General features: G+C 36.0%; 4 protein-coding genes and 3 pseudogenes across 4 annotated transcripts; 2 read left to right on the top strand and 5 right to left on the bottom strand.

Moving 5' to 3' along the window:
• The first annotated feature begins 11,173 nt into the window (after positions 1 to 11,173).
• Positions 11,174 to 12,523, top strand: LOC116141280 (putative UPF0481 protein At3g02645). Its single transcript, XM_031426800.1, has one exon. The coding sequence runs from the start codon at positions 11,174 to 11,176 to the stop codon at positions 12,521 to 12,523; it is 1,350 nt and encodes a 449-aa protein (XP_031282660.1).
• A 19,432-nt stretch (positions 12,524 to 31,955) lies between these two features.
• Positions 31,956 to 35,482, bottom strand: LOC116141287 (vacuolar-sorting receptor 7-like). Its single transcript, XM_031426804.1, has 12 exons — positions 35,128 to 35,482; positions 33,933 to 34,628; positions 33,762 to 33,850; positions 33,582 to 33,651; positions 33,388 to 33,471; positions 33,193 to 33,269; positions 33,023 to 33,104; positions 32,861 to 32,943; positions 32,698 to 32,761; positions 32,479 to 32,607; positions 32,265 to 32,368; positions 31,956 to 32,167 (listed from the first exon to the last, which is right to left on the bottom strand). The coding sequence occupies exons 1-12, from the start codon at positions 35,417 to 35,419 to the stop codon at positions 32,054 to 32,056; spliced, it is 1,884 nt and encodes a 627-aa protein (XP_031282664.1). The 5' UTR covers positions 35,420 to 35,482; the 3' UTR covers positions 31,956 to 32,053.
• Positions 35,483 to 44,552: 9,070 nt separating this feature from the next.
• On the bottom strand, positions 44,553 to 48,796 carry LOC116141279 (annotated as a pseudogene).
• A 14,099-nt stretch (positions 48,797 to 62,895) lies between these two features.
• On the bottom strand, positions 62,896 to 80,016 carry LOC116141278 (annotated as a pseudogene).
• Positions 80,017 to 80,145: 129 nt separating this feature from the next.
• LOC116141277 lies at positions 80,146 to 106,641 on the bottom strand (annotated as a pseudogene).
• Positions 106,642 to 123,566: 16,925 nt separating this feature from the next.
• On the top strand, positions 123,567 to 126,712 carry LOC116141276 (leucine-rich repeat receptor-like protein kinase PEPR2). Its single transcript, XM_031426798.1, has 6 exons — positions 123,567 to 123,611; positions 124,744 to 125,272; positions 125,423 to 125,614; positions 125,831 to 125,916; positions 125,992 to 126,107; positions 126,466 to 126,712. The coding sequence occupies exons 1-6, from the start codon at positions 123,567 to 123,569 to the stop codon at positions 126,710 to 126,712; spliced, it is 1,215 nt and encodes a 404-aa protein (XP_031282658.1).
• A 1,941-nt stretch (positions 126,713 to 128,653) lies between these two features.
• LOC116141315 (E3 ubiquitin-protein ligase mind-bomb-like) lies at positions 128,654 to 130,190 on the bottom strand. The gene has a single exon (XM_031426836.1). It carries the CDS (start codon positions 129,440 to 129,442, stop codon positions 128,666 to 128,668), a length of 777 nt encoding a protein of 258 aa, XP_031282696.1. The 5' UTR covers positions 129,443 to 130,190; the 3' UTR covers positions 128,654 to 128,665.
• Between the last annotated feature and the right edge of the window lie 13,989 nt (positions 130,191 to 144,179).

Below are 144,179 nucleotides of genomic sequence, written 5' to 3'. Positions count from 1 at the left end.
GGCACCGACAGTACACAGAGCTTAGTAGTTCATTCGTCTCTGCCAAATATTACAATCAAATTGGGCGAGAAGAACTACAATTATTGGCGATCCCAGGTACTTCCTGCCCTAGTTTCTCATGACCTGGATGGCTTTGTTATAGGTACAAACACTTATCCTCCCATCTTTGTAATGGAAAAAGTTGAAGGAATTGAACAATTATGTAAAAAATCAAACCCTAAGTACTTTAGCTGGAAGAAAACTGATTAGTTTATTGTTAGTTAGTTGAATTCATAGATTTCAGGGTCCATGTTTAGATTTTTTTCGAAGTGTAGCAATTCGTATGAAATTTAGAATACCCTAGAACTCTATTTTCAATCTTTCTCTAAGGCTAGAACACTGCACTTGCGTAACATGTTACAAACGATGAAAAAGGATTCTCAAAGTGTGAATGAATATGTGTTGCGAATGAAAGAATTGGGGGATGGACTTAATGCAAGTGGTGCTCATATTAGCGATGAAGAGTTATTGCTTTATATTTTAGATGGCTTAGGTGCTGAATATGATGCAGTTGTTGCCAATCTTGTGTCAAATAGTAGTAATGTCACATTTCAAGAAGCTCAGTTCTTACTTCATAAGCATGAGTTGCAACTGGAAAAACAACACAATGCTTTACTAAATTTTCATGAAATGTCTTCTGCATTATTAGCATCAAAGACACAGCAAGTTGTGAATACTTCTGGAGTAATGGTTAATCAGCCTTCAAACACATTAAGTCCAGCTATGAATATCTATCAAGCTCCTGGTTTTGTATCTCAACAATCACAGCAAGCTCATAATGTTAACTTTGGTAATGCTGGTTATCTACAACTTCCACATGAACACTCAATGCTTGGACAAATTGGCAACTTCAGGCCAAGTTTTAACAGAGGATCGTATAATTATCATCTCCAAGGTCTAGGATAAGGCAAAGGATATGGTAAACCAAGGCTGATGTGCCAAGTTTGTGGGAAACCAGGCCATTCAGCCTTGCATTGTTACCATAGATTTGATCAAGACTATCAAGGTTTTACAGTAGCACCCTCCAATAACTCAGTATAGCCTCTATCATATCCAGTTATTCCAACTGGTTCTGGCTCATCCTCATTTCTAGCAAACTCTATTAATCCTGCCCAAGCACGAGCATTGTTTGCTGGAACAAATATACTAGCTCGAGCATTTAATACTTTCGGGTTTCATGATTTTTCTACTCTTAGAGGATCTCCTTTGCTCCAGATTATGCCTGGTCCTCTTTATGGACCATAAAGCACTATTTGCAATTAATTCATTGGACCTCCTGGTTTCAATCAGTTTGCTTCTGGTTTAGTTTATGGCTCACAAGGACATCCTCATTATCAACAACATAGCTCTAGTGTTCCTTTCCAAAATGTACACTTAATTCAAACTAATAATGCACAACAGAATTCTGCCAACTTAGCTGCTGCTTCAGATACTATCCTATCCTCGGGTGTTTCCAACATAGATATTGCAACTTCTTAAACTATCAAAGATCAGTCTTGGTACATGGACTCATGAGCTTCTAATCATATGGTGGCAGATTCCTCCAACATGCTAGCACAATCACAATATCCTAAAGGCTCTCAAGTGTAAGTAGGTAATGGTGAGACACTACCAATTGCACACATAGGTATGAAGCTCTTACCTTCCTTTGATTCCAGTAAAGGAACATCTTATGTGTCCCTAAAATTGCAAAAAAAAATCTCTTAAGTATTAATTTCACAAATCACAAGAGATGACAATGTGATAGTGGAGTTATATGCTGACCATTGTTTGGTAAAGGATAAAAGCAATAAAGTTGTCCTACTTCAAGGCACAGTAAAGAATGGATTGTACTAATTGGATTTTCTAATCAACAATGCTCACTTGGTTTCTAAAGAGAATCTCAATACTGCTGCAACTTCAAATTCTGCTTCTTCATCATAAACAGTTGCTGGTGCTTTCTCGGATGGTTTTAGGTTTTTACTTCTCAAGTTTCCAATAAGACTTTAGCTTGTAATAAGTCTAATGCTATTTTTTTTCTTTGGCATACTAGACTAGGGCATCCAAATGCCAAGTCTCTACAAGTTGTACTAAATAAGATGAATGTAAAGCCTTCTTTGGATATCAGTAAAGGGTTTTTCTGTGAAGCTTGTGTATTTGAAAAATTGACTCAATGTAGTTTTCCATCCTCCACATCTCGAACACATGCTCCACTAGAATTAGTCCATTCTAACTTTGTGGGGACTTGCCCCTGCGGTTTCCAGTGAAGGGTATAGATATTACATAGTTTTCATAGGTGATTATAGTCGATATGTGCGGGTCTATCCTCTTAAACTGAAATCTGAAACTTATGAAGTGTTTATTCAGTTTCATGTCTTCATAGAAAATCAGTTGAATGCCAAAATTAAATGTATGCAAACTGACTTGGGTGGTGAGTTTAGACCTTTTGCTAAATATCTTCAACAACATAGGATTATGTTTAGACATCCCTACCCTCGTCCATCATCATTAGAATGGGAAAATAGAGAGAAAACATATATCCATAACTGAACTTAATCTCTCCTTGTTAGCTCATGCCTCCATGCCATTTAAGTTTTGGTGGTTGGCTTTTTCAACTGGTGTTTATCTCTTAAACAAGCTGCCCTCTTTGGTTCTAGAGTTTATGTCTCCTTATCAGTTTTTTTTTCAAGCAAGAACCTTCATATCAAGAGTTGAGAATCTTTGGCTGTAGTTGTTTCCCTTTCCTATGGCCTTACCATAAACATAAGCTTCCCTTTCATATAGAAAAATGTGTTTTTATGGGATATAGTTTGGTCCATAAGGGATACAAATGCATGAAAAGTGTTGGTCGTATATATATAGTCAAGAAAGTCAAATTTAATGAACAAGAGTTCCCTTTTCGCACTGGTTTCTTTAACTTAGATAATTTTACTTCACCATTGAGCTCTGATACTTATTCATCTTCAAGAATCTCATCTTGGACTATACCTTCTTGCTGGGATAATGATACTTCTCAAACCATGAGTTCTTTTAATACAGCCAATGCCTCTATTGGTTATTATCCTCATATCACTGATTTTCCTAATGGAGCAACATCCCTTACTCACGCATGTTCATCCAAATCACCAGTAGTTGTAGTTTCTCCTTCCGCATAGTCAAAGAAGAATGAGCTACCTATAGTAGTGGTTTCCTCTACTGCTCTAGTTGAGACTAGTCTTTCTCTTATAGCAGCAGTTTCTGATCTTCCATTTGCACGACAACAATCAGAAGCTACTGCCTCTACATTAATGCATGCAACAGAAGTACAAGACTTAGTAGTTTGATCTAAATCTTCCTCTGCCACATATCCTAGCTCATCAGGACACTCAGCCTCCTTGGGTATTCATCTGGAAGTTGTTTTACCTCTGGCAGCTCCACAAACTTCTACACCTACTAAAAATGTACATCCCATGATTACAAGGTTGAAATCCTCACAATTTAAATGTTCAGCTCAAGCTTTCTTATCTACCAAAGTAATTCTTAAGAAACCTAAGACTGTCAAAGAGGCCTTGGCAGTTCCTGAATGGAAAGCAACTATGGACAGTGAATATAATGCTTTGTTGAACAACAAAACTTGGGAGGTGGTATACATATAGTGGGATGTAAATGGGTGTTTAAAACAAAACTTAATTTAGATGGATCATTACAAAAATATAAAGCCCGATTGGTGGCTAAGGGGTTTCAATAGACCCCTAGTCTAGATTACTTTGATACATTCTCTCCAGGGGTAAAGGCAGCAACTATATGCATAATGTTCTCTCTTGCAGTTCGTAGCAATTGGGAAATTCATCAACTTGATGTGAACAATGCGTTTCTCAATAGGGAGCTCACGGAGCAAGTATTCATGATGCCACCAAAAAGTTCTTCTTCTCTCAATTAGCCTCAACAGGTTTGCAAAATCAAGAAGGCATGATATGGTCTCAAACAAGCCCCTAGGGCCTGGTTTGAAAAACTGAAAAATGCACTTTTGACTTGCGGTTTTTACAATAGAACTTCGGATACTAGTTTGTTCTATTATAAAAATGCATCTACAGTAATCTATTTGTTGGTGTATGTAGATGATATTTTGGTTACAAGGAATGACAATGACCTCATTACAAAGGTAGTTCAAGACCTTAACAGCCAGTTTGCTTTGAAGATCATAGGTCTCGTGCATTACTTCCTCGGCTTTGAAGTTAAGAGGAATGGTTCTGGTCTTCTTCTAACTCAAACCAAATTTGCTCAAGAACTTCTTGAAAAAGCTAGAATGGAGGATTGTAATCCTTGCCTGGCCCCCATGGCAGTTGGTACAAAACTTAACAAGGATGATAGGGAGTTATTTGAGCAGCCTACTTTGTATGGAAGTATTATAGGAGGGTTGTAGTATCTAACCTTATCCAGACCTGACCTAGCCTTCACAATCAACAAGCTAAGTCAGTTTTTGCAAAGTCCAATATTAGCTCATTGGACAGCATGCAAATGTGTACTACAGTATGTAAAAGGAACACTTTATCATGGATTGATTTTTAAACGAAACTCACACTTTCGTCTTGAAGCATATGCTGACACAAATTGGGCAAGTGATATCAACTATAGAAGATCTACGAATGGATATGTTATATTTCTTGGTGACAATCTGGTTCAATGGAGTTCCAAGAAGCAGAAAGTTGTCTCTAGACCCTTCACTAAAGCTAAATATAGGACGTTAAGTTAGGCAGCCACTGAAGTAGTTTGGGTTCAGCGCTTGTTTAAAGAGTTAGGGATTGAACTTAAGCATACTCCTGTAGTTTGGTATGACAATATGAGTGCAGGGACACTATCCTCTAACCTTGTATTCCATGCTTGAACTAAACATATAAAGACAAATGTCCACTATGTGAGAGAGCTTGTTGCGGGAAAGAGTCTAACTGTTCAGTATGTAGCTTCAAAATATCAGAAAATAACATTTTAACCAAATCACTTTCTAGTCATAGATTCAGCTTACTACGAGAAAAGTTGAATGTTGTGTCTGAATTACCTGAATGAATATAGTTGCTGAAACCATCTGACTTGCATTATAATATAGCTGCTGGAATGTTGTTGTGCATTATAGTATAGCTACTGGATGTAGCTATGGTTAAAATGCAGTAGGTAAGATACAAGCCACTTGACTTGCGTTGTAATATAGTTGCTGGAATGCTATTGTGCATTGAAGTATGCTGCTGGAATGTAGCTATTGTTAAACTGCAGTAGATAAGATACAATACAACAGCTAATGTGACAAAATTGCAGCAGTTAAGGGAAGATATTGAGATATTGAGATACAAAAGAAGAAGGTAGTATTATTCAGAAGCCCCCAATATGAAGGTAACTTATTTTGGTGTGATGAATAATCCCTTTTGGTTAAAAATAACCAATAGATTTACAATTTTGTCATCTTTCAAATTTTGACTTTACATTTATCCTTCAAGAACCTTACATAATCAACCTCTTGTCTTCAATTTCCTATATCAGAAATACCTCTCTTAGATTAAAAATGTTACAGAAAGGACCCTCTCTGATTAGTCACGTGGCCTACGTCTTCTCTCTTTTTCAAGCTCACGTCGCTTACCAGTCACTACCCTAACAATTTGTAATGGGCCCTTCTTCATTCTTATCACGTGATGTCAACGTTAAATCAAATTGATTTTCACAATCCATTCAATCTTCATCCGAGCCATACTCTTAGTGTGATGATTGTTTCACAATTAACAGGATTTGAGAATTATTCACATTGAAGCAAAGCAATGATTGTCACGTCACAGCCAAGAATTGTCCCAAATCCACTCTTGATTCGTCCATTGTACTGTCATGGATCTTTAATCTAGTGTCTAATGAAATTTTTAGTAGGGTTGTTTATGAGACAAACGCAAGTATTGTATGGACAGATCTCAAAGAACAATTTGATAAGGTCAATGGAACGAAGATATATGCATACACAAAAAATAGCTCCTATTAATCAATGTACGCAAAGTGTTTATGCCTATCACCAGTATATGAACATTTGACTTATATTTTTATTTAACTTCCTCCAGTCCACTGCTTATGTTTAGGTTTGCCACCTGCCGAAAGAAAAAAAATTGATTAAATGGGTTCTAGTATTGAACAGGAAAGCCGGCAAACTGATTTTTCCAAAATAAGAGAATGAATCGTCAAGTAATGTTCGCTATCATAATTTACCATGACTCTTTTGCTTTTATCTCCATCACATGCACATAAAATTACCAATAATTTTATCGTTGAAAAGAAAAAGAAGAGTTGTGTTTTTACATTAAAAGAATTGAAAATATGCTTTTTCACCACCTTTCCACTTTTATTCCTTTTTATATAATTACCTTGTTTATCGAAATTAATTATTATAAAATGTCCTTAAGCTACCATTAGCATCTTGAATAACAAATCAAAATATTAAATTAAATGCTATCTTCCACTTCACGTTACTAAGATGATCACGTTTCGTACATTGATTACTGTAACAATTATTTGGCTCATAATAATAATTCAGTATAATGACGATTATGTTTGGCCGAACGACTTACACATATCCAATGTTTGCTGTAACGACAAAGTGGTACTCAAAAGGTTTTGAAACAACAAATAGGTACCTTCCGTCATGTGTTGTTAGTGATTTCCGTTTGGTAATAGTGAAAAGACTAGAATGTCCTTGAAAGTTTGATATTTTAGTTTTTTATAAATTTAAAAATTTATAAAAAAACCCCCTTAAGTTTGCTAATTTAACTAAAACACTCCAATATATAAAATTTTTATAAAATGACAAAAATACCCCCACCACCCGCAGTGCCAAATTCCGGCCACCATCGCCGAAATCTAGTCGAAAAATTGCGTTACGACACAGACCCGTCGGATCTGTGTCGTAACGCGTCGATTTGGCTGTCGAGGCCGCAAAACTCTCGGCTGCCAGATCTAGACGTAGATCTGGTCTTTTTCGACTAGATCAATGGCGGATATGGCCGAAAAAGGTTAGATCCGGCCGTCGAGGTCGCAAAACTCTCGACGGCCAGATCGACGTGTTACGACACAGATCCAACGAGTCTGTGTCGTAACGCAATTTGCCGGGCCGTCGGAATCTGGCGATAGTGGCCAAAATCTGGCACTGTGGGTAGTGGGGGTGTTTTTGTTATTTTATAAAATTTTATATGTTGGGTGTTTAGTTAAATTAGCAAACTTAAGGGGTTTTTTCATACATTTTTAAATTTATAAAAAACTAAAATTTCAAACTTTCAAAGGCATTCTAGTCTTTTCACCATTACCAAACGAAAATCACTAACAGTACATGACGGAAGGTACCTATTTATCATTTTAAAATCTTTTAGGTATCCCTTTGTCGTTACCACAAACCTTGGGTATGGTTAAGTCGTTGGGCCATTATGTTTCCGGGAGAGCCACACACATCCCATTCCCAATCGAATCCAGTATATGAGTATTACGTTACGTATGCCATTTTTGTTAATAATATGCAAACAAACATGGAATGATTTCAATCTGTCTAATCACCAGAATTGCAGAAATGAAATGTTGAAAGTTTTGATTTTATCCCTAAAGTTCCGGTTCGCGTGATCCTTCCACCTTGTTAAACAAGACAACCCACTATTACAGTAGACTAGATTTGATGTATGAAAAAAATGAACTTCAATTATATTGATTTGATGCCCACTCGTGCTGTCATGAGCTTCGCTTCAAGCGATTTATTGTGNCGTGCTATGAATCTGCGACCAGCCTACTGCAACTAAGGGGGCGACAACCGAATTTAGACGCTAAAAATGGATTAGCGTCTAAATGTGACTTTCTGCGTCTAATTTTTTTAGACGCAGAATGTCAGTTTTCTTGTGGTGAACGGTCTACACCACCACCAGAAATAGCCGATAATTCACCGATCTAGCCTTTTCCGGCCAGATCCACAGTGGATATGGCTGGAAAAGGCCAGATCTGATAGAAAAAGGCCAGATCTGGTCGGAAAGCGACGGCCAAAGAAGTGGTCGTCGTTGACAGTCAACGACGGCCACATCTTTGGTCATCGCTGACAACCAAAGATGGAGTTTGGCGGCTGTCGAATGCCAGATCTAGCCTAGATCTCACAGATCCGACCGGTCTGTGTTGTAAAGAAATTTTTCGGTCAGATTTCGGCGGTGGTGGCCGAAATCTGGCACTGCGGGTAGTGGGGGTGTTTTTGTCATTTTACAAAATTTTTATATATTGGGGTATTTAGTTAAATTAGCAAACCTAGGGGGTTTTCACAAATTTTATAAAAAACTAAAATATCAAACTTTAAAGGGCATTCTAGTCTTTTCACTATTAGCAAACGGAAATCACTAACAGCATATGACGGAAGGTACTTGTTTGTCATTTTCAAACCTTTTGGGTACCAATCGGTCGCCGTTTCCCCTTGACAAAAACTTAAAAGTGTATTGGGTCCATTTGCTATGACTTAAATTCTCTTTATTTCTTATCACGTAGGTCGATGGAGAAAGTGTCGGCCATTTCAATGATTTCTCTGACTATATTTTCCATATTAACCATATCTATTGTTATAAGTGTGTGCAAGAGTGATTAAGAGAGAACACAAGTGTGAGTTCATAATTACATAACCTGTTTGTGCGGCACTCGGGGAAGCAACAAGAGGAGAAGATCTTGCTCTCTACTCAGCCACAAAAAGTATTTCTTCCCGGCCAAAATACTCAGGTCATTTACTTTATTTATAAATGTTCGTTCTTTCTTAATTACTTTATTTGCATATATATTTTTTCCTCTGTCAATTGGAATATTTATGTGAAGTGAGGTGGAGGATATTGTTGTTTTTTAAAGAGTGAAACAGAATGGGTATTAAGGGACAAATCATGTCTTTAACCTTATTCAAACATTCCTCTTCCTTTACAAATACTTAATCAAAAAGGCTCTTTTTAGCTAAAATGCTTTTTGGAAGGAGTCTTCTTGTAAGAATTATAGGATCGAACGAAGAAAATTCCAGAAAGTAGTAAACTTTCCAGAGAAACAAACATAAAGTTTGGGAGGAAACAGAATTTTCCAGAACTGAAATTTTTATTAACATTCAGCTTGATTACAAACTGATCATGACTTGTTTTTATACTCAAAATGATTTTATTCTCATGTCATTTACTTTATTTATAAAAAAATCTCAGAGGAGATGGTCATAATATTGTGCATGTTCATCTTTAATTAACGTGTTATTTAGAATTTTATAAATGAGTAAAATAATCTTGTATTTCATACCGCAACTCAGGTTTTAACTCTTCTATATTATGTTCGGCATCCGGGAGGAGGAGGATAAGCTCTCTTTCTCAGCATATTTCTTCTGGGACATAATATTCAAGTTCTTAATTACTTACTTTGCTTTACTGTTTTTATGTTTTTTGTGTTAATATTTACATCCCCTAGATCTTGCCCTTCGAGAGGCTCCATTTCCTCTTACTTTGCTTAAATTAATGATCGAGTTACAAAGTAGTTTTTGAACGTCGAATGCGTTTAAGTGAAGTGAGAGATTTTGGAGACCCAAGTTTTTTGAAAAGAACTAACCATCCTTGACGTTAAGACGATGTTAACAAAAGTAAACTGAAGTCAACAACAATAAGGGTAGTTTGGTCATTTTGTAGAAATATCTACCACCTAAGTCAGTGGACTGGACGCTATAGTCTTTCTACGTTAAAGAGTAAAACTGTAAAAGAGCTCTTGTCATAGGTTTAAAGGGTATTATATTATATTATTTCTAAGTCGAGTGGGGCCGCATGACCCCTTCCTTTGTACTTGGGTTCGCCCTGCTTTACAATATATATATATATATAATTTTACTGGCATTTTATGTTATTTTTTACATATCTCATTTATCTTAATTGTGAAATCTTTTTATTTTTAAGATAATTAATAATTTTATCTAATTTTTTATTTATTTATAAACTATAATTGACCCAAAATCCTATTCAACCTTATTTTGAAAATCCTAATTATAAGATTTTATATTATTTTTAAGGATCTTAGTTAAATGCATACTCTTTTGAATATTATTACATAAAAATATTTAAATTAAATCAAGAATCTGATTCAATTAAATACATTCAATTGTTAAAGTCCATCATTTATAGAGTGTTGGTCTACAGGACATTCTGCTATAATTTCTAATAAAAATATTGAAATGGCTTTTGCTAAAGGCAGCTCATAGAGTTAAAGAATTCATTTCCATCCTTTAAAGAGTAAGTCTTTTGGTGAAAACACAACGAGCTGGTCTTGCACGTCAACACTGCAACTATTTGTTTAGGCCGAAATATTGATCAAGTTCTTAATTATTTTCAAACTTTACTTTATTAATTTAATTATCAGTTATTTAATTTGGTATAACTTGATTATATAATTTACTTTATGCATTGTATTCTTGATTCTATTTATTTAATTTGGTATAACTTGTTTATATAATTTTTCTTCGATTAAGACTTAAACAATTCGAGATTAGGATGGATGATTTAAAAGGTTAACTATATAGGAAACGTAATTAATTACTCCTAAATTTCTCGTTTGGATAAAAATATCTGTTTCAACCATAATATATATGGTAAACATATAATCATAAACCAAGTGAATGAAACACTAGGAATTTTTAAAGCGGCAAAAGTTAAATAAGAAAAATCTTGTTGGTACATTAAATTTATTATTATTATTTTTTTTTTTTAATTTGTAAGTTGATTTGGTATTTTATTGATGATTGGCCCAAGCAGAGAGGTATTTGGGGAAGCTGGAGAAGAGGAGACTCTTGTTCTCAACTCAAACTATACAAGTTCTTCCTCCACAAAGATCCTTGTTAGGTTTAAGGGGTATGAGTGATGCATTTTTTAATAGATATGAGGGTACTTTGATTAAAATGGCAATAATCATATTCTAAGTTGTATTTTCAATAAAGTTAGAAAAGTATGTGATTTTTGCCCGTTTACCATATTTAATTTCTGATAAAAATTAATTATACTCTTCCACATAATAACATAAATGCTGTCATATATACCCTTAATTTGCCACCTCATCTACCCCTCACAAGGCCGCCACAAAATTATTACTGATCTCACAATTTCCTCAGTCCTAATTTCCCTTTTGTTTTTAGATGTTATTGGCAAGTGATAACAACTTGTTTTCGGCGGCAGAAGCTAGTGGTTTCGAGATGGAAAATGTTGTTAATGAAGCTTGGCCAAACAACTTAGCAATCAATGATGATGAAAAGCGTTTTATGCACAAGGTTCCTAGGTTTCATAGAAAGGTAAATGACGAAGCCTATACTCCTCAATTAATTTCAATAGGCCCCTATCACTGTCTCAAAGAAGAGTTGCAAGACATGAGAATGCTAAAAAGAAGATATAGGGATGCATTTTTCGGACGAATTATCCCGGATAAACAGGGGGAACTCAAGAATTTTATCCTGGAGAACGAACCTCGAATCCGCCATCATTATGTAGAGCTGCCTAACGATTTTAAAAGCAACGATGATTTTAACTCGATTATTCTACATGATGCTGTTTTCATCATCGAGCTCTTCTTGAGATTTTATTCAGGATATAAAGATGATATTTTGCTAACTGAGGTGTGGCTTGCAGCTCTAAGACGAGACTTACAGTTACTCGAAAATCAGCTCCCGTATTTTGTGCTTGATGAGTTATATAAATTGGCCCGCACCTACGCCAGTAGGCCCACTACGGAAAATGAAGTCTCTCCCTTTGAAATGCCCTTCAGTGATCTTTCTGGCCTTTTCTTTCAACTCCATCACTCGCCCAACAGATCACTTCATATGCAAAGTGTTGGAGTCAAAATTAAACATTTCACTGATTTGTGTAGATATGCTCTAGTGGAAATTCCGCAGAATGGTAGGTGTAAAGTCCGATTGAGGTCCCTCGGTGCTTTACCAAACGTAGTCAAATTGAAAAATTCTGGAGTGAAATTTCAGCGTAGGTGGGGTAAATATTTGGTTGACATTCGCTTGGAAAGCACCGAACGACTAAAGCCATTTCCTAATAAAGTTAAGCTGCAAATTCCACGCATTAAAATAGCTGACAACATAGAATGTTTGATTCGAAACGTAATGGCCTTAGAGGTGTGTCAGTATCCATCCGAAACTTATATATGCAGTTATATTCACCTAATGGATTCACTTATCAATAACGAGCAGGACGTGGATTTGCTTGTTGAAAAGGGAATTATTTACGATCCTTCAGGTGACTATTCTACAACGTCGACCATGTTTGATAAACTATGCAAGCAAATTCCTCAACGTCATTCCCATGACTACGACATTTATAAGACTCTGACTGATCACTACCAGAGTCGTTGGAACCATGCCATGGAGACCCTGGGTAGTGTGTATTTTAGCAATCCTTGGAGAGGCACGGCAACTGTTGCTGCAATTATACTCCTGCTGCTCACTTTGGCACAAACTGTAGCATCTATCCTGCAAGTAGTCTAGCGTAAATGTAGCTAAGCAATTTTACTTTATGTATGGTGGTAATTGCTTGGTTGTAGTATTTTTAAAGGTATTAATTGTTTAATATTTTTATATGTGGATGAACTTATTCTGTACCTAATGATCAAGAGACAAGTTTATGAAACTAAAATGAAGTTATATTCAAGCTTAACATGAAAAAAATAAAATAAAAAAATAAGCAGCTAGTAATGTTATCTTATTAATTTGCTTTTTATATGATTTATGTGTTTGGATGTCCAACCTTTGCAGCAATATTATTCAGAAGGTAATAAGCCCCCAATTTGAACGTAACTTATTTTGGTACGATGACTAATCCCTTCTGGTTAAAAATAAGCCCAATAGATTTATAATTTTGTCATCTTTCAAACTAAAGAGTAAACGTCGGGCTTAGTTTTAAATAAAGAGTAATGTTATACTTACAATGAGTTATACAAACAGATAAAAAACAAAAGATAAAATAGTTATTGTACATGAATTTTGTGTAATTTTTATCTGATTGTATGATTCAATTGTAAGCAAAACATTATTATCAAATAAAATCACTATTTTTAAATCGAAACCGTCTAATATTGACTTTGAATTTGTCTTTCAAGAACCTTGCAGAATCAACCTCTTATTTGAAATTTCCCATGTCAGATAAACCTCTCTTAGATCAGAAATATTACAGAAAGGACCCTTTCTAATTAGTCACGTGGCCTACGTCATGTCTCTTTTTCAAGCGCACGTCGCTCACTACATCACCTCTCAGTTTTATAATCTTTAAAAGTAAGCTTCCCTATATATATATATAAGAGAATAAGAGACTTTATTCCCAATTGCTCAATTGCTCACATCACTCAAATCTAGAGGTGGAACAAATGGGCCGGGTTAGGCAAGTCAACCCTAACCCGGCCCGCATCAAGCCAAGTTTAACCCAGCCTGCGTATACCTCGCTGGACGGGTTGAGCCTTCATAGGCCAACCCGGGGATCCAGCGTGTTATATATATATATATATTTTTTTTAAAAAAAGACCTATCCAACGCGCCGGGTTGACCCACGGGTTGGATGAAAAAAATTAAAAAAATTAATTAATTTTTTTTTTTTTGCAAATACTCATTTTACTCTTGAAATATCGCCGTTTTATGGCAGTTTGATGGGTCTTTTTGGTCATTTTCTTTCCCCCCTCCCCCCCCCCCCCCCCCCTCCCCTCTTTTTTTGTTTCTATAAATAAGGCCTAACTCTCATATTTTCTCACATCCCAAATTCTCTCATTCTCTCATTTTCTCTATTGAAATCTCTCAATTATTCTCTTTGTTCTCAATTTGCTCTTATTTTAATTTTTATTAGTTTTTGCAATTTTTAATTCATATTTCCAAATTCCAATTCTCCTTCTTTAATTTTTTATTTCTTCTATATTCATTTTTTTTTAACTACAATAGATAGATATTTCATCCCATCAATTTTGATGATGAAGGAAATTATCCTAGTCGCCCTGAATTTACTAACGTAAATGCAGTATATTCAAACAATCTCGTTTTCCCATTCTTATAATCTGATACACCTCATAATTCCCCCTCCCCCCTTTCCTCCCCATGCTGTTATAGCTCCCGGTGTTTCTAGTAGTCATCCTCGTAATTGTCATCCTCGTCCAACTCCATCTCAAGTAGAAGCGGGTTCATCAACTGCAGTCGAAATCAATGACAGGCACACATCAGACGTTTGGGTACATTTTGATAAGTTTTATGAGACAGAAAATGGAGTTCAAGTGAAAAATGCAAGATGCAAGTATTGTGGAAATATTTATAAAGCTGATACATGTAATAATACTAGTACTTTAAAAAGACATGCTAATAAACATATTACTCAACCTGGAAATACAGAAAACAATCAAACTCAAATAACTAATATGGGTACTACTTGGCGTTGTAATTCTAATGTATATAAGGAACAATTAGCTTTATATATTGCTACAACTAATCAACCTATTAATATGGCTGAAGATAAATATTTTGAAAGATTTATTAAAAATTCATTTTTTTCCAGGATTTAAAAGTTATTCTAAATCTACAACTAGAAATGATTTAATAAAATTATTTAGGAAAATGAAATTAAAATTAAAAAATAAAATACATAGTTGTCATATTAGTGTGGCTCTAACCGCCGATATTTGGAGTGGTAAAGCTAAACAAGATCATATTTGTGTAACTAGTCATTATTTTGATAACGAATGTAAATTAAATAAATCTTTATTGGGATTTATATTAATGAATGTGGATCACAATGGTCAACAAAGTTATAATAAATTTTTTTAAGTTTTAGAAGATTATGATATTATTCATAAAGCAATAAGTTTAACTTTAGATAATGCAAGTGCTAGTAGTAGAGCCATAGATTATTTGTTTTTGAATAATTTTCCTTTTTATGACAATTTGAAGTTTTTTCACCAATGATGTGCATGTCACATTATTAATTTAATTGTGAAAAGTGGTATGAAAAAAATTAGCAATAATATTGATAGAATTAGGATTCTTTAGCTTGGATTAGTAGTAGTAATAAAAGAAATGTTGAATTTTAAGATGCTTGTATAAAATCAAATATGTCTCCTAGAACTTTTGCATTAGACATGCCTATTAGATAGAATAGTACTTAATTAATGCTTGATTCATGTTTACCTTATGCAGATTTAATTAGTTATTTTGTAGCAAGTAATAAATGTCCTCATTATTTGGTAGATAGTGATTGGCATATTGCTCAAAAACTTCATTCTTTTCTCAAAATTTTTTATCAATCCACTTTACAAGTTTCTGCTGTGTATTATCCTACTAGTCCATTGGTAATACATACAATTATAAAAATTTCAGATTTATTTAAAAAGAACAGAAACATTGAAATTTTAGCAAGACCAATAGAGGCAATGGAATTAAAATTTAAAAAATATTGGAAACCCATTCCTTTTCTTTATTGTTTAGCTGCCATATTTGATCATAGAATTAAATTAGCACGTTTAGAAAATGGTTTAGACACGTTAAGTGAAAATTTACGAGACGAAGCATATGCTAATCAACTAAGAGAGATAAGAAAGTGTCTTGCGAAGGTATATTTCAAATATAAAAACAGGTTTGGGAACCAGCAAAGAGGCGAAATACCGGAGAAAGTAGCATTAGAAGAAACAAATGAAGACTTCGACACCTAGAGTGCACTTAATAGGTCGAAGAGGACCCGAACCCGAAGCAGAGCCCCCTCTTCAGAAGCATCAACAACGAATGTACTATCCTCCATACAGCTACAGAGTAATAAGCTTCACCAATATATGGGAACCCCCAATATGCTACCAGTAGATCCACAACAAAGAGCCAACTTTGACATCTTAGAATATTGGAAAACCATAAAAAATATTTTTCCGATATCATTAAGACTTGCCTTGGATGTGTTTTCTGTTCCTGTCTCAACCATCTCATCCAAACAAACATTTAGTGCAAGTGAAAGAATTTTAAATGAAAGGAGGACTAAACATTCACAAAAAATGATTAAAGTCCTCACATATCTTCGAACGGTCGCGCCATCAGGATCAATACAAGGTTGTTGACGATACTTTAATAGAATCAAATCAGTTTTGTAATATAGATAATACGGATGAGGGAGGTCCTAGCCAACCTCCAAATTAGTTGTTTTGTAAATTGTAACTTTGCAACTTGTAAATTAATTGTCAATTATTGCACTCTTTTTTACTTACCAAGTTTTTGTCTCAATTGGGTTTTTCTTGGTAAGGTTTTTAACGAGGCAATAATTGTTAGAATTTCTTATTTCTTATTTTATTTTTTGATAAATGAATAAATCTAATTTTTTCTTATATTACAATTTAATTGTATTAAAATTGAATTAATATTTAAAATGTTAACAAAAAAAATTAATTTAATTGAATTATTAATATTTGAAAAGTTAGCTAAAAATAATTACACAAAAGAAAAAAAATAAAAAAAATTCTAGACTAGCCTGGCCCGACCCACACCATAACCCGCCAGGTTAAGGTTCGTGGGCTGAGCTAGGCCAACCCTTCTGGCCAAGAGGCAGGCCGAGTTGCTTAACCTGCCATGGGCCAGGCGGGTTATTTTTTCACCTTTACTCAAATCATGCATACGCTTCAACTTCATTCTTGGACAAAATTACTTAATAGACCAACGTCTTCCAAGAAAGACCTCTTTCGTCCTTTACATTCAAACACTTCAGAATGGACCGCTTGTTCTCAACCTTTAATTTTATAAAGATCCTTGCTACTTTAGAAACTGAGTAAACGACTTTTTCCCACCCAAATAATGGTCTAATGATACTTCCTCACTCATGAACTTTTAAAATACCACTTTGCCATCTAAAGTACCCAAATTTTATGATATTTCATTGTAAAGACAAAAATACCCTTATCTCTTTTTCTTCTCTTCAACCTCTTCCATTGCCAGCAAAAAAGAGGAATTACACCATTACTAGCACCAGAGTAAGCCACCCCGTCAATAGTTTTGCTTCTCATCGTCTCTCCCCTTTCTCAATCGCAACAAGAGAACCCGAATATTTAACATATAAAGTGTAAATATCCGAGTTGCAAGGATTCTCAATGATTTCCAAGCAAATGCAATTCAATAGATTATCTCTTCTTCACGGTAAATTTTTCCTTCTAATGTTTAAATGTCATATCTGCAGTAATCACCACCACCCATAGCAATGAATCCCTACCAAATTACACTGAAAATTCTATCCACCCAGCTTATTTATACAATATGGTTACCGAGAAATTCATTTACGAGATCAATGAAGAAATCATTATGATTAAGAGGAAAAAGAAAAACACAATGCAATATTTTTTTCTAGAAAGAAACTTCTATTAAGTTTATTAAAATAGATAATTCAAAAAACAACATTTGACCCCAATTACAAAACTGTGTTTGGTGCTTCATTGCAGAGAAGCAGCTAGCATAATCATTTAATCCATCACTCTTCCTTATGCTTCTCTCCACCACCGTTTTGGGTGGTTGACAACGATGACAGTTTGGTGTGTGTTGGAGTTGTTGACTACTTCAACATTAATGGGTTACGTAGACACATTTCGGGGTATTGAGATAGAAAATGCACTAGTATAGGGTTAGTTTTGTAAAAGCACTAAACTAGAGTTAGTTTTGTAAAACGACAGTTTTTTTGTTTGTTCAAACATGTATAAATAACTGAGATAATTGATTCCTTAGTTAATAAAAAATTCCAGAATTCTCTACACACTTTTCTTCATTGTTTTCTTCTCCTCCTTAGCTCAGTTTAGTTTCTTTTTGCAATTGAAAATCGTTTTTGGTATCAGAGCCTACTGACAAGCGTCAATGGCTAGCTCAAATCCTGAATCTTCAAACTTTGTCTCAAAGCCTGATTCAGAGCAACACAGTATCGACAATACACAAGGCTTAGCAGCTCACTTATCCCTACCAAACCTTACTGTCAAATTCGGCGAGAAGAACTACAATTATTGGTGTTTGCAAGTACTTCCTGCCTTAGTTTCTCACGACCTGGATGGTTTCATTATAGGTGCAAACACTTGTCCTCCCATCTTTGTAATGGAAAAGGTTGAAGGAACTGAACAATTATGTAAGAAATCAGACCCTAAGTACTTTAGTTGGAAGAAAACTGATCAATTCATTGTTAGTTGGTTGAATTCGTCAATCTCGGAGTCTATGTTTATACTTCTGTCGAAGTGTAGTAATTCATATGAAATTTGGAATACACTTGAACTCCATTTTCTATCTTTCTCTAAGGCTAGAACACTACACTTGTGTAACATGTTACAACCAATGAAAAAGGATTCTTAGAGTGTGAATGAATATGTGTTGCATATGAAAGAATTGGGAGATGAACTTAATGCAAGTGGTGTTTATATCAGCGATAAAGAGTTGTTACTATATATCTTTGATGGCATAGGTGCTGAATATGGCATGGCTCATCCTCATTCCCAACAACCTCTACTAATCCTGCTCAAGCACAAGCTTTGTCAGCCTGAGCGTTTAACACCAATATGACTGGCTTTCATGATTTCTCTACTCCTAGAGGGTCTCCTGCATACCAGGTTATGTTTGGTCCTCCTTATGGATCACAGAATGTTGTCTACAATCAGCTTACTGGATCTCATGGTTTCAATCAGTTTGCTTCTGGTTCAGCTTATGGCTCACAAGGACATCCTCATTATCAACAACATGGTTCTGGTGCTCCTTTCCAGAATGCATACTCAATGCTGACTAGTAATGCACAACAGAATTTTGCCAACTTACCTGTTGCTTCAGAAGCTGTCTTGTCCTTGGGTGCTTCCAATTCTGATACTGCAACTCCTCAAACTATCAAAAATCAGTCTTGGTACATGGACCTAGGAGCTTCCAATCATATGGTGGCAAAATCTTCCAACATGCTGACACGATCACAATATCTTGGAGGCTCTCAAGTGCAAGTAGGTAATGGTGAGGCACTACCAATTACACACACAGGTATGATGCTCCTACCCTTTTTTTATTCTAGTAGACATGTTCAGCATAGGAACATCTTATGTGTCCCTAAAATTGCAAAAAATCTCTTAAGTATTTCACAAATCACTATAGATAACAATGTGATAGCGGAGTTCTATGCTGACCATTATTTGGTAAAGGATAAAATCACCAAAGCTATCCTACTTCAAGGCATAGTCAAGAATGGATTGTATCAATTGGATTTTCCAATCAACAATGCTCACTTGGTTCCAAAAATGGATCTCAGCTTTGCTAAAACTTCAAATTCTGATTCTTATCCACAACCAGCTACTAGTGCTTTCTCGGATGTGTTAGGTGTTTTACTTCTCAAGTTTCCAATAAGACTTCCACTTATAATAAGTCTGATGCTATTCCTTTTCTTTGGCATGCTAGACTAGGGCATCGAAATGCCAAATCTCTACAAGTTGTATTGAATAAAATGAATGTAAAGCATTCTTTAGATGTCAATAAAAGATTTTTTTTTTTTTTTTTTTTTTTGTGAATTTGTGTTTTTGGAAAATTAACTTAATGTAGTTTTCCATCCTCCACCTCTCAAACACATGCTCCACTGGAATTAGTGCATTCTGACTTGTGGGGACCTACCTTGGTTTCCAATGAAGGATATAGGTATTATATAGTCTTCATGGATGATTATAGTCGATATGTGTGGATCTACCCTCTCAAACTCAAATCTGAAGCTCTTGAAGTGTTTATTCAGTTTCATATCTTCATAAGTTGCATGCCAAAATTAAATGTATGCAAACTGACTGGGGTGGTGAGTTCAGGCCTTTTGCTAAATATCTTCAACAAACATAGGATTATGTTTAGACATCCCTACCTTCATCTATATCAGCAGAATGGGAAAATAGAGAGAAAGAACAGATCCATAACTGAACTTGGTCTCTCCTTGTTAGCTCATGCCTTCATGCCACTTAAGTTTTGGTGGTTGGCTTTCTCAACTAGTGTTTATCTCTTAAACAGGCTACCCTCTTCAGTTATAGAATTTATGTCTTTATATCAAGTGTTGTTCAACCAAGAACCTTCATATCAAGAGCTGAGGATTTTTTGCTGTAGTTGTTTCCCTTTCCTATGGTCATACTACAAATATAGTTTGGTCTATAAGGGATACAAATGCATGACAAGTGCTAGCTGCATGTATATAGCCAAGCAAGTCAAATTCAATGAACAAGAATTCCTATTTCGCACTAGTTTCTCCAACTCAGGTAGCTCCCTTCTGCCATTGAGTTTTGACTCCTCTTCAAATACCTCATCTTGGACTATACGTTTCTGTAGAAATAATGATAGTTCTTCCACCATAAATCTCTTGAATACAGCCCATGTTTCTATTGGTTGTGGTTCTCATATGAATGATTTTTCTACAGGAGTGACATCTCCTACTCATTCAAAGATGAATAAGTTATCTACAATAATAGTTTCTTCTCCTGTTTCAGTAGAGACCAATCTTCCTACTACAGCAGTAGTTTCTTATCTCATCAGCACTGAAGAGGTCAGTAGCCACTGTCTCTACCTTTATGCATCCAGCACAGCCAAAAGTGCATGAGTCTCCTACAGCAATAATCTCCTCTACTGTTCCAGCTAAGACCAACCTCATTCCTACAACAGTAGCTTCTGAAATGTCATTTGCACTATAGCAATCAAAAGCTACAGCAAGAGCTTCCTCTAACCCATATCCGAGCTCATCAGGACACTTAGCTTTCTCAGGTATTAATCTGGAAGTTTTTCTACATTTGGCAGCTCCATGCACATCTACACCCACTGCAAATGTACATCCCATGATCACTAGGTCGAAATCCTTACAATGTCAATCCTCAGCTCAAGCATTCCTATCTACCAGAGTCATTCTTAAGGAACCCAAGACTATCAAAGAGGCCTTAGCTATCCTGGAATGGAAAGCAGCCATGGATAGTGAATATAATGCCTTATTGAACAATAAAACTTGGGAGATGGTACCGTATGAAGATGGTATGCATATAGTGAGATGTAAATGTGTGTTTAAAACAAAACTTAATTCAGATGGATCATTACAAAAATATAAAGCCTGATTGGTGGCTAAGGGGTCTCAACAGACCCCTGGTCTAGATTACTTTGATCCCTTCCCACTAGTGGTAAAAGCAGCTACTATACGCATAATGTTCTCTCTTTCAGTTCATAGCAATTGGGAAATTCATCAACTCGATATGAACAATGCGTTTCTTAATAGGGAGCTCACGGAACAAGTATTCATGATGCCACCAGAAGGTTTTTCCTCTCTCAATTAGCCTCAATAGGTTTGTAAACTCAAGAAAGCTTTATATGGCCTCAAACAGGCCCCTGGGGCCTAGTTTGATAAATTGAAACATGCTCTCTTGACTTGGGGTTTTTACAATAGCACTTCGGATACTAGTTTGTTCTATTATCAAAATGCATCTATAGTAATGTTTTTTGTTGGTATATGTAGATGATATCTTGGTTACAGGGAATGACAATGAACTCATTACAAAGGTAGTTCAAGATCTTAATAGCCAGTTTGCTCTAAGGATCATGGGTCTTATGCATTATTTCCTTGGTTTTGAAGTAAAGAGGAATGGTTCAGGTCTACTTTTAACCCAAACCAAGTATGCCCAAGAACTTCTTTAAAAAGCTAGAATGGAGGATTGGAACCCTTGTCTTACCCCTATGGTATTTGGTACGAAACTCAACAAGGTTGATGGAGAGTTATTTGAGTAGCCTACTTTGTATAGAAGCATTATAGGAGGGTTACAGTATCTCACCTTATCCAAACCTAACCTAGCCTTCACTCTTAACAAGCTACATCAGTTTTTGCAAAGTCCAAAATTAGCTCATTGGACGGCATGCAAAAAGGTGCTGCGTTATGTGAAAGGTAAACTTCATGGACTATTTTTTAAACAAAACTCACACTTGCGCCTTGAAGCATATGCTGATGCAGATGAGGCAAGTGATATAAATGATAGAAGGTCTACAAGTGGATATGCTATATTTCTTGGTGACAATTTGGTTCAATGGAGGTCCAAGAAATAGAAAGTTGTCTCTCTATCTTCCATTGAAGCTGAATTTAGGGCGTTAAGTCAGGCAGCTACTGAGGTAGTTTGGGTTCAGCACTTGTTTAAAGAATTGGGGATTGAAATTAAACATACTCCGATAGTTTGGTGTGATAATATGAGTGCAGGAGCACTATCCTCAAGCCCTGTTCTATGTACATCTTCACTTTTCAAAAATTGTCCATTGTTTGCAAAAATTCAATACTTTAACAGTTAATGGTTGTGGTAGTCAATATGATCCATATTCTAAAACATTAGAACAGTGGCAAAGAATGATTGATTCTAAAATTTTTAGTTTAGATCACATTTGTTACGGCTAATTAAAGGGAAAACTTTGGCCAAATTTTTGTAATATCATTTTTCATTAAAATTCAATAATTCATATATATATATTAATTACGGCTAGTGGGTCATTTACATAACATATAATATTATCATGAGTTTGTTCTATGTACATAGCACGAGGATATTCTAGATTTCTTCTTTAAAAAAGAATTCAACTATTTGTGCAAGTATTTTTGTCAATTTATGAGGTTTGTGTATGCACATTCATTTCTGATGTTTGCACATCCTTTTATTTTAAGCACAATTGTTTCATCAGTTTACACATGTCATGACATTTCTTTTTAATGTGTGCACATTTCATTAGTCTGAGTTAATTGCATTTTATGTCGGCACATTAGAGTCAGATGTGGAAACAGTCATCCAATCAGACCTTTAGCACAAATGTCAAGTTTTCATTAGCTGTTAAGATTTTTTTTAGGCTTAAGATATCCATGTGTGGTATACAGGTGTCAAATATCTCATATGTGGTCCTAAAAATTTGTTTTGCTTTTCAGAAGTTGTCCTAACAAGTTCGTGAAAACTTTCCTAAAATAGCTAAACATGTGTAGGGATTTAATGGTTGGTTGTCTAAGGCAAGGGTTCTTTATAATCTCCCCCATCCTTGCATTTAAGTTTGAACCTGAATATTCCTTGTGTTGTTCTTTGAAAATTCCAAAAGCTTTTATTCAATTTGAGGTTAGGTTCCTTAGTTTTTGTTAACCTCAAAATACTTATTTAGTTTGTTGTTTGAGTGTGTTGGAACATGGGTCCATTGATGAATGCTTGAAGGGTTTTCAAGCTGTGGAGCTGAAAGGTGTCTTCGACATTAGAGCTTGAGTGGAGCTCAGCTATCCAATGGGTGTCTTGGATTTACGTAAGTTGCAGCAAGATGATGGATCATCCAAAGGGTGAAGTTAGATTATTTTGAAAACAGGGAATATTTTGTATTTGTTTGCTTAACTTCAACTTTGTAATGAATATTGAATATTTGCTGTAGTTGATTTGCTTTGTCTGGACTTGGTCTCATAGATGTAGGTTGTTGGCCGAACCATGTAAATGTGCTTGTGTGTTTTACTTTATGTGATGAATATGTTGATCAAATAACCATACCCACAAGCACCTTTGAACACAAAAAACACTTGTTCTGCATAATTTTAATGAACTTGCTAAGTCATAACTTTCAGTTTGCAATCAAATTCCATATTTTAATAGTTAGCGGTGGTGTGATTTAATTAGTTAATATGATCCCGATTTTAAAACATTAGATATCATTTTTCATTAAAGTTCACATAAGAAAGAACATATACTTTATCAAAACCAAAAAAGATGTGGATTTTGCTTGCTGAAAAGTTAATTTCAACGTTGGGGCAACAATGCTCTAATAGGACATAACTATTTATACATTTTTGCGTACAATTTCCAGCGGTTGCTATTACTCTAGCAAATTTGTGAGGCATTATAAAGAATTTCCTGTATCGTAATGAAGTTGTAAAAGGATGAAAATTTGGTTGACAAACTTAAGCAAGACAAACGACCAAAAATAATCTCTAATGTAGTTGAGCTAAAAATCACACCCCTTTACATATATGATAATATGCACGAAAAGTTTGATTTAAAATGCTATGGCCTTAGAGCAATGTTATCATTCATCCCAGATTCACATATTCAGTTATATTGAGGTAAATGAGTTTTCTGAGATCAAAACTAAAAAAGATGTAGATTCGATTGTTGAAGAGGAAATTATTACATATGTATAGGCAACAATGCTGTAATTGTGGACATGTTTAACCAACTTTGCCGAAACAGACTGCTTCCTAGCTATTACTTTGGCATTTGTGAGTATCTCAGAGAGCACTACCACAATCGGTGGAACCATAAAGAGGAGATCTTTAAATTTGGGCATACAACAAAGCTATGGACACCGAAAATTTTGCACTGAAAATGTGTACCAGCCTATGTGTACGCATGACTTGATTTTTTTATGAATATTTTTCTAGTGAACGGCCGTCCATCCACTCACATGGACCCCATCCATATTATATGGATGGGGTCCATATATGACGGACGGGCGTCCCCATTTAAAGGATGCCCGTCCATAAATAAAATATAATAAAAAAATTTTATAAACATTTGGGATGGCTGTTCATCTGTTATGGACGGCAGTTCCTTCATTTTGGACGGGTGCCTACAAATAAGGGACGCCCATCCTTAACCAAAATATGAAAAAAAAAATAAAAAATAAAAACTTTGGGGACAGTCGTCCCTTACGTTTGGACGGCCATCCGTAAGTAATGGACGCCCGTCCATTATGTATGGACGGCTGTCCATAATGATTGGACGGCCATCCATTATGTAAAGGAATGAACGGCCGTCCATTAGTTTTTATTAATTGTTCTTCCCTTTGAGCTGGAACAACGATTCCGCAAACTTAAATCCTTTCCTGCAACTAATGCGAAAGCTTAATCCTCCGAGAAGAAGTCTCTTCAGCGTTCTAAGAGCGGGTTGAACAACTCACCGGGAGAGTGTGAGTAGGAGCAAAGCCGAGATGGGAAGCTGGGTTTGGAGAAAAAATCTGAGCTTGGTTACGATTCTTTAACGGAAAATGAGATTTTCTCGGACTCCAAACAAAATCCTGATGGGAAATATCTTAAGGAAAAATCCAAACGAGGGTCATCAAAATCATTTTCTTCTCCATTGAGTTGTGCAAATTCATCATTGGGTTTGCCTTCCCCTTCTCGAAAGAGCCATGGATTTGAGTTGCAGAAGGTAACTGTTTTTAGTCGTCCTTACGTTCACTCTTTCAAGCAAAGGGTATTCACAGCCTCTTGTTCCCGCCATCATTACTTTTGGTGATTCTGCAGTTGATGTTGGTAACAACAACTATATTCCAACTCTTTTCAAGGCCAATTACCCACCTTATGGAAAAGACTTCGTCAATCATCAACCCACTAGTATCAGTATCATGGTATCAGTATCCATGGCTTTTTCCTGCTAGATGGCTTTTTGTCGAGCTTTATGCCTATGATGGCTATGATTACTCTACTTCTTTCCTTTCTGAATGTTATCTTCTTTTCCCTCAACATTCTTCTCTGAACCTTTGTGTCTTCTCTCTTTACCATGACTCTGTGGTGTTTGCTTCTTCTTGAGCTAGTATTGCCTTGACCAGGCATCTCCTCACCACCATATTGCCTTGACCAGGCATCTCCTCACCACCAATATTCTCTGATTCTAGAGGAAGATCAATATTCTTCTCCTTCCCTTTTCTCCTGCTAGATGGCTTATCAGACTGTTTAGTTAGTGATGAAGCAGGTACAGCTTCATTACCTAAAAGAACATCCCGCAGTGCACTTTCTCTACGTGGTAGCAGTATCCACTTTCTCTATGTGGTAGCAGTATCCATGTTTAGAATTTTTTTTTTTTTTTTAAGTTTGGACGGGCATCCATTCTCATCCAAACGTAAGGGACGGCCGTCCAAAATTTATGGACAGCCGTCCCAAAGTTTTTTTTTTTTTTTTTATATTTTGGTTAAGGACGGGCGTTCCTTATTTGCGGGCACCCGTCCAAAATGAAGGGACGACCGTCCATAACAGATGAACGGCCGTCCCAACTGTTTATAAAAAAATTTTATTGTATTTTATTTATGGAGACACCCGTCCATATAATATGGACAGGATCCATGTGAGTGAACAGCCGTCCATATTTGATGGACGGCCGTTCACTAGAAAAATATTCATAAAAAAATCGAGTCATGCATACACAGAGGCCGGTACACATTTTCGGTGTAAAATTTTCGGTGTCCATAGCTTTGTTGTTTGTGCATATCAAAGTTGGAGCAATAATCTTTCTCTGTACAAAATGTATAAACCCATTGACAATGTTGTTTTCTCTCAAGCCATATTTTTAAAACAGTCACAGGCTTTAATGAAAGCTATAGAATGGACTGGTTACAAAAAAAATTGAAAACTACTTGTTATAAATATACGCTCTATTTCTTAACGCACCCATAATTTAATTTAAAATTAAAAATAATATAACATTAAATTAATACAACAGTAGCTTCATTAGTCATTACTGATGAAATAAAGAGAATACAAGTTCGTATTTTTACAGCTAAAGAGGAAAAATCTGGAAAAAAAAAAAAATGTTTTCAGAATATTATGAGCTACACTTGGGGCAAATTCCCTTGATTCTTGGGTTGGGAGCATAACATATACAAGAGCTCATTAAAAACAGTTGTATTGTTATGACAACTAAAAAACATAATGAACGTAATTAATTGCCACTACCAAATGTGTAAGCATAGTATTATCAAGATACTATATCTATCTTTCACATGCATTATTCATCGATTACTGATATACAAATATAAGTTTGATTCCCCTACAAATTCAATTTATAATAAATAAATAAATGTAACAGCTATCCGGTTCTGATCCTTCTGGTTCAGGTTCTTGGTTGACTGTTGAAGGAGGACCTGGTTAGCAATTTCTGTGTGCTTTGATTTACGTGCTCTTTCACACAATTAAATAATCTTTTTATATAGAGAATAAAACGTGCTCCTATTGACTGAACATTATGTTGCTGTAAACGTGGAGTTGACTTCACTCGGCTTCATTTATATTTTGAGAAATAAGGGTGCGTTTGGTTTAGTATTTTGGATAGGATTTTAAGGATAGTATTGGGTTATTGGATAGGGGAGTATTACGAGGTAAGTTTTAAAAATTTATGAAAAAACCTTTAGGTTTACTAATTTAATTAAAGACCCTAATATGTAAAATGACAAAAACACCCCCACTACCTACAGTGCCAGATTCCGGCCACCACCGTTGGAATCTGGCCAGAAAATTTCGTTATGGCACAGACCGATCGGATCTGTGACGTAACATGTCGTTATAGTGATCGGTATGTGCCGTAACATGTCGTTATAGTCTTTTCCGGCCAGATCCACCACGGATCTGACCGGAAAATGCCAGATCTACGGTCTGTTATGGCCGTCGACGGCCGAAAAAAGGCCAAACGACGGCCATCTTTGGCCGTCAGCGACAGCCAAAGATGTGGCCGTCGTTGCGGCCAGATCGCCAGATCGGTGAACTTCTAGCCATTTCTAGTCGGAAGTTAGGCCGTTGTACAGATTCCAGCAATCACCGACGGTGGTTGCCGGAATCTGACAAGTTGGGTTAATGGGGGTGTTTTTATTAATTTTTAAACTTTTTTCAGGGGGTATTTAGTGAAATTAATAACCTTATGGGGTCTAAAAGTAATTAAAAAAATAGGGTAATATTTCTGGAATAATGTGCCAAACATTATTTGGAGAATAGGATCCAAAATATAGATAAAAATATTAAGCCAAACATGCCCAAGAAGATTGGAGTCATTCTTTATTTCCTAAAAACCATTTCTTTTTCTTTTCTTTTCTTTTCTTTTTTTTTTTTTTTTTTTTTTTTTTTTTTTTTTTTTTGAAAGGCATCTAACAAATTTGAGCCAAAATGCGGTGGCCTTCAAGCAGTGCTATTATCCATCGCAAACTTTCTTATCGAAGATGAAAAAGGTGTGGATATGCTTATTAGAAAAGAGATTATTTCCAATGTTTAATAAACTTTGCGAAGAAATTAATCCACAAAGTTTTTCCTGTTACCCCGAAATTTTTAATGATCTGAGAGACCACTAACACAATCCTTGGAATTATACCATTGCCAACTTGAAAACTAAGTATTTCGAAAATCCTTGGAGAGGTACTGGAACTGTTGTTGCAACTCTATTCCTGCTGCAGGCTTGAATACAAATTTTAATTTCAATCCTGGATGTTGTCCAGGTTTAATAAAGCTTGGTAATTTGAATATTTGTACTGAGTTATTTACTTTATAGATACTAATGGGTTTTTTTATTTAATTATTTTTACTTTGTAATTTTTAATTGATAATATGAGTTTGTTATATGTATTTTCTCATTTCAATTAAAAAAGAAAAAGTGATACTAGATATAAATGAACGTGTCAATACCACATTAATTATAAAAAATACAATATCACACGAAGAAAATCATATATATAATGTAGTGTTATGGATCTCAACTTTGTATATATAGTATTATTGAAAAAATATATATATATATATTACGGCAGCCTATAAGTTTGGGAAAAAGCCACATACAGTACAAACAGTCACCAAATCAAGACGTCAAATTTTTTTAACGTGAATTTAAACTTTGAATCGTGAGCTTCTTAAGCCAAAAACAAACCTATTTTCTCGCTTTTCTGGCTTTCTCTCTTTCTCTATTCTACCTCTCTTCTTCTTTTTACTCACTACCGAAAGGTAATTGGCTGCTTCATTTTCAAGAGAGAGCTTTACTTTTTCTTTTGTTATAATTGATTTGGGCTATGGGCTTAAAAGCCAATTTTCTGTTCAAGCCCACACAAAGGTGGACAGCCCAGCAATAAGAGACATTGTCTTTTTCTAGGGTTCCCGGCTCTTGCTCTCTCACTGCAAAGTACAGACATATATAATTCTTAATTGACAGGAGTTATTGTCAAGGACAGAGCTAGAAAATTTTATCAAACTCTGGCTAATTCTTTTATTAAAATGTACGTAGGTATATAAGTTCTTATTAAGATGAAAAAAAATGTAGTATCGACAAAAGAATTTTATTAATGAATTGTTTATAAGAAGGGATATGTATTAAGAAAAATAAATTATATAATGAACGATACATTTGATAATATGTGTTTCATATAAATATAAAAGCAAATAAAAACAATGTTATATTGTTAATTAATCAAATTTATATAAGAAGGCAACATTGATAGAAAATTTCTGAAATTGAAATCACAATCAATGGATCAATTTCAGAATCTCAAAATCAACGTGCAGGTATAAAATACTGAATTAAGAGTCAAGGATTACAGACAAACCTGTTTATGCCATAATTGTCATTTCCTTAAATCTTGATAAGAGCGACAGATCTTCTTTTCTAATAACGCGTTTTGCATGATGACTTATAAATAGGTTAAGTTGTTCTATATTATAATTGAAAATGAAACCTAACAAATTTTAATAATGTTTTATTGGATTCTCCCATTAAAGGTCCAATAAACCTTAAAGTCTGTTACAAGTCAAGTTCATATTAATCGTTAACCTAGATTATTATAATAAAGCGTATTAAACAATTATAAAACAATCACATAGAACCCATCAGGATATCTCATTTGCACTACTCATTTATCCGATTTTGATTAAAACAAAATTATAATTAATGTTAGTCCACAATCAGGACTATTTTCTAACAAACATAATCCAAAAGTAATCTAAATAAGTATGAATACAATTAAGTTTAAAGGAGTAAAATCTAGAGAATTGACAAACAAAGATATTGACAGAAATGAAAGGAGATAAACGACTTATTCAGTACTTACTAAATAATTTTTTTTCCCCCTTAAAAGAAGAAATTAAACCTTCACAATTTTATTTTTCTAGATGGCCACCCGGCTGGCTTCTAGTTTCACTTTGATTTGATAGAGGCAAGGAACATACTTTACTTGAAAAAAACATGAAATGTAAATTGTTACTTTCAATCTTTAATCGAATCCAATTCTTTTTTGAAAGATCTTTAATTTCTATACTCGGCATGAGAAATTACAAAGGTAATGTATTTATTTACCGTTTTATATATAAAGTGCATGAACATTATCAAAGTTTTCCTTGACAAAAGAATACCTTAACTGGGATTAATTATATTGGAAAAGAAATGCAGTCTAACTAAAAAAATATTGATTGCTTTTGAAAGAGAATATATTGTTAATTAATATTATTGTAAAATAGGAGCGGACCCAATTATAAAAGGAAGGGGGCATGTGCACCCCACCCCCAACTTTAAATTTTTAATTTTATATATATATATATATTATTTTACTGGTATTTTATCTTATTTTTAAAATAACTCATATTTTCTTACTTATGAATTTTTTTTTTTTTTTTTTTTTAACGATAATCAATAAATTTATCCAGTTTTTTATTTATAAACTTTACTTGACTCAAAATTCTATTCAACCTTATCTTGCAAACCAAATTATAAGATTTATTGATTTAAGGCTTTTTGCACCAATTAAATACTTGTTCTTTTGAAATTTATTCATAAAAAACTATTTAAAATAAAACAAGAATTTGATTCAATTAAAGACATTCGAGTGTTCGAATCCATCATTTCTAAAGTGTTGTATACAAGACATTCCTATATATGTTCACGTTTTAATTTAAAATTTTGAGTTTGCCACTGTAGTAACTAAAGCTTTCGCTTTAATTAATCTTAAGAAGATTCTTAGAATAATTTTGACCTAAACGGCTTTTGCTAAATTTTTCGAAAACCGTGAATGCTGTGTTTATCATCGAGCTCTTCCCAAGATTTTACAGAATGGATAGAGTTGATTTTTTGTTAAATAAGATTTTCCTGAGGGCTATGACGCGGGATTTACTTTTACTTGAAAATCAACTACCATCTTTTGTCCTGTAAGGATTGTTTAATTTAGCGTTTTCTTCCTCAACCACCCCAGATGGAGCCACCAATAAGGCAGTTGAGGCTGCAGTGAGTGACACAGATGAAGCCACCGTTGCTAATGTCCAAGATGCTGGGATCATTATTCCTATCTTCCACAAACTTTCTTGTTAGTTTTTTGTCCTCCCTTTCTCGCGCAACGTAAGAGCGGTGAAGGTTAAACATTTCACCGATTTGTATCGACATGCTTTGGCGGGAAAGCCCAAAAAAACAAATCAGAAGCTGTCACTTCGAAGAACTCTCACGCCATAGAGTCAAAAAGACGCATAGATTTGCCTAATGCAGTCAAGTTGGACGAGTTAGGGATAAAGTTTAGGCGTCTCCAAAGTCCAAACTAAACGTGCAGTTGAAATTATCTTCGATGGAGCTGAACTGCGAATCCCATGTATCTAAATAACTGAAGAAACGGAATGTTTGAATCGAAATGTTATGGCATTAGAACAGTGTCATTATCCATCGGAAATTTCTGCAAAGTGACCACTGTTACGCCGGCGTTTTAATGCCTCTAAGAGCTCGTTGCAATAGCATTTTGAACCGTATCAGAGCACAGCTGTATCAGAAACTTTCTGCAACTAATTTTAGCTGGGAGCTCTTATTGTATATACGTTTACAAAGCTTCCTCACTCTTTAACTTTCTTTATTCTTATTGGTATACAATATTTGTAAGAACAACTTTTAATTTCTTAAAAATATTTAACTGTATAACAAGGCGAAGCATCATCTGATTTTTACACATAATGCATCATTCACCTAGCCTTCTTATTTGTGTTGATTATCGTATTCTGTGAACCTACATTTACAGCTCAACCTTTGTATCTACAAAGTGGAAAAAGAAAATCGGTCCTGTAAATAATACATAGAACTCACAAGGTCACCCATAAGAGGTGTGATAGAGGATGAAGAAAATCTGTGTGGTTCGTTTTTTTTTTTTTTTTTTTTTTAAAGGCTTCACTGTATGTCGCATAAATTGCTTTAGAATTTGCTTCTGCAGATGGCAAGATGAGACATTTAGTCACTTGCAACAACCGTTTAGCATAAAAATGGGTTAGAGTATTGATCTTAGAGGCTTGAATTGGTTACCTTACACTGATGTTTGTCGCAAAGGTTGTGCTTCGCTTGATGCTTCATTATTGTGTTGGCTGTCAAGTGGCATATACTGTGACATTATAGCCATGATCTCTGAGTCCATGTAAGACTGCAAGTGGAAAAAGAAGCATGTAGTAAGTCTTTAGGAAGCAGAGAAACAATCAAAGATTGATGGACAAAATAAGAGAAAACATGTTTAACCATACCCGGAGTCTGTATTTGTAGAATATATAACCAGCTAAACCAGCGCCGACCACAACTGCTAGGACCACGAAAGTGAGGAACCATCCAAATTTCGATCCACTTCTTTCTGTACATTGGACGGACAAAGATTAGACTATGAATTAAATAATTTAGGATCAATGAAAAAGGATCATAGCCAATACATCAAGGAAGAAGTTTTAAATTTCTTTGCCTTACCAATACAAGTATCTTGTTCCTTTATGTAAAGAAGGTCCCCTTTACACTTGCACTCATATCCTCCCCAGGTATTCTTACAGGAGCAGCCATCACACTGACAGGCGGAACGCTCCTTGCATTCATTGATGTCTGGTGCAAAACAGGAAGGACACAACAGAACAATATCAGATATAGATTTCGAAAGATGAAAAAGTTATACTACTGGGAGAAGTAATACACCTTCACATGTAAGACCATTGCCACGGAAGCCTTTTGGACACAGACATCCCATTAACTGAGACTCCTGCTCAGTATAAAATGAATTTCAGTATGCTACTAAAGAAGAATAACATAGCATAAGAGAAAGATTAAAATCATATGAGGAAGGAAAACATCACTGAACTGAGCAGGCTGAGAAGGTTAATCCATTTTTGGAATCCGACCAGCAACCTCCATTGTTTAATTCACACCTTCCAGGTCCATAGGCTGTAAATTAAGGAGTAAAAGTAAATAGCTGACACAGCAACAGGAAAACAGAATTGTCATCTTATTAGAACAATTGTACCTAAACAGGATAAATATCCATCTCCTCTGTACTGGACACCCTTCACAGTAGGGCACTCGCACACTCTTCCCCTAAATGTGTCCTGAACAAGTTCCAGATTCCCCTTGAAGTTCCACATTTACAGGAATCATTACTGACAAACAGAATTTTGTAAAATTTATATGGTGTACCTTGCAAGCAGTGATGTTAGCTTTGCTGTCCTGCCAACAGCCGCCATTCCTTTCAAGGCACTCATTAGTCTCAAGATCTGCCAAAACAAAATGAAGCAAATTCAAAAAGGGGAAAGAAAAGCAACTAATACATTTCTGAAACGTCAAGTAATCCCAGTCAATACAGAATAAGAAGTCTAAAATAGGTATAACAACCTGAACTTAGACAAATTGCAGGATCAGTTGTCTCCTTGAATCCAGCACATATGGCCTTGAGCACGGCAGTTCTCTCCAATTTTCCTGCAGAAAATGAAAATTAAGGGCTTCAGCATCCAGATATAGTCTATTGTTTAAATTACAGTAAAAGGATAGCAAGGATTACATATAATGATGATTGATAAATTACAAACCTCGATATTGAACATTATTGATGACTAGTGTTGGCAAGATGGTAACATCGCCACGAGATCCTCGACCAATCTAAATTTTGAAAATGAAACAGAAAAAACAATAAGTTAATTTGATGCTGCCAGGAGTTCTATAAATTGAGCCACATATAACATTTTTGTTTTTCTGAGAAGTTGAATTACCTGGCGTTGTTGCTCAGTTTTCAACACTTCATTTTCCACATCAGCTTCAGGATCCCCCATACATTTCTTGATCTTCTCAATGGGCAGACCTGAGTTAATAAGATTAAAATCATTATTAACAACACAATAAGATTCCAATTTAGCACTACTAATCAAGCATCGGTGTCCTACCAAGTGATTTCATGACATCCTCAGCGCATTCTTTGCTGTACTTTTTCTCCTTCATGGAGCATCTGATATGAAAATCAGTCACATAATCCCACCAAACCCAGGACCGGTTGCTTTCATTGGCCACTCTGTGCACGCAAAGCTGCCTCAAGTTCTCGAAAACCACATCCTTCCCTTGATACCCTTCTCCAAAATCCTGTTCCGGATCAGGAGCGCAATATCTTCCGCGGTTTATGCACTGAGACTTGCATTGACTGCTGAGAATAAAAGCCTGAGGGCAATACCATGTTATGTAGTGTGGTGTAAACAAAGTGTAGCCTCCCTTCTCCAGGATTTGAGCATGGCCCTTGAAACTTTTCACAAAGTTCATCTGCTCATCGCAGCGAGTTCCACACTCGTCATTGCTGTTTGTCCATAATTCATACTCAACTCTCTGGTCAGGATGGGGCACTGACTCTCTCCAGTCCAATTTTATCACAACATCTTCTTCTCCTTTTTTCAAGGCCTGCTTCAAGCTCTCGCCAAAGGAGCGCTCTATCAGCGCCGAGGGGATTCCAATTTTCTCTACATACCCATCTGCATCAGTGCTCTCCTCAGGAGAATCCATGGTGATCAGAGGTTCATCTATGTTATCTGCAACTAAAACCGCCGCTGCTCCAGCCTGTTGACCATTCCATACCTTCAAGGCAAAGTAGCACTCTAAGAGTGCAAGAAAGGGGAAAAAGAAAACCAATCAACATAAGATTAAACAACTAAAACTTTCATGCCTCATTTGCTCTAGCTCAAATCACTCAAGACACTTGAAATTGAAACATCGTTAATCTCTCATTAGCTAATTTGTTTTTTCTCTCATTAAATAATTTGATTTTAGTTCTTCTCAATTGAAGACTAAAAGGGTTTCTACAATGAGAAAAAGTGACAATTATGTGGCCTACAAAATGCTATAAAGCAATTGCAAAAGTAGAAACAGGGCAAAACAGAGCACCTATTTCAAAACAAGACTTAAAAAAGAGAAGTCTTACTAAATTCATATAAAATCCAACCTAAAAAGCAAATAAAACGTAAAGATAAACATAACCACAAAATGGAAATCTGAATTCAAAAACTAATCAATCAAATCCCCAACAATCAATCAAGCCAAGTCAACAAACTTTAAACTTTAAAGTCAACCCACGAAAACTTTCCCAGACAAACTCACCTCCTCTATCAAGAAGCAGAATAGTCGGTCTGGGAAACTTAGATTTGAAAGGCTTATCACCCTCAAAAGCTGCACAACCAAAAGTTCCTTTATCAGGATACACAACAGAACCCACCAGAAAACCTCCATAGTCAGGAATCCCAAAGTTCCCAATTGAACCGTCGCGCTTTCCACGCAGGCTCAAAGGCGACAACACACTCAAACTGCTCTTCTCAACCACAAACCTTGCACCTACAGAGCTCAAACCAACAGTCAAAATCAAAACCAACACTTTGAGCTTCTTCAACAACATGGCTGAAAAAAGAAAAAGAAGAACTGGGTTTGTTTTTGTTTCTGTTTTTGTTTCTGTTTCTGTTTCTGTTTTCGTTTTTGTTTCGGGTTTCTGTCAGTTTAGTCGAGGCCTTGAGGGGAAGACTTAGAAAGGACGTTAAAGAGGGAGAGTTGTGGAAGGTTTAAGCTAAAGGAAGTTTAAGTTAGAATAGAAAAGTGAAGAGTCAAAATCAAAAAGTGTGACGTGAAGAAGACGAGAGGAAAAGTAAGGTGGCTGACAAAGTCAGCAGAGCTAACGTTTCACTTGGTACATGGCAACAACTAGCTAAAACTCCTCAACTACTACTTACTGCAGGAAAACTTGGAACCAAAGAGAGATTATGACACTTGTGCCTTGGAAATTTTTGGCATATGTGAATTCTCTTTAAGAAGAGAAAATGAAGAAATTTTTTAGCAATGAAGAAATTTAAACTAATGGTTTAGAATTTATCAAAGATTGTCGACGTTATAATAGATAAAAGAAAAATTCTTTGTAAATGTAATATTGTTCTTGAACTATTAAAGGTTTTGTTTAAATTTATATTTTCGAGTTTTATATATTTTTGTCTTGAAAAATATGGAATATGTGTTTGACATGCGTAAAATTTTTTTTTTTTTTTTTTTTTTTCATACAGATGATGGAAGTTTTGAATAATGTTATACGTATAATTATGTATTCGAATTTATGTATATAAATCAGTGGCTCAAATTGAATGAAAGAGTGTCAATATAATAAATGAGAGTGATGGATATGAAAAAATATGTGAATGTAGTATTATTCATTACTATTAGTTAATAATTTTCATTTTATCTCTTCATTTATAAATTTTTTTTTTCATGTTTTTATTACGTTGAACGTGTAATATTTTTTAAGCGTTATTAATATTTTTAAATGGTTTTTGATAGTATATTTTTCAATAATAATAAGTGTGCCCATATTGAACACTCTCATAGTGGATAAATAAAATAAACCCTTCTAAAATTACACAATCATTTTATTTGTAAAGTATTTATAGTTTTCATTTTTTAAATCTTATTTTCATAAAATAAAATCAAATATTTTCACAAATATAAAAAGGACAATATTCTAGTGGGGACATTGGGATTAGTATTTGATGAAAACATTGGATGAAGTCCTTAAAGTATATAGTTTCATTACTATCAAATATCATTATCTAATTCAATTTGAAAATTATAGATAGAAAATTTAAAATTCCAAACAAGTTTAATTTTATAAGTCTTCCACTAAATGCCACGAGTTCATTGTCTAATATTACAAGTCTACATATCGTTCTCACCTCATTATATCAAGAAATTGTTATCGTTATTATTAGTATGACTCAGTCTATTTTATTTTCTTTGATATATTATTAATCGTATATATAATTTATTAAGTATCGTAATTTATAATTTATTTAAACTTTATCTTTAAAACAATAACACTTCCTTGTCACATGGTTTAATATATTATATGAATAATTGGAGATCTTTGTAATTTGATTTCCATAATTTATAATATCCTTATCACATGATTGGTTATTTTTTTCATAAATTATTTTAATTATAGATTAATGATGGATTAGAAATTCAATAAAGGAATCACAATAAATGGCTTGTACTAAAAAATTGCATAAAATCTTTCTTGGGGATAAATAATTTAAAAAATCAGATTGGGATTAAAATCATTAAATTAAGGATTAATTTACTTCCCCCGTAACTCAAGAAGTTCACTTGGGCCCCTCAATTATCAGAAACTGTTGAAGACCCCCTGCCGTCTATTTTGGCTGTTAAATTAGATCTTGACTGTGTTTGACCTGTTAAATATCTGAATTGCCCTTAATCAATCACTTTTGAATTTGTAAATATTAAAAACTTGATAAAAACGTTAAAATATTAAATCTATTAAAAACATTTAATATCAATAAAAAACAAACGTATAGAAAATTATTAAAATATTAACTAAACCAGAAAATAATTAAAAAAGCTAATATATTAATTATAAAAATTTAAAAAAAATCTTTTAATTATAAAAATTTAAAAAAAATCTTAAATTCAAGAACAAATCTACNATGTTTCATTAAAATTCAATAATTCATATATATTAATTACGGCTAGTGGGTAATTTACATAACATATAATATTATCATGAGTTTGTTCTATGTACATAGCACGGGGGTATTCTAGATTTCCTCTTTAAAAAAAAAAAAAAAAAATAAAAAAAATTCAATTATTTATGCAAGTATTTTTGTCAACTTATGAAGTTTGTGTGCGTACATTCATTTCTGATGTTTGCACATCCTTTTATTTTAAGCACAATTGTTTCTTCAGTTTACACATGTCATGACATTTCTTTTTAATGTGTGCACATCCCATTAGTCTAAGCTAATTGCATTTTATGTGGGCATATTAAAGTCAGATGTGGGAACAGTCGTCCAATCAGACCTTTAGCATAGATGTCAAGTTTTCATTAGCTATTAAGATTTTTTTTTTCAACAGTGCTAGTCTTACAAAGAAACCTACAAATGAGACATACAAAGACAACCTCCACCCTTCATCTTCACCATTTCTCTCTCTCTCTTTCTCTTTTTCCGTTTTTTCTTTGTTTTTTTTTTTTTACTTTGTAAGCTTCTTTGTAGACTTCTTTGTAAGGATAGACTTATTTTTTTTTTTTAGGCTTGAGATATCTCTGTGTGGTCCTTACACAAGTGTCAAATATCTCAGATGTGGTCCTGAAAATTTGTTTTGTTTTTTAGAAGTGGTCCAAATAAGTTGGTGAAAACTTTCCTAAAATAACTAAACATGTGTAGGGATTTATCGGTTGGTTGTCTAAGGGATTCTTGTGCAAGGGTTCTTTACAATCTCCCTCATCCCTGCATTTAAGTTTGAACCTGAATATTCCTTGTATTGTTCTTTGAAAATTCCAAAAGCTTTTATTCAATTTGAGGTCAGTTCCTTAGTTTTTGTTAACCTCAAAATACTTGTCTAGCTTTGTTTTTTCGAGTGTGTTGGAACATGGGTCCATTGATGAATGCTTGAAGGGTTCTCAAGTTGTGGAGCTGAAAGGTGTCTTCGACATTAAAGCTTGAGCGGAGATCAGCTATCCAATGGGTGTCTTGGATATACGTAAGTTGCGGCAAGATGATGGATCATCCAAAGGGTGAAGTTAGAGTATTGTGAAAAGAGGGAATATTTTGCATTTGTTTACTTAACTTCAACTTTGTAATGAACATTAAATATTTGCTTTAGTTGATTTGCTTTGTCTAGACTTGGTCTCATAAATGTAGGTTGTTGACCGAACCATGTAAATGTGCTTGTGTACTTTACTTTATGTGATGAATATGTTGATCAAATAACCATACCCACAAGCACCTTTGAACACAAACAACACTTATTCCGCATAATTTTAATGAACTTGGTAAGTCATAAACTTTCAGTTTGCAATCAAATTCCATATTTTAAAGTTAGCGTGGTGTGATTTAATTGTTAATAGATCCAGATTTTAAATAGATATCATTTTCATTAAAATTCATATAAGAAAGAACATATACTTTATCAAAACCAAAAAGATGTGGATTTGCTTGCTGAAAAGTTAATTTCAACTTTGGGGCAACAATGCTCTAATAGGACATACTATTTACACATTTTTGCGTACAATTCCAGCGGTTGCTATACTCTAGCAAATTTGTGAGGCATTATAAAGAATTTCCTGTATCGTAATGAAGTTAAAAGGATGAAAATTTGCTTGACAAACTTAGCCAGACAAACGACCAAAAATAACTAGATGTAGTTGACTAAAAAATCACACCCCTTTACATATAGATAATATGCACGAAAAAGTTTGTATTAAAATGCTATGGCCTTAGAGCAATGTTATCATTCATCCCAGATTCACATATCAGTTATATTGAGGTAAATGAGTTTTGCTGAGATCAAAACTAAAAAAGATGTAGATTCGATTGTTGAAGGAAATATTACATATTTTATGGCAACAATACTGTAATTGTGGACATGTTTAACCAACTTTGCCGAAACAGACTGCTTCCTAGTTATTACTTCGGCATTTGTGAGTATCTCAGAAGCGCTACCACAATCGGTGAACATAAAGAGGATATCTTTAAATTTGTGCATATCAAAGTTGGAGCAATAATCTTTCTCTGTACAAAAATGTATAAAGCCATTGACAATGTTGTTTTCTCTCAAGCCATATTTTAAAACTGTCACAGGCTTAATGAAAGCTAAAGAATGGACTGTTACAAAAAAAAATTGAAAACTATTTGTTATAATATATGCTCTATTTCTTAATGAACCCATAATATTAAATTATACACAGTAGCTTCATTAGTCATTACTGATGAAATAAAGAGAATACAGTTCGTATTTTTACAGCTAAGAGGAAAATCCGGAAAAAAAATTGTTTCAGAATATTAGGAGCTAGATTTGGGGCAAATTCCCTTGATTCTTGGATCAAGGAGATTACAAACATCGATTGAGGCATTACATAACAAGAGCTCATTAAAACACTTGTATTGTTATGACAACTAAAAAAACATATGAACGTAATTAATGCCACTACCAAATATGTAAGCATAGTATTATCAAGATACTATATATCTACCTTTCACATGCATTATCATCGATTACTGATATACAAATATAAATAAATGTAAACAGTTATCCGTTTCTGATCCTTCTGGTTCAGGTTCTTGGTTGACTGTTGGAAGAGGACCCAGTTAGCAATTTCTGGTGCTTTGATTTACGCGTTCTTTCAACAATTAAATACTTTTTTATATAGAGAATAAACGTGCTCCTATTGACTAACATTATGTTGCTGTAAACGCGGAGTTGACTTCACTCGGCTTATTTATATTTTGAGAATAAGAAGATTGGATTCATTCTTTATTTCCCAAAAATCATTTCCTTTTTTTTTTTTTTTTATTTGAAAGGGATCTGAAATTGATCCAAAATGTGACTTAACATTATGTTGCTGTAACGTGGAGTTGACTTCACTCGGCTTTTATTTATTTTGAGAAATAAGAAGATGGAGTCATTCTTTATTTCCAAAAATCATTTCCTTTTTTTTTTTTTTTTTTGAAAGGCATCAAATTTATCCAATGTGTGGCCTTCAGCGTGCTATTATCCATCGCAAACTTTCTTATCGAAGATGAAAAAGGTGTGGATATGCTTATTAGAAAAGATTATTTCCAATGTTTATAAACTTTGCGAAGAAATTAATCCACAACTTTTTAATGATCTGAGAACCACTAACACAATCCTTGGAATATACCATTGCCAACTTGAAAACTAAGTATTTCAAAACTCCTTGGAGAGTACTGGAACTGTTGTTGCAACTCTATTCCTGCTGCGGCTTCCTCAAATTTTAATTTCATCCTGGATGTTGTCCAGGTTTATAACCTTGGTAATTTGATATTTGTACTGAGTTATTTACTTTTAGATACTAATGGGTTTTTTAATTTAATTATTTTACTTTGTAATTTAATTGATAATATGTTGTTATATGTATTTCTCATTTCAATTAAAAAGAAAAAGTGATACTAATAATAATGACGTGTCAACTACATTAATTATAAATAAATATCACACAGAAAAAACTATATATATGTAGTGTATGTGTATCAACTTTATATGTATTATTATTGAAAAAATAATATATATTACGGCCTATAAGTTTGGAAAAAGCCACATACAGTACAAACACACCAAATCAAGACGTCAAATTTTTTTAACGTGAATTTAACCTTGAATGGTGAGCTTCTTAAGCCAAAAACAAACCTATTTTCTCGCTTTTCTGGCTTTCTCTCTTCTCTATTCTACCTCTCTTCTTCTTTTACTCACTCCGAAAGGTAATTGGCTGCTTCATTTCAAGAGAGAGCTTTACTTTTTCTTTGTTATAATATTTGGGCTGTTAAAGCCAATTTTCTGTTCAAGCCCACACAGGTGGACAGCCCACAATAAAACTTGTCTTTTCTAGGTTCCCGGCTCTTGCTCTCTACTGCAAAGTCAAACATATATAATTCTAATTGACAGGAGTTATTGCCAAGGACAGAGCTAGAAAATTTATCAACTCTGGCTAATTCTTTTATTAAAATGTAGTAGGTATATAAGTCTTTATTAAGATGAAAAAAATTGGTATCGCAAAAGAATTTTATTAATGATTGTTTAAAGAAGGATATGTATTAAAAAAATAAATTAATAATGAACCATTTGATATATTTGTTTATATAATATAAAACAAATAACAATGTTTATTGTTATTAATCAAATTTATAAGAAGGCAACATTGATAGAAAATTTCTGAAATTGAAATCACACAATCAATCAATTTCAGAATCTCAAAATCAACGCAGGTATAAAATCTGAATTAAGATCAAGAATTACAAACACTGTTTGTCATATTGTTTTTTTTCCTTAAATCTTGATAGAGACAAATCTTCTTTTCTAATAACGGCTTGCATGAGACTTAAATAGTTAATTGTTTATATTAGTTTGAAGTAAACTTAACAATTTTAAAATGTTTATTTTTCTCCATTAAAATCCAATAAACCTTAAACCTGTTACAACCAAGTTCATATTAATCGTTACCCAGATTATATAAGAAGCTATTAACAATTATAAAAATCACATAGACCATCAGGATATCTCATTTGACTACTCATTTTTCGATTTTGTTTAAACAAAATTAATTATGTTATTCCAAAATTTCTAACAAACAAATCCAAAAGTATCTAAATAAGATGAATACATTAATTTTAAGAGAGTAAAATCTAGAGAATTGACAAAGATATGAAGAAGAAAGAGATAAACGACTTATTCAGTACTTATAAATAATTTTTTTTCCCCTACAAAGAAATTACCTTCACAATTTATTTTTTCGTAGATGGCCACCCTGCTGGCTTTTTTTCACTTGATTTGATGAGAGGCAAGGAACACTTTACTTGAAAAAAACATGAAAGTAATTGTTACTTTCAATCTTTATCGAATCCAATTCTTTTTGAAGATTTAACTTCTATCGGCAGAGAAATACAAGTAATGTATATGTTTACCTTTTATATATAAAGTTTGAACATTATCAAAGTTTTCCTTGACAAAAGAAACCTTAACTGGGATTAATTATATTGGAAAAGAATCATCTACTAAAAAATATTATTGCTTTTGAAAGAGAATATATTTAATTAATATTATTGTAAATAGGAGCGGACCCAATTATAAAAGGAAGGGGGCATGTCCCCCCACCCCAACTTTAATTTTTAATTTTATATATTATTATTTTTATTTTACTGGTATTTTATCTTATTTTTAAAATACTCATATTTCTTTACTTATGATTTTTTTTTTTTTTTTTTTTTACGATAATCAATAAATTTATCCATTTTTTTTATTTATAACCTTAATTGACCCAAATTCTATTCAACCTTATCTTGCAAACCAATTAAGATTATAATTTAAGGCTTTTTCACAATTAATATACTTGTTCTTTGAAATTTATTCATAAAAAATATTTAAAAAAATAAACAAGAATTTGATTCAATTAAAGACATTCGAGTGTTCGAATCCATCATTTCTAAAGTGTGTTATACAAGACATTCCTATATATGTCACGTTTTAATTTAAAATTTTGAGTTGCCACTGTAGTAACTAAAGCTTTCGCTTTAATTAATCTTAAGAAGATTCTTGAAAATTTTGACCTAAACGCTTTTGCTAAATTTTCGAAAACCTGAATGCTGTGTTTATCATCGAGCCTTTCCAGATTTTACAGAATGGATGAGAGTTTTTTGTTTAATAGATTTTCCTGAGGGCTATGACGCGGGATTTACTTTTACTTGAAAATCAACTACCATCTTTTGTCCTGTAAGGATTGTTTAATTTAGCGTTTTTCTTCTCACCACCCAAGATGGAGCCACCAATGGCAGTTGAGGCTGCAGTGATGACACAGATGAAGCCACTGTGCATGTCCAAGATTGGATCATTATTCCTATCTTCCCAAACTTTCTTGTTAGTTTTTTGTCCCCCCTTTCTCGCGCAACATAGAGCGGTGAAGGTTAAACATTTCACGGATTGTATCGACATCTTGCGGGAAAGCCAAAAAAACAATCAGAAGCTGTCACTTCGAGAACTCTCACGCCATAGAGTCAAAAAGACGCATAGATTTGCTAATGCAGTCAGTTGGACGAGTAGGATAAAGTTTAGCGTCTCAAGTCCAAACTGACGTGCATTAAATTATCTTCGATGGATCGAACTGCGAATCCCATGTATCAAATAACTGAAGAAACGGAATGTTTGAATCGAAATGTTATGGCATTAGAACAGTGCTTTATCCATCGGAAATTTCCAACAGTGACCACTGTTACGCCGCGTTTTAATGCCTCTAAGAGCTCATTGCAACATTTTAACCGTATCAGGCACAGCTGTATCAGAAACTTTCTGCACTAATTTTAGCTGGAGCTCTATTATATACGTTTACAAAGCTTCCTCACTTTAACTTTCTTTATTCTATTGGTATACAATATTGTAAGAACAACTTTTAATTTCTTAAAATATTTAACTGTATACACGGCAAAGCATCATCTGATTTTTACACTAATGCATCATTCACCTACCTCTTATTTGTGTTGATTATCGTATTCTGTGAACCTACATTTACAGCTCAACCTTGTATCTACAAAGTGGAAAAGAAAATCGGTCCTGTAAATAATACATAGAACTCACAAGGTCACCCATAAGAGGTGTGTAGAGGATGAAGAAAATCTGTGTGGTTCGTTTACATCTATTTCTTATACGAAAGGCTTCACGTATGTCGCATAAATTGCTTTAGAATTTGCCTCTGCAGATGGCAAGATGACATTTAGTCCCTTGCAACAACCGTTTAGCATAAAAATGGTTAGAGTATTGTCTTAGAGGCGAATGTGTTACCTTACACTGATGTTTGTCGCAAAGGTTGTCCTTCGCTTGATGCTTCATTTGTGTTTGGCTGTCAAGTGGCATATACTGACATTATAGCCATGATCTCTGAGTCCAGTAAGACTGCAAGTGGAAAAGGCATGTATGAGTCTTTAGAGCAGAGAAACAATCAAAGATTGATGACAAATAAGAAAACATGTTTAACCATACCCGGAGTCTGTATTTGTAGAATATAAACCAGCTAAACCAGCGCCGACCACAATGCTAGGACCACAAAGTGAGGAACCATCCAAATTTCGATCCACTTCTTTCTGTACATTGGAGACAAAGATTAGACTATGAATTAAATATTTAGGATCAATGAAAAAGGATCATAGCCAATACATCAAGGAAGAAGTTTTAAATTTCTTTGCCTTACCAACAAGTATCTTGTTCCTTTATGTAAAGAAGGTCCCCTTTACACTTGCCTCATATCCTCCCCAGGTATTCTTACAGGAGCAGCCATCACACTGACAGCGGAACGCTCCTTGCTTCATTGATGTCTGGTGCAAACAAGAGGACACAACAACAATATCAGATATATATTTCGAAAGATGAAAAAGTTATACTACTGGAGAAGTAATACACCTTCACAGTAAGACCATTGCCAGGAAGCCTTTTGGACACGAACATCCCATTACTGAACTCCTGCTGTATAAAATGAATTTCAGTAGCCTCTAAAGAAGATAACATAGCATAGAGAAAAAGATTAAAATCATAGAGAAGGAAAAAATCACTGAACGAGCAGGCTGAAGGTTAATCATTTTTGGAATCCGCCCGCACCCTCCATTGTTTATTTCAACCCTTCCAGGTCCATAGGCTGTAAATTAAAGTAAAAGTATCTGTGACACAGCAACAGGAAAACAGAATTGTCATCTTATTAGAACAATTGTACATACCAGATAAATATCCATCTCCTCTGTACTGGACACCCTTCACAGTAGGGCACTCGCACACTCTCCCCTAAATGTGTCCTGAACAAGTTCCGATTCCCCTTAATTCCACTTTACAGAATCATTACTGACAAGAATTTTGTAAATTTATATGGTGTACCTTGCAAGCAGTGATGTTGCTTTGCTGTCCTGCCAACAGCCGCCATTCCTTTCAAGGCACCATTAGTCTCAAGATCTGCCAAAACAAAATGAAGCAATTCAAAAAGGGAAAGAAAAGCAACTAATACATTTCTGAAACGTCAAGTAATCCCAGTCATACAGAATAAGTCTAAAATAGGTATAACAACCGAACTTGACAAATTGAAGGATCAGTTGTCTCCTTGAATCCAGCACTAGGGCCTTGAGCACGCAGTTCTCTCCAATTTTCCTGCAGAAAATAAAATTAAGGGCTTCAGCATCCAGATTAGTCTATTGTTTAAATTACATAAAAGCAGGATACATATAATGATGATGATGATAAATTACAACCTCGATATTGAACATTATGATGACAGTGTTGGCAAGGGGTAACATCCCACGAGATCCTCGACCAATCTAAATTGAAAATGAAACAAAAAAAACAATAAGTTATTTGATGCTGGCCAGGAGTTCTATAATTGAGCCACATAAACATTTTTTTTTTTTTCTGAGAAGTTGAATACCGTGCGTTGCTCAGTTTTCAACACTTCATTTTCCACATCAGCTTCAGGATCCCCCAACATTTCTTGATCTTCTCAGGGGCAGCTGAGTTAATAAGATAAAATCATTATAAACACAAAAGATCCAATTTAGCACTACTAATCAAACCGGTCCTACCAAGTATTTCATGACATCCTCAGCGCATTCTTTGCTGTACTTTTTCTCCTTCATGGAGCTCTGATATGAAAACAGTCACATAATCCCACCAAACCCAGGACCGGTTGCTTTCATGGCCACTCTGTGCACGCAAAGCTGCCTCAGTTTCCGAAAACCACATCCTTCCCTTGTACCCTTCTCCAAAATCCTGTCCGGATCAGGAGCGCAAATCTTCCGCGTTTATGCACTGAGACTTGCATTGACTGCTGAGAATAAAAGCCTGAGGCAATACCAGGTTATGTAGTGTGTGTAACAAAGTGTACCCTCCCTTCTCCAGGATTTGAGATGGCCCTTGAAACTTTTCACAAAGTTCATCTGCTCATCGCAGAGTTCCACACTCGTCTTGCTGTTTGTCCATAATTCATACTCAACTCTCTGGTCAGGATGGGGCACTGACTCTCTCCAGTCCAATTTTATCACAACATCTTCTCTCCTTTTTTCAAGGCCTGCTTCAAGCTCTCGCCAAAGGAGCGCTCTATCAGCGCCGAGGGGATTCCAATTTTCTCTACAACCCATCGCATCGTGCTCTCCTCAGAGAATCCATGGTGATCAGAGGTTCATCTATGTTATCTGCAACTAAAACCGCCGCTGCTCCAGCCTGTTTGACCATTCCATACCTTCAAGGCAAAGTAGCACTCTAGAGTGCAAGAAAGGGGAAAGAAAAACCAATCAACATAAGATTAAACACTAAAACTTTCATGCCTCTTTGCTCTAGCTCAAATCACTCAAGACACTTGAAATGAAACATCGTTATCTCTCATTAGTAATTTGTTTTTTCTCTCATTAAATAATTTGATTTTAGTTTTCTCAATTGAAGACTAAAGGGTTTCTACAAGAGAAAAAGTGACAATTTGTGGCCTACAAATGCTATAAAGCAATTGCAAAGTAGAAACAGGCAAAACAGAGCACCTATTCAAAACAAGACTTAAAAAAGAAAGTCTTACTAAATTCATATAAAATCCAACCTAAAAGCAAATAAAACGTAAATAAACATAACCACAAAGGAAATCTGAATTCAAAAACTAATCAATCAAATCCCCAACAATCAATCAAGCCAAGTCAACAAACTTTAAACTTTAAAGTCAACCCAGAAAACTTTCCAGAAAAAACTCACCTCCTCTATCAAGAAGCAGAATAGTCGGTCTGGGAAACTTAGATTTGAAAGGCTTATCACCCTCAAAAGCTGCACAACCAAAGTTCCTTTATCAGGATACACAACAGCCCCACCAGAAAACCTCCGTCAGGAATCCCAAAGTTCCCAATTGAACCGTCGCGCTTTCCACGCAGGCTCAAAGGCGACACACACCTCAAACTGCTCTCTCAACCACAAACCTGCCCACAAGCTCAAACCAACAGTCAAAATCAAAACCACACTTTGAGCTTCTTCACACACATGGCTGAAAAAAGAAAAAAGAAACTGGGTTTGTTTTTGTTTTGTTTTCTGTTTTGTTTCGTTTTGTTTGTTTCGGGTTCCTGTCAGTTTAGTCGAGCCTTGAGGGGAAGACTTAGAAAGGACGTTAAAGAGGAGAGTTGTGGAAGGTTTAAGCTAAAGGAAGTTTAAGTTAGAATAGAAAGTGAAAGTCAAAATCAAAAGTTGACGTAGAGAAGACAGAAGAAAAGTAGGGTGGCGAGACAAAGTCAGCAGAGCTAACGTTCTCTCGGTACATGGCAACAACTACTATACTCCTCAACTACTACTTACTCAGGAAACCAAAACTTGGAACCAAAGAGAGATATGTACACTTGTGCTTGGAAATTTTTGGCATATTTGTCTTTAGAGAAAAATGAAGAATTTTTAGAATGAAAAATTAAACTAATGGTTTAAAATTTAAAAGATTGCGACGTATAATAGATAAAAGAAAAATTCTTTGTAAATGTAATATTTTCTCGAATATTAAGATTTTGTTTAAATTTATATTTTGAGTTTTACTATTTTTGTCTTGAAAAAGGAATATGTTTGACATGGAATGTTTTTTTTTTTTTTTTTTTTTCAACAGATATAAGTTTTAATAATGTTATACGTATAATATGTATGAATTTATGTATAAATAGTGGCTCAAATTGAATGAAAAGTTCAATATAATAATGAGAGTGATATATGAAAAATATGTGAATTAGTTTATTCATTACTATGTTAATAATTTTCATTTTATCTTTATTTATAAATTTTTTTTTCATGTTTTTATTACGTTGACGTGTAAATTTTTTTAAGCGTTATTAATATTTTTAAAGGGTTTTTGATAGTAATTTTCAATAATAATAAGTTGCCCATATTGAACACTCTCATAGTGATAAATAAATAAACCCTCTAAAATTACACATCATTTTATTTGTAAAGTTTTTATAGTTTTCATTTTTTAAATCTTATTTTCATAAAAAATCAAATATTTTACAAATATAAAAAGGACAATATTCTAGTGGACATTGGGATTAGTATTTGATGAAAACATTGGATGAAGTCCTTAAGTATATAGTTAATTACTATCAAATATCATTATCTAATTCAATTTGAAAATTAAATAGAAAATTTAAAATTCCAACAAGTTTAATTTTATAAGTCTTCCACTAAATGCCACAGATCATTGTCAAATTACAAGTCTACATATCTCTCACCTCATTATATCAAGAAATTGTTATCGTTATTATTATGACTCAGTCTACTTTATTTTCTTTGATATATTATTATCGTATATAATTTATAGTATCGTATTTATAATTTTAAACTTTACTTAAAACAATAACACTTCCTTGTCACATGGTTTAATATATTATGAATAATGGAGATCTTGTATTTGATTTCCATAATTATAATATCCTTATCACATGATGGTTATTTTTTTCATAAATTATTTTAATTATGATTAAGTTGATTAGAAATCAAAAGGAATCACAATAAATGGCTTGTACTAAAAATGCATAAAATCTTTCTTGGGGATAAATAATTAAAAAATAAGTTGGGATTAAAATCATTAAATTAAGGATTTTACTCCCCTAACTCAAGAGTTACTTGGCCCTTCAATTATCAGAAACTGTGAAGACCCCCTGCCTCTATTTTGGCTGTTAAATTAGATCTTGACTGTGTTTGACCTGTTAAATATCGAATCCCTTAATCATCACTTTTGAATTTGTAAATATTAAAAACTTGATAAAAACGTTTAAAATATAAATCTATTAAAAACATTTAATATCAATAAAAAACAAATATAGAAAATTATTAAATATTAACTAAACCGAAATAATTAAAAAAGCTAATATAATTAATATAAATTAAAAAAAACTTAAATCAAGAACAAATCTACACAAAATTCTTCTAGACTTCCACCCTCTAACTATTTAACTTAAACATATTCTCATAAAATAAATCAACAAAATATCAAAAATCTTGATACAACAAGTAATTTCACAGTTTCCCAATTTTTTAACATTGTTCTCCTCATGTTTTAACTCCAATTACAACACCAAGTCCACAAGATCAAAAATCATTGTTCATATGAAAAAAGAACAACACAAAAAAAACTTAAAAAAAAAAAAAATCCATGTTGATGTAGATTCAATATTAACAAAATGGAGGTGAGAGTGGGATTGGTTGAGCAATAATGCTAGGTGCCAACCATCTCCCACAACCCTCAACATGACAACTAGTTATTGGTTAGCTCACAAATGGGCAGGTGAGACCCATACAAGTAGTCGGGATCTATTTTGTGAGCTGACCAATGATGAGCTGCCATGTTGGGGGTTATGGGAGAAAGTTGTAAGATTGAGTTATGGACCTAGCATTATTCTTGGTTGAGGTTGGGTGAATGGATGTGTGGGGTTTGAGTGAGCTGAGATTGTGGATGGTGGTGGGAAGCTTGTTACGGATGAAACTTATGTGATTTCTCGGACCAAATTGCAGCCAATAGGCGAGGCAAAACACCATTGGCAAAGGCTTCGATCCAAAGTGGCTAAACGTTGCCAATAGCCAAGCACGATTCGACATCTAGCTTGGTCAGACGCCACCAGGGCACGCGGCCTAGGCAATGATCTGGTTGTCTAGATGCCAAGTCGTGTTAGCTCACGAACGAGGATCGATGCTTCTTCAATTTTCTCCGGTACTTTTTTTTTTTTCTTTTTTTTTTTGGTTTTAAATCGGAAGATTGTGAACAATTAGGGTCTGTAGGTTAGATGATTTTTCAAGATATGTGTCTATGCCCAAATCCAACTATTGTGATTTGTCTTAATCTTTTTACTTTTACAAATTGTTATAATTTACATGAATTTTTATTTTAAGATTTAGTTGTTATTAAAAAGTAAAAATATTTTTACCTTTTACATAAAAATTTTGAAGTTCAGCTTTTCACTAAACTTTTGTGTTTAGTTTAATTGAAAACTCTATTTTGCCATTGTTCCCGTTAAATTTAACTAAAAAAATTAACGAACGATGTCTCTCAGTAGTTTCTGATAACTGAGGGCACTAGGTGATATCCTGAGTTACAGGGGGTGTAAATGGTGTTAACCCTTAAATTAATCAATTTCTCTTACATTTTAATAAGATAGGTAATTAATAAAGTTTTAGTTAGATTAATAAATTATGTATTTAATGCTTTAAGTATATACTGTAGTTACATTACTATCAAATATCATTATCTAATTCAAATTGAAAATGAAAGATAGAAAATTAAATTTAAAAGTTCAAACAAGTTTAATATTCTAAGTCTTCCACTAAATGCCACAAGTTCATTATCTAATATTACAAGTCTATACATCACTCTCACCTCATTATACCTGAGAAATTGTTATCGTTATTGTTAGTATGACCTGGTCTATTTTATTTTCTTTGATATATTATTATTCGTATATAGAATATATTTGCTATTGGAAATTATAATTTATTTAAAATTTATCTTTAATATACTAAATGAATAATTTGAGATTTTTGTAATTTGATATCTATAATTTATAATTTCTTTATCACATGATTTAATTATTTTCTTCATAAATTATTTTAATTATAGATTAATGATGGATTAGAAATTCAGAAAACGAATCACAATAAAATGGCTTGTGCTAAAAGATTGCATAAAATCTTTCCTGGGGATAAATAATTTAAAAAATCAGATACCATTTACATCCCTTTAGCTCACAATATCTCTTTAGCCCTTAAATTATCATAAACTATCAGAGAGACCCCCTACCGTCTATTTTGACTGTTAAGTTAGATCTTGACTGTGATTGACCTGTTAAATATCTGAATTGCCCTTATATACACAATCCCACAAGATCATAATCATATATTTATATGAAAAAAGAACAAACAAAATAAAAAACTTACAAAAACGAAAAAAACCTAGTTGATATAGATTTAGTGGTTAAGAAACTGGGCGTGAGAGTAGGATTGGTTAAGGGTTTAAGTAAGTTGCAGTTGTGGATGGTGGTGGGGGAGTTTGTTGCGGATGAGACTAATGTGATTCTCAGAACCAAATCATAGCCAATAGGTCAGGTGACACGCCACTGACAAAACTTCGATCTAGATTTGCCAAACGTCATTGACAGCCAAACACGGTTTGACATTTGGCTTGGTCATACACCACTAGGCCACATGGCCTAGGCAACAAACTGGCTTGTCTAGAAGTCAAGTCGTGATTGCCTCACCAGCGATGGGCGATGCTTCTTCAATTTTCTTCAGTACATTTTTTTTTCTATTTTTGGTTTTAAATGAGACGATTGTGAATGATTAGGGTTTATAGGTTAGATTATTTTTTTTAGATATGTGTCTATGCCCAGATCCAACTGTTGTGATTTATCTTAATTTTATTATTTTTTACTAATTTTTATAATTAACTTGAATTTTTATTTTTAGATTTAGCTTTTATTATAAAGTTAAAATATTTTTACCTCTGACATATAAATTTTGTAGTTCAGCTTTTTACTAAACTTTTGTGTTCAGTTTGATTGAAAACTCTTTTTTGCCTTTGTTTTAAATTTAACTAGAAAAATTAATAGAGGGGGTCTCTAGTAGTTTCTGATAATTGAGGGGTCTGGGTAATTTCGTGAGTAACAGCACAGGGGATGTAAATGGTATTAACCCTTAAATTAATATATTTTAATAAGATATCTAATTAATAAAGTTTTAGTTAGATTAATAAATTATTCATTTAATACTTCTCTGGTCAACCACTTCAATTATTTGCTTGGCCTTTTGATCCATTCTTTTTACATATTGATTACAATTACTATTTATTTATCCATTTTCTATACTTAATTTGATCGAAACAACAAAAATATTTATTTTTATGGATTTTATTATTTAACATCATAAAGATAATAAAATCATCATCACTAATAACTATTTAAGATAATGAGATTTATTGTGCCCAAATTTTTTTATTTTTTATTTTATACATTCCACATAAAATAAGTCACAATAACTTGTCCCTTGTGATCAGACGACAAACCCTTTAATTATTGATGTTAATTATACTTAGGGTATTGTATTTGAATCGCAGAAGATGTACTTACCACATTTGTGTAATTAAGTATGTTGGACTTGTATAGTACAAAAGAGATGAGATGTCGTTACCAAAAGTTACGAATAATAAAATGAGTGACTAGAAGGCAAGTTGAGTGTTTATTAAATTAGTCAATTAATAATTAATTAAATTTTAATAAAAGTCAACAATATTACAACAAATTACATCTACTTGGTAATTAATTGATTATCACCTTTTCCTTCTTTTATTATATTTTATTTTGTATATAAAATTGTTTAAAATATATTAATAAAAGTGGGATTTTTTTAAATAAATAATTAGTAGAATCTTAAATAAATATTTTATAGGTTGGATTGCTGATTTTCTTAATAAAATATACATTACATCATAGTTGACTTAGCCAAAGTTGACTTTAATTTCTAGTGGTTAACTGGTTGTGTATACAAAGCTTTAATTGTGACATATCCTTTAAAATATCTCATCTATAATCCAAAGTATTCATTTTTCTTGTTTTGGATTTCTCTATTTTACCCCAAAATAATTTTACTCCCCTAAGTAACCTCTAATTTTGTATTAATTATGAACTTTCTTCCTTTTTTTTTTTTCTTCCTCTTTTACTTGTAATAGTGGTTTATGAACATATAAGTCTTCATACTAAGAGATTTATATGATCCTCTTTTTGAGAAAATTACACACGCAACAACGGCAAAAAGAGCATGGGATATGTTTCACTAATAGCTACAAAGGAACAGTAAAAAAGTTCGATTACAGACTTTTCAGAGGAAATTTGAACTTCTTCAGATGAAATATCAAAAATTCTTTCTAATTCTTTTTTGCGGTTTATAATTCGACTTTTTAGATTTTGTCATGGGTCTTAAAGAGATTATGTATTTCTTTTTGGTAATGAGTTAACTACTTTTATTATATGATTTTTTTTTCAATTTTTTTTTTTTATTTTGAGTTATTCAATCTGAAATCGTCTTATTCGAGATAAATTGAAAAAAATTAAAAAGCTTGTTTGCTTTAAGCAAATATACAATAGAATAATGTTGTTGAGTAAAGCTCCGTATGAAAATTCATTTATTTTTCTAATGGAATAAGATCTTTTAACTTCAATTTTGATTTAAATTTTTTTGCGCAAATTTTCAGTTGTAAATTCAATACAAGTAATGGTGTAAGGGTTGCTGAGGTGATAAACTTTAAATTCTTTTTCATATTCATTGGATTGTAAAAAATTTAAGGATGATAATTTGTGTTTTCAATTTAAATCAAAATTCTAAATTAAAAGATGCCCTGATTTTTCTAAACTATAATTTTAACCAAGTAAAATGAATTTCCAGAGTTGATGCTTTGTTTCTCGTTTGGGCCCAAAGATGAACTCCGTGATGGGCCGAAAATGGACTTAATAAATGGATTTGAAACACATTGCTAGGTTTGTTTTCGGCCTGTTGTGTCCTTTGGTCGGAATCGAATGAAGGTACAAAAATAGGGACTATATATATCTTCTGACACAGCAAATAAACCTTTTTAACTCCGCCTCGGTCTCCTTCTAGTCTACTGTTCCTTGTTAAGATTTCCATTGTAAACACTTGTAATTATGAAAATATTATATAATCTTTTAATTATGTAAGGTATACGATCTCAAAATATTGTAAAGATTATGTAATCTCCTAATTATGTCAAACAGAATATTGTGTAATCCGTAATTGATATAATTAGGACATTACATTAATCACCGTTAAGTTAATTGCTTCATGAATTTGTCTTTTAACAGTTAGTCAAAAGTAGCTATTATTGGTACAGTCCAAACTTTTGTGAGTTTATTTTGGCGCAATAGCCTTGTTTGTAAACAAAACCTGTCAGAATTCAGAAGACATAAATAGGTGTCAATGTTATCAACTCATCTTCCCATTTTGCCAGTTTTTCTCTTGTTTTTCGCTGCACTTTCCTATCTAGATATCATTAAGCTATGTTTTAGTGATGCAAATATCAGTATCTTATGCCTAGACTTCAAGAAGGAGGGGTTTCTCTCCTTCAAAACAACTCCCATTGACCCTTCTAGAGGTTTTCTTCTTGGACAGGTGAAGAATGCTACAAATGAGTGACATTGAATGCAGCAACTGAACCGGTCGCATCAGCAACTGAACCGGTCACATCACCAAACTCAACCCCATGAATCTGTTCAGTTAATCAATGGTGGAGTGGGTGATCCAACAGTTTATAAGAGGTCTTGTGGGTGGAAAATCCAATCCTACTTTGTTCTAATTGAAACATTGAAAGTACTTGGAGTTGACATGAATGACTTTGAGGGTTTGTTTGGTTGGGAGAAATCTCCTATTACCGAGGTAATGTCATCTTATATTATTTGATTATTACGTTTGGTTGTTAAGTAATATAAGATTTTAGTAATCTTTCAAAATCAATAGTAATTACTGTTGGTAATATAACATGTAATTTGATTACCTTTATTTTCTTAGGTATTTTAAGATTATTGGTAATCTTATTTTACAATTTTACCCTTAACTATTAAAATTTTTGGACAATAATACCTTCAATTTGAAAACAATTTACAAATATATTCATGGATTATTTTATCCTCGCATAAAAAAATTTTAGGACATAATACCCTTGGACTTTAAAAAAATAATAATACTACGGACATCGAAAAAACTGCACCGAAATCGTGTACCGGCCTACGTGTAACACGCCTCTCATTTTTTTACAATTTTTTTCTAGTGAACGGCCGTCCATCAAATTTGGACGGCCATTCACTCACATGGACGGGCATCCATATTATATGGACGGACGTCCATATAAAAAGGACGGGCGTCCCCATTTAAAGAACGCCCGTCCATAAATAAATTATGAAAATAAAAATAAAAAACTTTGGGAACGGCCGTCCATAAGTTATGGACGGCCGTCCCTTACGTTTGGACGGGCGTCCATTCCTAATGGATGCCCGTCCATACTTTAAAAAAAAAAAAAAATGTTTGGACGGGCGTCCATTATTTTAGTTTCTACAAATTAAAGAAAAACTTTGGNATTCTTTCTAATTCTTTTTTGCGGTTTATAATTCGACTTTTTAGATTTTGTCATGGGTCTTAAAGAGATTATGTATTTCTTTTTGGTAATGAGTTAACTACTTTTATTATATGATTTTTTTTTTCAATTTTTTTATTTTTTTTTTATTTTGAGTTATTCAATCTCGAATCGTTTTATTCGAGATAAATTGAAAAAATTAAAAAGCTTGTTTGCTTTAAGCAAATATACAATAGAATAATGTTGTTGAGTAAAGCTCGGTATGAAAATTCATTTATTTTTCTAATGGAATAAGATCTTTTAACTTCAATTTTGATTTAAATTTTTTTGCACAAATTTTCAGTTGTAAATTCAATACAAGTAATGGTGTAAGGGTTGCTGAGGTGATAAACAAAATAACTATTTTTAAATTCTTTTTCATATTCATTGGATTGTAAAAAATTTAAGGATGATAATTTGTGTTTTCAATTTGAATCAAAATTCTAAATTAAAAGATGCCCTCATTTTTCTAAACTATAATTTTAACCAAGTAAAATGAATTTTCAGAGTTGATGCTTTGTTTCTCGTTTGGGCCCAAAGATGAACTCCGTGATGGGCCGAAAATGGACTTAATAAATGGATTTGAAACGCATTGCTAGGTTTGTTTTCGGCCTGTTGTGTCCTTTGGTCGGAATCGAATGAAGGTACAAAAATAGGGACTCTATATATCTTCTTCTGACACAGCAAATAAACCTTTTAATCTCCGCCCCGGTCTCCTTCTAGTCTACTGTTCCTTGTTAAGATTTCCTTTGTAAATATTTTATAATTATGTAAATACTATGTAATCTTTTAGTTATGTCAGGTATACGATCTCAGAATATTGTAGAGATTATGTCAAACAGAATATTGTGTGATCCGCAATTAACATAATTAAAAAATTACATTAATCACCGTTAAGTTAATTGTTGAAATACATAATTTTAATCAAACTTTTCACTTCACAACATCATGAATTTGTCTTTTAACAGTTAGTCGAAAGTAGCTATTATTGGTACAGTCCAAACTTTTGTGAGTTTATTTTGGCGCAATAGCCTTGTTTGTAAACAAAACATGTCAGAATTCAGAAGACATAAATAGGTGTCAATGTTATCAACTCATCTTCCCATTTTGCCAGTTTTTCTCTTGTTTTCGCTGCATTTTCCTGTCTAGATATCATTAAGCTACGTTTTAGTGATGCAAATATCAGTATCTTATGCCTAGACTTCGAGAAGGAGAGGCTTCTCTCCTCCAAAACAACTCTCATGGACCCTTTTGGAGGTTTTCTTCTTGGACACGTGAAGAATGCTGCAAATGGAGTGACATTGAATGCAGCAACTGAACCGGTCACACCACCAAACTCAACGTCATGAATCTGTTCAGTTAATCAATGGTGGAGTAGGTGATCCAACAGTTTATAAGAGGTCTTGTGGGTGAAAAAACCAATCCTATTTTGTTCTAATTGGAGCATTGAAAGTACTTGGAGTTGAGCATGAATGACTTTGAGGGTTTGTTTGGTTGGGAGAAATCTCCTATGACCGAGGTAATGTCATCTTATATTTCTTAATTACTACGTTTGGTTGTTAAGTAATATAAGATTCCGGTAATCCTCCAAAACAAATAGTAATTACTATTGGTAATATAGCAGATAATTTGATTACCTTTATTTTCTAAGATATTTTAAGATTATTGGTAATCTTATTTTTGTTACAATTTTACCCTTAACTATTAAAATTTTTGGACAATAATGCCCTCAATTTGAAAACAATTTACAAATATATTCATGGATGATTTTATCCTTTCATAAAAAAAATTTAGGACATAATGCCCTTGGACTTTAAAAAAATTACCCAAGAGTGGTGGCCAGATCATCGGCCTTCGGCCACCATCACTAGTAGGTGTCTGAAAGGTGCATGACCGGCCAGAAATGGCTAGTCGTGTGTCGATTTGGTCAAAAAACGGCTAGATCTATTTTGGCTTTTTCGACCAAATCTATAACTTCTAGCTGTTAACGACAACCAGATCTTTGGTTGTCGTTAACAACTAGATAGCTAAATCTTTGGTCGTCGTTAACAACTAGATGACTAGAACTAATGACCAAAGTTCTGGCCATTAACGAAGGCCAATTCTGGCTATAATTCTAGTCATTTTTGGCTAGATCCATGATGGATTTGGCAAAAAATGGCGAAATCTAGCCGGTCTTGTGCTGTTACGGCTACTGGCGGTGGCTGGCTAGTAGTGGCTGGCTGGCTGGCGGTGGTGGCTTGGGGTAGGTGAGGGTGTTTTTGCTAAGTCTTAAATTTTTTTGGTTGCTCGGTTGTTTTAACTAAATCTGAAATGTAGGGGGTTAAAAGAAATGATTAAGAAAATAATAATAAAAATAATATTATATGAATATTTAAAAGTACGGCAATTTAGTAAATTATATAACATACCTACCAATTTATTCCTCCCAACTAAACATATTAATTCCAAACAACCTAACACATTTCCCTAAACATTTCTAGTAATCTTCAAGGTAATCTAACTTTCCATTAATATAACATTCCTAGTAATACAACATTTTATAAACTAAACACACCCTGACGATGTTAGGAGATTGTGTAAAAGAAAACATACATTCAAGATGAATAACATAGGAATAAAATCACTCACACCACACAAAGAAACGATATTTACGTGATTTGGCATAACCAGCCTACATAAAAGATGAGAGAAATCTATTATAGTTTCATGAGATATATAATTAACAGAACTTCCAGGCCTATCCTAGTACCTAGAGAAATCCATTATAATTTCATGAGGTACATAATTAACAAAGCTTCTAGGCTCACCCCAATACCTAGAGCAGGCTCACCCCCAGTTCATGGTGTTTTGTAACTATTAAAAACTTGATAAACCAGAAAATAATTATAAAAGATAATATATTAATTATAAAAATTATACAAAATCTTAAATTTAAGAACAAATCTACAACAAAATTCTTCCAGACTTCCACTAGCTCCAACTATTTGAACTTTAATACATATTCTCGTAAAAATAATAAAAAATCTTGATACCGCAAAGTAATCATATTTTAACCACCATTGAGTAGCCTGATGGTAAAAGAATAAAAGGGTTCAACATGGATTCTTAAGTTTAAGTCTTCTTAGACACTAATAGAGGTGGCTATTAAGGGAATTTATCTAGTTGATCGTTCACTTCGGGGCTTCAGGGGACTGGTTGAGATGCACACAAGCTGATCGGACACCCCCAATCAACAAAAAGAGAAAAAAAAGTAATCCCACCTTCTTCCCAATTTTTTAACATTGTTCTCCTCGAATAATCAACAAAATTAATCAAAATCTTGATACAACAAAGTAACTTCAACTTTTTTTCCAATTTTTTTAACATTGTACTCCTCGGTATTTTAACTTCCCAATTACATACACAATCCCACAAGATCATAATCATATATTTATATGAAAAAAGAACAAACAAAATAAAAAAACTTACAAAAACGAAAAAAACCTAGTTGATATAGATTTAGTGGTTAAGAAACTGGGCATGAGAGTAGGATTGGTTAAGGGTTTAAGTGAGTTCCAATTGTGGATGGTGGTGGGGGAGTTTGTTGTGGATGAGACTAATGTGATTCTCAGAACCAAATCACAGCCAATAGGTCAAGTGACACGCCACTGACAAAGCTTCGATCCAGATTTGCCAAACACGGTTCGACATTTGGCTTGGTCAGACACCACTAGGCCACGTGGCCTAGGCAACAATCTGGCTTGTCTAGAAGTCAAGCAGTGATTGCCTCACCAGCGATGGGCGATGCTTCTTCAATTTTCTTTAGTACATTTTTTTTTCTATTTTCTGTTTTAAATGAGATGATTGTGAATGATTAGGGTTTATAGGTTAGATGATTTTTTTAGATATGTGTCTATGCCCAGATCCAACTGTTGTGATTTATCTTAATTTTATTATTTTTTTACTAATTTTAAGAGAGCTTTACTTTTCTTTGTTATAATTGATTTGGGCTTAAAATCCAATTTTCTGTTAAGCCACACATAGGTGGACAGCCCAACAATAAGAGACATTGTCTATTTTAGAGTTCCCGGCTCTGCTCTTACTGCAAAGTGCAAACATAATAATTCTCATGACAGGAGTTATTGCCAAGGACGAGCTAGAAAATTCATCTAATCTGGCTAATTCTTTTTAAAATGTACGTAGGATATAAGTACTTATTAAGATGAAAAAAAATTTGGTATCGTCAAAAGAATTTTATTAATGAATTGTTATAAGAAGAGATATGTATTAAGAAAAATAAATATATATGAAACGTTTTGTAATATGTGTTTTATATAAATATAAAAGCAAATAAAAACAAGTATATTGTTATTAATCAAATTTATATAAGAAGGCAACATGATAGAAAATTTCCGAATTGAAACACAAACCAATCAATCAATTTCAGAATCTCAAAATCACACATGGAGGTATAAAAACTAATTAAGAGTCAAGAATTATAGACAAACTTGTTTGTGTCATGATTGTTTTTTCCTAAATCTTGATAAGTAACAAATCTTCTTTTCTAATAACGGGCTCTGCATGATGACTTACAAATAGTTTAATTGTTTTATATTACGTTTGGAAGTGAAACTTAACCAATTTTAACAATGGTTTATTATGTTCTCTCATTAAAAATCCAATAAACCTTGAAACCTGTTACAGACCAAGTCCACATAATCGTAACCCAGATTATTATAATAAAGCGTATTAGACAATTATAAAATAATCACATAGAGCCTATCGGATATCTCATTTGGACTACTCATTTTTCCGATTTGTTTAAAACAAAATTATAATTAATGTTAATCCGAAAATTTCTAACAACATAATCCAAAAGTAATCTAAATAAGTAGAATACAATTAAGTTTAAAGGAGTAAAATCTAGAGAATTGACAAACAAAGTATTGACAGAAATGAAAGGAGATAAACGACTTTTCAGTACTTACTAAATATTTTTTTTCCCCCTTAAAAGAAGAAATTAAACCTTCACAATTTTATTTTTCTAGATGGCCACCCGGCTGGCTTCTAGTTTCACTTTGATTTGATGAGGAAGGAACATACTTTACTTGAAAAAAACATGAAATGTAAATTGTTACTTTCAATCTTTAATCGAATCCAATTCTTTTTTGAAAGATCTTTAATTTCTATACTCGGCATGAGAAATTACAAAGGTAATGTATTTATTTACGTTTTATATATAAAGTGCATGACATTATCAAAGTTTTCCTTGACAAAAGAAACCTTAACTGGGATTAATATATTGGAAAAGAAATGCAATCTGAACTAAAAGAATATTCATTGCTTTTGAAAGAGAATATAATTTAATTAATATTATTGTAGAATAGGAGCGGACCCAATTATAAAAGGAAGGGGGCATGTGCCCCCACCCCCAACTTTTTAATTTTAAATTTTATATATATATATATCTTATATTATTTTACTGGTATTTACTTTATTTTTAAAATATCTATATTTTCTTACTTAGATTTTTTTTTTTTTTTTTTTTAGATAATCAATAAATTTTCCAGTTTTTATTTTTTATAAACCTTAATTGACCCAAATTCTATTCAACCTTATCTTGCAACACAAATATAGATTATAAGATTTAAGGCTTTTTTCATCAATTAAATACTACTTGTTCTTTTGAAATTTATTCCATAAAAATTATTTAAAGTTTCTTTTTACAACAAGAAAATAAATCAAGAATTTGATTCAATTAAAGTACATTCGAGTGTTCGATCCATCATTTCAAAGTGTTGGTATACAAGACATTCATATATGTTCACGTTTAATTTAAAATTTTGAGTTGGCCACTGTAGTAACTAAAGCTTTCGCCTAATTAAATCTAAGAAGATTCTTAGAATAATTTTGACCTAAACGGCTTTTGCAAATTTTTCGAAAACCATGAATGCTGTGTTTATCATCGAGCCCTTCCCGAGATTTTACAGAATGGATAGAGGTGATTTTTTGTTAAATAAGATTTCCTGAGGGCTATGACGCGGGATTTTTACTTGAAAATCAACTACCATCTTTTGTCCTGTAGGATTGTTTATAGCGTTTTCTTGCTCAGCCACCCCAGATGGAGCCACCAATATGGCAGTTGAGGCTGCAGTGAGTGACACAGATGAAGCCACTGTCGCCGATGTCCAAGATGTTGGGATCATTATTCCTATCTTCCGCAAACTTTCTTGTGAGTTTTTTGTCCCCCCTTTCTCGCGCAACATAAGAGCGGTGAAGGTTAAACATTTCACGGATTTGTATCGACATGCTTTAGCGGAAAGCCGAAAAAAAACAAATCAAAAGCTGTCACTTCGGAGAACTCTCACGCCATAGAGTCAAAAAGACGCATAGATTTGCCTAATGCAGTCAAGTTGGACGAGTTAGGGATAAAGTTTAAGCGTCTTCTAAGTCCAAACTGACGTGCAGTTGAAATTATCTTCGATGGAGCTGAACTGCGAATCCCATGTATCAAATAACTGAAGAAAACGGAATGTTTGAATCGAAATGTTATGGCATTAGAAAGTGTCATTATCCATCGGAAATTTCTGCAAAGTGACCACTGTTACGCCGGCGTTTTAATGCCTCTAAGAGCTCGTGCAATAGCATTTTGAACGTATCAGAGCACAGCTGTCTAGAAACTTTCTGCGACTAATTTTAGCTTGGAGCTCTCATTGTATATACGTTACAAAGCTTCCTCACTATTTAACTTTCTTTATTCTTATGGTATAACAATTTGTAAGAACAACTTTTAATTTCTTAAAAATATTTAACTGTATAACAAGGCGAAGCATCATCTGATTTTTACACATAATGCATCATTCACCTAGCCTTCTTATTGTGTTGATTATCGTATTCTGTGAACCTACATTTACAGCTCAACCTTTGTATCTACAAAGTGGAAAAGAAAATCGGTCCGTAAATAATACATAGAACTCACAAGGTCACCCATAAGAGGTGTGATAGAGGATGAGAAAATCTGGTGGTTGTGTTACATCTATTCTTATACGAAAGGCTTCACTGTATGTCGCATAAATTGCTTTAGAATTTGCTTCTGCAGATGGCAAGATGAGACATTTAGTCACTTGCAACAACCGTTTAGCATAAAAATAGGTTAGAGTATTGATCAGAGGCTTGAATCGGTTACCTTACACTGATGTTTGTCGCAAAGGTTGTGCTTCGCCTGATGCTTCATTATTGTTGGCTGTCAAGTGGCATATACGTGACTTATAGCATGATCTCTGAGTCCATGTAAGACTGCAAGTGGAAAAGGAGCATGTAGTGAGCTTTTAGGAGCAGAGAAACAATCAAAGATGATGGACAAAATAGAGAAAACATGTTTAACCATACCCGGAGTCTGTATTTGTAGAATATATACACCAGCTAAACCAGCGCCGACCACAACTGCTAGGACCACGAAGTGAGGAACCACCAAATTTCGATCCACTTTTTCTGTACATTGGACGGACAAGATTAGACTATGAATTAAATAATTTAGGATCAATGAAAAAGGTACATAGCCAATACATCAAGGAAGAAGTTTTAAATTCTTTGCCTACCAATACAAGTATCTGTTCCTTTATGTAAAGAAGGTCCCCTTTACACTTGCACTCATATCCTCCCAGGTATTCTTACAGGAGCAGCCATCACACGACAGGCGGAAAGCCTCTTGCATTCATATGTCTGGTGCAAAACAGAAGGACAAACGAACAATATCAGATATAGATTTCGAAAGATGAAAAGTTATACTACTGGGAGAAGTAATACACCTTCACATGTAGACCATTGCCAAGGAAGCCTTTTGGACACTGACATCCCATTAACTGAGACTCCTGCTTGGTATAAAATGAATTTCAGTATGCTACTAAAGAAGAATAACATAGCATAGAAAAAGATTAAATATAAGAGGAAGGAAAAAATCACTGAACTGAGCAGGCTGAGAAGGTTAATCCATTTTTGGAATCCGACCAGCAACCTCCATTGTTTAATTCACCACCTTCCAGGTCCTAGGCTGTAAATTAAGGAGTAAAAGTAAATAGCTGACACAGCAACAGGAAAACAGAATTGTCACTATTAGAAACATTGTACCTAAACAGGATAAATATCCATTCTCTGTACTGGACACCCTTCACAGTAGGGCACTCGCACACTCTTCCCTAAATGTGTCCTGAACAAGTTCCAGATTCCCCTTGAAGTTCCACATTTACAGGAATCATTACTGACAAACAGAATTTTGTAAAATTTATATGGTGTACCTTGCAAGCAGTGATGTTAGCTTTGCTGTCCTGCCAACAGCCGCCATTCCTTCAAGGCACTCATTAGTCTCAAGATCTGCCAAAACAAATGAAGCAAATTCAAAAAGGGGAAAGAAAGCAACTAATACATTTCTGAAACGTCAAGTATCCCAGTCAATACAGATAAGAAGTCTAAAATAGGTATAACAACCTGAACTAGACAAATTGCAGGATCAGTTGTCTCCTTGAATCAGCACATATGGCCTTGAGCACAGCAGTTCTCTCAATTTTCCTGCAGAAAATGAAAATAAGGGCTTCAGCATCCAGATATAGTCTATTGTTTAAATTACAGTAAAAGGATAGCAAGGATTACATATAATGATGATTGATAAATTACAAACCTCGATATTGAACATTATTGATGACTAGGTGTTGGACAGAGTGGTAACATCGCCACGAGATCCTGACCAATCTAAATTTCGAAAATGAAACAGAAAAACAAAAGTAATTTGATGTGCCAGGAGTTCTATAAATTGAGCCAATATAACATTTTGTTTTTCTGAGAAGTTGAAGTACCTGGCGTGGTTGCTCAGTTTTCAACACTTCATTTTCAATCATCAGCTTCAGGATCCCCCATACATTTCTTGATCTTCTCAATGGGAGACCTGAGTTAAAGATTAAAATCATTATTAACAACACAATAAGATTCCAATTAGCACTACTAATCAAGAACGGTGTCCTACCAAGTGATTTCATGACATCACTCAGCGCATCTTTGCTGTACTTTTCTCCTTCATGGAGCATCTGATAGAAAATCATACATAATCCCAACAAACCAGGACCGTTTGCTTTCATTGGCCACTCTGTGCACGCAAAGCTGCCTCAAGTCTCGGAAAAAACCAAATCCTTCCCTGATACCCTTCTCCAAAATACTGTTCCGGATCGAGGAGCGCAAATTCGCGGTGTTATGCACTGAGACTTGCATTGACTGCTGAGAATAAAAGCCTGAGGGCATCACAGGTTATGTAGTGTGGTGTAAACAAAGTGTACACCTCCCTCTCCCGGATTTGAGCATGGCCCTTGAAACTTTTCACAAAGTTCATCTGCTCAGCGAGCGAGTTCCCCACTCGTCATTGCTGTTTGTCCATAATTCAACTCAACTCTCTGGTCAGGATGGGGCACTGACTCTCTCCAGTCCAAATTTTACAACATCTTCTTCTCCTTTTTTCAAGGCCTGCTTCAAGTCCGCCAAAGGAGCGCTCTATCAAGCGACGAGGGGATTCCAATTTCTCTACATACCCATCCGCATCGTGCTCTCTCAGGAGAACCATGGTGATCAGAAGGTTCATCTATGTTATCTGCAAATACAAACGCCGCTGCTCCAGCTGTTGACCATTCCATACCTTCAAGGCAAAGTAGCACTCTAAGAGAAGACAGGGGAAAAAGAAAAACCAATCAACATAAGATTAAACAACTAAAAATTTCATGCCTCATTTGCTCTAGCTCAAATCACTCAAGACACTTTGAAATGAAACATCGTAATCTCTCCATTAGATTAATTTGTTTTCTCTCATAAATAATTTGATTTAGTTTTCTCAATTGAAGACTAAAGGGTTGCTACAACGAGAAAAAGTGCAAATTGTGGCTCAAAATGCATAAAGGCAATTGCAAAAGTAGAAAACAGGGCAAAACAGAGCCCTATTTCAAAACAAGACTAAAAAAGAGAAGTCTTACTAATTCTATAAATCCAACCTCAAAGCAAATAAAACGTAAAGATAAACATAACCACCAAATGGAAACTGAATTCAAAAATAATCATCAAATCCCCAACAATCAATCAAGCCAAGTCCACAAACTTTAAACTTTAAAGTAACCCATGAAAACTTTCCCAGAAAAACTACACCTCCTCTACTCAAGAAGCAGAATAGTCACGGTCTGGGAAACTTAGGTTTGAAAAGGCTTATCACCCTCAAAAGCTGCACAACCAAAAGTTCCTTTATCAGGATACACAACCGAACCCACCAGAAAAATCCATAGTCAGGAATCCAAGTTCCAATTGAACCGTCGCGCTTTCCACGCAGGCCTCAAAGGCGACAACACACTCCAACTGTCTTCTCAACCACCAAAACCTTGCACCACAGAGCTCAAACCAACAGTCAAAATCAAAACCAACATTTGGCTTTTCAACACATGGCTGAAAAAGAAAAAAGAACAACTGGGTTTGTTTTTGTTTCTGTTTTGTTTTCTGTTTTGTTTCTGTTTTCGTTTTTGTTTCGGGTTCCTGTCAGTTTAGTCGAAAGCCTTGAGGGGAAAGACTTAGAAAGGACGTTAAAGAGGGAGAGTTGTGGAAGGTTAAGCTAAAGGAAGTTTAAGTTGAATAGAAAAGTGAAGAGTCAAAATCAAAAGTCTGACGTAAAGAAGACGAGAGAAAAGTAGGGTGGCGAGACAAAGTCAGCAGAGCTAACGTTTCTCTCGGTACATGGCAACAATAGCTAATACTCTCTCAACTACTATTACATCAGGAAACTTGGAACCAAAGAGAGATTATGACACTTGTGCTTGGAAATTTTGGCATATGTGAATTCTCTTTAAGAAGAGAAAATGAAGAATTTTTTAGCAATGAAGAAATTTTAAACTAATGGTTAAAATTTAGTGAGATTCGACGTAATAATAATATAAAAGAAAAATTCTTTGTAAATGTAATATTGTTCTTGAAACTATTAAGAGTTTTGTTTAAATTTATATTTTCGAGTTTTATATTTTTGTCTTGAAAAATATGGAATCTGTGTTGACATGCGTAAATTTTTTTTTTTTTTTTTTTTTTTTCATACAAGATGGGAAGTTTGAAATAATGTTTACGTAATATTATGTATCGAATTTATGTATATAAATCCGTGGCCAATTGAATGAAAGGGTTGTCAATATAATAAATGAGAGCGTGAGGTATGAAAAATATGTGAAATGTAGTATTATCATTACTATTAGTTAATAATTTTCATTTTCTCTTCATTTATAAATTTTTTTTTTCATGTTTATTACGTTGAACGTGTCATATTTTTAAGCGTTATTATATTTTTAAATGGTTTTTGATAGTATATTTTCAAATAATATAAGGTGCCATAGTGAACACTCTCATAGTGGATAATAAATAAAACCCTCTCAAATTACACATCATTTTATTGTAAGTATAGTTTCATTTTTAAATCTATTTCATAAAATAAATCAAATATTTTGAACAAATATAAAAAGGACAATATTCTAGTTTGGACTTGGGATTAGTATTTGATGAAAACCCTTGGATGAAGTCCTTAAAGTATATAGTTACATTACTATCAAATTCATATCTAATTCAATTGAAAATTATAAATGACAAATTTAAAAGTCAAACAAAGTTTAATTTTATAAGTCTTCACTAAATGCACACAGCATGGTCTAAGATGTACAAGTCTAATATCGCTCTCACCTCATATATCAAGAAATGTGTATCGTTTATAAGTATTGACTCAGTCTATTTTATTTCTGTATATTTATAATCGTTATATTATTAAGTATCGTAATTTCTAATTTTTTATAACTTTATCTTTAAAACAATAACACTTCTGGTACATGGTTTAAATTATATGAATAATGGAGATTTTGTAATTTGATTTCCATAATTTATAAATCCTATATCACAGTTGGGTTATTTGTTCATAATTAGTTAATTATAGATAATGATGGATTAGAAATTCAGTAAAGGAATCACAATAAATGGCTTGTACTAAAAAATTGCATAAAAGCTTCTTGGGGATAAATAATTTAAAAATAAGGATTGGATAAAATCATTAAATTAAGGATTAATTTACATCCCTATAAACTCAAGAAGTTTACTTGGCCCTTCAATTATCAGAAGCTGAAGACCCCCCCGCCATCTATTTTGGCTGTTAATTGATCTGACTGTGTTTAGCTGTGTTAAATATCTGAAGTGCCTTACAATCACTTGGACTTGTAAATATTATAAAAACTTGATAAAAACGTTAAAATATTAAACATTTAAAAACATTTAATATCATAAAAAACAAATGTATAGAAAATTATAAATATTAACTAAACCAGAAAGTAATTAAAAAAGCTAATATAGTAATCATAAAAATTTAAAAAAATCTTATTCAAGAACAATCTACTACAAAATTCTTACTGCTTCCACTACCTCTAAACTATTTGAACTTTATACATATTCTATAAAATTAATCAACAAAATTAATCAAAAATCTTGTCAACAAAGTAATTTCACAGTTTTCCCAATTTTTTAACATTGTTCCTCAAGTTTTAACTTTCCAATACATACACAATGCCACAGTCAAAATTAATGTTCATATGAAAAAAGAACAAACAAAATAAAAACTTAAAAAAAAAAAAAAAATCCATGTTGATGTAGATTCAATGATTAACAAAAATGGGAGGTGAGAGTGGGATTGGTTGAGCAATAATGTAGGCTTACAACCATGCTCCCCAACCCAAATGACAACTAGTTATTGGTTAGTAACAAATGGGCCAGGTGAGACCCATACAAGTAGCGGGATCTATTGTGAGCTGACCAATGATGAGCTGCCTGTTGGGGGTTATGGGAGAAAGTTGTAAGATGGAGTTATGGACCTGCATTATTTTTGGTTGAGGTTGGGTGATGAATGGTGTGTGGGGTTTGAGTGAGCTGAGATTGTGGATGGTGGTGGGAAGCTTGTTACGGATGAAAATTATGTGATTTCTCGGACCAAATTGCAGCAATAGGCGAGGCAAAACCCATTGGCAAAGGCTTCAATCCAAAGTGCTAAACGTTGCCAATAGACAGCACGATTCGACACTAGCTTGGTCAGACGCACCAGGGCACGCGGCCTAGGCATGATCTGGTTGTCTAGATGCCAAGTCGTGTTAGCTCACGAACGAGGATCGATGCTTCTTCAATTTCTCCGGTACTTTTTTTTTTTTGTTTTTGGGTTAAATCGAAAGATTGGGAACAATTAGGGTCTGTAGGTGATGATTTTAAGATATGTGTCTATGCCAAATCAACTATGTGATTTGCTTAATCTTTTACTTTACAATTGTTATAAGTTACATGATTTTTATTTAAGATTTAGTTGTTTAAAAAGTAAAATATTTTTACCTTTTACATAAAAATTTGAAGTTAAGCTTTCACTAAACTTTGTGTTTAGTTTAATTGAAAACTCTATTTTGCAGATTGTTCCCTAATTTAACTAAAAAAATTAACGACGACTTGTTCTCATAGTTTTGATAACTGAGGGCAATAGGTGATATCCTGAGTTCGGGGGTGTAAATGGTGTAAACCTTAAATAATCAATTTCTCTTAATTTTAATAAGATAGGTAGATTAATAAAGGTTTTAGTTAGATTAACTAAATATGTAATTTATGCTTAAGTACTATACTGTGTTATCATTACTATCAAATATCATTATCTAATTCAAGTTGAAAATGAAAGATAGAAAATTTAAAAGTTCAAACAAGTTTATATTCTAGTCTTCCACTAAATGCCCCAAGTTCATGTCTAATATTACAAGTCTATACATCACTCTCATCATTATACTGGAAATTGTTATCGCTATTTTTAGTAGTGACCGTCTATTTATTTTCTTTTGATATATATTATTCGTAGAATAGAATATATTTGCCTAATTGGAAATTATAATAAATTATTTAAAATTTAATCTTGATATACAAAAGAATATTTGAGATTTTGTAAATTTGATATCGATATTTATAATGTCTTTATCACATGATTAATTATTTTACTTCATAAATTATTTGTAATTATAGATTAATGATGGAGTCAGAAATTCGAGAAAACAATCACATAAATGGGCTTGTGCTAAAAGATGCATAAAATCTTTCCTGGGATAAATAATTTAAAAAATCGAGACCAATTACAATCCCTTTAGCCTCACAACATCTTTTTAGCCTTAATTTCAAAACTATTCAGAGAGACCCCTACCGCTATTTTGACTGTTAAGTTTTAGATCTTGACTGGTGATGACCTGTTACAATATCTGAATTTGCTATATACACATCCCACAAGACATAATCATATATTTATATGAAAAAGACAACAAAAATAAAAAAACTTAAAAAACGAAAAAACCTAGTGATATAGATTTAGTGGTTAAGAAACTGGGCGTGAGAGTGGATTGGTTAGGGTTTAAGTGAGTTCAATTGTGGATGGTGGTGGGGGAGTTTGTTGGGATGAGACTAATGTGATTCCAGAACCAAATCAAGCCATAGGTCAAGTGACACGCCACTGACAAAACTCGATCAGATTTCGCATGCAGCCAAACACGGTTCGACATTTGGCTTGGTCAGACACCACTAGGCCACTGGCTAGGCAACAAACTGGCTTGTCTAGAAGAAGCTGTGATTGCCTCACCAGCGATGGGCGATGCTTCTTCAATTTCTTTCGTACATTTTTTTTTATTTTTGTTTTAAATGAGAGATTGTGAATGATATGGTGATAGGTTATGATGATGATTTTTTAGATATGTGTTCATGCCCAGATCCAACTGTTGTGATTTATCTTAATTTTTTATTTTTACTAATTTTTATAATTAACTTGAATTTTTATTTAAGATTTAGCTTTTATTAAAAGTTAAAATATTTTTACTCTGACATATAAATTTTGTAGTTCAGCTTTTTACTAAACTTTGTGTTCAGTTTGATTGAAAATATCTTTTTGCCTTTGTTGTTAAATTTAACTAGAAAAATTAAGGGGCTCATATTCTGATAATGAGGGGTTGGTTTTCGTGAGTAGCACAGGGGATGTAAATGGTATTACCCTTAAATAATATATTTTAATAAGATATCTAATTAATAAAGTTTTAGTTAGATAATAAATATCATTTAATACTTCTCTGGTCAAACTCATTATTTGCTTGGCCTTTTGATCATTCTTTTTACATATTGATTACAATTACATTTATTTATCCATTTTCTATATGAATTTGATCGAAACAACAAAAATTTATTTTTATGGATTTATTATTTAACATAATAAAGATATAAATCATCATCACTAATAACATTTAAGATATGAGATTTATTGTGCCCCAATTTTTGGATTTTGTATTTTATACTTCACTTATAAAATAAGTCCAATAAATTGTACCTTGTGATGACGACAACCCTTTAATATTGATTTATTAACTTAGGGATTGTATTGGAATCGAGAGAATGTACTCCACATTTGTGAATTAAGTATGTTGGATTGTACTAGTACAAAAGGATGGAGATGTCGTTACCAAAAGTTACGAATAATAAAATGAGTGGACTAGAAGGAAGTTGAGTGTTTATTAATTATCAATTATAATTAATTAATTTTAATAAAGTCAAAAATATTACAACAAATTACATCTACTTGTAATTAATTTATCACCTTTTCTCTTTTTATATTTTATTTTGTATATAAAATGTTAAAATATATTAATAAAGTGGGATTTTTTAAATAAATAATTAGTGAATCTTAAATAAATATTTTATAGGTTGGATTGCTGATTTTCTTAATAAAATATACATTACATCATAGTTGACTGCCAAAGTTGACTTATTCTTGGTTAACTGTTGTAGTATACAAAGCTTAATGTGGACTATCCTTTAAAATATTCATCATAAGCCAAAGTATCATTTTTTTGTTTTGGATTTCTCTATTTTACCCCAAATAATTTTACTACCCTAAGTAACCACTAATTTTGTATTAATTATAAAACTTTCTTCCTTTTTTTTTTATTCCTCTTTACTTGTAATAGTGGTTTATGAACATACAAGTCTCATACTAAGAGATTTATATGATCCTCTTTTTGAGAAAATTACACGCACAACAATGGCAAAAAAAGCGTGGGATATGTTTCACGAATAGCTACAAAGGAACAGTGAAAAAAAGTTCGATTACAGACTTTTAGAGGAAATTTGAACTTCTTCAGATGAAATATCAAAAATCTTTCTAATTCTTTTTTTGCGGTTATAATTCGACTTTTTAGATTTGTCATGGTCGTTAAAGAGATTATGTATTCTTTTGGTAATGAGTTATAACTTTTATATATTTGATTTTTTTTTTTAATTTTTTATTTTTTTTTTATTTTGAGTTATTCAATCTCGAATCGTTATTCGAGAAATTGAAAAATTAAAAACTGTTTGCTTTAAGCAAATATCAATAGATAATGTTGTTGAGGTAAAGCTCGGTTATGAAATTCATTTATTTTCTAATGGAATAAGATCTGTTTAACTTCATTTTGATTAAATTTTTGCACAAATTTTCGTTGTAAATTCAATACAATAAGGTGTAAGGGTTGGAGGTGATAAACAAAATATACTATTTTTAAATTCTTTTTCTATTCATTGGATGTAAAAAATTAAGGATAGAATCAATTTGTGTTTTCAATTTGAATCAAAATTCTAAATTAAAAGATGCCCTCATTTTTCTAAACTATAATTTTAACCAAGTAAAATGAATTTTCAGAGTTGATGCTTTGTTTCTCGTTTGGGCCCAAAGATGAACTCCGTGTGGGCCGAAAATGGACTTAATAATGGATTTGAAACGCATTGCTAGGTTTGTTTTCGGCTGTTGTGTCCTTTGTCGGAATCGAATGAAGGTACAAAAATAGGGACTCTATATATCTTCTTCTGACACAGCAAATAAACTTTTAATCTCGCCCCGGTCTCCTTCTAGTCTACTGTTCCTTGTTAAGATTTCCTTGTAAATATTTTATATTATGTAAATACTATTGTAATCTTTAGTTAATCAGGTATACGATCTCAGATATGTAGAGATTATGTCAAACAAATATTGTGTGATCCGCAATTAACATAATTAAAAATTCAATTAATCACGTTAAGTTAATTGTTGAAATACATATTTTAATAACTTTTCACTTCACAACATCATGAATTGTCTTTTACAGTTAGTCGAAAGTGCTATTATTGGTACGTCCAAACTTTTGATGAGTTATTTTGGCGCAATAGCTTGTTTGTAAACAAACATGTCAGAATTCAGAAGAAATAAATAGGTGTCAATGTTATCAATATCTTCCCATTTTGCCAGTTTTTCTCTTGTTTTCGCTGCATTTTCTGTCTAATATCATTAAGCTAGTTTTAGTGATGCAAATATCAGTATCTTATGCCTAGACTCGAGAAGGAGAGGTCTCTCCTCCAAAACAACTCTCATGGACCCTTGGAGGTTTTCTTCTTGGACACGTGAAGAATGCTGCAAAGGGTGACACTGAATGCAGCAACTGAACCGGTCACACACACAAACTCAACGTCATGAATCTGTTCAGTTAATCAATGGTGGAGTAGGTGATCCAACAGTTTATAAAGAGGTCTTGTGGTGAAAAAACCAATCCTATTTTGTTCTATTGGAGCATTGAAAGTATTGGGAGCACAAGCACCTTTGAACACAAACAACACTTATTCCGCATAATTTTAATGAACTTGGTAAGTCATAAACTTTCAGTTTGCAATCAAATTCCATATTTTAACAGTTAGCGGTGGTGTGATTTAATTAGTTAATATGATCCAGATTTTAAAACATTAGATATCATTTTTCATTAAAATTCATATAAGAAAGAACATATACTTTATCAAAACCAAAAAAGATGTGGATTTTGCTTGCTGAAAAGTTAATTTCAACTTTGGGGCAACAATGCTCTAATAGGACATATCTATTTACACATTTTTGCGTACAATTTCCAGCGGTTGCTATTACTCTAGCAAATTTGTGAGGCATTATAAAGAATTTCCTGTATCGTAATGAAGTTGTAAAAGGATGAAAATTTGGTTGACAAACTTAAGCAAGACAAACGACCAAAAATAATCTCTAATGTAGTTGAGCTAAAAATCACACCCGTTTACATATATGATAATATGCACGAAAAGTTTGATTTAAAATGCTATGGCCTTAGAGCAATGTTTTCATTCATCCCAGATTCACATATTCAGCTATATTGAGGTAAATGAGTTTTCTGAGATCAAAACTAAAAAAGATGTAGATTCGATTGTTGAAGAGGAAATTATTACATATTTATAGGCAACAATACTGTAATTGTGGACATGTTTAACCAACTTTGCCGAAACAGACTGCTTCCTAGTTATTACTTCGGCATTTGTGAGTATCTCAGAAAGCGCTACCACAATCGGTGGAAACATAAAGAGGATATCTTTAAATTTGTGCATATCAAAGTTGGAGCAATAATCTTTCTCTGTACAAAATGTATAAAGCCATTGACAATGTTGTTTTCTCTCAAGCCATATTTTTAAAACTGTCACAGGCTTTAATGAAAGCTAAAGAATGGACTGGTTACAAAAAAAAATTGAAAACTATTTGTTATAAATATATGCTCTATTTCTTAATGAACCCATAATATTAAATTAATACAACAGTAGCTTCATTAGTCATTACTGATGAAATAAAGAGAATACAAGTTCGTATTTTTACAGCTAAAGAGGAAAAATCCGGAAAAAAAATTGTTTCAGAATATTATGAGCTAGATTTGGGGCAAATTCCCTTGATTCTTGGATCAAGGAGATTACATAACATCGATTGGGAGCATTACATATACAAGAGCTCATTAAAAACACTTGTATTGTTATGACAACTAAAAAACATAATGAACGTAATTAATTGCCACTACCAAATATGTAAGCATAGTATTATCAAGATACTATATATCTACCTTTCACATGCATTATTCATCGATTACTGATATACAAATATAAATAAATGTAACAGTTATCCGGTTCTGATCCTTCTGGTTCAGGTTCTTGGTTGACTGTTGAAGGAGGACCCAGTTAGCAATTTCTGTGTGCTTTGATTTACGCGTTCTTTCACACAATTAAATAATCTTTTTATATAGAGAATAAAACGTGCTCCTATTGACTTAACATTATGTTGCTGTAAACGCGGAGTTGACTTCACTCGGCTTTATTTATATTTTGAGAAATAAGAAGATTGGAGTCATTCTTTATTTCCCAAAAATCATTTCCCTTTTTTTTTTTTTTTTATTTGAAAGGGATCTAAAAATTTGATCCAAAATGTGATGGCCTTTAAGCGTGCTATTATCCATCGCAAACTTTCTTATCGAAGATGAAAAAGGTGTGGATATGCTTATTAGAAAAGAGATTATTTCCAATGTTTAATAAACTTTGCGAAGAAATTAATCCACAAAGTTTTTCCTGTTACCCCGAAATTTTTAATGATCTGAGAGACCACTAACACAATCCTTGGAATCATACCATTGCCAACTTGAAAACTAAGTATTTCAAAACTCCTTGGAGAGGTACTGGAACTGTTGTTGCAACTCTATTCCTGCTGCTGGCTTCCATTCAAATTTTAATTTCTATCCTGGATGTTGTCCAGGTTTAATAAAGCTTAGTAATTTGAATATTTGTACTGAGTTATTTACTTTATAGATACTAATGGGTTTTTTAATTTAATTAATTTTACTTTGTAATTTTCAATTGATAATATGACTTTGTTATATGTATTTTCTCATTTCAATTAAAAAAGAAAAAGTGATACTAAATATAAATGAACGTGTCAATACTACATTAATTATAGAAAATATAATATCACACCAGAAAAATCATATATATAATGTAGTGTTATGGGATATCAACTTTATATGTATAGTATTATTGAAAAAATATATATATATATTACTGTGGCCTATAAGTTTCGGAAAAAGCCACATACAGTACAAACAATCACCAAATCAAGACGTCAAATTTTTTTAACGTAATTTAACCTTTGAATGGTGAGCTCCTTAAGCCAAAAACAAACCTATTTTCTCGCTTTTCTGGCTTTCTCTCTCTCTATTCTACCTCTCTTCTTCTTTTCACTCACTTCCGAAAGGTAATTGGCTGCTTCATTTTCAAGAGAGAGCTTTACTTTTTCTTTTGTTATAATTGATTTGGGCTTAAAATCCAATTTTCTGTTCAAGCCCACACATAGGTGGACAGCCCAACAATAAGAGACATTGTCTATTTCTAGAGTTCCCGGCTCTTGCTCTCTTACTGCAAAGTGCAAACATATATAATTCTCAATTGACAGGAGTTATTGCCAAGGACAGAGCTAGAAAATTTCATCTAACTCTGGCTAATTCTTTTATTAAAATGTACGTAGGTATATAAGTACTTATTAAGATGAAAAAAAATTTGGTATCGTCAAAAGAATTTTATTAATGAATTGTTTATAAGAAGAGATATGTATTAAGAAAAATAAATTATATAATGAACAGTTTTGATAATATGTGTTTTATATAAATATAAAAGCAAATAAAAACAATGTTATATTGTTAATTAATCAAATTTATATAAGAAGGCAACATTGATAGAAAATTTCCGAAATTGAAATCACAACCAATCAATCAATTTCAGAATCTCAAAATCAACATGGAGGTATAAAATACTAATTAAGAGTCAAGAATTATAGACAAACTTGTTTGTGTCATGATTGTTTTTTCCTTAAATCTTGATAAGAGTAACAAATCTTCTTTTCTAATAACGGGCTCTGCATGATGACTTACAAATAGTTTAAATTGTTTTATATTACGTTTGGAAGTGAAACTTAACCAATTTTAACAATGGTTTATTATGTTCTCTCATTAAAAATCCAATAAACCTTGAAACCTGTTACAGACCAAGTCCACATTAATCGTTAACCCAGATTATTATAATAAAGCGTATTAGACAATTATAAAATAATCACATAGAGCCTATCAGGATATCTCATTTGGACTACTCATTTTTCCGATTTTGTTTAAAACAAAATTATAATTAATGTTAATCCGAAAATTTCTAACAAACATAATCCAAAAGTAATCTAAATAAGTATGAATACAATTAAGTTTAAAGGAGTAAAATCTAGAGAATTGACAAACAAAGATATTGACAGAAATGAAAGGAGATAAACGACTTATTCAGTACTTACTAAATAATTTTTTTTCCCCCTTAAAAGAAGAAATTAAACCTTCACAATTTTATTTTTCTAGATGGCCACCCGGCTGGCTTCTAGTTTCACTTTGATTTGATAGAGGCAAGGAACATACTTTACTTGAAAAAAACATGAAATGTAAATTGTTACTTTCAATCTTTAATCGAATCCAATTCTTTTTTGAAAGATCTTTAATTTCTATACTCGGCATGAGAAATTACAAAGGTAATGTATTTATTTACCGTTTTATATATAAAGTGCATGAACATTATCAAAGTTTTCCTTGACAAAAGAATACCTTAACTGGGATTAATTATATTGGAAAAGAAATGCAGTCTAACTAAAAAAATATTGATTGCTTTTGAAAGAGAATATATTGTTAATTAATATTATTGTAAAATAGGAGCGGACCCAATTATAAAAGGAAGGGGGCATGTGCCCCCACCGCCACCTTTTAATTTTTACAATTTATATATATATATAGTCGTTATATATGTTTACTGGTATTCTTATCTTATTTTTAAAATAGTCTACTTTTCTTACTTATTGATGTTTTTTTTTGTTTTTTTTTTTACCATAACTCAATAATTTTTCCAGTTTTTTTATTTATAAACCTTAATTGCCCAAACATTCTATTCACCCTTATCTTGCAAACCAACACAAACTAAAGATTATAAGATTTAAGGCTTTTTTCTCAATTAAATCTACCTTGTTCTTTTGAAATTTATTCCATAAAAAATTATTAAAGTTTTCCTTTTACAACAGAAAAATAAATCGAATTTGATTCATTAAGTACATTCGAGGTTCGAATCCATCATTTCTAAAGTGTTGGTATACCAAGCATTCCTATATTTGTCACTTTTTAATTTAAAATTTGAGTTGGCCACTGTAGTAACTAAAGCTTTCGCTTTAATAAATCTTAAAAGATTCTTAGAATAATTTTGACCTAAACGGCTTTTGCTAAATTTTCGAAAACCAGAATGCTGTGTTTATCATCGAGCCCTTCCCGAATTTACAGAATGGATAGAGTTGATTTTTTGTTAAATAAGATTTCCTGAGGGCTATGACGCGGGATTTACTTTTACTTGAAAATCACATACCATCTTTTGTCCTGTAGATTGTTTAATTTAGCTTTTTTCCTTGCTCAGCCACCCAGATGGAGCACCCAATATGGCGTTTGAGGCTGCAGTGAGTGACACGATGAAGCCACTGTCGCCGATGTGCCAAGATGTTGGGATCATTATTCCTATCTTCCGCAAACTTTCTTGTGAGTTTTTTGTCCCCCCTTTCTCCGCAACAAAGAGCGGTGAAGGTTAAACATTTCACGGATTTGTATCGCATGCTTTAGCGGAAAGCGAAAAAAACAAATCAAAGGGTCACTTCGGAGAACTCTCACGCCATAAGTCAAAAAGACGCATAGATTTGCCTAATGCAGTCAAGTTGGACGGTTAGGGATAAAGTTTAAGCGTCTTCTAAGTCCAACTAGACGTGCAGTTGAAATTATCTCTCGATGGAGCTGAACTGCGAATCCCAGTATCAAATAACTGAAGAAACGGAATGTTTGAATCGAAATGTTATGGCATTAAAAGAACGTTTTATCCATCGGAAATTTCTGCAAAGTGACCACTGTTCGCCGGCGTTTTAATGCCTCTAAGAGCTCGTTGCAATAGCATTTGAACGTATCAGAGCACAGCTGTATCAGAACCTTTCTGCGACTAATTTTAGCTTGGAGCTCTCATTGTATATACGTTTACAAAGCTTCCTCACTATTTAACTTTCTTTATTCTTATTGGTATACATATTTGTAAGAACAACTTTTAATTTCTTAAAAATATTTAACTGTATAACAAGGCGAACATCATCTGATTTTACACATAATCATTCATTCCCCTAGCCTTCTTATTGTGTTGATTATCGTATTCTGTGAACCTACATTACAGCTCACCTTTGTACTACAAGTGGAAAAAGAAAATCGGTCCTGGAAATAATACATAGAACTCACAAGGTCACCCATAAGAGGTGTGATAGAGGATGAAGAAAATCTGTGTGGTTCGTGTTACATCTATTTCTTATACGAAAGGCTTCACTGTATTTCCCATAAATTGCTTTAGAATTTGCTTCTGCAGATGGCAAGATGAGACATTTAGTCACTTGCAACAACGTTTAGCATAAAAATAGGTTAGAGTATTGATCTTAGAGGCTTGAATCTTTACCTTACACTGATGTTTGTCGCAAAGGGTTGTGCTTCGCCTGAGTGCTTCATTATTGGGTTGGCTGTCAGTGGCATATATACTGTGACATTATAGCCAGGATCTCTGAGTCCATGTAGACTGCAAGTGAAAAAGAGCATTTAGTGAGGTCTTTTAGGAAGCAGAAAACAATCAAAGATGGATGGACAATATAAGAGAAAACATGTTTAACCATACCCGGATCTGTATTTTGTAGAATATTAACCCGCTAAACCAGCGCCGACCACAACTGCTAGACCACGAAAGTGAGGAACCTCCAAATTTCGATCCATTCTTTCTGTACATTGGACGGACAAAGATTAGACTATGAATTAAATAATTTAGGTGATCAATGAAAAGATCATAGCCAATACTCAAGGAGAAGTTTAAATATATTCTTTGCCTTACCAATACAAGTATCTTGTTCCTTTTGTGTAAAGAAGGTCCCCTTATACACTTGCAACTCATATCCTCCCCAGGTATTCTTACAGGAGCAGCCATCACACTGACAGCGAACGCTCCTTGCATTCATGATGTATGCCTGGTGCAAAACAGGAAGGACACACAGAACAATTCAGATAAGATTTCGAAAGATGAAAAGTTATACTACTGGGAGAATTATATCACCTTCACATGTAAGACCATTGCCAGGAAGCCTTTTGGACACTGACATCCCCATTAACTGAGACTCCTGCTGTGTATAAAATGAGATTTCAGTATGCTACTAAAGAAGAATAACATAGCATAAGAAAAAGATTAAAATCATAAGAGGAAGGAAAAATCACTGAACTGAGTGGCGCTAGAAGGTTAATCCATTTTTGGAATCCGACCACAACCTCCATTGTTTAATTCACACCTTCTCAGGTCCTAGCTGTAAATTAAGGAGTAAAGTAAATAGCTGACACAGCAACGGAGAAACGATATTGTCATCTTATTAGAACAATTGTACCTAAACAGGATAAATAGCCTATCTACTCTGTACTGGCACCCTTCACAGTAGGGCACTCGCACACTCTTCCCCGAAATGTGCCTGAACGATTCCAGATTCCCCTTGAAGTTCCACATTTACAGGATCATTACTGACAAACAGAATTTTGTAAAATTTATATGGTGTACCTGCAAGCAGTGATGTTTAGCTTTGCTGTCTGCCAACAGCCGCCATTCCTTTCAAGGCACTCATTAGTCCTCAAGATGCCAAAACAAAATGAGCAAATTCAAAAGGGGAAAGAAAGCAACTAATACATTTCTGAACGTCAGTAATCCCCAGTCATACAGAATAGAAGTCTAAAATAGGTATATACAACCTGAACTTAGCAATGCAGGATCATTTTGTCTCCTTGAATCCGCACATATGGCCTTGAGCACAGCAGTTTCTCTCCAATTTTTCCTGCAGAAAATGAAAAATAGGGCTTCAGCATCCAGATATAGTCCTATTTGTTTAATTACAGTAAAAGATAGCAAGGATTACTATAATGATGATTGTAAATACAACCTCGATATTGAACATTATTGATGACTAGTGTTGGCAAGATGGGTAACACGCCACGAATCCTCGACCAATCTAAATTTCGAAAATGAAACAAGAAAAAACAATAAGTTATTTGATGCTGCCAGAGTTCTTAAATTGAGCCACTATAACATTTTTGCTTTTTGGAATTGAAGTACATGGCGTTGTTGTCGTTTTCAACACTTCATTTTCAACACCTCAGCTTGCAGGATCCCCATACTTTCTTGATCTGGATCAATGGGCACGACCTGAGTTAATAGCTTAAATATCGTATTATCACACACACAATACAGATTCCAATTTAGCCTATAACAAGCACACGGTGGTCCTACCAAGTTGATTTCATGACATCCTCGCGCATTCTTTGCTGTACGTTTTCTCCTTCATGTGACAGCAATCTGAATGAAAATCACGTACATACATCACACCCACAACCCAGGAGTCCCTGGTTGCTGTCATAGGCCACATCTGCTGCACGCAAAGATGCCTCAAGTTCTCGAAAACCACATCCTTCCCTTGATACCCTTCTCCAAAATCCGACTCGGATCAGGAAGCGCAATATCTTCCGTGCGGTTTATGCACTGAGACTGTGATTGCTGCTGAGCACTAAAGACTGAAGGTCAATACCAGGTTATGTAGTGTGGTGTAGTAACAAGTTACCCACCCTATCTCAGGATTGAGCATGGCCCTTGAAACTTTTCACAAGTTCTATTGTACATGCAGCGAGTTTCCACACTCGTCCATTGCGTGTTGTCATAATCATATCTCAAACTCTCTGTTGTCAGGATGATGGGGCACGGCTGACTCTCTCCATGTCCAATTTATTCACAACATCTTTTCTCCTTTTTTCAAGGCCGACTTCAAGCTCTGCGCTCAAAGGATAGCGCTCTATCAGCTCGCGGAGGCGACATTCCAATTCTCTGCTATCATACCCATCCCGTCATCACGTGCTCTCCTCTCACGGCATAACCTCCATGTCGCGATCAGACCTGGTTCACTGCATTTTATCTGTCACACTAAAACCGGAGCCTGTGCTTCCACGCCTTCTCCTTCCTGACCTTCCGGGCAATAGCGCTCATTTAGGCAACGTAGGCACTACAAGTGAGAAAGGGATAAAAATAGATAACCCATTCAATCCACTAAGCAGCCTTTAAACACAACTAACTCTTTATGCTCTCATCTGTTTCATCTAGTCAATCACCAAGATTCACTGCTTGGAATGGTGAACAACACTCGTTTACATCTCTCATTTAGATAATTTTGGCTTTTTCTCTTCAATAAATAATTTGGCATTTTAAGTTTGTTCTCAAATGGACCATAGACCTAAAAGGTGTTCTACAACTGAGAAAAAGTGACACATTATGGCCTACAAAATCTATAAAGCAATTGATAAAGTAGAAACCAGGCATAAACAGATGGCACGCTACTTTCAACACAGACTTACAAAAGAGAAGTCTATCTAATTCATATTAAAATCCAACCTCAAAGCAAATAAAACAAGAAAGATAAACTAACACAACAAATGTAAATCCTGATACTAAAAAACTAATCAATCAAATCCCACAACATTCAATCAAGCAGTTCAACAAACTTTAAACTCTGTAAAGTCAACCAAGGAAAACGTTCCAGAAAAACTCACCTCCTGCTATCAAGAAGCAAAAGTCGCTCATGGGAAACTGAATTTGAAAGGCGTATCACCTCAAAAGCCTGACAACCAAAGTGTCCTTCATGATCCACACGAACCACCAGAAACACTCTAGTCAGGAATCCCAAAAGTACCCAATGGAACCGTGCGCTTTCCAACGCAGGTCAAAGCGACAACACACTCAAACTGCTCTTCTCAACCACAAACCTTGCACCTACAAGCTCAAAACCACAGTCAAAATCAAAACAACACTTTGACGTCTTCTTAAACAACATGCTTGAAAAAAGAAAAGAAAACTGGGTTGTTTTGTTTTGTTTTGTGTTCTGTTTCGGTTTCTGTTTTCGATTTTTGTTTCGCGGTTCCTGTCAGTTTATTGCGAAGCCGTGAGTGGGAATGACTTAGAAGGACGTACAAGGGAGAACGTTGTGGAAGGTTTTAAGCTAAAGGAACGTTTAAGTGTTAGAACTAGAAAAGTGAAGAGTCAAAATCTCAAAAGTTGACGTAAAGAAGAGACGAAGAAAAAAGTAGGGTGGCCGAGACACAAAGTCGCAGAGCTAACTTTCTATCCGTACATGGCAACACTAGCTATACTCACTCCTCAACTACTACTTACTGCAGGAAAAACTTGGACCAAAGAGAGATTCTGACACTTGTGCTTGGAAATTTTGTTTTGATTGTAAATTCTCTTTAAAAGAGAAAATGAAGAATTTTCTTAGCAATAAAAATTGTAAACTAATGGGGTTAAAATTACATGAAGATTCGACGTATATAGATAAATAAAAATTCTTTGTAAATTGTAATATTGTTCTTGAACTATTAAGAGTTTTTGTTTAAATCTTATATTTCGAGTTGTATATATTTTTGTCTGAAAAATATGGGAAATGTGTTTGACATCGTAAATTTTTTTTTTTTTTTTTTTTTTTTCATAACAGATGATGGAAGTTTTGGAATAATGTTTACGTATCATTAATGTACGTTACGAATTTATGTCAGATAAATTCATGGTGGCTCAATAATGATGAAGAGTGTCAATATAATAAATGAGCATGTGATGGAAATGAAAAAATATAGTGAATGTATCTTCTTATTCCATTAATTGGTTAATAATTTTCTTTTATCTCTCATTAGCAAATTTTGTTTTTCTGTTTTGATATACGTTGAACGGTAATATTTTTTAAAGCCGTATTAATATTTTTTAAATGGTTTTTGATAGTATTTTCAATAACTATAAGTGTGCCCATATTGAAACACTCTCATAGTGGATAAAATAATAAACCGTCTAAATTACACAATCTTTGATTTTTGTAAAGTATTTATAGTTTTATTTTTTAAATCTTTTTCATAAAATAAATCAATATTTTGATCAAATTAAAAAAGACAATATTCTAGTTGGGACATTGGCGATTAGTATTTTCTTTGAGTGAAACACAAAAAATTTTGGGACGTGAGAGTCCTTAAAGTATAGTAGTATACTTACTTATCCAAATATATTACTCAAATTCAATTTGAAAAAAGATAAATCAGAAAATTTAAAAGTCCAAACAGTTAATTTTAAGTGTCTTCCACTAAATGCACAACAGTCATTGTGCTACATATTACAATAGTCGATATCGCTACCCACCCAATTATAACAAGAAATTGTTATCGTTATATATAGTTGACTCAGTGTCTATTTATTTCTTTGATATATTATAATCGTTATATATAATTATTAAGGTATCGGTTAATTTATAATTTATTTAAACTTTTATCTTAAAAAACATAACCTTCCTATTGTCACCATGGTGTTAATATTATACAAAAATGAATAATTGGAGAGTCTTTTAATTTGATTTCCATAATTTTTTAGGTATCCTTATCACATGATTGGTTATTTTTTATACAAAATTATGTAATTATAGCATTAATGATGGATTCAGAAATTCGTAAATGGAATCACAATAAAGTCGTTGTAACTAATCAAATTGCATAAAGCTTCTTGGGGCTACATATTTAAAAAAAGATGGGATTAAAATCATTAACATAGGATTAATTTACACCCTATAATCAGAAGTTACATGCCCTCAATTATACAGAAACTGCTGAAGAACCCCTGCCACTATTTGGCTGTTAAATTAGATCTTGACTGTGTTGACCTGTTTAAATATCTGAATTGAACTTAATCAATCACTTTTGAATTGTAAAGTATTAAAACTTGTAATAAAACGTTAACAATAATTAAATCTATATAAAAACATTTAATATCAATAAAAAAACAATGTTATCGAAAATTATTAAAATATTAACTAAACCAGAAGAATTAAAAGCTATATGATCATTAAAAAATTCAAAAAAATATCTAAATTCGAACAATCTACTACAAATCTTCCTCTAGATCTTTCCACTACCCTCTAACTGTTGCATACTTTAATACTATTCTATCAAAATTATCAACAAAAATTAATCAAAATCTTGATACAACAGGTAACTTGTCACAGTTTCCCAATTTCATTTATACATTGTTTCTCCTCAATGTTGTTAACTTCTCCATTACATATCACAATTCCACAAGATCAAAAGCATATGGTTCATCTGAAAAAAGACAACACAAAATAAAAAACTTAAAAAAAAAAAAAATCCCAGTTGATGTAGATCATATAACAAAATGGGGGGTTGAAGAGGGGGTGTGATGGTTTGAGCACATATCTAGGTTCACAACCATCTCCCAACAACCCTCAACATGACAACTAGTTACTTGGTTAGCCAAACAATGGGCATGTGAGACTCCATACAAGTGCGGGATCTATTTTGGTGAGTGACCAATTGATGAAGCTGCCATGTTGGGGGTATGGAGAAAGTTGTAGATTGGTATGGACCTAGCATTATTCTTGGTTGAGGTTGGTGTAATGGATGTGTGGGGTTTGAGTAAGCTGAGATTGTGATGGGGTGGGACGAACTTGTTACGGATGAAGACTTATGTGATTTCTCGGACCAAATGCAGCCATGCGAGGCAAAACACACCATTTGGCAAGGCTTCAATCCAAGTGGCTAAACGTTGCCAATAGCCAGCACGATTCGCCATCTAGCTTGGTCAGACGCCACCAGGGCACCGCGCCTAGGCAATGACTGGTTGTCTAGATGCCAAGTCGTGTTAGCTCACAACGAGATCGATGCTTCTTCAATTTCTGCTCCGTACTTTTTTTTTTCTTTTTTTTGGTTTTAATCGAAGAGTGTGGAACAATTAGGGTCTGAAGTTAGATGATTTTTCAGATATGTGCTACATGGCCCAAATCCAAACTATGTGTGATTTGTCTAATCTTTTTACTTTTACAAATTGTTATAATTTACATGATTTTTATTTAAGCATTTAGTTTTATTAAAAAGTAAATATTTTACCTTTTACCATAAAATTTGATCAGTTCGCTTTTCACTAAACTTTTGTGTTAGTTTAATTGAAAACTCTATTTTGCCACTTGTCCCGTTAAATTTAACTAACAAAAATTAACGAACGATGTCTCTCAGTAGTTTCTGATAACTGAGGGCCAATAGGTGATACTCCTGATTTTACAGGGTGTAATGGTGTTAACCCTTAAATTAATCAATTTCGCTTACTTTAATAAGATAGGTATTAATAAAGTTTTCATTTAGATTTATAATATTATGTATTTAATGCTTTAAGTAATACGTATTCTACATTACTATCAAATATCATTATCTAATTCATTTGAAAATGAAAGATAGAAATTTAAAAGTTCACCAACAGTTTTAATATTCTAATTCTTCCACTAAATGCCACAAGTTCATTGCTAATTTACAGTCTATCAACTCACCCTCACCCCGCATTTACCTGAGAAACTTGTTATACGCTATTGTAGTTATGACCTGGCTATTCTTTTATGTTCTTGATATAATTATTCGTATATGATATAATTATTGCTATTGGAAAATTATAATTATTTAAAATTTATCTTTAATATACTAATTGAATAATTTGGATTTATTTGTTTTAATTTTGATATCTATAATTTATATATTGTCTTATACACACTGTATCTCAATTTTTGCTAATCAAATTCAATTATCAATTATAGATTATGATGGATTAGAAATTCAGAAACAATCACAATACAATGGTCTTGTGCTAAAAGATTGCATAAAATCTTTCCTGGGGATAAATATTTAAAAATCAGAGACCATTTACATCCCTTTACTCCACACTCTTTTAGCCCTTAAATTATCAATAAACTATCAGAGAGACCCCCACCTGTCTATTTGACTGTTAATTAGACTTGACTGTGTGATTGACCTGTTAATATCTGAATTGCCCTTATATACACATCCCACACGAAGCATAATCTATATTTTATATGAAAAAACAAACAAATAAAAAACTTACAAAAACGAAAAAAACCTAGTGATAAGGATTTAGCTAGAAACTGGGCGTGAGAGTAGGATGGTTAAGGTTTAAGTGAGTTGTCAGTTGTGGATGGTGGTGGGGGAGTTGGTTGCGGATGAGACTAATGTGATTCTCAGAACCAAATCATAGCCAATAGGTCAGGTGACACGCCACTGAAAACTTCGATCCAGATTTGCCAAACGTATTGACAGCCAAACACGGTCGATTTGTGCTTGTCAGACCCACTAGGCCATGGCCTAGGCAAACAAACTGGACTTCTAGAAGTCAAGCTGCGTGTTGGCCTCACCAGCGATGGGCGAGCTTCTTCAATTTCTTTAGTACATTTTTTTTTATTTTTTGTTTTAAATGAGACATTGTGAATGATTAGTGGGTGTATAGGTTAGATGATTTTTTAGATATGGTCAGCCCCAGATCCAACTGTTGTGATTTATCGTAATTTTATTATTTTTCTAATTTTATAATTAACTTGAATTTTATTTCAAGATTAGCTTTTTTATTATAAGTTAAAATATTTTACCTCTGACATATAAATTTTGGTAGTTTCAGCTTTTTACTAAACTTTTGTGTTCAGTTGATGAACTCTTTTTGCCTTTGTTTTAATTTAACTAAAAATTAATAGAGGGGTCTCTAGTGAGTTTCTGATATGAGGGTCTGGGATTCGGAGTCAGCACAGGGATGTAACTGGTATTAAACCCTTAAATTAATATATTTAATAAGATATCTAATTAATAAAGTTTTAGTTAGATTAATATATTCAGTTATCTCTTCTCTGGTCAAACTTCCATTATTTGCTTGCCTTTGATCCATTCTTTTTACATATTGATTACAATTACTATTTATTTACCATTTCTATACTTATTTTGATCGAAACAACAAAATATTTATTTTTTATGGATTTATTATTTAACATCATAAAGATAATAAAATCATCATCACTAATAAATTAATATAATGAGATTTATTGTGCCCAAATTTTTTATTTTTTTATTTTATACATTCCACATAAATAATCACAATAACTTGTCCCTTGTGATCAGACACAAACCCTTTATTATTGATGTTAATATACTAGGGTATTGTATGTTGAATCGCAGAAGATGTACTTACCACATTGTGTAATTAAGTATGTTGGACTTGTATGTACAAAAGAGATGAATGTCGTTACCAAAATTACGAATAATAAATGAGTGACTAGAAGGCAAGTTGAGTGTTTATAAATTAGTTCATTAATAATTAATTAATTTTAATAAAATCAACTATTAACAACAATTACATCTACTTGGTAATTAATTGATATCACCTTTTCCTTCTTTTATTATTTTTTTTTGTTTATAAAATTGTTTAAAATTATTATAAAGTGGGATTTTTTTTAATCTTAGTAGAATCTTAAATAAATATTTATAGGTTGGATGCTGATTTTCTTAATAAAATATACATTACATCATAGTTGACTTGCCAAGTTTACTTTAAATTTCTAGTGGTTAACGGTTGTGTATACAAAGCTTTAATTGGTGACATCTCCTTTAAAATATCTCATCTATAGCAAAGTATTCATTTTTCTTGTTGTTTGGTATTTCTCTATTTTCCCCAAAATAATTTTACCCTCCCTAAGACCTAATTTTGTATTAATTATAAACTTTCTTCCTTTTTTTTTTATTCCTCTTTTCTTTTAATAGTGGTTTATGAACATACAAGTCTTCATACTAAGAGAATTTATATGATCCCTCTTTTGAGAAATTACACACGCAACAACGGCAAAAAGAGCGTGGGATATGTTTCACGAATAGCTACAAGGAACAGTGAAAAAATTCGATTCAGACATTTTAGAGGAAATTTGAACTTCTTCAGATGAAATATCAAAATTCTTTCTATTCTTTTTTGCGGTTTATAATTCGACTTTTAGATTTTGTCAGGGTCTTAAAGAGATTAGTATTTCTTTTTGGTAATGAATTCTACTTTTATATATGATTTTTTTTTCAATTTTTTATTTTTTTTTATTTGAGTTATTCAATCTCGAATCGTTTATTCGAGATAAATTGAAAAAATTAAAAAGCTTGTTTGCTTTAAGCAAATATACAATAGAATAATGTTGTTGAGTAAAGCTCGGTATGAAATTCATTTATTTTTTCTAATGGAATAGATCTTTTAACTTCAATTTTATTTAATTTTTGCACAAATTTCAGTTGTAAATTCAATACAAGTAATGTGTAAGGTTGCTGAGGTGATAAACAAATAACTATTTTTAAATTCTTTTCATATTCATTGTTGTAAAAAATTAAGGATATATTTGTGTTTTCAATTTGAATCAAAATTCTAAATTAAAAGATGCCCTCATTTTTCTAAACTATAATTTTAACCAAGTAAAATGAATTTTCAGAGTTGATGCTTTGTTTCTCGTTTGGGCCCAAGATGAACCCGTGATGGGCCGAAAATGGACTTATAAATGATTTGAAACGCATTGCTAGGTTTGTTTCGGCCTGTTGTGTCCTTTGGTCGGAATCGAATGAAGGTACAAAAAATAGGGACTTCTATATCTTCTTCTGACACAGCAAATAACCTTTTAATCTCCGCCCCGGTCTCCTTCTAGTCTACTTCTCTGTTAGATTTCCTTTGTAAAATATTTTATAATTATGTAAATACTATGTAATCTTTTAGTTATGTCAGGTATAATACGATCTCAGAATATTGTAGAGATTAGTCAACAAATATTTGTGATCCGCAATTAACAATAAAAAAAATTACATTAATCACCGTTAAGTTAATTGTTGAAATACATAATTTTAATCAAACTTTTCACTCACAACATCATGATTTGTCTTTTAACAGTTAGTCGAAAGTAGCTATTATTGGTACAGTCCAAACTTTTGTGAGTTTTATTTTGGCGCAATAGCCTTGTTTGTAAACAAACATGTCAGAATTCAGAAGACATAAATAGTGTCAATGTTATCACCTCATCTTCCCATTTGCCAGTTTTTCTTTGTTCGCTGCATTTCCTGTCTAGATATCATTAAGCTACGTTTTAGTGATGCAAATATCAGTACTCTTTGCCTAGACTTCGAGAAGGAGAGGCTTCTCTCCTCCAAAACAATCCTTGGCACCCTTTTGGAGGTTTTCTTCTTGGACACGTGAAGAATGCTGCAAATGGAGTGACATTGAATGCATCACGAACCGGTACAACCGCCCCACCAACTCAACGTCATGAATCTGTTCAGTTAATCAATGGTGGAGTAGGTGATCCAACAGTTATAAGAGGTCTTGTGGGTGAAAAACCAATCCTATTTTGTTCTAATTGGAGCATTGAAAGTACTTGGAGTTGAGCATGAATATTTTGAGGGTTTGTTTGGTTGGGAGAAATCTCCTATGACCGAGGTAATGTCATCTTATATTCTAATTACCTACGTTTGGTTGTTAAGTAATATAAGATTCCGGTAATCCTCCAAAACAATAGTAATTACTATTGGTAATATAGCAGATAATTTGATTACCTTATTTTCTAAGTATATTTAAGATTATTGGTAATCTTATTTTGTTACAATTTTACCCTTAACTATTAAAATTTTTGACAAATGCCCTCAATTTGAAAACAATTTACAAATTATTCATGGATGATTTTATCCTTTCATAAAAAAATTAGGACATAATGCCCTTGGACTTTAAAAAAATTACCAAGAGTGGTGGCCAGATCATCGGCCTCCGTGCCACCATCACTATAGGTGTCTGAAGGTGCTGACCGCGGCCAGAAATGGCTAGTCGTGTGTCGATTTGGTCAAAAAAACGGCTAGATCATTTTGGCTTTTTCGACCAAATCTATAACTTCTAGTGTTAACGACAACCAGATCTTTGGTGTCGTTACAACTAGATAGCTAAATCTTTGGTCGTCGTTAACAACTAGATGACTAAAACTAATGCCAAAGTTCTGGCCATTAACGAAGGCCTTTCTGGCTATAATTCTAGTCATTTTTGGCTAGATCCATGATGGATTGCAAAAATGGCGAAATCTAGCCGGTCTTGTGCTGTTACGGCTACTGGCGGTGGCTGGCTCGTAGTTGGCTGGGTCGGCGGTGGTGGCTTGGGTAGGTGAGGGTGTTTTTGCTAAGTCTTAAATTTTTTGGTTGCTCGTTGTTTTAACTAATCTGAAATGTAGGGGGTTAAAGAAATGATTAAGAAAATATAATAAAAAATATTATATGAATATTTAAAAGTAGTACGCAATTTAGTAAATTATATAACATACTACCAATTTATTCCTCCCAAACAACATATTAATTCCAAACAACCTAACACATTTCCCTAAACTTTCTAGTAATCTTCAAGGTAATCTAACTTTCCATTAATATAACATTCCTAGTAATACAACATTTTATAAACTAAACACACCCTGACGATGTTAGGAGATTGTGTAAAAGAAACATACATTCAAGATGAATAACATAGGAATAAATCACTCACACCACACAAGAAACGATATTTACGTGATTTGGCATAACCAGCCTACCATAAAGATGAGAGAAATCTATTATGTTTCATGAGATATATAATTAACAGAACTTCCAGGCCTATCCTAGTACCTAGAGAAACCATTATAATTTCATGAGGTACATAATTAACAAAGCTTCTAGGCTCACCCCAATACCTAGAGCAGCTCACCCCAGTTCATGGTGTTTTGTAACTATTAAAACTTGATAAACCAGAAAATAATTAAAAGATAATATAATTATTATAAAATTATACAAAATCTTAAATTTAAGAACAAATCTACAACAAATTCTTCCAGACTTCCACTAGCTCAACTATTTGAACTTAAACATCTATTCTCGTAAAAATAATAAAAATCTTGATACCGCAAAGTAATCATATTTTAACCACCATTGAGTAGCCTGATGTAAAAGAATAAAAGGGTTCAACATGGATTCTTAAGTTTAAGTCTTCTTAGACATAATAGAGGTGGCTATTAAGGGAATTTTATCTAGTTGATCGTTCACTTCGGGGCTTCAGGGGACTGGTTGAGATGCACACAAGCTGATCGGACACCCCCAATCCACAAAAAGAGAAAAAAAAGTAATCCCACCTTCTCCCAATTTTTTAACATTGTTCTCCTCGAATAATCAACAAAATAATCAAAATCTTGATACAACAAAGTAACTAACTTTATTTATTTTTTCCAATTTTTTTAACATTGTACCCTCGTATTTTAACTTCCCCATTACATACACAATCCCACAAATCATAATCATATATTATATGAAAAAGAACAAACAAAATAAAAAAACTTACAAAACAAAAAAAAACCTAGTTGATATAGATTTAGTGGTTAAGAAACTGGGCATGAGAGTAGGATTGGTTAAGGGTTTAAGTGAGTTCCATTGGGATGGTGGTGGGGGAGTTTGTTGTGGATGAGACTAATGTGATTCTCAGAACCAAATCACAGCCATAGGTCAAGTGACACGCCACTGACAAAGCTTCGATCCAGATTTGCCAAACACGGTTCGACATTTGGCTTGGTCAGACACCACTAGGCACGTGGCCTAGGCAACAATCTGGCTTGTCTAGAAGTCAAGCAGTGATTGCCTCACCAGCGATGGGCGATGCTTCTCAATTTTCTTTAGTACATTTTTTTTCTATTTTCTGTTTTAATGAGATGATTGTGAATGATTAGGGTTTATAGGTTAGATGATTTTTTAGATATGTGTCTATGCCCAGATCCAACTGTTGTGATTTATCTTAATTTTATTATTTTTTTACTAATTTTTATAATTAACATTGAATTTTTATTTTTAGATTTAGCTTTTATTATAAAGTTAAAATATTTTTACCTCTGACATATAAATTTTGAAGTTCAGCTTTTTACTAAACTTTTGTGTTCAGTTTGATTGAAAACTCTTTTTTGCCTTTGTTTTAAATTTAACTAGAAAAATTAATAGAGGGGGTCTCTAGTAGTTTCTGATAATTGAGGGGCCGGGGTAATTTCGTCAGTAACAGCACAGGGGATGTAAATGATATTAACCCTTAAATTAATATATTTTAATAAGATATCTAATTAATAAAGTTTTAGTTAGATTAATAAATTATGCATTTAATACTTCTCTGGTCAACCACTTCCATTATTTGCTTGGCCTTTTGATCCATTCTTTTTACATATTGATTACAATTACTGTTTATTTATCCATTTTCTATACTTAATTTGATCGAAACAACAAAAATATTTATTTTTATGGATTTTATTATTTAACATCATAAAGACAGTAAAATCATCATCACTAATAACAATTTAAGATAATGAGATTTATTGTGCCCAAATTTTTGTTTTTGCATTTTTATATTTGTTTTCTTTATTCATTCTATATAAAATAAGTCACAATAACCTCTTATTTGTGGTCATAAACCCTTTAGTCACTGGAGTTGATTATATCTAAAAGGTATTGTGTTCGAATCGTAGAAGAGGTATTTATCAAATTTGTGCAATTATTTTAGTCTATTGGACTTGTAGAGTATCAAAAGAGATGAGATGTGGTTACCAAAAGTTAAAAATAAAAAAATGAGTAACTAGAAGGCAAGTTGAGTGTTTATTAAATTAGTCAATTAATAATTAATTAAATTTTAATAAAAGTCAACAATATTACAACAAATTACATCTACTTGGTAATTAATTGATTATCACCTTTTCCTTCTTTTATTATATTTTATTTTGTATATAAAATTGTTTAAAATATATTAATAAAAGTGGGATTTTTTTAAATAAATAATTAGTAGAATCTTAAATAAATATTTTATAGGTTGGATTGCTGATTTTCTTAATAAAATATACATTACATCATAGTTGACTTGGCCAAAGTTGACTTTAATTTCTAGTGGTTAACTGGTTATGTATACAAAGCTTTAATTGTGACATATCCTTTAAAATATCTCATCTATAATCCAAAGTATTCATTTTTTTTGTTTTGGATTTCTCTATTTTACCCCCAAATTATTTTTTTTTCCTTATTTATCTTTTATTTTTTTTTTATTTTTAATTTTTTTTCTTTTTTTTTTTTTTCCTCTTTTACTTGTAATAGTGGTTTATGAACATACAAGTCTTCATACTGAGAGATTTATGTGATCCTCTTTTTGAGAAAATTACACACACAACAATGGCAAAAAAAGCGTGGGATATGTTTCATTAATAGCTATAAACGAACAGTAAAAAAAGTTCGATTATAGACTTTTCAGAGGAAATTTGAACTTTTTCAAATGAAATATCAAAAATTCTTTCTAATTCTTTTTTGGGGTTTATAATTTGACGTTTTAGATTTTGTCATAGGTCTTAAAGAGATTATGTATTTCTTTTTGGTAATGAGTTAACCGCTTTTACTATATGATTTTTTTTTTAATTTTTAATTTTTTTTTATTTTGAGTTATTCAATCTCGAATCGTCTTATTCGAGATAAATTGAATTGATATTAAAATATTGTTACTCCCCTATTAAACCATGTAATGTTACTACCCCAATAAGCCCTTGATAACTTTATTTATTGAAGGTTACATAGCCTAGCCCTACTTGTATTTTACGCATAAGCTTGGAAATAATTTATGTTATTCATAAATGCTCGTTCATGCAGTTATTTGGATTTTTTCAGTTAATTTATAGGATTAAGAAAAGTAAAAAAATTAAAAAGCCCGTTTGCTTTAAGCAAATATACAGTAGAATAATGTTGTTGAGTAAAGCTCCGTATGAAAATTCATTTATTTTTTATATATTATTTTTCTAATGGAATAAGATCTTTTAACTTCAAAATTTGATTTAAATTTTTTGCACTAATTTTTAATTGTAAATTCAATACAACTAATGGTGTAAGGGTTGCTGAGGTGATAAACAAAATAACTATCTTTAAATTCTTTCTCATATTCATTGGATTGTAAAAAATTTAAGGATGATAATTTGTGTTTTCAATTTAAATCAAAATTCTAAATTAAAAGATGCCCTCATTTTTCTAAAATATAATTTTAACCAAGTAAAATGAATTTCCAGAGTTGATGCTTTGTTTCTCGTTTGGGCCCAAAGATGAACTCCGTGATGGGCCGAAAATGGACTTAATAAATGGATTTGAAACACATTGCTAGGTTTGTTTTCGGCCTGTTGTGTCCTTTGGTCGGAATCGAAAGAAGGTACAAAAATAGGGACTATATATATCTTCTTCTGACACAGCAAATAAACCTTTTTAACTCCGCCTCGGTCTCCTTCTAGTCTACTGTTCCTTGTTAAGATTTTCATTGTAAATATTTTATAATTATGTAAATATTATATAATCTTTTAGATATATCAGGTATACGATCTCATAATATCATAGAGATTATGTAATCTTCTAATTATATCAAATATAATATTATGTGATCCGCAATTGACATAATTAGGATATCACATTAATCACCGTTAAGTTAATTGTTGAAATACATCATTTTAGTTAAACTTTTCACTTTACGAGATCATGAATTTATCTTTTAACAGTTAGTCGAAAGTAGCTATTATTGGTACAGTGCAAACTTTTGTGAGTTTATTTTGGCGCAAAAGTCTTGTTTGTAAACAAAACCTGTCAGAATTCAGAAGACATAAATAGGTGTCAATGTTATCAACTCATCTTCCCATTTTGCCAGCTTTTCTCTTGTTTTTCGCTGCACTTTCCTATCTAGATATCATTAAGCTATGTTTTAGTGATGCAAATATCAGTATCTTATGCGGTTATGCCTAGACTTCAAGAAGGAGGGGCTTCTCTCCTTCAAAACAACTCCCATTGACCCTTCTAGAGGTTTTCTTCTTGGACAGGTGAAGAATGCTGCAAATGGAGTGACACTGAATGCAGCATCTGAACCGGTCGCATCAGCAACTGAACCGGTCACATCACCAAACTCAACCTCATGAATCTGTTCAGTTAATCAATGGTGGAGTGGGTGATCCAACAGTTTATAAGAGGTCTTGTGGGTGGAAAAACCAATCCTACTTTGTTCTAATTGAAACATTGAAAGTACTTGGAGTTGAGCATGAATGACTTTGAGGATTTGTTTGGTTGGGAGAAATCTACTATTACCGAAGTAATGTCATCTTATATTACTTGATTACTACGTTTGGTTGTTAAGTAATATAAGATTCCAGTAATCTTCTAAAACCAATAGTAATTACTGTTGGTAATATAGCATGTAATTTGATTGCCTTTATTTTCTTAGGTATTTTAAGATTATTGGTAATATTATTTTTGTTACAATTTTACCCTTAACTATTAAAATTTTTGGAAAATAATGCCCTCAATTTGAAAACAATTTACAAATATATTCATGGATTATTTTATTCTCGCATAAAAAATTTTTAGGACATAACACCCTTGGACTTTAAAAAAATTACATAAGGGTGGTGGCCAGATCATCGGCCGCTGGCCACCATCGCTAGTAAGTGCTTGAAAGGCGCACGATCAGCCAGAAATGGCTAGTCATGAGTCGATCTGGTTAAAAAACGGCCAGATCTATTCTAGCTTTTTCGACTAAATCTATTCTGGCTTTTTCGATCAAATCTATAGCTTCTGCCTGTTAACAACAGCCAGATCTTGGGCTGTTGTTAACAACCAGATGGCTAGATCTTTGGTCGTCGTTAACAGCCAGATGGCTACAACTAACGACCAAAGTTCTGGTCGTTGTTCATGGCTAGAACTTTGGCCATTAACGATGGCCAATTCTAGCTATAATTCTGGTCATTTTCGGCTAGATCCATGATGGATTTAGCTAGAAATGACCAAATCCAGCTGGTCGTGTGCCGTTACGGCCACTGGTGGTGGTGGCTAATTGGCAGTGGTGGCTTGGGCTAGGTGAGGGTGTTTTTGCTAAGTTTTAAATTTTTTTGGTTGTTGGGTTGTTTTAGCTAAATCTGAAATGTAGGGGGTTAAAAAAATGATTAAGAAAATAATAATAAAAAATAATATTATATGAATATTTAAAAGTAGGGCAATTTAGTAAATTATATATAACATACTCACCAGTTTATTCCTCCCAACCAAACATATTAATTCCAACCAACCTAACATATTTCCCTAAACATTTACAATAATCTTCAAGGTACCCTAACTTTCTATTAATATAGCATTCCCAGTAATACAACATTCTCTGAACCAAACACACCTTGAAGATGTTAGGAGATCGTGTAACGGAAAACATACATTCAAGATTAATAACATAGGAATAAAATCACTCACACCATACAAAGAGACGATATTTACGTTATTTGGCATAACCAGCCTACATAAAAGATGAAAGAAATCCATTATAGTTTCATGAGATACATAATTAACAGAACTTCCAGGCTCACCCTAGTACCTAGAGAAATCCACTATAATTTCATGAGGTACATAATTAACAAAGCTTCTAGGCTCACCCCAATACCTAGAGTAGGCTCACCCCAGTTCATGGTGTTTCATAACTCTTACATCAAATACTTTGTATTCTCACATTCTCTCATCACCTTGAATTGATTCTCATCTCTATATTTATAGGTAGTATATGAGACATTCTATTTCTAATATGATTCATATTTTAATTTCTAATTGAACTCTCATAATTCTATTCTATCTACAATTATATTATTTATTAAATAGTTTTTTTAAATTTATACAATTTTACATGAGAACAAATACGAAAGGAACCACAATATCCCAATAGAAGGTGTTGGAAAAGTGGCTCATTTTGCAAATCACATGGGGGTAGAAGTGATAATGGAAAAAGGTTTAGGGACTTATATGTAATAGGCCAAAATGTTAGTTTGTCCCACATTGCTTGGGAATGAAAATTGGGAAACTTTTGGGGCCTATATATGGGGACCTAAATCATTGTTATTTGTATCCCAAGATATAATTCCATTATACTTCTTTTGTTTAGGGTTCTTTCTTTAAGGACCCTTTAGTTTGCAAGTTTTGTTGTATCTCCCATTTGTTTTGGGTATTTGTTGTATTGCCCAAAAGTTTGTAATATTGTTTGGAGATAGTGAAGTTTTCTTTTGCAGCGCCCGAGGACGTAGGTTTTAATACCGAACCTCGTTAATTCCTGGTATTCTTTATTTTTGCATTTAATTTTGGCAATTTATTTATGCTTTACTACTTGTTATTATTATATTCAATAAGCTAGCATTAGAATTTATGTTTCCGTTGCATAACAATNGGTGGTGGCTAATTGGCAGTGGTGGCTTGGGTTAGGTGAGGGTGTTTTTGCTAAGTTTTAAATTTTTTTGGTTGTTGGGTTGTTTTAGCTAAATCTGAAATGTAGGGGGTTAAAAAAATGATTAAGAAAATAATAATAAAAAATAATATTATATAAATATTTAAAAGTAGGGCAATTTAGTAAATTATATAACATACTCACCAGTTTATTCCTTTCAACCAACCTAACATATTTCCTTAAACATTTACAATAATCTTCAAGGTAATCTAACTTTCTATTAATATAGCATTCCCAGTAATACAACATTCTTTGAACCAAACACACCCTGAAGATGTTAGGAGATCGTGTAACGAAAAATATACATTCAAGATTAATAACATAGGAATAAAATTACTCACACCACACAAAGAGACGATATTTATGTGATTTGGCATAACCAGCTTACATCAAAGATGAGAGAAATCCATTATAGTTTCATGAGATACATAATTAACAGAACTTCCAGGCTCACCCTAGTACCTAGAGAAATCCACTATAATTTCATGAGGTACATAATTAACAAAGCTTCTAGGCTCACCCCAATACCTAGAGCAGGCTCACCCCCAGTTCATGGTGTTTCATAACTCTTATATCAAATACCTTGTATTCTCACATTCTCTCATCACATTGAATTGATTCTCATCCCTACATTTATAGGTAGTATATGAGACATTCTATTTCTAATAGGATTCATATTTTAATTTCTAATTGAACTCTCATAGTTTTATTCTATCTACAATCGTATTATTTATTAAATAGTTTTTCTAAATTTATACAATTTTACGTGAAAACAAATCCGAAAGGGAACCACAATATCCCAATATAAGGAACCGGAATTCTTGAGTTCATTGGTCCGTTTAAGAACTTGATCTATCTCAATCTGTCATTTTCATCATTTGGTGGAAAGATTCCTCATCAGCTTGGTATTTGTCAAGTTTGAAGTACCTTGATCTCTATGCAGATTCATACAGCAGTACTCCTCCACCGGAGTCGCGCACCGAACTGGATTTCAGGTCTCACTTCCTTGAAGTACCTTAACTTAGGATTTGTGAAACTGGATATAGTGCCGGAACTGATTGGCTGCAAGCAGTAAATGAACTTTCTGCCCTGGTGGAGCTACGTTTGCATTGGTGTGAACTTTAGGTTCCACTTTCATTGCCATTCATTGACTTCACTTCACATTCAGTTCTTGATTTGTCAGAAAATTCTTTTAATTCTGAAATCACTGAATAGTTTTTCAACCTTACTAGCCTTTCCAAGCTGTATCTCAGATGGAATTTCTTTAATGGTCCCATTCCAGGTGAGTTTGCAAACCTGAAACTTCTTGAAGTCCTTGATTTATCTAACAATTTGAACCTTGGAGGCGAAATTCGAAGTTTCTTAAAAGAAGAAATTAAACATAAATATCAGTTTTAGTTTCACTTTGATGGAGAAGCAAGGAACAAACTTTGCTTGACAAAACTGAAATGGATTTTCAATCTTTAATTGATTCCAAGCTTCTAAAGAACAGTTCCAAACGGTATTTAACCCCTCCAAGACTTAACACTTGCATTCAGTTAGTTGATAACGGAAACTGCAAACTTGCAATGCCAAATTTGAAGACTTCAAATTGTTCAACCAGCAGACTTGCAATATCAACACTTTGTGCTTCTATTTCCTCAGCAACTTAAGATCTTCACTTGCCAACATCGTCCCTCAAGCGAAAACATCGAAGATGGTTGAATTGTGCTTGCCAAAAAAAATTATAAACATAATAGACCCAAATATGTCTGAACTGCTGCACTTTTGATTTTATTATGCTGATTCCATGACTTCAGTATTTGTCTGAGCATCAATTTCAATCGGCCCTTTTCACCATTGTCTGATTCGGCTTTTGCTAAAGTCGACCCATCTGAGAGATGACAGAAATACCCCCATTGGATCGGATGACAACCCAACCCAAAAATAATTAGCGTCACTACTTCTTTTCAAACTTAATAATGATAATCAAATAATTCAAGAATCAATTAATTCTTTAGTAAAGTTCTAAAAGAGAAAGTTACACCATTGATTGGCCTACATGTTGAGGATTCCTTCTTTTAGAATTCTAAAGTGATCTGTTTACACCATACCTCACAGCAAGGATTGGCCTACATCGAGGCGAGTGGGGGCTGCTGATCGTACTCTCTTCATGTTGTTTATTCCTTTGCGTTTATAGTAAGTAAAGTTTCTTCGTGTTGTGGATTAGCTTTCCATTACTCACTAGTTTCTTTCATGTCACGTTCACATTTAAACTCTTTAAAATTTGTTATAATAGTTAATTTTCATACATAACCAATATGTGTATATTATATTTGATTTATTATTAGTTAATACGTTTACGAACATTTTAAAAGGTATATTAAATTAGAGAAGAAATTAATAGCTAAATGATATATCTACAACTTCTTTAAACAAATGGATAAAGATAATTATAATAATTAAGAACACTTATATTATCTTAACACCTTTGTTTAATTCATTAAATAATTATAAATTTATATGATGAAAGTATATACTATAAATATGTCTTTTAAATTTATATATATTATTTTGGTTATTTTTTATTTTATTTTATTTTATCATGTTACAACACTGACTCATTAAAATAAAAAAAAAAAGAAGAAGAAATCGAGCCTGTCCCTACCTTAGAGTGAATTGCTTTTTTTTTTTTTAATCGCTTTAGAAATCCTTGATGCAAATAGAAAGAAAACATAAAACTGGACCTCTTTTATTATAATTTATCAATTCTCTAAACCTAATTTTTTGTTTTCTAATGAATTTACCCGAGTTGCATTGCTTCTGTTAACCCAAAATTATTGTTTTTAATTTCATCATGATGAATTAGAAATACTTATCTGGGAGTCGGACAGTCTCGCCAACTCACTTGACTGAAGTGGTGAGACCATGCAATAATATGATGACATCTATCATAACATATTTGTCAATTTTTCTCTTTTATCCATCCATCACTATAGTTCAGGAATAATTATCCATTATCATCTATCAACAATCAACGTCCATAAAAGATAGTTTTGAAACTTAACCATACGTGTTTTTGCTTTATCTTTTTATTGATAAGGCGTATCAATATTTTCCAAATCCATTAGAAGATTTTGATTCTTTTTTTTTGGAAAAATAACATAACTAATCTGAAAGATTCTTAGAACAATTTCCTCAATCGGCTTTTGCTAAATCTTACTAAACAGAATAAAAAAATCTTGTCGTAGGGGCAAAGAATCCACTACTTCAAATTATAGTACTATATATGCAATATTGTGTAAGGAAAGGAGGATATATAAGCTTGTGTTCTCGACTATGTCTATACACCTATTTACTGAGCCCGAAATATTAATCAGGTTCTTAATTTTTCTTCTTCGCTTCATTTTATTTTTATATATGAGTGTTTGTTTTTTTTTTTTTTTTATTATATAATTGGATTATGTTATCTGTTTGATATGTTAATATATTAATTCTGTGAGTGATGATAACATAAGATGCAATCTCAATATTGTGAGTTCGAATGCCACTGGGATAACCTCAGAGAGGAATAGTTAGAATACGAATAATTTTAGCCTTTGTTTTATCCGTGCATAGTGCATACTAATAATGTAAAAAATAGTAAATGTCATAAATGAATTTTTTATTTAAATAAATATTTTAGTTTAAAGAAATATATTGATTGAATATTCTACTTCAGGAACAACTGAAGATATGGGAGACCATTGTTCACCTGCTAGTACTTCTTTCTGTAATGAGTCAGTAATCGAGATTGAGGAAATTGAGGAATCCAGCTTTGAGCCTGTACCAGCTGAATGTTGTATTACCAGGGTTCCTAAAAATCTTCGAAGAATAAATGACGAAGCTTACACTCCTCAAATAATTTCAATAGGTCCTTTTCATCATGGTAAAGAAGATTTGGCTAACATGGAAAAAGAGAAAAGAAGATACAAAGATAAATTTATTCAACGATTGGCTGACCATAAATGGGAGGAACTCAAGAATTTTGTCCAAAACAATGAACAGAAAATCCGCCATTATTACTCAGAACCCTTGAAGTTTCCGAGGGCCAAGTTTGTGGAAGTGATTTTGTATGATGCTGTGTTCATCATTGAACTTTTCTTGAGATATGAGCGTGGGGATCAAGGTGATGATTGTTTGTTAAATAAGTTATGGCTGAGAGCTATAACAAGGGACTTCTTATTACTTGAAAATCAAATTCCATTTTTCGTCCTGGAGGAATTATTTAACTTAGCCTCTCTCCAACCACCCCAGATGGAGCCTGCGCCACACCAGAAGCCTACACTAGTAACGCAGCAGGAGCCACCACCAGAAGCCTACGCTAGTAACGCAGATGGAGTGACCATCAGTAACGCTGATGGAGCTACCACAAGTAACACACCAGACGGAGTCACCGTCGATATCACAGATGAGGCCACCGCCAGTAACCCAGATGGAGCCATCGACATTACACATGAGGCCACAGCTAGTAACCTGGATGGAGCCATCGATATCGCATATGAGGTCACCGCCAGTAACCCGGATGGAGCCATCGATATCGCATATGAGGTCACCGCCAGTAACCCGGATGGAGCCATCGATATCGCATATGACGCCACTACCAGTCGACCAGATGGAGCCGTCGATATCGCATATGATGGCTCGGCCAGTAACCCAGATGGAGCCACCGGTAACGAATATGAAGCCTCCGCAAGTTATCCTGATGGAGCCACCGATGTTACATATGAAGGCACCACCAGTAACACAGATGGAGCCACCGGTATCGAATATGAAGCCTCCGCAGGTTACCCAGATGGAGCCACCACCAGTAACACAGATGGAGCCACCGGTATCGAACATGAAGCCCCCGCAAGTTACCCAGAAGGGGCCACCGATGTCACATATGAATCCACCACCAGTAACGAATCTGAAGCCTCCGCAATTTACGCAGATGGAGACTCCACTAGTGATACAGATGAGCAGTTGGTTTTGCCGACAATTAATTCTTTGGGTATAGACAACAATAACCAAGAGATCAAGGCTAACCCGGATGGAGCCTCCACTGCCAGTGACCGAGATGATGAGTTAATTCCTCCCCTTCCAACATTATCGAATCCTCACTTTTGTAAACTTTCTTGTAAATTTTTTGTCCTCCGTTTCCGGCAAAATATAAGAGAGATCGAGGTTAAACATTTCACCGATTTGTATAGACACGCTTTAATAGCTGGAAAAGGCGAATCAAAATCAAAAGGAGCCACCAAGGAAAGTTTGCGTACCCGGGAGAACTTTCACGAAATAGACATGTCCGAAATTCATCCACTAGTGGAGTCAAAAAGACGCATAGATTTACCCAATGCAGTCAAGTTGCAAGAGTTCGGAGTGAGGTTTAGGTGTCTTGACACTGAATCTCCGTTTAAAGTAGTCTGGAAAGGAGTTGAACTGCGAATCCCATGCATTAAAATAACTGACGAAACGGAATGCTTGATCCGAAATGTGATGGCATTGGAGCAGTGTCACTATCCATCGGAAACTTGCATATGCAGTTATATCACGCTAATGAATTTTCTTATCTACTCTGAAAAGGATGTGAAACTGCTCGTTCGGCAAAAAATTATCAAAGATTCTGTCGGGGCCAATGCTGTAATAGTGGACATGTTTAATAAACTTGGCCGACAAATCCCACAAAGTGATGACTGTTACGCCGGCATTTCAAAGCCTCTGCGAGCGCGCTTCGACAATCCCTGTAACAGTTTCAAAGTACAGGTGAGACTTGTTTGTGCGAAAAACTTACGACATGTCATCGGAGCAGCTATTGTATTTACGGCAATGAAGTTCTTGCATCCCTTGTAAGTTTCTTTATTGTTGGTCTACTTTATAACACTCTTGTTATTTAGGATGTAAATAATTTGGATTTTTTGATATGGATTTGCCATTTATTGTACTCTCTTTCATAAAAATATTCAACTAATTAACTTCCCTAAGCCACTACGTTTAATCAATTAGAAATGCTAAAAATATGAACTATTAATATCCATCTTGCTTGTTAATTGTTATGAACCACTTTAATAATACAAACTTAATTTGCTTTTTTTTTTTTTTTTGTTTTTTTTTTTTTCACTTTGACAATTCATAAGAGAGCTTCCAGGATCTTATCTATGACTACCATTTTCTATTAATTGAACTTTAGGGTGAGAAACACTTCAGAACGAAGTATAACGCGGACGGGACATTGCCTGAAGTACTAAATTTTATTGTCTGTAAATAATAGAGTTACGTCTTAGTTAAATCTTTGGTTACGTGACATACGAGTTTTTTTGTTAAAGCTACTCGTAAGAACAACATTTAATTTCTTGGAAATATTTAAATATATAACAAGGCAAAGCAGCATCTGATTTTTACATATAACGCATCACTCACCTGGCCCTTCTTATTTGTGTTGATTACGGTATTCTTTGAACCTACATTTAGAGCTTAACCTGTGTATCTACAAAGTGGAAAAAGAAACGGTCCTGTGAATAATAAGTCTGTATACATATAACTCACAAGTTTGCCCAAAAGAGGCACGGTAGAGGATGAAGAAAATCTGTGTGGTTCGTGTTACATCGATCTATTCCTATAAATTCGAAAGTATTTTTGTCGCATAAGTTGCTTTAGAATTTGTTTCTTCAAAAATCGCTTAGCATAAAAATAGATTAGGGTATTGATCTTAGAGGCACAAATCGTCGTAAAGTTTGTGCTTCGCCTAACGCTTTGTTATTGTGTGGTTGTCAAGCGGCATATCTATCAAACTTTTCTTTTTTTTTTTTTTTTTTTTTTTTTTTTAACTTTGACAATTAGTAAGGAACTATATAATATCTATGTTGCTTGTAAAATTTATATGGTGTACCTTGCAAGCAGTGATGTTCGCCTTGGTGTCCTGCCAACAATCGTCATTCCTTTTAAGGCACTCATTAGTCTCAAGTTCTACCAAAACTAAGGGTGGGCGGATCCGGGTATCCGCCCAAATCCCATGGAACTAGAACTAGACTGTTCATGGGTTTGGAAGCAGAACCAGCCTAAAAGCTTGGAACCGGAACCTTATTTACACTTTAGGGATTATTCATAAAAATGACAAATACAATCCCAAAAGTTTACAAAAATGATGATTGATAAATTACAAACCTTGATATTGAACATTATTGATGACCAGTGTTGGCAAGATGGTGACATCGCCAGGAGATCCTCGATCAACCTAAATTTCAAAAATAAAACAGAAGAAACAATAAGTTAATTTGATGCTGCCAGGAGTTCTCTAAATTGAGCCACATAAAACATTTTGTTTTTCTGAGAAGTTGAATTACCTGGAGTTCCTGCTCAGTTTCAGCACTTAATTTTCCACATCAGCTTCAGGATCCCCCATACACTTCTTGGTCTCCGCAATGGGCAGACCTGAGTCAGTAAGATTAAAATCATTAGAATTAAAACAGTGAGTTCCAATTTAGCACAACTAATCAATCATTCGTGACTCACCAAGAGATTTCATGACATTTTCGGCGCACTCTTTGCTGTACCTCTTCTTCTTCGGGGAGCGTTTGATATGAAAATCAGTCACATAATCTCAGCAAACACAGGACTGGTTGCTTTTGTTGGCGACTCTGTTCACGCAAAGCTGCGTCTAGTTCTCGAAAATCACATCGTTCCCTTGATACACTTCTCCAAAATCCTGTTCCGGATCAGGAGCGCAATATCTTCCGTGGTTTGTGCACTGAGACTTGCATTGACTGCTGAGAATAAAAGCCAGAGGACAATACCAGGTAATGTAGTGTGGTATAAAAAAGGTGTAGCCTCCCTTTTCCAGGATTTGAGCATGGCCCTTGAAACTTTTCACAAAGTTCATCTGCTCATCGCAGCAAGTTCCACACTCGTCGTTGCTGTTTGTCCATAATTCATGCTCAACTCTTGTCAGGATGGGGCACTGACTCTCTCCAGTCCAATTTTATCACAACATCTTCTTCTCGTCTTTTTCAAGGCCTGCTTCAAGCTCTCGCCAAAGGAGCGCTCTATCAGCGCCGAGGGGATTCCAATTTTCTCTACATATCCATCTGCATCAGTGCTCTCCTAAGGACAATCCATGGTGATCAGAGAAGGGTGATTAAGATTACTTTTTGGGAGGCCGAATTTTGCCTATTCTTGGAGAGAGATTATTGTGTAACAAAAGAAAAAGGAAAATCAAGAACAAAAATCATCATAGAGTTTGTCTTTACTTTTTCAATATGATTTATTTTTTGGATTCTACTCTTATTTATTTATTATGAACTAATTTTCTCAGGCTAAGACTAGGGTTAATCTATTTAGGATCTATAATCAATCTTTTACTCTTTGGTCAGTGAATTATTTTTTTTATGATGAGCTTATATATGTGATTAATGCTATTAGGAACCTGATCAATTTCTGATATAATTGTTTTGTGTGATTGAGACTGAGAGGAGATATCACATGAGTGCTCTAGTAATTAGGCCATGTATTAATTAGATATAGAGATATTGAATTGATACATGCAATAGTCATAAGCACGATTAACTTGTGCTGAAATAGAGGTTCATAAAGCTTAATGCTCGTCTATTCATTAAATCTATATAAGATATCTAGGTTGTGAGATATAAGTAGAATTAATATGCTTGAGGAAGATTATTGGTTAACCTGGGAAATCCCATTGTCACATTAATTAAATAAATTTATTGACCATAGTAAATTAAAGGGTGCAGAGAAGTTATAGATGAGCCTGAAGTCTTAGTCGTTTTCTCTCATTGAATTTTTAATTTAGTTTTACTGCAAATCGTTTCTAATATTTCAGTTTTTAATATTTTTGTTTTAAAGATCACCATTCTAAGTTTTGATATCTAGATAAAGTTAAGACTAATTAATATTTCAGTACTTGTTTAACACATCCCTTGGGTATGATAACCTGTATTTGTTACACTATATTACTTAAGACTAGTTACTTGTTAGTAGTTATTTCAAACGACACAACAATACATTTGTAAGAAGATGAAGGACAGAGAAGCTTTGAAGAAAACTCAATACTTTTTTTATTAGCTCTGTTCCCGATTACATCATACAAGACTTTTAACTAAAAGCTAACTGTAGTTACTAACGGTAGTTACTAACTACAATATTACAGCTCACTAACTTTTGGTTAATGTAACTTAACTAACTATTTATCTCACTAGTTAAAGCAGCTAAGTTCAACTAATTACAACAAATAGTAGCAGCAACTAATTCTCCAATACCATTTTTATTAATTGAACTTTAGGGTGAGAAACACTTCAGAATGAAGTATAACTCGAAGGGACATTGTCTGAAGTACTAATGTTTATTGTCTGTAAATAATAGAGTTACCTCTTAGTTAAATCTTGGTTATATGAAATACGAGTTTTGTTAAAGATAGTGTGTAGCTTAGTCATAGTTAATTTGAGGTGCTTGAGCCTATAAATAGGCAACTCCACCATGTAAATCATATAACTTGAATTCCAGCAATACACAGAGTTTACATTTTCTCTACTTCTCTCTCTTGTTTATATACTGTTAGCCTGTGAGCGTTAGGCTGCTTAGCTCATTTCCGACGAGTTAAGGCCGCACGAACTTAGCAAAGAAGTTAAGTGCGTGACACTACGCTAGTAACGCAGAAGGAGCGACCATCTGTAACGCTGATGGAGCTACCACAAGTAACACAGATGGAGACACCACCAGTAACCCAGACGGAGTCACCATCGGTACCACATACGAAGTTACCATCGATATCAAAGATGAGGCCACCGCCAGCAACCCAGATGGTGCCATCGACATTACACATGAGGCCACAGCCAGTAACCCGGATGGAGCCATCGACATCGCATATGAGGTCACCGCCCGTAACCCGGATGGAGCCATCGATATCGTATATGAAGCCACTACCAGTCTACCAGATCAAGCCATCGATATCGCATATGATGCCCCGGCCAGTAACCCAGATGAAGCCACCTATGTCGCATATGAAGCCACCACCAGTAACCCAGATGGACCCACTGGTAACGAATATGAAGCCTCGGCAAGGTACCCTGATGGAGCCACCGATGTTACATATGAAGGCACCACCAGTAACACAGATGGAGCCACCGGTATCGAATATGAAGCCTCCGCAGGTTACCCAGATGGAGCCACCACCAGTAACACAGATGGAGCCACCGGTATCGAATATGAAGCCTCCGCAAGTTACCCAGAAGGGGCCACCGATGTCACATATGAATCCACCGCCAGTAACGAATCTGAAGCCTCCGCAATTTACGCAGATGGAGACTCCACTGGTGATACAGATGAGCAGTTGGTTTTGCCGACAGTTAATTCTTTGGGTATAGACAACAGTAACGAAGAGATCAAGGCTAACCCAGATGGGGCCTCCACTGCCAGTGACCGACATGATGAGTTAATTCCTCCCCTTCCAACATTATCGAATCCTCACTTTCGTAAACTTTCTTGTAAATTTTTTGTCGTCCGTTTCCCGCAAAATATAAGAGAGATCAAGGTTAAACATTTCACCGATTTGTATAGACACGCTTTAATAGCTGGAAAAGGCAAATCAAAATCAAAAGGAGCCACCACGGAAAGTTTGCGTACCCGGAAGAACTTTCACGTAATAGACATGTCCGAAATTCATCCACTAGTGGAGTCAAAAAGACGCATAGATTTACCCAATGCAGTCAAGTTGCAAGAGTTAGGAGTGAGGTTTAGGCGTCTTGACACTGAATCTCCGTTTAAAGTAGTCTGGAAAGGAGTTGAACTGCGAATCCCAAGCATTAAAATAACTGACGAAACGGAATGCTTGATCCGAAATGTGATGGCATTGGAGCAGTGTCACTATCCATCGGAAACTTGCATATGCAGTTATATCACGCTAATGAATTTTCTTATCTACTCTGAAGAGGATGTGAAACTGCTCGTTCGGCAAAAAATTATCAAAGATTCTGTCGGGGCCAATGCTGTAATAGTGGACATGTTTAATAAACTTGGCCGACAAATCCCACAAAGTGATGACTGTTACGCCGGCATTTCAAAGCCTCTGCGAGCGCGCTTCGACAATCCCTGTAACAGTTTCAAAGTACAGGTGAGACTTGTTTGTGCGAAAAACTTACGACATGTCATCGGAGCAGCTATTGTATTTACGGCAATGAAGTTCTTGCATCCCTTGTAAGTTTCTTTATTGTTGGTCTACTTTATAACACTCTTGTTATTTAGGATGTAAATAATTTGGATTTTTTGATATGGATTTGCCATTTATTGTACTCTCTTTCATAAAAATATTCAACTAATTAACTTCCCTAAGCCACTACGTTTAATCAATTAGAAATGCTAAAAATATGAACTATTAATATCCATCTTGCTTGTTAATTGTTATGAACAAATTTAAGATAATATCAAACTTAATTTGCATTTTTTTTTTTACATTGACAATTCCTAAGAGAGCTTCCAGGATCTTATCTTTGAGATATCTAATAAGTTACATAAATTTAGTGTTTTTAGGTTTGTTTTTATAGCCTTCTAGTTAATTTCTCATTTGTTTTCTTTGTTTTGATGTTAGTTTTTATTAAGTTTGAGATGTAAATGATCATCTATTGATTTGAAAATTTTTTGTAATTTTCAGGCGTTGAATAGATTAGAGCATTGGAATGAAATTGGGATTCAAAGTTTGAATAAATTGAGATTAGTTGACAAGTTTGAAGGCCATGGCCTTGCCTCGGTGGTTCACCACGGCCATGGTGGTGGAATGAGGATAAAATAATGAGGACAGGAAGCACCATGGCCTAGGCTGTGGTGATGTACATTTGGACATGGCTAGGGCCGTGTCAGACACTTTTAGGGTTTTTATTAATTTTTTTTTTCATTTTCACTTAGACCCTTTTGGGTATTTAAGGGTGATTAAGATTACTTTTTGGGAGGCCGAATTTTGCCTATTCTTGGAGAGAGATTATTGTGTAACAAAAGAAAAAGGAAAATCAAGAACAAAATTCATCATAGAGTTTGTCTTTACTTTTTCAATATGATTTATTTTTTGGATTCTACTCTTATTTATTTTATTATGAACTAATTTTCTCAGGCTAAGACTAGGGTTAATCTATTTATGGATCTATAATCAATCTTTTACTCTTTGGTCAGTGAATTATTTTTTTAATGATGAGCTTATATTATGTGATTAATGCTATTAGGAACCTGATCAATTTCTGATATAATTGTTTTGTGTGATTGAGACTGAGAGGAGATATCACATGAGTGCTCTAGTAATATAGGCCATGTATTAATTAGATATAGAGATATATGAATTGATACATGCAATAGTCATAAGCACGATTAACTTGTGCTGAAAGCTAGAGGATTTCATAAAGCTTAATGCTCGTCTATTTCATTAAATCTATATAAAGATATCTAGGTTGTGAGATATAAGTAGAATTAATATTGCTTGAGAAAGATTATTGGTTAACCTGGGAAATCCCATTGTCACATTAATTAAATAAATTTATTGACCATAGTAAATTAAAGGGTGCAGAGAAGTTATAGATGAGCCTGAAGTCTTAGTCGTTTTCTCTCATTGAATTCTTAATTTTAGTTTTACTGCAATTCGTTTCTAATATTTCAGTTTTTAATATTTTTAGTTTTAAAGATCACCATTCTAAGTTTTGATTATCTAGATAAAGTTAAGACTAATTAATATTTCAGTACTTGTTTACACAATCCCTTGGGTATGATAACCTGTATTTTGTTACACTATATTACTTAAGACTAGTGTACTTGTTAGTAGTTATTTCAAACGACACAACAATACCATTTGTAAGAAGATGAAGGACAGAGAAGCTTTGAAAGAAAACTCAATACTTTTTTTATTAGCTCTGTTCCCGATTACATCATACAAGACTTTTAACTAAAAGCTAACTGTAGCTTACTAACGGTAGTTACTTAACTACAATATTACAGCTCACTAACTTTTGGTTAATGTAACTTAACTAACTATTTATCTCACTAGTTAAAGCAGCTAAGTTCAACTAATTACAACAAATAGTAGCAGCAACTAATTCTCCAATACCATTTTCTATTAATTGAACTTTAGGGTGAGAAACACTTCAGAATGAAGTATAACTCGGAAGGGACATTGTCTGAAGTACTAATGTTTATTGTCTGTAAATAATAGAGTTACCTCTTAGTTAAATCTCTGGTTATATGACATACGAGTTTTTTTGTTAAAGCTAGTCGTAAGAAACAGTCCTGTGAATAATAAGTCTGTATACATATAACTCACAAGTTTGCCCAAAAGAGGCACGGTAGAGGATGAAGAAAATCTATGTGGTTCGTGTTACATCGATCTATTCCTATAAATTCGAAAGTATTTTTTGTCGCATAAGTTGCTTTAGAATTTGCTTCTGCAAAAATCGCTTAGCATAAAAATATATTAGGGTATTGATCTTAGAGGCACGAATCGTCGTAAAGTTTGTGCTTCGCCTGACGCTTTGTTATTGTGTGGTTGTCAAGTGGCATATCTATCTAACTTTTTTTTTTTTTTTTAACTTTGGCAATTCGTAAGGAGCTATATAATATCTATGTTGCTTGTAAAATTTATATGGTGTACCTTGCAAGCAGTGATGTTGGCTTTGGTGTCCTGCCAACAATTGCCATTCCTTTCAAGGCACTCATTAGTCTCAAGATCTACCAAAACTTTTTTTTTGGGGGGGGGGGGGGGGGCGCGGCGGGAGTTCTGGGTATTCGCCCAAATCCCATGGAACCAGAAACTGGACTGTTCCTGGGATTTGGAATCGAAACCAGCCTAAAAGCCTGGAATCGTAACCTAGATTTAGGGTTTATGGTTTATTCATAAAAATGACAAATACAACCCCAAAATTTTACAAAAATGATGATTGATAAATTACAAACCTTGATATTGAACATTATTGATGACCAGTGTTGGCAAGATGGCGACATCGCCAGGAGATCCTCGACCAACCTAAATTTCAAAAATAAAACAGAAGAAACAATAAGTTAATTTGATGCTGCCAGGAGTTGTCTAAATTGAGCCACATAAAACATTTTGTTTTTCTGAGAAGTTGAATTACCTGGAGTTCCTGCTCAGTTTCAGCACTTAATTTTCCACATCAGCTTCGGGATCCCCGATACATTTCTTGATCTTCTCAATGGGCAGACCTGAGTCAATAAGATTAAAATCATTTGAATTAAAACAGTGAGTTCCAATTTAGCACAACTAATCAATCATTCGTGACTCACCAAGAGATTTCATGATATTCTCGGCGCACTCTTTGCTGTACTTCTTCTTCTTCATGGAGCGTTTGATATGAAAATAGTCACATAATCTCACCAAACACAGGACTGGTTGCTTTCGTTGGCGACTCTGTCCACGCAAAGCTGGCTCTAGTTCTCGAAAACCACATCATTCCCTTGATACCCTTCTCCAAAATCCTGTTCCGGATCAGGAGCGCAATATCTTCCGTGGTTTATGCACTGAGACTTGCATTGACTGCTGAGAATAAAAGCCTGAGGATAATGCCAAGTAATGTAGTGTGGTATAAACAAAGTATAGCCTCCCTTCTCCAGGATTTGAGCATGACCCTCAAAACTTTTCACGAAGTTCATCTGCTCATCGCAGCGAGTTCCACACTCGTCGTTGCTGTTTGTCCACAATTCATGCTCAACTCTGGTCAGGATGGGGCACTGACTCTCTCCAGTCCAATTTAATCACAACATCTTCTTCTCCTTTCTTCAAGGCTTGCTTCAAGCTCTCGCCAAAGGAGCGCTCTATCAGCGCCGAGGGGATTATACCCATCTGCATCAGTGCTCTCCTAAGGACAATCCATGGTGATCAGAGGTTCATCTACGTTATCCACAACTAAAACCGCCGCTGCTTCAGCCTGTTGACCGTTCCATACCTTCAAGGCAAAGTAGCACTCTTAAGAGTGTAAGAAAGGGGAAAAAGAAAACCAATCAACACTAGATTAAACAACAAAATTTTTCATGCCTGATTTGCTCTAGCTCAAATCACTCAATATACTTGAAATTGAAAAATCGTTAATTACTCATGAGATAATTTGATTTTAAGTCTTTCTCAATTGAAGACTAAAAGGGTTTCTACAATGAGAAAAAAGTGACAATTTTGTTGCCTACAAAATGCTATAAAACAACTGCAAAAGTAGAAACAGGGGAAAACAGAGCACCTTTTTCAAAACAAGACTCAAAAAAGAGTCTTACTAAATTCATATAAAAATCTAATCTCAAAAGCAAATAAAACATAAAGATAAACATAACCATAAAATGGAAATCTCAATTCAAAAACTAATCAATCAAATCCACAACAATCAATCAAGTCAAGTCAACAAACTTTGAACTTTAAAGCTCCGTATACAAAATCTTTTAATTTTTTTATATATTATTTTCTAAAGGGATGGTATCTTTTAACGTTAAAATTTGATTTAAATTTTTTACACAAATTTTCAATTATGAATTTAATACAATCTAATAATGTAGGAGTTATTGATGTGACAAACAAATACCTACCTCTATATTATTTCTCATATTCATTGGATTGCAAAACAATCACGGATAATAATTTATATTTCAATTTAAGTTTATTAAAAGATTATGCCCTTCTTCTATGTTGACAATGGAATATGAATACAAGCCATATTTAGAGGATTTGGTGGATTTGATATGGTCCAATTATAGATTGATTAGCTAGATTTATACTATTGCTTTCTATACTATGATTTATATTTATTTCTCTTTGTTTGCTTTCCTTACATGTTACATTTACACTTGTATAAATTGTGACACATTATACATGGAATATACATCTGAAATACAAAAGTATTTTTTCTCTCTATTATTTTACTATTATTCTCTCGGCATACTTAGCAACTAAGTTGCTTCTTCTTGCCTCTCCGGAGCTCTTCTTGGCATACTTCTGTAGTCCAACTACCTCTCTTGCCTTTGCCATTCCAGGTTCTTACATTCTAAATTATAATTTCAACTAACAAAATGAATTAGGCCATACAATTTTCCAGAAGATGAACTCCCTTATAGGCCGAAAATGGGCTTAATAAATGGATTTGAAGCACATTGCTAGGTTTGCTTTTGGCACATAAAATTTCTTTAAGAAAAACCCTTAAAATATCAAGGGAGGATGGATTTTTAACAATTGTTGGGATTAAAAAGTTTAATCCGAAAAAATTTATAAAATATTTTAATGAAATTTTGAAAAATTTTAGTTCCCTAAAAGAAACAAAGTCAAGTCAAATTAATTATTCATCTTGTATAACCAATTATACGTTTTATTAGCATATTCTTGGTGAGTTTCTTTACGTTGATGTTACATGTTTTATTGAACGGTTATTTATACATCTTCTATACAAAAAGAATATACAAATACATTTTTGAACTCATTTATGTATCTTCTCTCGCATTTCTAAAACTATACAAACTTTTTTAAATAATCACTTTTATTAATGTGGCGAAACTAATAAACATAAAGAAAACAGCATAATGATTATATTTTGCATAATGGTTTTGCAACTATACAATTTTTAGATTTTAGTATAGAATTGTTAGGTATTGCACTGCAAATTATATTATCCCTTTAGCTAGTGCATCTCAAATTATTATTCCGTGACTCAAATCCTTTACTCCACTTCTATGAGTGGGCATTTCCACCAGGTTAATGGACAGAGCACACAATCTCTTTCACACCGTTCTTATCTTCTCTCTTTGATAGACATCAATAGATAATGAATTTGGACTTTCTCCTGAGTCTATACCATATCTGTTCACAAATATATATGAAAATTCTCGGATACTAATATCATGATTTTTCTCATTAATCATCGTTCAGTTAATTGGTGAAATACATAATTTTAGTTAAACTTTTCACTTCATAGCATCGCGAATTTGTCTTTTAACAGTTAGTCGGAATTCGGAAGTAGCTATTATTGGTATAGTCCGAACTTTTGTGAGTTCATTTTGGGTGCAATAGCGTTTTTTGTAAACAAAACCAGTCAGAATTCAGAAGGCATAAATGGGTGTCAGTGTTGGTTTCAGCTCAACTCATCTTCCCATTTTGCCAGTTTTTCTCTTGTTTTTCGCAGCACTTTCCTGTCTAGATATGATTAAGCTATGTTTCAGTGATGCAAATATCAGTATCTTATGCCTAGACTCCGAGAGAGAGGGGCTTCTCTCCTTCAAAACAACCCTCACTGATCCTTCTGGCAGGCTTTCTTCTTGGACAGGTGAAGAATGCTGCAAATGGAGTGGCATCGAATGCAGCAACCGAACTGGTCGTGTCACCAATCTCAACCTTAGGAATCCGTATCAGTTAATTAATGGTGGTGTAGGTGATCCAACGGTTTATAAGAGGTCTTGTTTGGGTGGAAAAATCAATCCTGCTTTGTTGCAACTGGAACATTTAAAGTGCTTGGACTTGAGCATGAATGACTTTGAAGGAACCGAAATTCCTGAGTTCTTTGGTCAGTTTAAGAACTTGATCTATTTCAATCTGTCATTTTCATCATTTGGTGGAAAGATTCCTCCTCAGCTTGGAAATTTGTCAAGTTTGAAGTACCTTGATGACCCAACCCGTCCCGAATTTCCTCGTCCCGTAGGATCCGCGCTCCCACAAGACTCGGATACCCGAGACGTGCCATGTAGGAAAACTGCGAAACCTGTTTAAAGACATACATCATCTTTCGTTTTACAAAAGAAAATAGTTAGAAACTTTTGGTATCAGGTTTTCCACTTATACTACACATTCCAAAATATGAAACAAAAGGAAATACATCATGGAAAACATGAGTTCTTGAACGAAAGTCCAGATTTACAATGCGACATAAATATAAGACCCCATAAAAGATGTCAACGCGTGGCACACCTGAGCGGAGGCTCACTGCTCGGCACGATCTCCGGAAGGTCCTGGTGGGGGAAAAACATTAAAAAGGGTGAGCTAAAAATACTCAGTGAGTGGGGAAAAAGGGGGAGGTTTATAAAGTTCTTAAAAAAAAATAATGCTAACATACAACAATTTTCACAAATCATGGCAACAATGTAACTTTAAGAATATGCAATAGAACAACCACCCCGTCCTCGCATACAATATACAATTTATTTCTAATCATCCTGCACTCAGTAAACTGTACTCTGACTTACTTCCTTTAACTGTACGGATTCTGTATAAAACCTCAACATTTATTATTAAAACTCTCACCACACTAGTACCCTGGGGGAAATCTGTCGTACCTGGTGGGCGTCCCACACGCAGGCAGAGCGAGGGACGTACCTGTCATACCCGGCAAGGTCTATCATCGCGCGGGCAGAGCCTCAAAAACTGTCATACCTGGCGGACCACTCAACGCCCAGGCAGAGCCAATAAAATCTGTCATACGCATGCGCAAAGCCAAAATCTGAAACTGTCATACCCAGCGAATCCTGCATCGCTCGGCAGAGCCAAAATCTGTACTCTGGGGGATGGGTACTTCGTAGGGTGGTTTTAGCACCATCACATCTCATGCATAATCTCAGTAAAATAAGTCAATAACACATTCCTTGCGCTTATAACCATGCATATACGACATAATATTCAAAATCACATATAGGGCTGAAAATGTAAACTGTAAAACATGTTCAACAGAACACCAAATGCACCTTTATACACCTATATGTGTATATAAAAAAAAAGAAAAGAGTTAATTATATGATAAAGTCTCATTCTAAATAAATATATATTCCATTCAACAATTTAATACCAACACCAACATTTCCCGTTACCAAACTCTGCATAATATGATTTTCTCCACCCTTCAACATAAGCCGAAACCCAACTCTCTCTATAGTGCCACCACACCCCACAGCAGCCATCAACATCAAATTTCATGGGACAAACATATACATATATTTAATTCATGCAGCATGAAAGCTTATTAGTTTGGACAAGATCTAATTCATTATCACCCAAAACTTGCTCAGCCGAAACATGCAAGATAAGTTTTAGCAAATAAAACACTTAACTCGATTTGCACCCAAAACATTATAATAGAAATAGATAACTTACATGCAAACCGGAATTAAGTTTTTTTTTTAAAAACACTTTTTGGTTAAACCACTCACTCTTCTATCCTATAATTGGCTGCCTGTTACAGTGCTTAGATTTCGATCTCCACCGTTTAGAATGTAGAGCTGTGTTTCATGAACAACATATCCGAAAATCAGCACGATCGGACGGCGAATGAGCTCCAGATCACGATTTGATGATCCACTGTTCACAGACTTAAAACTAATAAACTCTCCCTTTCTTTGTTCTTCTCTCCTTCTCTCACTCTATCTCTCGGCCAAACCACTCTTTCTTCTCTCTCTCCCTTTTTTTTTCTTTTCTTTTCTTTTCTTTCTCCTTTCTCTCCTCTCTTCTTTCTTTCTTCTCCTCTCGTTTTTCTTCTCTTCCTTGGGCGAACTGCCCAGTTCTTTCCTTTAAATAAAAACAGTTTTTCTAAAATTATTTCTGCCCCCCATTTTTCTCTATTTCCAGTTTAACCCAGCCACATAAGCTTTCCCTAGCAAAAATGTCCAAATTTTTCCCTCTTGAACAGCAAACCCATCAGGATTTATTCTTCGATTTCACCCCCTTAACACAGCTTTAAAAACTGACAGAAATACCCCTATCTTACCACAATACCAAAAAATCAAATTAATTAAAAAAAAAAAAAAAGAATTAATTAACTTAAATACAATTCATGATCTAACTAAAATCAGGAATGGGGTTTTACAACTCCCCCCCTTAAAAGAATTTCGTCCCCGAAATTTCACTAACCTTATTGAAAAAGGTACGGTACTTAGTCCGCATGACATCTTCAGGCTCCCATGTTGCCTCTTCGATCGCATGATTCTCCCATACGACTTTTACCCAAGGAGGTTCTAGTACGGAGCACTTGCTTTTTATAATCCACAATTTGGACCGGCCTTTCCTCATAAGTTAGGTGCTCATCCAATTGAATCGGTTGTTGCTGGAGAATGGGAGGGATCTGCTACCATACTTACGAGCATGGAAACAGAAGACATTATGGTTCTCTCCAATTCTGGTGGCAAAGCCAATTGGTATGCTACTTCACCAATTCTTCCAAGAATCTCATATGGGCCAATATATCTTGGGCTTAACTTACCCCGCTTGCCAAATCTTAACACCCCTTTCCATGTGAAACTTTTAGGAAAACCTTATCACCCACTTGGAATTCAAGCTCCTTCTCCGCTTATCGGCATAACTCTTTTGTCTATCTTGAGCCGCCTTAAGTCTCACCCTGATAATATTAATCTTCTCATTGTGTCTTGCACAATCTCGGGGCCTAACAATTTCCTCTCTCCGACCTCATCCCCACACACTGGAGTTCTACATTTTCGACCGTATAAAGCTTCATATGTGGCATCCCAATACTAGAGTGATAACTGTTATTATAGGCGAATTCCACCAAGGGAAATACACATCCCAATTACCTTGAATTCCATTATACAAGCCCGCAACATATCCTCTAAAGTCTGAATTGTCCTCTCTGACTGCCCATCAGTCGAGGGTGGAATGCCGTGCTAAAATTTAGTTTGGTACCTAAGCCTTCTGTAAACTTGGCCAAAATCTAGATGTGAACCTGGGATCCCGATCCGATACTATAGAACAGGGGTACCATGAAGCCTCACAATCTCTGCGACATAGATGCTCGCCAACCTATTTAGTGAATAGGTGGTCTTAATCGGTAAGAAATGAGCAGACTTTGTCAACCGGTCACAATCACCCTATACCATCATGCTTATATGTATGAGGGAGGCCTATCACGAAGTCCATGGTAATGTGCTCCCATTTGCATTGTGGAATAGGAAGCGGTTGGACAATCCTGCTGGCCTCTGATGTTCAGCCTTAACTTGTTGACAAACTAAGCATCTAGAAACAAACCAGCTACTTCCCTTTTCATACCTGGCCACCAGTAATGTTCCTTTAGAGTACGGTACATCTTTGTACTACCTGGATGCATAGCATAGGCTGACGAATGACCTCCTCTAATATCTCCCTTTTCAACTCTTCCGCATTGGCCACAAAGTCTATTCCCCATCATTAACATACCATCGCCCCTAATCCAAAAATCTTCCGCAACCCCTCACTTACTTCTCCCATTAACTTCATTATATTAGGGTCCATAAACTGAGACTCTCTGATTCGATCCACCAAAATAGGCCAACTTAAATGTGCTAAAAGTACCCCTGACTCATTCATTCCCAACTTAACTCCAAGGTCCTCAACTCCGTAATCAGGGAGAACACACCTTCATATCGCCATGACGCTCGGGGTTTTTCTACTTAGGGCTCCCCACTACGTTGGCTTTACCAGGATGATAATCAATCATACAGTCATAATCCTTGATAAGCTCAATCCACCTTCTCTGCCTCAGATTCAATTCCTTTTGAGTAAACAAATATTTCAAACTTGATGGTCCGTAAAAATCTGACAAGTTACCCCATACAGATAATGCTCCAAATTTTTAAGGCAAGACTACCGCTGCGAGTTCCAAATCATGGGTTGGGTAATTCATCTCGTGTTTCTTGAGTTGCCTGGAGGCAAGGCTTACTCTCCATGTTGCATCAACACACAACCTAAACCTTGACGGGATGCATCACTAAACACCACAAATCCATCATTACCGGAAGGCAAGGTAATACCGGGCTAAGTCAGCCTTACTTTCAATTCCTGGAAACTCCGCTCACAATCGTCATCCCACCTAAACTTTACCTCCTTCCGAGTCAATCTGGTCAAAGGGGCTGCTATCTTAGAAAATCCTTCCACAAATCTCCGATAGTTCCAGCTAACCCGAGGAAACTCCTTACTTCTGTCACATTAACAGGTCTCTCCCAATTCAACACTGCTTCTACTTTCTGGGGATCCACATAAATACCATTTGCTGAGATCACATGACCCAGAACGTATCTGATTGAGCCAAAACTGACACTTACTACTTCGCATAGAGTCTTTTTCCCTGAGGGTTTGTAGACCATCCTGAGGTGCTCCATGTTCCTCCTCATTTCTCGAATACACTAAAATGTCATCAATGAATACAACCCAAACCAGTCCAGGTATGGACGAAACACCCTATTCATCAGATCCATAAAGCTGCGGAGCTTGGTTAAGCCAAAAGGCATCACTTAGAACTCATAATGTCCATAACGGGTCCTGAATGCTGTTTTTGGTATATCAGTCTCCCTAATCTTTAGTTGATGGAACCAGACCTTAGATCTATTTTGGAGAAGACCCTAGCACCCTGCAATTGATCAAAAAGTCATCGATCCGTGGCAAAGGATACTTGTTACCACGGTTACCTTATTTAACTGTCGGTAATCTTGCATAATCTGAAAGTACCATCTTCTTTTTAACAAATAAACTGGTGCTCCCCACGGTGACACACTAGGTCTAATGAAACCCTTATCCACCAATTCTTGCAGTTGTACCTTTAACTCTTGCAATTCCCGTGGTGCCATTCTATAAGGCGTGGATATGGGGGTTGAACCGGGAACCAAATCTATAGTGAACTCAATTTCTCTATCAAGTGGCAAACCAGGAAGGTCTTCAGGAAATACGTCTGGGAATTCCCTCACCACCAAAATATCCTCTACCTCAATTCACTAATTCTAGTGTCCACCACATGAGCTAGATAAGCGGGACATTGTTTCTTGAGTAGTCGCCTGGTAGTCACGCTGAAATAACACAAGAAGGAAGGATACGACGCTCTCCACAAAAACAAACTTTGGTTTCCCTCGCTTCTTAAAGGTTACCTCCTTACGGAAACAATCCACAGTGGCATGATGCAAGGCTAGCCAATCCATTCCCAAATCACATCAAAATCGGGCATGTCTAGGAATCAAATCTACCTGCAACTCATGCTCACCAATCCTCACCAACTACGTTTATCACATACTCAACCATTAAAGAATCTCCCAATAGGGGTGTATATTGCTAATTTACACTCTAAGGTTCTAACTTTCTATTTGCATGCACAGCAAAATGATACGAAACGAAAGATGTGTAGAACCTGGATCAATTAAAATACGGGCCTCATGATCAAAAACAGTCAACATACCCGTAACCACGTCTGGGGAGGCTTGAGCATCCTGCTCGGTGAGAGCAAAGACACGAGCTTGAGTCTGAGGTCGCCCTGTTCCTCTCTGTCTGGCACTATTTCTACCTACAACACTACCTTGGCCCTCTGAACCTGAGATCTCTGTTGTCCTTGAAACTGGCCCCCATTTCCTCTGAAATCTGCTGAACTGAGGCTTATCACCTTGGCCAAAGTGACAATTTCTCTTGATATGCCCAACTGCCCACAATGATAACAACCTGAAGCTCCTTTCGACACTGCCCCGAGTGGAACCTACCACAACTGTTACAGGGTGGTCGTGGCTCTCGCTTGCACCACCACTTTGATACTATTAACTTGAGACCTCATATTCCAATTACCACTGTCTCCTGAATGTTGACTCTGAGCATATCTTTGAATCCGTCCTGAACTGCTCGAGGTCCCGAAAAACTACCCTCTCTTTTCTGATTTCTATTACTAGGGCCACCAACTGTCCACTCACGGTTACCACGTTTCGTCTTCGTGGCTCTCCCTTATCAAACTCTCCAAATTACTCTCAGTTCTCATAGCTATCTCTGTCAATTTCCCAAACTCTGAGCAACAGTGTGAGGCCACTATTGTTCTGATCCTCCTCTGAGGCCCTCCTCAAATTCCTACATTTTGCTCTCCATTTCCGACTATAAGTGGGGCAAACGGGATAACTCAATAAACTTATCAAATATTCCTCCACTGACATATTTCCTTGGGTTAGTTCTGAGAAACTCACTCTGCTTACGTCCTGATACACTACAGGAAAATAATGATCGAAGAACTCCTGACGGAATTGGCCCATAATTGTGTCGGATCCCCATTCTAAGTTGTACCGATCTCCACCAATGACGACCTGCCTTTAAGTAGAAGGGTACAAACCGTAGTTTTGGTCATCAGTGCACTCCATCATCCCAAATACTTGCTCTAATTGATCCATCCAGGAGTCGGCATCGTGGGATCTCCCTCCCCTAAAGTCTGTTGCCCCTAATTTTCTTGCTCTCTCTCTATAGTTTTCCTTCTCCCTGACGCCCTGCGTCCTATCCTGCATTACCCTAGTCATTAGTTGAGCTATCCTATTCATATCAGCTCCATGTTATCCCCATCACCTTGGAGCCCTGTATTTTGTTCATTCACTGGTCCTTCCTCGACATTTTGATTTCGGCATCTTTTCCTCCTGGTCCCTGAGGTCCTGACCTGTGGGATCCGACTCTTCTACTCTCTCTTCCCTAGGCTCACTCACCCTCCTGAGCACTCTAGGAACTATAATTCTCTCACGGATTTCGTGCGAGGCTGCCACGTTGACTCATCTGATATCTACAAAACAAAACAAATTTGTTTCTAAAATAAACTCATGGACGGAAATAAACTTCATTAAGGGACAAATTGGCATGCGTAAAATTTTAAAAAAAAATGCCCTTAAAAATCGAAAACCATGCTCTGATACCAAGTTGCACAACCCGTCCCGAATTTCCTCGTCCCGTAGGATCCGGCGCTCCCAACAGACTCGGATACCCGAGACGTGCCATGTAGGAAAACTGCGAAACCTGTTTAAAGACATACATCTCTTTCGTTTTACAAAAGAAAATAGTTAGGAAACTTTTGGTATCAGGTTTTCCACTTATACAACCCATTCCAAAATATGAAACAAAAGGAAATACATCATGGAAAACATGAGTTCTTGAAACGAAAGTCCAGATTTACAATGCGACAAATATAAGACCCACATAAAAGATGTCAACGCGTGGCACAACCCTGAGCGAGGCTCACTGCTCGGCACGATCTCCGGAAGGTCCTGGTGGGGGGAAAAACATTTAAAAAGGGGTGAGCTAAAAATACTCAGTGAGTGGGGAAAAAGGGGGGAGGTTTATAAAAGTTCTTAAAAAAATAATGCTAACATACAACAATTTCAAGCAAATCATGGCAACAATGTAACTTTAGAATATGCATAGAACAACCACCCCGTCCTCGCAACAATATACAATTTATTTCTAATCATCCTGCACTCAGTAAACTGTACTCTGACTACTTCCTTAACTGTATCGGATTCTGTATAAAACCTCAACATTTATTATTAAACTCTCACCACAACTAGTACCCTGGGGGAAATCTGTCGTACCTGGTGGGCGTCCCACACCAGGCAGAGCGAGGAGTACCTGTCATACCCGCAAGGTCTATCATCGCGCGGCAGAGCCTCAAAATTGTCATACCTGGCGGACCACTCAACGCCCAGGCAGAGCCAATAAAATCTGTCATACGCATGCGCAGAGCCAAAATCTGAAACTGTCATACCCCGAATCCTGCATCGCTCGGGCAGAGCCAAAAATCTGTATCTCTGGGGGATGGGTACTTCGTAGGGTGTTTTAGCACCATAACAATCTCATGCATAATCTCAGTAACATATAGTCAATAACACATTACCTATGCGCTTATAAATCATGCATATACGACATAATATTCAAAAATCACATAGGGCTGAAAATGTAAACTGTAAAACATGTTTCAACAGAACCACAATCACCTTTATACACCTATATGTGTAATATAAAAAAAAAGAAAGAGTTAATTATATGATAAGTCTCATTCTAAATAAATATATATATTCCATTCAACAATTTAATAAGCCAACACCACATTTCCCGTTACCAAACTCTGCAATATGATTTTCTCCACCCTTCAACATAAGCCGAAACCCAACTCTCTCTATAGTGCCACCACACCCCAATCAAGCAGCCATCAACATCAAATTTCATGGGAAAAACATATACATATATTTATTAACCAGCATGAAAGCTTATTAGTTTGGAACAAGATCTAATTCATTATCACCCAAACTTTGCTCAGCCGAAACATGCAAGATAAGTTTTGCAAATAAAACACTTAACTCAAGATTTTGCACCCAAAACATTATAATAGAAATAGATAACTTGACATGCAAACCGGAATTAAGTTTTTTTTTAAAAACACTTTTTGGTTAAACCACTCACTCTTCTATCCTATAATTGGCTGCCTGTTACAGTGCTTAGATTTCGATCTCCACCGTTCAATGTAGAGCGGTGTTTCATGAACAACATATCCGAAAATCAGCACGATCGGACGGCGAATGAGCTCCAGATCACGATTTGATGATCCACTGTTCACAACTTAAAACTAATAAACTCTCCCTTTCTTTGTTCTTCTCTCCTTCTCTCACTCTATCTCTCGGCCAAACCACTCTTTCTTCTCTTCTCTCCCTTTTTTTTCTTTTCTTTTCTTTTCTTTCTCCTTTTCTCTCCTCTCTTCTTTCTTCTTCCCTCTCGTTTTTCTCTTCTTCCTTTGGGCGAACTGCCAGTTCTTCCTTTAAATAAAAACAGTTTTTCTAAAATATTTCTGCCCCCCATTTTTCTCTAATTTCCAGTTTAACCCACCACATAAGCTTTCCTAGCAAAAATGTCCAAATTTTTCCTCTTGATACATGCAAACCCATCAGGATTTATTCTTCGATTTCACCCCCTAACACAGCTTTAAAAACTGACAGAAATACCCCTATCTTACCACAATACCAAAAAATCAAATTAATTAAAAAAAAAAAAGAATTAATTACTTAAATACAATTCATGATCTAACTAAAATCAGGAATGGGGTTTTACACTTGATCTCTTGCAGTTCATACAGCATACTCCTCCACCGGAGTCGCACGCCGAGAATCTAAACTGGATTTCAGGTCTCACTTCCTTGAAGTACCTTAACTTAGGATTTGTGAAACTGGATAGTGCTGGAACTGATTGGCTGCAAGCATTAAATAAACTTTCTGCCCTGGTGGAGCTACGTTTGCATTGGTGTAAACTTCAGGTTCCACTTTCATTGCCATTCATTAACTTCACTTCACTTTCAGTTCTTGATTTGTCAGAAAATTCTTTTAATTCTGAAATCCCTGAATGGTTATTCAACCTTACAAGCCTTTCCAAGCTGTATCTCAGATGGAATTTCTTTAATGGTCCCATTCCTGGTGAGTTTGCAAACCTGAAACTTCTTGAGTTCTTGATTTGTCTAACAATTTGGACCTTGGAGGCGAAATTCCAAGTTTCTTTGGAAACTTTCCAGGCCGAAGAGTTTAGATCTTTCTGCAAACAATTGAACGGTGAGATTCAGGAGTTTTTGGGAGGTTTCTCAAACAGGCCAAACAACTTAGTATTTCGTATCAAGTTCTAATTCACTGGAAGGAGAATTGCCCGAATCATTAGGAAATCTTAAGAATCTGAAATTTCTAGTCCTTTCTGGAAACTCTTTCTGGGTTCAATTCCATCATCTATAGGAAGCTTGTCATCATTGAAAACATTGGACCTCTCCTACAACAGGATGAATAGCACGATTCCGAAAGTTTCGGCCAACTCTCTGAGCGTTTCATGCCGACCTGATGAGAATTCCTGGACAGGAATCTTAAGCGAAGCACACATGATGAAGCTTGGAAGATTAGAATATGTCACAATCACAACAGAACCACCAGGTACTGGTTTTCAATGTTTCCTACAATGGGTTCCTCTTCAGTCAATTTATTCACTTTGACAACTGCCTGGTGGGTCCTTTCTTTCCTTTATGGCTTCAAGTTCAAAGTGACTTGCCTCTGTTAGCCTTGAAATGCTGGAATCTCGGACACTATTCCAGGGGACTGGTTTTCAAACTATCTTCTCAAATCACCTATTTGATTTTATCAAATAACCAGATCCAGGGAAAGCTGCCACACCATTTGGAATTTCCAAATTTAAGGGCCTTGATTTGGGTTCTAATCATTTTGAGGGCCCTTTCCCGGTTTGGTCCACAATGCTCTGAGATCTTTCTTCAGGACAACTTATTTTCAGGATCCTTGCCTGAAAATATTGGCAGCCTAATGCCAAGGCTGCAAAAACTGATCTTTCCTGGAATCGTCTTGACGGAAAAGTCCCCTCATCAATGTGTGAACTAGAAGGTCTGCAAGTTCTTTCCCTTCGGAGCAATAAGTTGTATGGTCAACTCCCCAACTGTTGCACAAATCGCAATGTTATGGGGAATTGATATGTCAAACAACACATTAACTGGCAGCATTCCGAGTTCATTTGGCTCCTTAGCTTCCCTTAGTGTGCTGATGTTGAACAATAATAATCTTGATGGGGAAATCCCTTCTTCCTTGCAAATTGCACAGGACTGACAAGCATTGATCTGGGAGGAAACAGATTTCTTGAAATCTACCCTTGTGGATAGAAAAGTTCTCCTCTTTCTTATGCTTCGCCTTCAATCAAACTTGTTCAGTGAAATATTCCTCCAAGTCTTTGCAATCTTCGGAATCTTCACATCCTGGACCTTTCTCACAACATGCTTCAGGGATATTCCCAGGTGTATTGGAAACCTATCAGGCTTGGTCTTTGGAAACAACACTGAAGTCTTCGAACGGCTGATATATGTTGTGATGAAAGGAAGAGATCCAGAGTACAGAAGCATTATTGTGAGTGTCAACACCATCGACCTTTCGTGGAATAATGTAACAGGAAGAATTCCAGAAGAGATTGCAAGGCTTTCAGCTCTGAGAATGTTGAACTTATCACATAACTATCTTTCAGGGCCATCCTGAAAGCTTGTCAACCCTGAGATCTCTAACCCATTGAACTTATCTTACAACAACTTGGTTGGAAGAATCCCTTCACTGCCACAATTCAATGATCCAGCCATTTTTGACGGCACCCTTGTTGTGTGGGGCTCCTTTGCCTACCATGCCCTGGAGGGAGACGGTTCTAAATTTCTGGAGTTATAATGTAGTCCGAAGGCATGTCTTCTTTCAGCTCTTTGATGACATAAAGAAATGAAGGAGCTTAAGGTCTCTAGTATCTAATAATAATATCTATCAATCTATTCAAACTTCAGAGTTAAAAAAAAAAAAAAAAAAAAAAAAAAAATGAAAACATACTGCCATATCCTTCTTATATACACCATAGACTTGCTTTACAAAACATGAAATAGATGACATTGTAAAATGATGAATTTAGTCTTTGACAGTTGATCGTATATCAAAAGATTTACTGCCTCACAGAGGAGAAATTCATATTAAGAAAAGATACAGAATTGCATAACTAATAACTCCCAGTGAGTTCTATCAGAAGTTGAAAGGGATGATAAACATGCGGCGTAATGCGGTTTTGAGACCAGATAGGGAGAAAAGAGGAAAGAACAGCAATGCCACCAACTAAGTTTGCTCACCACAAGGTATACACCACAATGAATGCTAAGTTCATCATAATCAGAGAAATCCCCATCAATGGCAGCGCCAATCGGACGACCATTAGCACCAGATCATAGGCATCACCCATCTGTCCCCGAGAAAGTGACTGCAGCTAAAATGGAGCTGTCACTAGCTATGGTGTCGCAGAAATAAATATTCCAAACACATTGCGTCCTAACGGTTGCCATGCCCTCGTCTGGGTCAGAGTTTTTAAAGCCACCGGCATTGTGAATCCAGCTGCATATGTTGCTGTGACCACGAAGGTTGAAACCACAAAAAGAGTGTTGACTCTGTCCTTGTAGTGTCCTTTCAGGTGGCTTCGAATCTGATGACTTTTCATATGCATTCGTAATCTTTGTAGGAGCTCGCGGTGCTCCGCTGCTTTTAATGCCACCCATGTTAATCGCTGCAAGATGGCAAGTTTATGTCATAAATTTTCAGGTTCAAAAGTTTATAGTTTTGTAATTGAAAATTAAAAGCAATCAATCTCAATTGCATACCAAGCGAAAAGAGTACACCGTATCTTTTCATGTGATTCTTGCAGCATCAAAAGCTGTCATTCTTTCATTGTTTACCAATGTCAGTCCACTCTCTCATCCCATGTCAAAGCACTAACAATCTCGGGTGCCGTTGATGACGCCAAATGCAAGGGCGTATTCCATCCTTATCCCTCTGGTTTATAGCATCTTCAGCTCAGGAATTCCGAGAACATACCTGACAACATTAAATGCTCCACTCCGAGCCGCAAAGTGAGCATATTTTGGTCATACTGTCGAGCATCTTCCAAGGATCGGGGCGTTTAGAAAGAACTTCTCAACAACGGAAACATTCTTCAATAGCCGCCATATGAATTGGAAAGGCGCCTCTGTTGTCCCTCTGAACAACAATGAAAGAAAAGTATGTTAATAAGTAGTCAACAGCCTCAAGATAACCAACAGATGCAGCCAGGTGAAGCACCGTCCTTTCTTCTTCGTCTCTTCCATGGATGAACTTTGGCTCCTTCCCCAATAGGAATATCAAGATATCTTGCATTTCTCAATAATAAATAAATAATCCTTGTCATTAGAAGTTTAACCACATCAATAGAGAGTTACAATGTTCATAGGAATCCAGGTCATTACCGGTCGCCGTTATTTCACTGGCAGTAGCACTAAGAATGGCAGCATGAATAGGTGATTTTCCTTTCAGTCTTTCTTCTGTGTTCACTGCTTCAGTTGACTCCAACATAGATTCGAGACATATTAAGGAACCAGCTTCAGCAGCCAGACACAAAGGAGTCTTACTTTCATTGTTTAGGTTGAAAGAAACTTAAGGATCTGCTTCAATTAACGCTTGAGCAACGGCTGTATGGCCGTTTATCAAGGCCTCTTGCAAAGCAGTGTTTCCGTCTTCATTCTTTAGCCCAAGAAACAATGATCTATCATAATCAGCCGGGCGCAAAGCAGTGATTCCTTCTTCGTTCTGTAGCCGAAATGAAAACGGTAAATTGTAATCATCCTCTCTGAACGTAACCCTTTCCAACCCATCATCACTTGAAGTTAAAAATGAAGACTCAACCTGTGGATAAATGACAGCTGTCACAGTGGATAAATGTCCAGCTTTTGCAGCAACATGCAGAGCAGTGTCTCCTTTCGAGTTCTTCCTATCGAGAATCGGTAGACTGATCAGATAATCGGCAATCAAGCCCACAGTCGCCGTGCTGTCAAAACTCGCGGCCACATGGAGCAATGTATTGCTGGACTCAACAGTTTCATATAGGAAGCTTGAAGCAAGCTCCTCCACAGTTTCATCACTCCTAAAAAAGAAGTTGAGGATGAGATCAACATCATCTTCCTTGGCAGCTTTGTACAACTTCACCTGTGTCTCATAGATTTTTGTCAAACGATATTCAATGGCTGAACTGGACAATGTCAAGCTGATTTCCGAGTTTGAGGTTGATGCCACAGTTTGGTTGATTCGAGTTGACCTTTCCCTTAAACTCTGAATTTTTCGCTTTCTCTCTAATTCCCTGAGCTTGCGGTCCAGCTCCCTACTCCCGGCCTGCTCTCTCCTCCCGTAAGTTTTCAAATAAAAAATGGCTCCCATATCCGCGAACGAATTCTTATGGGAGATGAGTTCTTTCTAAAGTATATAAAGCCGGGATCCAGGAGAGCTATTTGTCGGCTTCAAATTTTGTATAAAATACAGTTAAAAGACATTACGCCCGAGCTTTGATGCAATAACAAAAATCTCTCTATAATTTAAAAACAGTAAACAACTTTTTCCCGCCCAAATTAGAGAAGAAAGATAGGACGGTCAAAAGTTTATTATAAATAAGGGTATAATGATCAATTAATATTATGTATCAAAAATTAAAAAATCAAAGAATTGGTGGGCGTGTTTCAATTCAAAGGTAGGTGGATTGGTGGCTGGCGGCAATGAAATTGTGTTACGATCAATCCACAACAACAAAGGACTCCAAATACAATCAAAATCCTTCCAAAACAACTCCAAAAAAAAAAACTCTGACTGACTCTCAAATTGATTGTCTCGCGCAACAACCAAATGGGCGGGTGGACGGCTTTCAACGAAGGACCAGACATCGGAATGCTGGGGGTTTTGTTAAAGGGGTGACGGTGAGATATGGGTGGGACGGGTGGGGTTTGGCCACCGGAATAACCGTGGGTCGTGGTTACGATTTGGCCGGTCCAGCGAATTCAAAGTTCCCGTGAGCAAAACATGCAATCACCGCAACACACAACAAACATAAATCAAGAAAATCATATCAAAAAGAAATCAAAAATCAAGTTTTCTCCGGTCAACTCGGATTTGAGAGGAAAAAAAAAAGGAAGCAGCAGCAGCCCCCCAGAGAGAGGAAAGATAAGAAGAGCGAAGAGGAAAAGAAAGAGAGAAAAAGAAGGAAGAAAAGAAAAGGAATGGGAGAGACGAAGCAGAGAGAAATGGCATGGGCGATACTGCTCGATTGAGAGGGAAAGAGAGAAAAGCGAGGAAGAAGAAAGAAGAAAGAGAGAAAGAGAGAAAGCGGCCTGGGTGCGATGAGAGTGGAAGAGAAGAAAGAGAAGGAAAACAAAAAGAAAGAAGAATGAGGAAAAAGAAAGGCCGAACGACTTCTGCATACCCAAAGTTTGTCAAAACGTAAGTTGTACCCAAAAGTTTTAAAACAAAATAGGTACCTTCTATACTGTTCTATAGGGATTTGTTAGAAAAGTGAAAAGGCATAAAATGCCCTTGAAAGTTTAATTTTAGTTTTAATTTAAATAAAAATTCTAAAACCCCTCTATTTAGCTTTACTTAATTGTGACTAAACACCCCAATAAAAATTTTTATAAATAACAAAACACCCCCACACCGCTGTGCCAGATCCGGCCACCACCATCGGAATCTGGCCAGAAAATTGCGTTACGACACAGACCCAATCGTATTGTCGTAACGCGTAGATCTTATTTTTCGACAAGATTGTGGCTGATCTGGTCAGAAAAGCCGTAGATCTGGCCGTCGAGACCGGAAACTTGCCAGAAAATTGTGTCGGATCTGTGTCGTAACACGTCATCTGGTATTTTCTGGCCAGATCTGGCCGTCAGAGGCCGAACAAAGGCCAGATCCGTGGCAGATCGGTTTGTGTACGACACAGATCGAGGGTCTGTGTGTAATGGTGGCCGGAATCGGCACTGTGGGTGGCAGGGGTGTATTTGTTATTTATCAAGTTGTTTATATTGGGGTATTTAGTCAAATTAGCAAACTCTGGGTTTTTTAGAAATTTTTTAAATTTATAAAAAACTAAAAAATAAACTTTCAAGGGCATTTTAGTCTTTTCACTATTATCTAACGAAATTCACTAACAGAACATGACGAAGGTACTTATTTATCGTTTCAAAATTTTTTTGAGTACCAAATGTTGTTTCGACAAACATGGGTATGTATAAGTCATCTCCCAAAAAGAAAAGGGCAGGGGAAGACCAAAAAAAAAAAGGCGGCGGATGCAATTGAGAGAGGAAAGAGAATATAGAAGGGCAGAAAACACAAGAGAGGAGAAAAAAAATTAAGGGCAAATTGATAATTAATACAAACAGTAAAGGGTATTTTGGTTTCACATTCATAATGAATATAACGGATAACATAAGTATAATTCAAATTATTATGTCCCTGTTCTTAAATATAGTTCAAATGTTTTTTTATTGCTACAAAAAAAATTACTTATATTCCGCAGTGTGTCTTCGTGAAAACAATGTAATTTCAAAATAATTCACTGTGCTAATGAATGATAATAAAAATAAGATAAAATTCATTAATATTTGTGTAATCAAATTCACTAATGTAGACGTAAAAATATAACCTGAACGGAAGGGGGGTTGATCCCGTGAGGTCAAGGCCCCTAGCGATATGCTGCACCCTGACACGTAGGAGAACACACAACACGTGAAGCGAAGGGAAACACCTGAGTGGTGTTCGGTAGGCACTCCGACGCTCAGTCAGCCAAGACGAAAGGGGCTATTTAGTGAGGGGTAAGGAGAGGAGATTACGGAGTCTAGTCGGAGACTGTGACTACGGTGACCCAAGAAACTCTCGGAGTGAAGAGTTTCGGGTGTGGAGGGTTGTAATGTCCATTGCCCCCTGTAAGAGGGCTATACCTCTGTTTATATAGTGAATCGTCAGTCTCCAATTCTTGGAGAGTAGGAGTCTAGTACGACTCTGATACAACCCAGGAATTAGGATTTTGTGGTAAGCATGTCTTACCCGTGTCAAGTCTAGGGAAGGTGATTCTGAGTAATAGGTATATCGAGTAGAAGTGATCAGGAATAGGAAAGTATCCTGAGGGGGGTGTGGGCTTTGGATTTGTCCCTGGACCTAGGACATGGTCCGTTTGAGAGGCTTGTGCCTGCTCCAGTTTGGGCCGTTCAGTTATCTCATGTAGAGAGAACCTATGGCTTGGGCCTCAGTAGGATGGACTGGTTTCCTTTTTCCTATTGGGACAAGGACGATTTGTTGGCCCTAACAGTGTCCCCACTCTTGGGTGGGATCTCAAGTTAGAGAGTTAGGTCGTTGACTCAAGGACGAGCTGTTATTTCACCATGGGCGAGCAATAATGGAGAAAGCAGAATGAGCGGCAGCGATTTGGTTGGGTGCTGGCGATATTCATTCCCGAACAAGGCATGCCGCACGTGTTGTGCCTGATCGGTTCGTGAGAGAAAGAGCGAAAGCAGGTCGGGTCGCCGGTTATGTTAGCACGATTATCGTAGAAAAGAAACACCGCGAGAACGGTTGTTCGTCCTTCTCGGTCGGGCGAAAACCAAAATGTTTACCGAGATTCTTGGTCGGGCTTAGGGACGACCAGATGGGGAAAAGTGACCCATCGTTATGCAGGATGGGCGACCTATATGGACGACGGCTTGAGGGCTTCTTCTGAAGGTTTAACTCGGGCTACGCCGAGCTCATGAGTCATCGTTCCAGCTCTCCGGGCGTCGGCGAACGTGAGGTCCGAGAAGGCTGCTGAGACGTTTGGAGAAACCGTTGTGTCGCTCAGGACTCGGTGCGACCTCGTTCAGTGGAAACCAAAAACGAGTCTCTTGGTGGGCGGTAGGGCGACCAGAGGGAGAAAATGTTGGACCAATCGTCGCCTCGGATGGGCGGAATGGACGGGCTGATGGCTTCATGAAGGTTTTAACTCGGGGGTACGCACGACATGGCGGTCCATCGTTCCAGCCTTCCGGGTCGGCTAGCCAGAACGAAGTGGAGCGGTACGAGAAGGCTCTGGCTTGAGAAACTCGGCTACTGCGTGCTATCTAGGAGGAACGGTTGTGACGTCCTGCAACGGATGCGAAACCCAAACAAGGTAATACCAAAAGATCCCTCTTGGTACGGGAACTGTAGGGACGACCAGAGTGGGAGCAAACAATGTTGACCATCGTGCTCGCTATGGGATCGAGATGACGAAACAGGTAACCGAGGCGAGGCTATCTCTGAAGGTTTAACGTCGGGCTACGCGAGCATTCAGGTCATCGTCTGAGCATCTAGGGTCTCGGTCGAGTGCACGCGCCGCGTTCAGGTCCTGGTGAGAAACGTCGGTAGGTGGGAGGGTTCGATAGGCCATTGTGCGCTGATCGGGTCAAATTTTGTTGTGCTGTGTAAGGGACGTACGCTGATATGTTTCCGTCTGGAGCGGTAGGGCGGGCGGTGACGAGATGCGGACATCTAGCAGTGCACGATGTCCCAGGTGGTAGTGATCGATTTGCACGTGACGGTGGAGAAAATTCCGTCTGTTTCGGAGCGGGAACGAAGAACGAAAGACTTCTGACAGACTGATCAATCATAGCCTGCACGTGCCCACCTTTCTTTACAAAATTGGGAGCGAAGGAATGTTCGTCTTCCACTGTCACGTTGGTTTTGCGTTTTCTCCAAAAAACCTTCACCCTTTCTCTGGTTTTTGTCCAAGGGGTCTTGAGCGAAAGTGGTATTCATTCCAGTTACCAAAGTTAATTTCTTTCTTTTTGGCGTCGTTTTTGTTGTTCTTTTAGGTAGGTATTTTTTTTCTTTGGTAAGTTTCTGGAAGTAAAGCAAGAAGTTTACAGAAAGTCGAGTTGTGGGTTTAGTACTGGGTTTTAGGCGTTTTTGGTGTAATTAGCATACAAGAGAAATTTCTCAGGTTTGAGTGTTCCGTCGGAGTTTCTGGGCAGAACTGGTCGTAGGTGAAATTCTGGGTTCACCTTTCCTGGGTTACATTGGAAGACGGAAGTCACATTTTGGCTGTTTGGAGTCGGTCGTACGTCTGACCGGTGGCTAAAAGTTGGATAGGGGGTAACGGTCGCTTGGGTGGCAGCGTGAGTAGGGATCAAAGACCGCAGACTTGGGGTGACGTTCAGGTGGATCGGTCGGCCGGGGCGCACGACTCAGCGTCTTGCGAGTCTGGCTGAGGTTGTTGTTGGATAGGTCGAACGGAGTAGGGATCTTGCGGTGAGCAAGCAGGTTCACCCTTTCGGTCGGTGGTCGGTAGGTGGGGTGACTGGTGTTCATTCGGTAGAAAAGGGTGACGAGGCTAAGTTCGGTTTGGTGAGGAGTCGGTCGTTGGAGCGGGCTAAGTGATCCGAGTGTCGGGTGATACGTCGAAAGTCGAGTCGGAAGGAGAGGGGGACGAGTAACGAGAGTGCCCCCACATATGGTGTAATGCCTAGAAGGGGATGTTCCGGTCGGTGTCGACCGGAGAGTTAGTGTGGCAGGCTCCAGGGCCGAGTGGAGGGGCTGAGTGGGAGTGGGCGGAGTGGAGCTGGGACCGAGTGGCGCGGCGGTTGGTGAGGAGTGGGGGAAGACTCGGAGCTGACAAGAACCCCACGTCCGGGTGAGTAAGGCTCTGAAGAGGGGCCAGCCAGCAGGGTAGTGGGATTCTGAACAGGGGGACTATCGTCCGTGCTGAGGGATTAGTGGACGTGTGGCAGCACTCTACCCTGTATCATATTCCACGTTTTGTTAAGGTTCGGCCCCACGGTCGTGACGGCGTTGTGATTGGGAGGCGTGCAAGGTGTGGGTTTGCGTATATGAGATGGTCGGTTGCCAAGAGGGGTTGAGGGGGTTGCTGTGCCTCAGCTAGTCTGGGAGGTGTGATCATCATTATCGCCTCCACAGCTTATGCCGAATGCCCTGGAGGCTGTTGATGGGCTGTGGAGGAGCTGTGAGGTGTGTCGGCAATCAGATTGTGTTGTGTTGCCAGATGCTGTACTCGTACTTCCTGAAAGGAGAAAGGATAAGGAGAAAGGGTCGAATTACTAACTGAGGACACGATAGTCTCATATAGTAATCCGACGCGGTCCAGGACAAAAACTGGGAAAGGACCGTATTTTTTTTGAAGGTCAGGCCGTCTTTGGAGATAGGGCAATGGGCGAGATCCCGATCGGGTGGCGAGCCAATGGTGAGAAATCTTAGTTGTTCTTCGTGCTTGAGTATAATCTTGATAGTTTTTGTTTGCAGAGCCGATTGCAATCGTCGGGCAGAGCGGGGGGGGAGGTTGGACGTGGACACAGGGGTGAGCCATCCCATTGGAGCAGAGGGATGGCGGAGTGGTGCTGCAGAGTCCCATATCTGAGGAGCAGTATTCTTGGGCACGGTGTAGAGGCATATCAGAGAGGGTACTCCATTTCCCTAGCGTGAGCGACTTGGGAGTGCTCTAGAGTCGGTATCCAACATTCATTTTGGTTGAGTCAGGGCTAAAACCCACTACCGTTGGAGAGTTGCCTTGCGAGAGTCGCTCATGAAGAAATGATGTCCCGAGCGCGAAGCGATCCATCGCCAGGCGGCAGTAGAGAGGAAAAGGGGGTTGGTTTGAGAGCGGAGTTAAGGTCGAGGATGTCTGGTGAAGAGCGCCAGTCGGCAGCCACCGAGTCAGCAGCCCTCGTCGGGAGTCGGGGGCACCAGCGCTTTGCCGTTGTGGATGGGAGGCGGGACTATCACTATCAGATCGCGTGCTTACTGCGTCGACTTATCGGACGCGAACATCAATGGTAAGATGGACGGGACTCTTTCGTGTTCAGCGGACGACGGGGGCGTATGAAACAGAGGGTGCGGTTGCTGCCCTGACTGGGGGGACCCACGGTGTTCAGGTATGAGCGTGTTGTTTACATTTCTTTTTGACTTCGTTCTCATTGCCCGGTTTTGTTTGTGACAGGGTACTCACTAGCAGTCTCCTCTAGAGGTAGGTCTGTCGGGAGGGCAAGAGAAAAGCGGATACAAGATATCAACAAGGCCAACGTGTTTGGTCAAAGGAGGCCGGCATATGGAAGGCTGAGCGCAGGAGAGTCAGCAGGCCTACGGGGATAGTGGGCGAAGCGTCAGAGGACGCGTCGTGAGTTAGCCGCAGAGGACGCGGGGTCGAATCCCTCAGGGAGCAGTGCATTATATATTGCTGATGAGCGCATTATAAGGCCCGGGCGAAACCTATGTTGGAGTTGACGTAAGAAAGGAGGCGGGTCTCCTTGGGATCGGATGAAGACATTTTGGCATGAAGGAGTTAGTTGGAGGAGATTGGTCATCCGGTGGGGCGCAGGGCGGGACGGAGCAGGCGCACTGAGGGCGACAGTAGCCAGAGCGTTGGGGACGAAGAGCGGTCCGGCTACGGGCCGAGCACTAGTGGTTGCTATGCCAGGCGGACCGACTTGACGGAGGACGAGACTGTTGCCGAGGATGCTTAGTGCCGTCCAACATCCCTCTTTATTATTTTGTGTTTCTAGGGCTGCGATGCCCTTTCTGAGTCTGGAGTCTGTGCGTTCTCTGTATTTAATGTTGCGGTGTTGGCGACCTATATATATAACTTTTGACGTGTTGGTTGTCTCATGTTTCTTTGGAGGAATCACCTGTCTCTTTTATTTCTCTTGTAATTTGGCCATGTTGGTCTCGTGTGGCTGATGGCGAGACGCGGTGGGTTTGTATTGTGGGTGTGGTGACTGTCACTGGTTTAGGACGGTTATCACAGTTTGGACCGTGTCGAGTGTGTAGTCCCCTGGCTGGGTGACGTTCTTAGGTGAAGAGGCCGGTTCAGCGGTTGTTTAGTCTTGATGGTTGTTAGAACGTTTACGGGCGGAGACGATGCAGGTGTCCAAACGTCAAGCGGGCGATAGGCGATTGGAGGGCGGTCTCGAATCAATCGGGCAAGGAGATTGAAGGTGTAGGAGAAGTTACGGGAGAGGCCGATTGGAAGGTGTACGGACTTCACCGGGCGAGGCGCGATTGGAGGTGTTCGAAAGTTCATCGAGGCAAGGCACGATGTGAGGGTGTACGAACGTTAATCGGGCGAGGCCCGATTTGAAGGGGTACGATTACGTTAGGCATTGGGCTGTAGGCCGATTTGAAGGTGTTGAACGTTTATCGGTTGAGGCCGATTTTGGAGGTGTTCGAACGGTTATCGGGCGAGGCCGGATTGAGGTGTTGAAATGTCCCTGGCTAAGACATTTGAAGGTGTGAGAACGTTCATCGGGCGAGGCCGATCTTGAAGCGTGGTATGAACGTGTCATCGGGCGAGCGGCCGGTTGGAGTGTTGACGAACGTTCATAGGGCAAGGACGATTTGAGGGTTTGTCGACGTTTATCGGGCGAGGCCGATTGAAGGTGTAGACGATTAATCGGGCAGAGGACGATTTGGAAGGTGTACGAAAAGCGTACATAGCTATCGAGGCAGAGGTGCCGATTGGGAGGTGTTTGCTGAGGGAACCAGGTGGACAACGGTTAGAAGGGCAGCGCGAGTTGAAGGGTCGTCGAACGTTCATCGGGCGAGGGCCGATTGGACGGCGTGTTCGAAGTGTCCATCGGGCAAGGCCGATTTGAGGTGTGTGCGAAAGTTCATCAGGCGAGGCCGATTTGAAGGTGTATGAACGTCATCGGGGCGAGGGCGATTGAAGGTGTCAGAAAGTTATGGGCGAGGCCGATTTGATGTGAAGGTGTATGACGTTTCATAGGGCGAGGCCGATGCGAAGGTGTATGAACGTTCACGGGCGAGGCCGATTGAAGGTGTAAGCAATTCGTCGACCCGGGGGGCGATTGGAGATGGAAATTTGATAATACTTCATTAATATGTTGGCGTGAAGGCGATTGTCTAAGAGGAGATGGATTAAGCCCATTTCCTTAAAGTAAACAAAACAACGAAAAAAAATTACAGGAGTTCACCTAGAGGTAGTAGCGTTGAGGTGAACGGCATTCCAACTGTTGTGGAGTCTGTGCCCTCGGGCGGTTGGAGTTGTAGGCGCCTTTCCCGCTTCTTTGATTATTTGTAGGGGCCTCAAGGTGGGTCCGAGTTTGCCAGAGAGTAATTCTTGCGTATTTTGGAAGACTTACGAAGGACCAGTCGCCTATCTGAAAGTAGCGGATCCTCACGCTGCGGTTGTAATACGGGCGGCTTGTTGCTGGTAGGCTGCGTTGCGGATACTTGCTGTTCTCGTAGTTTCCACAGTGTCAAGGTTCTGGCAAGGTTTTGGCTATTTGTCTTGTCCGCCACTGGAGCCTAGTGGACGGAAATGAGATTTCGGCTGGGTGATGCTTCTGAACCATATGCAGGGGAACGGTGGTTTCGCCAGTTGATGATCGAGCGGTGGTTCGGTATGACCAGAGGATCCGGGTTAGCTCGTCGCCCATGCGCCCTTAGCTTCTATGTAATCGCTTCTTCAGTGTGCAATGATTGTTTGTTGACGACCCGGTGGCCGTTAGATTGGGGGTTGGGGGGTGCGAGAAGCTTAACGTATTCCCATGTGTCACAGAAATCCCTAAAGCCCGAACTAATGAATGGGACCCATTGTCGGTTTTACAACTCTCTTCGGTATTCCGAACCGGAGATCACGTTTCCAGATGAAAGCTTGACTTCGCGGTCTCTGACTTGGGCCAATGCCTCAGCTTCGATCCAGTAGTGAAGGAATTGTTACTGCCAACATGAAGACCGTTGCCCTGGGTGCGTAAGGTAGCTTCCCCGATGTCCATTCCCCACTTCATGAATGGACCATGGGTGTCAGAATGGAGTGGAGCCGTTCTGGTGGGAGGTGTGAGACGTGGGGAAAACCTTGACAGCTTGTCGCATCTCTTCGCATAAGCGACGGAATCGGCACGATAGTCGGGCAGTAGTGAACCCGCGGTGATCACCGGGTGAGCAAGACTGGTCCCCTGCGTGGTACGCATTCGCCTCATGGAGTTCGGATAGGACATTTTGGGCCTTCTGGGTATGCATTTGAGGTAGGGACCCGAGAACGACTTTCTGAGGAGGTTGACCGTCATGTAGGGTGAATCTAGCGGCTTGTGCTTTTAATCGGCGCGTCGTTCTTCTCATCGGGAGCAGGTCCAGGTACTTCACATCGGATCCATCCAGCAAGTGGTTTGCTCACATGCCCAGGCTCTTGGCAGATTTTTGGGTGGTCGGGTCTTTCCAGTTAGCTGGCCACTGCATGAAAGGAGGGGGCGGATGACTCAGAGGGAACATGGGAGTGGCGAACCAAGGTTGGCGAGGGCGTCGGCCATGGTTGTCTCAGCTCTGGGGATCTGTACTATTGAGAACTCTTCGAATTCGGCCTTGCAACTTGTAGTGATTGACCGAGGTGAGCGTCTGACTTCACTTCTAGTTCCTGGCGCCGATCTCTCTGGCCAAGGTGAGTCCAGCTAAGAGGGCTTGTATTCGGCCTCATTATTCGTGCACTTGAACCCACAACGGACTGCTCGCTGAATGATGTCTCCCTCGGTGTGATCAGACTATTCCGAGTCAGCTTCCGTGTGACATACTGATCCGTAGAATAGGAGGGTCCACTTTGAAGGTGGTGCGCCGTCATGCATAGTAATTCTTTTTGCCTGGGCGGGTTCCCTTGGTGTGAAGTCGGCAAGAAAATGCTAGTGCTTGGGGACTTGACGCGGGGCGGGGTGGTAGATAAGTCGTAATCGCGATGGTTTAAGTCCATTGCTGAGTCGGCCTGACAGCTCTGGTGGCAATATTCTTGAGCGGGAAGGAGGTGATCAAACTATAGGATGGCATTGGAAGTACGGTCTGGCTTCCTGGATGCATGGATGAGAGGAAAGGGCAGCTTTCTCAGTTGACTGTAACGAGTTTCTGACGTCGAGGATGACTGCTAATGTAGTAAACCGGGTGACTGCTTCGTTTCTTCTTCTCGGACTAGTACGGCTGATATGGCTGTTCTTGAGCACGCTGGTAAGAGTAGAGTTTTCTCCGTTCATGGGTTTTGGCAGCAGCGGGGGGGTAGTCCAGATATCCTTGCGTGTTGTAGGGCTTCTTCGCATTGAGGGGGTCAGTCGAAACTGTGGATTTTTTGAGGGCGGGGAAGAAGAGGTGGCACTTGTCGGCGGACCTGGAGATGAAGCGGCTCAGGGCGGCCACCGTCCTGCAAGCGCTGGACGTCTCTGACGCAAGTTGGGGATGGTATGCTGAGAACTGCCTGATCTGGTCGGGGTTGCTCTATTCCCGCTGAGTAAACAATATAACCTAAGAATTTACCGACGACACGAAGAATGAGCACTTTTCTGGGTTTAGTTTCATGTTGTACTTCCGGAGAATGGCGAAGCCTGGCTAAGGTGGTCAAGGTGTTGTTCAGCAATCAGGATTGTGACGAGATTGTTGCGATGTAAACTTCCATGGTCTTCCCATAAGGGGCGGAGAACATTTTGTTGACAGACGTTGGTAGGTGGCTCCGGCGTTTTTCAGTCGAACGGCATTACTTTGTAACAGTAGGTTCCCCTTCTGTGATGAAAGCTGTTGTCTTCCTGGTCGTCCGAAGTGCAGTAGAAATCTGATTGTACCCGAGAAGGGCATCCATGAAACTCAGGAGTCGTGCCCTGCGGTAGCGTCTACCAATTTCCATAGTGGGAGCGAGGGAAAGAATCTTTGGGAGGCTTTGTTTAAGTCTGTGAAGTCGATGCAGACTCTCCACTCCGTTTTCTTATTACTACTACGACGTTTGCCAGCCATTGGGTGGGGGGTGGGACGGGGATTTCTGAATGCGTTGTTTAGGAGTTTTCGATCTCTTCATTGATGATATGGTTCTCGTTCAGCTGCGAACTTTCTCCTTTTCTGCTTGACCGGCGGGGGACCTGGATCTACCTTGAGCTGGTGGACCATTGCGTCCAGGTTGATCACGGTCATGTCGGCATGGGACCAGGGCGAAACAGTCTCATTCATTTTTAGAAAGTCGATCAGCTTCTCTCTTGTTCTCGGGGTCGAGGCGGTGCAGCTCTATGTTTGTTTTGTCTCTCTGGGTCATCCGGATGTATGTGACCTCATCAGCTCTTCCATTGGTCGGTTGATCGGGCTCGGTCGGAGGGTCGGATGAGACTGTAATTGCTCATGAGGAATGTCCCTTGCCTTTTGAAGGCGTTCTTGTAGCAATCCCTAGAAGCTTAGGGTTGCCTTGATCTCTGCACTCCCCATGGTTGAGAACCTGATCGTCTGGTGGAAGGTCAGAAGGTACTGCCCGCCTTTCATGAATCCAGGGACGGCCCAAATGACGTTTGTAGGGGGATGGGCAGTCGATCACCAGGAAGACTGTTTGTTTGTTCACCCCGCGGCAATAGATAGGAGGGTGATTTCCCGATTGTATACTTCTGTACGAACTGAATCACAACCAGCAGGTGTCGGTAGTCTGTTGATATTTGCTTCTTCCAGTCCCATAGCTTTTACGTTCGAGGAATAGGCTCTATTCGCTTGACGAAAACCCATCACGAACACCTTTTCACTAAGATGTGGTCATTTGCAGGAGCTGACTAAGGGCGTCGTGAGTGAGGGGCAACCAGGGTGATCGGCGCGTCATCCTCGAACTGAGAACATTGATGGGAGCATGACCTAGAGACCGGATGAACAGAATGGATTTCAGGTGGTTGGTTTTAGCATACCGTTGGGCTGATGAGTAACTTACCCAACGGATTCGATCCTCCGGAGATGAGCGAGCAGAAACCCTAGGGTGTTCTAGCGGATGGGGGGCGACTGTGTTTGGAGCTTTTCTGGCTGATGGTGTGTTTTTCCTTTGTCGGAAGTAGGTCACGGAGGTGTCCTTTTTAGGAGAGCGGCAAACTCGAGCAGCAAGGCGAGCAATCGTGGTGTTATGACATGGTCATTGTGGAACTCGCACCACTGGTTGTGTCTCTATTGCTCAGGATTAAGCTTCCAGGCCACTTGACAGCGGATCCATACCTTCATTAGTGCTACGACCTGGGTTGGTCGATGTGAGATTATACTCTGGTATTTTGAATTGATCGATCCGGATTGTCTGTTTATGTTTCTGAGGGTTGGCGGTATAGGTATATGGTCTCATGGTATGCTATGTTCCTTGAGGGGGGTTGTACGGGCTCTGTCGGTCTAGGTTCCCGGTTCCTGTCGCTCGCCTAGGTTGTATCTGGAATGGGGCGGCTCGGTTTATCTCATCTTCCTCCCACTTATTTGGATCACGGCTCGGGCCAGAGCATCTTCATGGTAGTACCAGCCTAGCTTTGTGATGCTTGTTATAGGTCCCCGTCTGGAAGGAGGGCCTTCCTGAAAGGCGCTCCACAGCAGTCTCGGGTTACAGGAATGAATAGAGATTGTCTCCTTGTTGAATCTAATGACGTACTCTCCAATGGTTCCCTCTCCGTGGTATATTCGGTACAAGTCGGCCGAACAGCTTCTCTAGCTTCTGTGCTGGCGAACTGTTCCACAAAAGTGTCAGTAAAGCTGTGCGACGAATCGATGGATCCGTTGGGAGATTCGGTTGTACCATTGGAGCGCCGGACCAGACAAACATGGGAACCGAAGCTTTGCACATACGGCTTCTCTAGAGGCGGGGTATTGAAACAGTGAAACACCGTGTTTGTACGAGGTGAGTGGTGTCCGGGTCGATGGTACCGTCGTGTTTCATGTTGGGGGGCATATTGAATTTTTGGGGCAATGTCAAGCCAGGGCGATCTCGTCCGCACAAGGTGGTGGTAACAATTCGGTATGCTCTTTTTTGGTTGGGATTGGCATTCTGGGATACGCTATTAGGCTCGACGTCGGCCAGGTCTTTTGGCCAATAACTGTTCTGTCGGGGGAAGGAAATGCTATCGGTATGGCTTACGGGTCTGGTACGCTCGTGGCGATCCCACTGGGGGGTAGATGACGATCAGTCGTCGTGCGTTCCTTGGTAGCATATGTGTGCGTTATCCTTCTGGTGGATGACTCCCATTGTCAGCTTTTGTTGTTCTTCCCTACATGGATGGCAGGGGAGTTGTCTGGTAGTTGGTCGGTCTTCGGGATGGGGTGAATCAAGAGTGGGTGTTGGTTTGGTTGGCGTTCACCACGCGATGGCGATGCTAGCAGGAGGGGGTTGTATTTGGGTTGACTGGAGGGGGGAGTGGCATGGTGGAGATGGGTAGGTCCTTAGGATCTCTATGGTTAGATCGGTTGATCATGAGGCTGGGAAGGGTCGACTGGACGCGCGCCGTTGTGTCTTATCTACGTAGTCAGAACTGAGGTAGTCGACCGCCAATGCGGTCAAGCGGAGGCGGCCCTTTGCCAGAATCCGGGAGGGTTGGTGCTCTGGTGTTGGGAGAGGGGTTGCATGGAGGGGGATAATGGGGAATGCGGTTTGAAGGGTGCTGGCCGGGGAGAAACTCGAGTTCAAGAATTGACTACTTTCTTCAGCGATGGTTCTCGACCGGATGGATGAGCGTTTTGGGCTTCCGCGCGGGCCCCTTGTCTAAGTTCTGTTGCATGAGAGCCGGTCAAAGCTCCAGTCTGGCCCGATGCTGAGTTAAACGTCCTCTGGAGTTAGCCATGGAATATTCCTCACGTCAGGGTTCGTCACGCGAAATAAGGACTAGAGGCCCACGGTGGGGCGCCCAAATGTAGACGTAAAAAATCTACCTGAACGGAAGAGGGGTCTGATCCCGTGAGGTCAAGGCCACTAGCGATCTGCGGCACTGCCACACGTAGAGAAACACACACGTGAAGCGAACGGGAAACACGCGGAGTGGTGTTCGCCGTAGGCACTCGACGCTCAAGTCAGCAAGACTGAAAGGGGCTAATTTAGTGGAGGGGTAAGGAACGAGAGATACCGGAAGTCTCGTGGAGCCTGTGACTACGGTGACCCAATGAAAACTTCGAGTGAAGAGTTCGGGTGTGAGGGTTGTAATGTCCATGCCCCCTGTAAGAGGGCTAGCTCTCTGTTTATATAGTGATCAGTCTAGTCCAATCTTGGTAGAAGTAGAGTCTAGTACGACTTGATACAAAACCTAGAAGAATTAGGATTTGTGGAGTACGGTCATTACCGTGTCCGATAGGAAGGTGATTTGATTAAGAGTTACTACGCGTAGGAAAGTGATCAGGAATAGGAAAGTATCCTGAGGGGGTTGTG

This window comes from Pistacia vera, unplaced genomic scaffold (assembly GCF_008641045.1).
Source record: "Pistacia vera cultivar Batoury unplaced genomic scaffold, PisVer_v2 Contig397, whole genome shotgun sequence".
In the NCBI taxonomy this organism is placed as follows: domain Eukaryota; kingdom Viridiplantae; phylum Streptophyta; class Magnoliopsida; order Sapindales; family Anacardiaceae; genus Pistacia; species Pistacia vera.
This window is presented reverse-complemented; position numbering and strand designations above follow the sequence as displayed.

Bases quoted from the DNA above. Each gene is read 5' to 3' on its own strand.
- LOC116141287 (XM_031426804.1), bottom strand. From the start codon at position 35,419: ATGTTGTTGAAGAAGCTCAAAGTGTTGGTTTTGATTTTGACTGTTGGT. The intron at 33,851-33,932 runs GTAGGACACCGA...TTATTAACTCAG, and splicing joins GGATGTCATGAAATCACTTG to GTCTGCCCATTGAGAAGATC. The intron at 33,652-33,761 runs GTAATTCAACTT...TTCAAAATTTAG, and splicing joins AAACTGAGCAACAACGCCAG to ATTGGTCGAGGATCTCGTGG.
- LOC116141276 (XM_031426798.1), top strand. From the start codon at position 123,567: ATGCATATACGACATAATATTCAAAAATCACATAGGGCTGAAAAT. The intron at 125,615-125,830 runs GTACTGGTTTTC...TCAAATAACCAG, and splicing joins AATCACAACAGAACCACCAG to ATCCAGGGAAAGCTGCCACA. The intron at 125,917-125,991 runs GTTTGGTCCACA...AAATATTGGCAG, and splicing joins ATTTTGAGGGCCCTTTCCCG to CCTAATGCCAAGGCTGCAAA.
- LOC116141315 (XM_031426836.1), bottom strand. From the start codon at position 129,442: ATGGGAGCCATTTTTTATTTGAAAACTTACGGGAGGAGAGAGCAGGCC.
- LOC116141280 (XM_031426800.1), top strand. From the start codon at position 11,174: ATGTTATTGGCAAGTGATAACAACTTGTTTTCGGCGGCAGAAGCTAGT.